General features: G+C 35.6%; 1 protein-coding gene across 1 annotated transcript; it reads left to right on the top strand.

Moving 5' to 3' along the window:
- The first annotated feature begins 35,037 nt into the window (after positions 1 to 35,037).
- ASZ1 (ankyrin repeat, SAM and basic leucine zipper domain containing 1) lies at positions 35,038 to 131,809 on the top strand. The gene is made up of 13 exons (XM_027844995.1): positions 35,038 to 35,139; positions 35,943 to 36,042; positions 44,676 to 44,798; positions 47,647 to 47,758; positions 82,623 to 82,734; positions 83,223 to 83,357; positions 84,180 to 84,304; positions 86,156 to 86,231; positions 86,942 to 86,998; positions 88,817 to 88,929; positions 123,844 to 123,949; positions 125,102 to 125,215; positions 131,657 to 131,809. The coding sequence occupies exons 1-13, from the start codon at positions 35,038 to 35,040 to the stop codon at positions 131,807 to 131,809; spliced, it is 1,428 nt and encodes a 475-aa protein (XP_027700796.1).
- Positions 131,810 to 144,179: the final 12,370 nt, after the last annotated feature.

Here is a 144,179-nt window from a genome sequence, read left to right as displayed (position 1 = left end):
GTGTTATGAAAATTTGTGAAATTTATTTCTCAATTTATGATTCTCATATTATAGAGTGGTTAAGTTGATTAGATTAGAAGTGAGAAAATATTCCTTTTTTGAATATTTTCCTATTTTTTTCTCAATTAGATATAAAACCATTTTAACATTCATTTTTTATAATTTTTGAGTTCCAAATTCCCTCCCCTCTCCCCTCCTGGAGAAGGCAAGCAATTTGATAGACAGTATATATGTGCAGTCATGCAAAACATATTTCCAAATTAGCCATGTTGCAAAAGAGTACACAGGCAAAAAAAAAAATAAGAAAAATAAAGAAAGTTAAAAATATATATTTTGATTGGCATTCAGATACCATCAGTTCTTTTTCTGGAGATGGCCAGCATTTTTCATCCTGAGCCCTTCAGAATTGTATCACTGTATTGCTGAGGATAATTAAGTCATTCACATTTATCATCCTTACAGTATTGTGGTTACTTCATACAATGTCCTCCTGGTTCTGCTCACTTCACTTTGCATGAGTTCATCTAAGTCTTCCCAAGTTTTTTTCTGAAGCTATTCTGTTCATCATTTCTTATAGCACAATAGTACTCTATCACAATCATATCTCACAACTTGTTCAGCCATTCCTTAATTAATGGGCGTCCCCTTGATTTCCAATTCTTTGCCACCACAAAAAGAGCTGCTATAAATATATTTTGTCCATGCAAGAACTTTTCTTTTTTGGACATTTTTCTTAAGTTTTGTCATTTGCAAATATTTCACTTTGTCTTATTTCAGGAAAAATTGCCTTATTAAGAAAAAGAATGTAAAAGAATAATTCAATTAACTAAGTACTAATGTAGGTCAGAAAGTCAAATATAACTTTAAGTCTTAGAGATATGCCTGGGGCAATAAGAGGTGAAATAACTTGCCTAGAGTTATACAGGTAGTAGGTATCAGAATTAGGACATATACTAAACTTAAACTTAGGTCTTCCTATGGTAACCTGAAATCCTAAATGACAATAACTTTAAAATGTTAGAGAAATTCACCCAAATGCCTAGAAACAGTTATCTTTTCTTGTTGCCTTTACTTGTTGCCTCTTACTTCTCAACCTCTTGAAATTTGGCTTCCACACTCATCACTCAACTGAAACTGCTCTATTCAAGGTATAGATGATCCTTATCTTTAGTTTTTCTTATTAACACATTATGAAGCCATCAATCATTAATTTATTGAAACACTTCTTGAATAGAGAGAGGGACATGGATGTGAGATATGACAGGGGCAGAGTTTGCTTGCTAACTGATTGGATATAAGAGGGGAGAGTGAGGAGTCAAGAATGATTCCCAAGTTGAAAATCTGGGTAATATCCTCAATAGAAGTAGGGAAATTTGAGGAGATGTGCGAGTTTGGGGGTAATGAGTTCTGTTTTGGACATGTTGAATCTGAAGTGCTTATGAGACACATACTTGGAAATGTACAATGGTAATTGGTGGTGCAGAACTGGAGCTCATGAGTCTAGGATTAGATATAATAGGAGTGCATAGGAGCCACTTGCAAAAAGATGAAATAAATAATATCAATAAAAAGATGAAATACATAATAGTGGAAATAAATAACATCAATGAAAAAGAGAGTAGAAATTGAAGAAAACAGAGCCCACGATAGAGCCTTGGCTTATACCCACAGTTTGGGTTTGGGGCACAGTGGATCTAACAAAGAAGTATGAAAAGGAATAGGCGGACAAGTAGGAAAAGACCCAAACAGAGAGTAGTGCCATGAAAACATTGAGAATATCAAGGAATGGGTGGTCAACAGTTTCACATACTACAAAAAGGTCAAAAGATGGGAGGATTGAGAAAAGACCATCAGATTTAGCAGCTGAAAGATCATTTGTAACTTTGGATAGAGCAGTTTCAGTTGGGTAAAGAGGCTAGAAGCCAAATTGGAAGAGGTTGAGAAGTGAGAACAAAGGAAGTGGAAACAACAAATGAAAATAACTGTTGCTAGGCAGTTGACTTTGAAAGGAAGGAGAAATATTAGATGATAACCCAAAAGGAAAATAGAACCAAATGTGAGTGTTTGTACATAGTTGGAAATAAGAGGGAGAGACTGAAGATTAGAGAATGAGGGGATGGTTAGGGAGAAAGTCTAGTTCAATGGAACAAATACTGACTGAAGTCAGAGAACTTGGGTTCAAATCCCTCATTTTATTGTTACTATGTGACCTTGTAGAAGTCATTTAACTTACCTGGGTCTCAGTTTCCTTATCTGCAAAATGAAAGGTTTGGACCAGATGGCCACTGTTATCTCTTCTAGTTCATAAGTTATGATCCTACAATTATGGGGATTTGTGGGAGCAGCAGAATACTCCCCACCCAATGCAAGTTAGGCTTTAAGTTTGTATTTAAGTATTGAAACCATCCTCAAAAATTGATAGGATCAGAGGACTAAAAACTCAAGGTGTTGACATAATTTCCTGGCTACTTGAGTGCAAAATATCCATGAAGAGCTTTAGGTCTGCTCTGATGTTTGGCTGGCAGACATTTTGGGCACCTCAGACAAGGGAGCTTCATTCAGCTGAATCAAACTGGGGTTTCCTCAGTGAACATCCTTGTTGAATATCCCTTCCTGCTATAGCTAAGTATATGTCTTTTTGTTGACTGTTGAATGAGAATGAATATCTCATTTCATTCTAGTATTGAATATAACCTTCCTGGGGACTAATTGATGAGACTGAGGCACAGCCTGGAACAGGAAACAAGAGCAGCTTTGATCAAAGGTACAAATAGAGGGTTTGACCCTGGTGAGAAAAGCCACCTCTTTATCTGAAACCCGAGTAAAGGAGAAGAGAATGTCTTAGAAATGTAGAGTAGGGTCAAAAAGTAGGATGATATAGGGGCAGCTAGGTGGTGGAGTGGATAGAGCTCTAGTCTTGAGGAGCTCAAGAGGAGTTGAGTTCAAATCTGACCTCAGACACTTGACAATTTAGAAATATTAAGTACTAGCTGTGTGACCCTGGTCAAGTCACTTAACCCCAATTACCTCGGCAAAAATAATAATAATAAAAAGTAGGATAATAGGAGGGAGTGGCCACAATTTTCCCAGTAATGTATAAGGCCTAGGTCTTCTGCTGAGAGGGTGAGGGAAAGGGAAAATGTGGGAGACATGAGGAAAGAAGAGAACATTTGGAATAGCTTTGTGAAGAGTGCTATAGAGAATCAGAGAGGAGAAAAAATATTGCTTTGCTGAAGCAAGGGCCCAGATGAGACTAGATACCAAATTTTTAGTGGGCCCAGTCAGCACAGCTGTGTGATGGATTGGTGAATGAATTGATAACAGATGATGTAATGGAAAAACCAATGTTTTGGGCTACAAAAAAGTTGAGTTTGAGTTCCAGCTCCACTCCTAGCTCCACTCACTGAACATTAACTGGGTGGGAAAAAAATCACTTAACAGTTTCCTCATTGATAAAATGGCAACTTTCCTCAAAGGGTTGTTGCTATAATTGAAAGATTTTTCATGTAAAGCCCTTATAATTCTTAAAGTACTTTCATCCCTCATCTAGGGTTACCATTTAAGGACACTGGAGGGGGGTGGCTCTCTTCTCCGCCATAGACACTAGTCCCCACCAATTGTGTTCCCTCAATTTTAGGGGTTCCTTTGCACCCAACTTCCATTTAACTACTTAATAGTCAGATTAGTTCTTACAAAGGAATATTTACTTGGAAGGTATAGCAAAAGCAAACATCTCTCCCCATCCCCAACATCTGGTCCTGAGGCCAACTCTCTATTATTCACCTCTGCCTTCTAACCCTCTATACAGGAACATGAAAAAGATCAGCCTTGGCACTAGTCCTTACAGATAGATTCCACTCTTTATACTTTTGTACTTGGAAAATATCTGTTTATTCTTAACCCTTGGTTTCTACCTCTAAGCAGATCCCCTATTCATAAGAAAAATTCCATCTAGTGTCATAAGGACTATGTTAAACACATACATGCACACATACACACACACACACACACACACACACACACATACTTCTAACTGCAAAATTTTGTCAAAGGCTTTTTGAGTAAAAAATATATTATATAGACAGATATGAATTATATTCATTGATTTCCCTTCATCCATATGCTCACTTGATTCATTACTTCTAGGGCCATCAAATACCATCTCTGCTATCACCTGTATGACCTTGGGCAAGTCACTTAACCTACTCAGGCCTCAGTTTACATATGTAAAGTAAGAGGATTGGGCTGGGTTATTTCTAAGGTTCCTTCTATCTCTAAAGCTATAATCCTATGAACTACATAAAAGAAAATTGATTCCCCCCTCCCCATAATGAGCCATTTGATTCTCCTGTAATAGGTACCTATTTGAATGTTCAGTAATCCTATCTTTTAAGCTTACCTGTTATTGAAATGAGACTCATCAATCTAGTCCCAGAACCCTTTCTATTACTGATATGACTGCTTATAATGACAGGTTAAAATTTTGGTCAGTATTTCCACAATCTCTTTGAATCCCCTCCTTTATTCATTCCATATTTATTAATATGTACTCTCTACAATGTTCCCTGCTAAGCGCTAGAAAAGATAAAAAGTCAAGTAAGACACAGTCTCTGCACTCAGGTAACTTATAGTTAAGTAGGAGATAACACACACAATGACAATACAAAATACATTTTAAGAGCATAAGGAAAGTATAAAATACTCTGTGAGATTTGTTATCCATCTGGAGGGGAAAAGGAATCAGGAAAGGTTTTATGAAAGTGATGGCATTAATTTCCTTTAAAACTTCTAAGTATATATATACTATCATGTCTTGGTGATTTATTTACATTTATGCAGCCAGGTCTTACTATTTGATCTAATGACTCTGATACAGCTGCTACATAAAAAAGTTCTTTAATATCTCTCTAAATAAAGGACTAAAAAAAGAATAAATATATTCACCCTCTGAATACATCTTCTACACCATAAACAAGAGATCTCACAGATTCTCAAGCTTGTCTTTTAAGTCTTTAATGTCTTTACAGAACCTGTTATTACAAGATTTGTCATCCTTTGAAAAAATTGCTTCTGAAATTTTTTGTTTGATCTGATTTCTTCTTTGAACCTGGCTTATCATAGTTAGTGGCTTCCCTATTTTTTCTTTAGAAATATTAAATAAAAGATGTGGTTTTACTCCTATACTAGGCCTTTATACTTTAATATATATAATTCAGGGTTTGTTTTGTTTTGCTTTAGACTTTCTAGAAGCTAGACTTTTTGATCCAAGTCAGACATTTTTCCTAGAGTTTTCATAAGAAGATTGTAGAAAATATACAAGTTTTCTTTGAATTATATAGATTAAACTACAGAATTACTTTCATTTTCACTACTATATATAATTGCCCTCATTTTGCAGCTATTTCCTTTTCTCAAATTGAATTTTTTTTTGGTTGTTTTTCTCTTGCCCTAGAATGTGAAATTTTGTAATTATTCTTGTTACATCATGCTTCACCATAATGATTTCCTACAACATTTCCTTTTCATTGCTCAAGACCATTCTAGATGAGGAAATAGACACATACACAAACAACAACAACACAAAGCAATAGGGGCTAAGTGCCACATGAATGGTATGGATCATCAGGACTCTAATACAGAGGAGAGACAAAGAACATGTTAAATAACTCTTTAGAAAGGAAGCAGAAATTGAATTGGACTATAAAGGATAGGTAGAATTTTGACTGGTAGAGATGGGAATTATGGAGAGCTGGGTTTTTAAAAGCATATCATATTCACTATGCCACCGATAATAGGAGCAGAGTGGCCACTGTTCCACTTCCACACAAAGAGAAGGATAAAATACCTTTTTCCTCCTTTTTTCTTCATTTTTTCTCATTCTAGGTTTTTGAAATATGGGAAATCATGCACAATTAATGTCATTTAAGCTTTTTTACTCTATAACAATTTCTAAACAATAATAATTTTCTAAGTAGCTTCTTTAAGGGTTAGGGCACAAGAAATTAAAGAAGGTGAGGAAATAAGTCAGAATATCGGGATTGGGTGATTGTATTTGTCCTTGTTGTTCAGTCACGTCCAACTCCTTGTGACCCCATGGACCATACTGTCCATGGGATTTTCTTGGCAAAGATACTATATGTGGTTTGCTATGTCCTTCTCCAATGGATTAAGGCAAACAAAGGTTAAGTGATTTGCTTAAGGTCACACAGTTAAAAAGTGTCTGAGCCCCGATTTGAATTCAAATCTTCCTGACACCAGGCCCACGCTCTATCCACGAGCCATCTAGCTGCCTCTGTATTTGTCCATAGGGTTTATTAATTCAAACAATGTCTCTTAGAAAAGAACAGACCTCATAAGATGATCAATGATTCACACTCAATGTTAGAGTTGTCACGCATCTTAGAAAGGATATCTAATCCAACTCCCACATTTTAGAGATGAAAAAACTGATCTCAAAGGCTCCGTAAGATATTAAGAAGTGGAAAGTAACAGGACAAAATTTGTACTTTTTAAGTCAGCTGATCCTGGGTGACCACAACATCACTACTTGTCTCATGAGTTATTAGTTGAATGAGCATAGTGTTTCTTTCTCAATAAGTAAGGCAGTGTTTAGCAAAGCTATCATAGATTTACCAATGAAATTTTCATTTAAGATTTTTTTTTTATTTTGCATAGCAGAGATAATTTTGGGAAGAGATAGGTGGTACCCAAGGGCAGCATCAGTTTAGAATGCAAACTCATTTATAAAACACTACTAATGAAGAAGATTATGGTGGAATATTACTAACAGTGTTGCCTTATAAAACAGTACAGAGTTTGACTCATTAGATGCTAGAGATAGCAGCATTCATTTTGAACTATTCAAGGTCCCAGAAGTTGGACTCAGGCCAATGAGAAGCTGGCACACCTATAAAAGGTGTGGATAAAAAATGCCAGACTATACAGCCAATGCCATCAGACTGTGAAAAGATGCTCCAAAGGTTAGTGTGTGAAGAAGTTGTACGTCTTATCAGACAGTGCTCCCAGTGGAGTGTGTAGGTTATTTGTATTTTACATGTTCCCCTGACACATATTGCATATGACCTCTATATTTTATCTATCAACACTGACATATGATGCTTTGACCTATGCATTGCATGTTACCTACGTGTTTAGTTTACTACATGTGATTTTGCTATGCAAAGCTTTGTACTATATATTTATATTTGATCTATATGTTTACCATCTACATTTTTAAATTGTGCATTTTCAATTAATCAATTAGGCACTTATTAAGTGCCTAATATGTACCAAGCACTTTGTTAGGTACTAATAAAACAAAAATAAAACAGTCCCCACCCTCAAGGAGCTGATATTCTATCAGGGAAATAACATGTATAAAAATAAGTATATAAACGTGTTTAAATCCAGCCTACATTTCTGGAATGATAGTCTGTATTAAGTTGCATGAAAAAAAAGATGTTTTCTAAATTTACCTCAGCTACACCTGCATGCCCAGTGTGGCTTGTAGAAACAATTTGCCAATCTGCCTCAGTGGATAGGATATTCATACCAGGGATCCATTCAACATCTGAAATCACAGATCCAGATCAGTAATAGCATCAGTGGCTTTTTTCCCCTCAGTTTTTCACTATCTTTCCCTCTTTGAATATTTTGAAAATCACTCACTGAGTGCTATAAAAATTGTATCCCTTCCAGCACACGTCTCTTTTGTGTATATTGGGTTTGATCCAGTTGCTCCTCTTGACTCTCTTTTCTTAAGTGCCATTTCTACTTCCTCATAAAGCATGCTGGGAACATACGTGTTAAGAGATCAAATGAAGCACTCCCACTACGGTTGATCATAAAAAAAGAAATCACTATTAAAACAGGTGTTGCTCTATTTTTACCCTTTTTTTTGGTTCTCTCTGTCTTATGTATAACTGCTTTGAGGTGTTAAGGACTGTTAAGGAGTCCCCGGAACTTGTCATTTTGATTCGCCATATTTTTCGAGGAACACTGGACCCAGAGCACGCAGGAGGTCTGGAATGTATCAAGGACAAAGGCCCCCTTGGTGACATAATTTGTCATTTATACCCTAGACTGGATTCCCTGTGTGTCTTTGGGAGACGAAACAGGCACCAGCCAGTCTGTTCCAGGCTGGGAAAATGCCTGTGCAGCTGGGATCCTTTGCAGATAAGCAGACCCTCCTATCTTCATAGTCTGGCAGTACCCAAGGAAAGAGATTGAGGTTTTTGCCATCACTTTGCTCCTCCTTTTTGGGAGGGGTTTTATCTTTTTTTCCAACCTTTACTGTACCTTTTCCCTCCCATGCTACGCCCCTTCCTGTTTTCTCCTTTTGTTGTACTGTCATAAATATGCAAACTTCTCTAAGGACTACGAACTCCTTGGTTTGCACACACATGTTCATTTCTCTTGTAAACATAAACCTGGTTTTCGCATGTCTCGTGACATTGTGATGGCCTGTTGATAAGGGACAATCTGACAACTTGGCTCTCACCCTAAATCTTTCCCTCCAACATTTTCAACTATTTTGTAAGGAGATACTACTAATAATCTATAATTTTCCTTCCTAACATTTTGCCCTTAGTTTAGTTGTCTTTAGTGGCCATATCTTCTGACAATTACTTTCTGTTGTTTAAATTTCTGTAGGAAATAGTGATAATCAAGCATCTTTTCCTTTATATCATAAGTAATTTATTTGGATAGGTTGGATTGGAATTGTAATTCACCACAGAGTCACTTCAGTTTTATTCTTTCATCTAATTTGGTGTTAGTTATGATCTTTGTTCTAACTGATCTGCCAGCACATATACAACTAATTCTGACTTGGCTACCACATTGGCACCAGTTATTTCCTCTCTGTCAGAATGCAGGAAATTTCATTTTTAAAATTTTGTTATTCAGTATTTGTCACACCTATTTTAGAAGAAAGAATTCATGCATTATACATACTAAAGACTCTACAATTCTTTAGTCCCCTTCATTTCTGAATCCTGAACCACATGTATATGCATATGTTGTTGTTTGTCCTTCATTTTCAAAGAGGACCAATGCCATCACAGAGTGATGTCTTAACTTGCCCATGAGTTGGATTTAAGTGAGGCAAGGTTGCACAAAGTTGTCAGCCTCATTCTCTCTTCCAGTGTCATCAGAGTCCAGTGACAACATGAAAGTCAAGATGATTGGTGATGGCTCGGAATGCAGTGGATGACCTTGGTGTCTTTGATGTCTAGCCAAACTCTAAGTGCTCCACAGTGTCTGGAACAAATCATTCTCATCCACCCATTCTGCTGGGGGAAGTCTTCACATTCTTAGGGTAAATGGAATAAGTTTGAGACCCCTCAGTTACTCTCAACCTGATTTAGCCTGTCTGATGAAAAGGTTTATTGGGGTGTGGCCACTGTACGTCCTATAGCATCTTGGAGCCACAGGTGAGAATTGGGTGAATCAGGTGGACACCAAAGGTGGAAAGCTGCCCTGAGAAGGGCTTGCTTGTAACAGAGGTACTTGTCTTCTCTGAACACCTATACACCCAGTGTGTGGACCAAAGGCTTTCTACCATACTAAAAAGATGTACATCTCCAGCTAGCTACATAGTGGATTTACGGTCCGAGGACCATCACTTGTAGATTAGCCACTGTATAATTTTTTAGTAATGACAACCCACGGAAAAACAAAAAATATGAAATGGCCTTCAGTCCTCTGCAGCCCTCTTCTGCTTGTGCAGAAGATGGTAGAATGATGGAAAAGGGCACAGAGGGTGAGAAGGATCAGAGTTTGGGAGCCATCTCTAGATCTTAATCTAGTCATTAGTACTTTACATGGGATGTCCTGGATCAGTGATCAATGAATTGATACATTATTGAACATTTTCAATATGAATAAAAGTAGGTGACATAAAAAAGTTACAGCAAAATGGAAAGCTGACTCAAATTTTTCATCTGGAAAAAGCAGATAACGGAGTTGGTGGAGCAGGTATCATTGTTTACCAAAAGGCAACAGAAACTATAGTTTCATTGATGCTTGATGGTTTTACTTTGCAATTCTCATGATGAGCATACACAAAAAGACAATTATGAAGATAATTACAGATTCCACAACAACATTTGTTGTAGAAAGTGAAGTGATAGAGAAATACTATAAAGAATTTAAATGCTTAGAAAGGTATAAGAAAGGAGAAAAAATATATACATATGCATATATGATACACATGTGCAGGGTAAATGAGACCTACTCCACCAATTCCTTTATATGAAAGGAGGCAAATATACACATATACTTACAGATACACATACAAAGATATATATACATATGTGTATGGAGTGTTAAGGTATTACTAGAACCTCTGGTGTAAGGGCTTTCTGAGCCCTTTTCAGGGCTGTTCATCCATTTTTGGTGTGGATGAAGGAAGAGAGAGTAAGGCTAAAGACTTTGTGCAACTCTACCTCACTTAAATCCAATTCACCCAAGAGTCAAGACATCACCCATGCCATTTGGTGATTGTTGTCCTTTGTGCTCAAAGAGAACCAAAATGACTTCACTATGTTGAGGTCAAGGTACAGTGTGTGTGTGACTGAGGCTGATCAGATCAATATAAGCTTGAATTGTTTTAATCTATTTCAATTCCACTATAGTTGTTTTATCCATTTTATTTAGCATTGCTTTTATTTTGTTTGTTTTTGTCACTTTCATTGTCATTCTCTTCCTAAGAACAGGATTGTAAGCTGTACCCAGCCACTGCTCAAACTGATTTTGAGGAAATGTGACACCTATCTTTTAATTAATGTGGTTTTTAATATCTTTATTATTAACTTAGATGAGTATGAGAATTTCAGAGACATAAAATCATGGAGGGGGAAAGGACTTCAAATAGTATCTATCTAGCCCACTATTCAAGGCTTGAATTCTCTTTGCAACAACATTAATAAGACAATGGTCATCCATCCTTTAATGGAGGATGTATCACCAACAAGTCAGCCTATAGCATTTTCAGGCAATTCTAATTGTTAGGAATTTCCTGCTTATACGTCCTTAAGAGAAATGTAATGCCATATACTTGGATTAGAAAATGAACCATAAAAATGTAGGATGGGAGATGTGGTTACACAATAGTTTATGTGAAAAAAACTTAGGGTGCTAAGTTGCTTATTTTATGCAGCCTTTAAGTAAACAGTGTGACTCAACTGTGAGAAAAACTATTGTGATCTTGGGTTGCTTAAATAGTAAGAAAATGTTATTATATATAAGGAAGGTAATGATTTCACAGTACTCTTCCTGGGTCAAAGCACATCTGAAGCATTTTATTCAGTTTTTCCTCCATTTTGCAAGAAATATTAAGAGGAACAATATTAAGAATTCCTTATGGTACCTCGAATGTGATGTCCTTCATCAATGACTAATGAGACAATACATTACTGGAAGAGCCAAACATTTTTAATATTAATAAAACCAGATAACATAAGGCAATTGCAGAAAAATGGAAGGTTGTCTCAAAGTTTCGCTTTAAAAAAGCAGATAAAGAAGTTGGTAGAGTGGGTCTCATTATGCCAATGGAGCTATTATCTCATTGATGTTGGTAATACCTCCAACTATGTAGATTCCAACCAATCAGTGCCTGCCCATCCTGTTTAACTGCTCCCCATATCCTCCCATAAGTTCACCAAAGAGGGTCTGCCTTTCACCTTTTGGTTTCACTAATGGCAACAACATTTTTAGACTGAGGTGATTTCTGTACCTTCCAACTATTGGTCTTATTCTTACTATCTGAAATCACAAAGAATATACTTAATGCCACTTCCAAATAACAATGCTTCATATATTTGAAAACAATTATATCCCTCCTAAGTCCTTTCTTCTCTTGGCCAAACATTCCTAGTTGCTTCAAGTATTTTTTATAAGATGTGGAGTTCCTAACTATCCTAGTCTCCCACATTTGAATGTGTTCCAGCTTGTTTCTCTTAATATTCTTCATAAAATGGAGGAAAAACTGAATAAAATACTACTGATGTGCTTTGAACCAGGCAGAGTACTGTGAAACCATTACCTTACTCATACATGATAACATTATCTTACTATGAAAACAACTCAAGATCATATTAGTTTGTCTCACAATCATCTCATACTATTGACTTAAAGCTTGCGTAAATATAAGCAACTTAGCACCTTAACTTTTTTTCACATAAACTGCTGCACAACCATATCTCCCATCCCACACTTGTACATTCATTTTTTAAATCCAAGTGTAAGGCATTACATTTATTGCCATCAAAGTTCATATTGTTAAATTCAACTAAAATCCAAAAACCTTCATTGGCTCCCAATTACTTATAGATAAAAAAACACAAACTCCTTTTCCTCATATTTAAGACCTTCACTATCTACTTCTAACCTACTTTTCAAGTCTTATTTCACATTGCTCCCTTTTACACTTTCTTTGTTCTAGACAAACTATATTGGCTGTTCTACCATCTCATCCTTTTCCACCTCTATGCATTTTTCCAGGCTCTCCTCCATGCCTGGATCACGGTTCCTCCTCACATAGCTTACTGAAAGCCTCCTATTTCTTTAAGTCTCTTTACAGGGAGTACTTCTATGAATCCTTCCTTATTATCCCCAGTAGAAAGAGAGATTATTCTCCTCCAACTCCCCCAGAGCATTTTATCTAGAGTCCTCCTTTGGTTCTATCACATCTAACATTGTATCATACTAATTATGCATGTCATATTTTAGTCATTCCTCTTCCTCAGTAGAGTGTACACTCCTTGAGGGAAGCGACTATATAACATTTTCCATCTTTGTCACCTCAGTGCCTTTCACAGAGGCATGGTAGACAATGAATAAGTGTTCATTGAATGAGTGAGTTAATTTCTACTACAATCAAAGATCTACAAAAAGCTTTCTACTGCCAAGCAGGTACAAGTAGTACTATCTCCATTTGATAGATGTGGAAATGGAGACACAGCAAAGGGAAAGAACTTGCCCACAGTCACATACACAGCCTGTAAATGTTAGAAACAGTACTGGAATCTAGATCTCTTTCCCAGTCCAGTGAGACCAGATATGTTCCAGTGCAAATGAAGCCCATTCTTGTTTTCGTGTTCTTGATGGATAAAAGAACTTATTCATTTTAATTAATGAAATTAATCCATCCAGACAGAAAACTTCTAAATGCCCTTCCTCTCAGCCTTCTCTTCTAAAGGTTACAAGTCTGCAATTACAATCCCTATACTCCTGGATGATTGAATGGTATCTACTTGGAAGCTGGAGCTCCTAAGGACTATTTCCAGACTGACTTACAGATAGAAAAAGCGATGCTTTTGTGAAAACTGCAAACTGTTCTGTAATGGTTCCTTAAGATATGTGGCCAATGAAAACCAGTAATTTAGCACCACCTATTGTAAATTTCTGGAATGATTAGAAGCAGAGTATGATAAAAATACATCTCCCAAAGAGATTTCTCCTAATGAAAATTCCAAAATATATTTTGAAGAATACATTTCATTTATTTTTTACAAGAACTAGGCTGACTCAGTGTGTTTTGGATTCTCAGGATGGTAGTGGATACTCTAAGGTCCTGAGTTCATAATTCATAATTGCTTAAATGACACTTTCTTATATCATGTAACTTTAGGAAACGAAATTTACATTATTGTATTTTCTTAAGCAAATGGAATTGTCATAATACAGAAAAGATATCGTATTTGTGATGATTTTAAGGTGATTTGTGAGTCAGCAAAAAAATTTTTAATTATGTTCCATAAATTTTCTGTCATTTGTATTAGGAATGTTTCTTAACATTGTGTGCCACACAGTCCAGTATTTTATTGTCAAAAAATGGGCCTTGAGTGATATACTCTGGGAGGGCATGGTCACATCTCATAACTTCAACCTTAAGGGTCTAAACTGGTATCCAAGTTTCTATCAGTAAACATTTATCACTCCATTATTTAAAATTTGTCCAAACTCATTTTATATTTCCTTCCCCTTCACTGAAGTTCTACTCCTGTATCTTGTCATAACATAGCAATGTCACTGGGGTTTTTAAAGTTAGGTCATTGTACCAGTCATACCAAGTTGGAACAACTTAAGAGTACAGGTCTAATGCCAGGGTCCAGGCTCAGTGTCAGCCTGTGTCTATTACTTGAGGACCTATCCACTATAACTCAGTGAGGTTCATCATCAGGAAGTTGTTCATCAGGAAGTTGTTCATCAAGAAATCTGTGGGGGGGAGAAGATAGGGGGATTGGCTGCAACAACTTAGGAAGATTGTCTATGATATTTTGAGTAAGCATAAGGATTACTCACACTGATGAAATAATGACTCTTTTGAAGTTTGAAAGTATATTTCCTTCTGGCATCACACACTGAGTTAATGAGTTCCAGAAATGTATTACTCATTATTTGATGTATTGCTTCCTCCTATTTGTTTCGAGTTTACCTTGTTCAAATTACAAAGGGTACACTTTAATCTTAATATTTCTGGATTTTTCAATGCAGGTCTCTGTTCACTTCATTTATACCATTCATGATTTTATAGGTTTTACACATGTTCTTTCTCAGCCTTAAACCTGAAAGACTAAAATGTCCCAGTCTCCTTAGTTTAACCTCATATTGTACTTTCCAAATCACTAATAATCCTTCCCAACATATAATCATTTCAGTTGCATCTCTTTCTATCTTTATTGTGGTATAGCAACCACAACTACACAGAGTATCCCAATAACAGACTCACCGTATTTTTGTGTGATCCTTTCTTCCTTGTAAGCAATGTACTTCTTATATGATACTAAATAGTCAACACATTCAAATTCTTTGAATTGTGTACAGAACATTACACTAGGTCCTGGGGGAACACAAGGTTTAGATAGAACATATCGCTTACCCTTATGAACCTCATAGTCTAGTAAGAGGTGTGAGATACATATGTAGACAACTATAAAGCATGATAGTACATGATAAGTGTTTTATCATTAAATCATACTAGAAGTGACCTCAGAGGCCTTCTGGTCCAAATTGTACCTGACATGGAATCTCCTCTATAGCACACCGGACAAATTTTTCATTGTTCTTAAGGATCTTTAGTAAAGAAGAACTCAATACCTCCTGAAGCAATCAATTCCACTTTGAGATGGCTCTAATTTTCAGTAAGTTTTTTCAGATATTAAGCCTAAATACATATCAATCTGTCTGTCTGTCTGTCTGTCTGTCTCTCTCTCTTCTTTCTACTTACTTCCCCTAGTTATACAGAAGGCAAACAGAATAAAACAAAAATATTTGAGGACAGAGCCATATTATGGAAACTCTTCCCTCAGATGCTGACGTGGAATGGGGCAGGCTTCTTCCACATGTCGGGTGACCATTCTATGCCTCATATTCCTCCCCTTTGCCCAGCTCCAGACTTCCATATCTCTGAGTCCCATCACTATTCCACAGCCTGCCTTTCTCTAACTCCTTCTGAGGATTTGGGATTCAGAAGCTTTGAAGACAGAGTTCAAGCAGATAATCAGTATAAATATCCTCCCAGAAATATGCAATGAAATAACATATTTCATCAAATATATTTCAGGAGTCTGAATAGCATATTTCAAGAAGTAAAAGGAAATTTCCTAAAAATATGTGAATTATAGGACAAAGTGTAAATTGGGAGAATATATGGGATGTTGGTAGGGAGGAATCCCAACTGCAATTTAACTGGAAATATATCCAAGCTGCAGGGCTTAAGGATCAATGAATCTTACAAATTGTCAGGAAAATAAAGTCCCTTATAAGGAAATAACTGTTTGAATCACACAGAGTACTTATAATTGACAATTAATAAAAGAAAAGATCATAATATGATATATTGAGGGAGGAAAAAGTAACAGTGAACCTAAGTCTAAGTAATATTACAAAATTAAGTATATACCTACAGGAAAGAAGCTGGATTTCCAAAAGGAATCAATGTTCTTGTAGATGTTCTTGACAGTGCCAAAGATAAGCAGAGTTTTTGAAATGCAAACTGAAGAAAAATATATTTAACAAAGGTTAAATATAAAAAACCCCACACAAGATCAGGTGATAACTCACTCTTTACTTGATGCAAGGAGGAGACAAAACTATTATCCCTCAGAAGTGTGACTCTGTCAAAAGGTCATGAAGGAAATAAAATAAGAATAACTCTGGGCCTGGGTGATCCAATAGACATATTCTAAAGGAGGGAAGAAGTGGGGATAAAAGCAGATAGATAGATAGACAGATAGATAGATAGATAGATAGATAGATAGATAGATAGATAGATAGATAGATAGATACAGATAACAAAATAAAGTATCTATTAAGTATATGTGTTAGGCACTATGCTAAGCACAAGGACTACAAATACAAGCAAGCACAATAATTCCTACCTTCAAGGAGCTTGCATTTTAATGGAGAAATAAAACATATCAGGAAAGCTGGAAGAGGAGAAGACTATACTCAGTTTCGTAGCATAGAGATGTCCTGAAAATTGTGTGGAACCTGGTTCTGGGCAAGATATGGCAAAAGTTCACCTATCAGAAGCAGGTATCCTAGGAGCAAAGTCCTAGGTTGGGGAGGAGGCAGGGAGAGAAGGGGGAAAATGGCCAGAGTCAGGCATAATTTATATGACTTGCCTTTCCTATTCCCCTTTAATGTTAGTGACTCCCCTCTATTGATTATCTCTAATTTTTCCTTCGTATATCTTGTTTGTAGGTAATTTGCTTGTCTCCCCCATTTGATTCAGATACTTGAGTGAAAATACCGTTTTACATCTTTATCCTCAATGCTTTGCAATGCCTGCCATATAGTAGGTACTTAATAAATGCTTGTTGACTGATTGACTGACTAGTGATCACTAGTGGGCAGGAGTACAGAGGTTGTTTCCTCCTTCTCAATGTTTCAACTTATTAGGGAAAGGCAGAATCTTCAGATGGAAGATTTTAGCCTACCAACTCCAAGTGCCCCAACTGAGGTGAGAGATACAAGAAGACCTCAGAGAAGCACAGAAGCAGAGAAGTAGAGGGAATGAAATGACAAAATTATGTTTCTTGAAATCAGTAACTGCAGGAGAAAAGTCATTCATGCAAAAAAAACCCCACATAATTATCTAGTCTGAGCGAGAAAAGTATAAAAACAAATATCAGTAAAAGCAGAATCAATTGATCTGGATCTCTGGTTGTTTCCATAACTGAGAGTGAAGACAAGAATCAGATTGTTTTGAGGTAAGATAACCAGAAACTTAAGTCTTTACTAAAAAAATTTAAAAAGTAAAGATTTAGCCAACTGGATTGGTGTTGGGAGGGAAATAGTGGGGATTTGTGGAAAAGGAAAATAGCTGGAATCAGATTATTTCAAGCATAACCACCTATAGGTACCCAGTACCGATTTTAAAAAACTAAAATAAAGGTAATATAATAGGGTTTGATAGAGCACAAAGCAAACTCCAATGCTACTGGGCTGAACTCACCCATAGAATGGAACACAATTTCAGAATTTATTAAACAACAGAACCTGATAATCTGTTACATAAAAAGTACTTAAAACATGATACTCACAGAATCAAAATGAGGGACTGGAGTAAAATTTATTATGCTTTAACTGAATAAAAAAAAGCAGGGATAGTAGTTATGATTTCAGATATGGCAAAAGAAAACAGATACTGTCAAGAGAGACAAATTGGGTAACTGAATTATGCTTAATAGATAGAGAGTAGAATAGATAATGAAAAATGAATATTAAATATACATACATGAAATGGCATAGAACTTGTCTTAGCATGATTCTGGATCTCAAAGAACATAAAACACTGTCACAGCCAAATTTAAACTAAATAGAGAATTTACTAAAAGCATCTAAGACACCCATGGTACCTTACTCACACAAATGGACAGGAGACACTAATATATGATATCTTTGGGTTCTAATTATGAGTTGAGTCTGGGAAATAACAGCTGAATATGTAAACACAACACAGGACAACAACTCTATCTTGTTAAAGCAATTTGGATTGACCCTAGGAGAAGGTAGGGTCTCTACTGTTAAATACTGAGGTAGACAAAAGGAGATAGAGCCTTTTATGGACGGAACAATCAAGAGCAAACAGAACTCTTTGAATGCATGAGCAATGAGTAGGCTCAATATGACAGGGGTTGGAAGCATTGCTTTGGTATCTATATGGATTCACTTGTCATTCTAGCACTATGAATTTTCTACTTACTGCATATCTGACCTTGAAAAAGTGAGGTCATGTCTCTAAGATTCAGATTCTTCATCTGTAAAATAGGGAGGTGGTCTAGATCAGTTGCATCAAACTCATATAGAAATGGGGTCACTAGACTGTATATAAGAATCTCTGCAGGCTGCATATTGACATGGAAAACCATATATTAACATTATCTATGTTTTATTTTATTTATATTTATTTTATGAAATGTTTCCAAATGACATTTTAATATGGTTCAGGTCACACTTGGCTCCCAGGCCAGGTGTTTGACACCTCTGGATTAAATGACCTATCAGATTCCTTTTATCTGCAAATCACTGTGATCCCATGATCTAAGGTCTTATTTCAAGATACATATTCCCCTTGCACTCCCTGTGAGATCTAACTGGACTATACTAGTATCTACATACTAAAATGAAAAGCCACCTGAATTGTACAAATCCTAAATAATAAGATAACTATAGGTGACTTCAATAAGGTACTTTCAGATGCCAACAAATCAAACAGAAAGATTTTTTTAAGGGAATTCATGATCCTGAATAGAATGTTAGAAAAATTAGCTATGACACATATTTAATGATTATTTAATAGCAATAAAATTATTATTTAGCATCATACATCCTCTGTACAAAAATGAATCACGAGGGACTTCCAGCCAAAATGGCTTCACGAAGAGATGGTGGACCATCCAGGTCCCATACACCTACTCCAGTAGAACTGTGAAAGTCATACTAGGCTGGATAATGATCAAGAAATCCAGTAAGAAACTACAGTAAGCAAAGCCAAGATGGCAGAGAGAAGTCAGGAAGTTACCTGAGCTCTTTAGTTTCCCTTTACAACAACATTAAATCAAGCATCTAAAAGAATTCTGGAACAACAGAATCCACAAAAAGACAAAATGAAACAATTTTCAAGCCCAAGATGACTTAGAAGGAATTCAAGAAAGGTCTGTATCACTTAGGTAAAAGGGGTGCGCAGCCCAGTAGAGGCGGCATCTGGGCAAGATAGCAGATGGCTCTTGGCCACAGCACACAAACCAGAAACAGAGGTCCCACAGTCCTGGATCATCAGGCCAATAGCACAGCAGCCCAACTGTAAGGGCTCCAACCCCAGCACAGCAGGCAAAATGCCAGCCCCAGAACTCAGGTACAACAGGCAAGATTAGGCCAGGCCACACTAGCACAGTGGGCAAGCCACCAGCCCCAAAAGTCCCAGCACAGAAAGCCTAAATGACCAGATCCTTGACCCCCAGTGCAAGAAGCTTGGGAAAGTGCTTCCTGTACCCCAAGAGCAGAACTCAACTTTAAAAATGAGCAAAAAACAAAAAGAATCCTGGCCATAGAAAGTTACTATAGTGTCAGGGAAGATCAAAACACAAACTCAGAAGAGGACAACAATGTCAAAATGTCTACATATAAAGCATCAAAGGTGAATATTAATTGATCTCAAGCCCAAAAAGTCTTCTTGGAAGAGCTCAAAAAGGATTTTAAAATTCAAGTAAGGAAGGTAGAAGAAAAATTAGGGAAAGAAATGAGAGTTATACAAGGGAATTATTTTAAAAAGAGTTAAAAGCTTGGAAAAGGAAGCACAAAAATCGACCGAAGAAAACAATTCCTTAAAAAACAGAATTGGCCAAATGGGAAAAAAAATCCACCGAAGAAAACAACTCCTTTAAAAATAGAACTGGCCAAATGGAAAAAGAGGTACAAAAGTTAATGAAGAAAATAATTAATTTAAATTAGAATTGGATAAGTGGAAGTTAATGACTCTAGGAGAATCAACAATCAGTCAAACAAAATCAAAAGAATGAAAAAATAGAAGAAAATGTGAAATATCTCATTGGAAAAACAACTGAATTGGAAAATAGAACCATGACAGAGAATTTAAGAAATACTGAACTACCTGGAAGCTATGACCAGAAAAAGAACCTAGACAGCATCTTTCAAGAAATTATCAAGGAAAATTGCCCTGATATCCAAAAATCAGAGGGTAAAATAGTCACTGAAAGAATTCACTGATCCTCAAATGAAAACTCCAAAGAATATTGTAACCAAATTCCAGAACTATCAAGTCAAGGAGAAAATACTGCAAGCAACCAGAAAGAAACAATCCAAATATCAAAGAGCTACAATCAAGATTACACCGGACTTAATAGCTTCTACATTAAGGGATCAGAGGGCTTGGAATATGGTTTTCTGGAAGACAAAGGAGTTGGATTACAACCAAGAATCAACTACCCAGTAAAATTGAGCATTATCCTTTAGGAGAAAAGATGGGTATTTAATGAAATAAAGAACTTTCAAACTTTCCTGAAGAAAAGACCAGACCTGAACAGAAAATCTGATCTTCAAATAAAAGTCTCAAGAGAAACATAAAAAAGTAAACAGGAAAGAAAAAAAAAACAAACATGATATTCAATAAGGTTAAACTGTTTTTATCTCTACATGGGAAGATGATACTTGTAACTCTTAAGAACTGTATCTCTCTATTAGGCGAGTTAGAAGGAATATAATTAGATGGAGAGTGTGGGTGTAAGTTGATTGTGATATGACTAAAAAATAATTAAGGGGTGAAAAAAGGAATTGTATTGGGAAAAGAGCAAAGATGGAGGCAGAATGGGGTAAATTATATCATATGAAAAGGCATGAAAGACGTATTACAGTAGAAGGATGAAAAGTAGGGGGTGAGCATTGTTTGAACCTTACTCTCATCAGATTTGGCTCAAAAATGGAATAACATACATACTCAGTTGAGCAAAGAAATCTATCTTACCCTATAGGGAAGTATGAGGGGAAAAGAAAAGGAACAAGGCTGATAGAAGGGAGGACATATTGAGGGAGGTGGTGGTCAGAAGGAAAACACTGGTGAAGAGGGACAGGGTGAAAGGAGAGAGAGAAAAAAGTATAAATGGGGAAAATAGGATGGAGGGGAATATACATTTAGTAATCACAACTGTAAATGTGATGAACTCTTCCATAAAACAGAAGTGGACAGAAGAATGCATTAAAAAACAGAATCTTATAGTATGTTGTTAACAAAAAAACAAACCACATTTGAAGCAGACACACACAGAATAAAGGTAAAAGGCTGGAGCAGAATATATTATGCTTCAACTGAAGTAAAAAAAAAAATGGGTACCAATCCTGATCTCAGACAAAGCAAAAGCAAAAAAATAGATCTAAACAAAAGAGACAAGGAAGAAAACTATATCTTGCTAAAAAAGGTACCATAGACAATGAAGTAATATCAATACTAAACATATATGCACCAAGTGACATAGCATCCAGATTCTTAGAGAAGTTAAGTGAGTTACAGGAAGAGATAGAAAGGAAAACTATACTAGTGGGGGGCTTCAGTCTCTCTCTCTCAGAACCAGACAAATCTAACCACAAAAAAAACAAGAAAGAAGTTAAGGAGGTAACTAGAATTTTACAAAAGTTAGATATGATAGACCTCTGGAGAAAACTGAATGAGGATGGAAAGGAATATACCTTTTTCTCAGTGGTACATAATACCTACCCAAAAACTGACTATGTGGTAGGGTATAAAACCTCACAATCCAATGCAGAAAGGCAGAAATGTTAAATGCATCTTTTTTCAGATCATGATGCAATAAAAATTACATGTAATAAAGAGCCATGGAAAGATAGATCAAAAATTAATTGGAAACTAAATAATCTAATCCTAAAAATGAGTGAGGGGGTCAAACAAAAAATCATAGAAACAATCAATTATTAAATCAAAGAGAATGACAACGATGAGACAACAAACCAAAATTTATGAAATGCAACCAAAGCAGTTCTTAGGGAAATTTTTATATCTCTAAATGCTTACATGAATAAAATAGAGAAAGAGAAGATCAGTGAATTGGGTATATAATAAAAAAGCTAGAAAAGGAACAAATTTAAAATCCCCAATTAAATACCAAATTAGAAATTCTGAAAATTAAGTAGGGATTAATAAAATTGAAATTAAGAAAACTATTGAACTAATAAATAAAACTAAGAGTTGGTTTTATGAAAAAATAGATACACCTTTGTTAATTTGATTAAAAAAATAAGAAAACCAAACTATTAGTATCAAAAATGAAAAGAGTGAATTCACCACCAGAAATTAAAATAATAATTAGGAGCTATTTTGTCCAACTGTATGCCAACAAATCTGACAATCTAAATGAAACAGATGAATATTTACAAAAATATAAATTGCCCAGGTAAACAGAAGAGAAAATAAAATACTTAAATAACCCCATTTCAGAAAAAGAAATTGAACAAGCCATCCATGAATTCCCTAAGAAAAAATATCCAGAGCCAAATCCATTTACGAGTGAATTCTACCAAAGAACAACTAATTCTAATACTATATAAATTATTTGGAAAAATAGGTGAAGACCAAATTCCTTTTATGACACAAATATGCTGCTGATACCTAAAACAGGAAGAATCAAAACAGAGAAAAAAATTATAGACCAACTTCCTTAATGAACACTAATGCAAAAAAATTAGGTAAAATGTTAGCAAAGAGATTACAACAATTCATCATGAGTATGATATACTACGACTGTGTGGGATTTATACCAGGAATACAGAGCTGGTTCAATATTAGGAAAACTATTGGCATAATTGACCATATCAATAAAAAAAACCCAACAGAAATAACATAATTATCTCAATAGATGCAGAAAAAGCTTTTGACAAAACACAGTACCCATTCCTATTAAAAACACTAGAGAACATAGGAATAAATGGAGCTTTCCTTAAAATGGTATGCAGTATCTATCTAAAACCATCAGCAAGCATTATCTGTAATGGGGACAAGGTGGAGGCCTTCTCAATAAGATCAGGGTGAAACAAGGATGCCCATTATCACCACTATTATTCAGTATTGTACTAGAAATGTTAGCTTTAGCTATAAGAGAAGAAAAAGAAATTGAATGAATTAGAATAGACAATAAGGAAACAAAACTATCACTCTTTGCAGATGATATGATGATATACTTAGAGAATCCTAGAAAATCAACTAAAAACTATTTGAAATAATTAACAATTTTACCAAAGTTGCAGGATATAAAATAAACCCATATGAATCATCAGCATGTCTATATATTACAAACAAAGCTCAGCAGCAAAAAATAGAAAGAGAAATTCGAGTTAAAATAACTGGAGACAAGTTGTGTTACACAAATGTAATAGAATACTACTGTGCTATAAGAAATGATGAGCAAGTAGATTTCAGAAAAACCTGGAAAGACTTACGTGAACCGACTCTGAGTGAAGTGAGCACAACCAGGAGAACATTAGCAACAGCAACATTGGGCAATGATCAGCTATGATTGACTTCACTCTTCTCAGCAGTACAATGATCCAAGACAATTCCAAAAGACTCATGCTCATACCAAGAGAAAGAACTATGGAGTTTGAAAGCAGATCAAAGCATATTATTTTCACTCTTTTCGGTTTTTTGTTTTTGTTTTTTGGGGGTTTTTTTGGTGGCTTTTCTCTTTTGTTCAGTTTCTTCTTTTACAACATGACTGATGTGGAAATATGTTTACATGGTTGCGCATATATAACCTATATCAGATTGCTTGCCATCTTGGGGAGAGGGGATGGGAGAAACAGAGGGAGAAAAATTTTGGAACTCAAAATCTTATAAAAAATGGATGTTGAGGGGCAGCTAGGTGGTGCAGTGGATAGAGCTCCAGCCTTGGAGTCAGGAGGACCCGAGTTCAAATCCGGTCTCAGACACATAACACACAACACTTACTAGCTGTGTGACCCTGGGCAAGTCACTTAACCCTGATTGCCTAGCAAAAAAATAATGGATGTTGAAAATTATCTTTACACGTAATTACAAAAAATAAAATACTATTTACAAAAACAGTAACTATATTAAGTGACTTCTTCCACTCCAAATCTATGTAAAATATCAATCAGAAGCCCAAAGACAACAGGATGGTACAAACCTCCAGTAGAAACACCACCAGCAACTTTCAGTATAACCAGAGGCAGATACATGTAGTCTGAAAGGTTCTATGTCCAGAGGCAGGAAAAGTAGAGCACTCCTCTATGAAAATCTTAGGATGAAGCCCTAGAAAGTCACAGTGGTCAGGGATGCATGGTGTTAAATGATAGCCCAGGCCTAGAGATTCTGGAGAAGCCTAAAACTGTTCTGAGATTCCAGAGAGAGACCTGAAGATCCAGTCAGTCAGTCAACAAGCATTTATTAAAAGTTTACTATGTATCAGGCGCTGAGTTAAGTGATAAGAATACAAACAAGCCAAAAAGAAAGACTGTCCCTGCCCTCAAGGAGCTTACATTCTAATGGGGAAGACAATTTATAAAAGCTAGCTGAAAAGGGTATGGGGAGAAGGTTCTTGCTAAAGGGGCATAATGGAGAAGCTCAGAGGAGTATGGCCTGGTGGGAAATGAAGAAATGATTGGCCTTGGCACCCCCTTAAATAAAGTTTCTAGGTGAAGCCCTCCACCCTTCAATCAGAAGGATGGACCCCAGGGACAAAGGATACTTCTAAGGTGTGAGCTCCAGGGTTGAAGTGATCTTCCAGGATGAAGAGGTTTCTGGGACCTGAGGGATCCGACAGCCTGGTAGGATGCAACATCCAGAAAGAAGCAACAATATTGTAAAGAAAAGCAATTTTGAAAGACTTAATGCAATGTCCAATCATGTTTCTGGAGGAAGACCTGATTTCAAATCTGGCCTCAGACACTTCTAGCTGTGTGACCCTGGGCAAGTCACTTAATATCTGTCTTCCTCAACTGCAAAATGATTGAACTGGTTAATATATTTCCTCAACTGTAAAATGAGGATAATAATAGAAACTACTATGCATTGTTGTTGTGAGGATCAAATGAGATAATACTTGGAAAGTGTTCATTATAGTGCCTGGCATGTAGTAGGAGTTATACAAATCCTTATACTTTATATATACTTAAAGTGTTTATTTTTTCCCATACCTTAGGAAGTAGTAGCTTTTTTATCAATGGATATATTCACTGGTTGATTCATGAATCAACCTGTCATATATGTTGCAGAGGGGATATTTGCTCAGGCATGGGTTGAACTACATGGTCTCTGAGGTCCCTTCCAATTATGAAAGTCTGTAATTTTGAGATTTCTAGTATCATTAGACTTAAAATAAGTTGTAAGCAGATGTCTGCATCACCATTTTGTATGGTATTTAGGGCTAGATAGATTTCCTGAGCTTCAGTTCTATTGACTTTTTCAGTTCAATTGACTTTTAAACATCTCAAATTGAATGTCAAACCCAACATGTCCCCAAAAAAGAACTTGTTATCTTTCCACTCATACTCTCTCCTCTTCCCAATTTTTCTATTACTGTTAAATACATTGCTATGATCAAGTTATCTAATCTTGCATCCTTGATAGCATCCTTAGCTCCTCATTCACACTCAATCCCATATTACATCTATTGCCAAATCTTGTCATTTCTACTTTTGCACGTCTTGAACTCTTATCTCCACTGACAAATCGACCACCCAAGTACCTCTTGCAATGACTATTAAAATACCCTTTTATTTGGTCTCCCTGACTCAAGTCTATCTTCAACCCAATCTATCTTCCACTCAACTGCCAAAGTGATTTTCCTAAAATTCAAGTATAACCATGTTACCAGCTCATTCAATAAACTCTGTCTACTACCTTTTACCTGGTCCAGGATCAAATACATAGTGCTCTTTTAGGGACTTAAAGCCCTTTACAACCTGGCCCCTTTCTACCTTTTCAAGCATCTTACACTTTACTACTCTCCATGAACTTTTCACCTGTTTCATAGCTTCTTTGGCTCTACTCAGGACTCAGCTAAAATTCTACCTTCTGCAGGATGTTTTTCTGTCTCTTCCCCAGTGTCTTCCCTCTGAGATTATCTCCCATTTACACTGTACATATCTTACATATGTATAGTTATTTACCTGTTGTCTGATATGGACTGTATTTTTGCTTTTCTTTGAAGCCCCAGTGCTTTGCACATGTGGTACCTGACACCTAGTAAGCACTTGATAAATGTATGTTGACTGACTGACTGACCATTCAGGGAATGAAAAGATGAAACTGATTTCCTAATCACTCATAACAACTCACCCAAATCATAAACAAGATTTCTCAAAAACCAGGAACAGTAAACAGCCTAGATTTGAGCAATATTCTATTTCTTCTCAGAACCATCCTTGTTCCCTCTTTGTTTCAATTGTCTCAGGTCACCAGTGAACCATATAGAATAATGAGGACTTTATAACACAATGAGTGGGTGGTTGTATGTTATACAGCCTACTCCATGAAGACATGGGGAATTCCAGCATGTCTTGGTTACCTATTCTTTTACTTGCTATGACTAAAGCCTGTGGTTGACACTTAATGAATCATGGTCTACTCTGGTACAGGAAAGATGGCTATGCTTTTCATAGAAATCTCTTAGTGAAAAGGCAAATCTACTGCCAGGAGAAGAATAACATATTTCCTAAGTTTCCTCATCAGTAAAACTAGAATAGGCATATTTTCTCCACCTACTTTCCAGGATTTTATAACGACCAAAACCAGAATAGATGTGAAAATGCACTGAAAACTCTGGTATGCCAAACAAATGCAAGATGTTATTACTTCTATATTTCAGAAGATCCACAATTTCAACAGCAGGTAATAGCTTCACCGACCTGGATTATAAGCCCTTTAGGTCTAGGGGTTCTTTAACCTTTTATGTGGCATGGCTCCCATCTCAGAATAATAATTACAAATATAAAAAATAAAATACAGAATAAAAAGGAAATGAATTTTGTTGAAATAGTTACCAAAACATTTTTTTTTTTAATTCAGGGACCTCAGGTTAAGAACTCTTGCTAGTAGTTAGCAAAACCCATTAAAAAATCAGTAAAGAATTTAAGAAGATGTATTTTCTATTATACAACAAATAATCCTCATAGCAAGAAAATGCTATTTGTGCATGTTCAAACTTCCCAGGGCTGAACTGTGATTGCTTGACTAGAAATAATATCTTAATGGACAGAATGGCTTAGTGATCTTGGAGATCTGACCTCAGTCAGGAATACCTGAGTTCAAATCCTACCTCTGACATATATGTAAAGTTTTACATAACATGAAATTTAACAAGGCACCCCAGTTAATTGTTTCTCTTCTAATCTTAGCATTAAAACCTCTAATCTTTATGTAAATCAAAATTACCCATTTAACTTCTGTGATACTCTCTATTTTTTGTTTAGACATTAACTTTTCTCCCAACTATAGATATTATAGGTAATTTCCCCCCATGCTTCCGTAGTTTGTCTATGATATGATTATTTGTAGTCAGGCTAATATTTATAGCAGCTCTTTTGCGGTAGCAAAAAAACTGGAACTAAAGTGATGTCTGTCAATTGAGGAATGGCTATGTTGTGGTATATCAATAGGATGTAGTACTATTATGCTGTGAGAAATAAAAAGGTATAGAAAGGTTTATGTGAACTGATTAAGAATGAAGTGAACAAAACCATAAGAACAATTTATATTATAAAATAAATATTATAAGCATGAATATTTTTGAAGACTTTTATAAATTAATGAAAGGGCAGCTAGGTTGCATAGTAGATAGAGTGCCAGGCCTTGAGTCAGGAAGAATTATCTTCATGAGGTCAAATTTGGCTTCAGAAACTTACTAGCTGTGTGATCCTGGGCATTTCACTTAATCTTGTTTGCTTCAGTTTCTTCATCTGTAAAATGAGTTGGAGAAGGAAATGGCAAATCACTCCAGTTTCAAGAAAACTACAAATTCACAGAGTTGGACCACTCAACCACTCAACAACAACAAATAAACTAATGAAGAATGAAATGAGAAGAACTAGGAGAACAATTTATAGAATAACAACACTGTAAAAATAAAAAACAAAAAAAACCCAATTCAAAATCTGTAAAAACTATGATCAATACAATGCCCATTCACGGTTTCAGAACACCTATGATGACACATGCCATCCACTACTGAGAGGTGAAGAATTTAGGGTATAAAATGAGATATATCTATTTCTGTGTACTGCCATTGAGAATTTGTTTTGCTTGATTATGAAAATTTGTTACTAGAAACTTGTTTTTCTTTTCTTTTTTTTTTAAATGGTGTAGAGTGTGGGAGGAAGATTTAATAATGGGTTAAAGTTAACTTAAAAAAATAGAGGGAGGATGCTACAGATGTGGAAAGTTGTATGGATTTTCAGATGATGGCACCATATTATTATTTTTAATTGTTTTACTTTATTACAAAAACCTCACATTAAGTGAGAGCAATCTGTAAAAGTGAAATATAAACCAAAACATCAACAAAACTTCAAAAAAAAAGGAAAAGGAAAAAAACTCAAAAAATGTTCCTTGTTTCCTTCTCATCTCCATATGCCAGCTGATTCTGGGTCACTCCTGACCACAGAGGATTTAAGACAGCTATCAACATATGAAAGAGAATGTGGTGCCATGGGGCACAGATAAAGAAGAATGTACATGTGACACCTTATGAAGCATATAGTCGGAAGCATTTATTAAGCATCTACTAAGTGCCCTACACTGTGCTAAGCACTGGAGCTACGAGGAAAAACAAAAATAGTCTCTCTCTACCAGAAGGTGACAATCTAATGAGACAGACACCATTTAAAACTATGCACAAATATATACCCAGGCGGCATAAATTGGAGATGATCTCAATGGGAAGATTCCTCATTAATGGGGACCAGGAAAGGTTTCTTGCAGAAGAGTTTTAGATGAGGCAGAGATGAGAGATGAGAGCATTCCGGGCATGGGACAGAGCCAGTGAACATTCAGTCAGGAGATGGAAGGTACAGCAAGCAGGCCAGTTATCACTAGATCTTAGAATACGTGGAGGGAAGTAAGGTATAAGAAGACTGGAAAGGTAGGAAGAAGCCAGATTATGAAGGGCATTAAAAGCCAAACAGAAGATTTTTATATTTGATCCTGGAGGTAACAGGGCCACTGAATAGGAGCTTCTGTTGCCTGGAGTTTACTGAATGGGGGAGGGTTAGAAGACAGCTGAGTGGAAGACGGATGTGGCATACAGGACAATCATCTACTGCTGGGGCTGCAGGGAATCACTAACTCCAATGAGGTCTGAACTAAGAGACTTGGGTTTGAACCTTAACTCAGATAGTTACTAGCTATGTGACCTTGGCAAATATGTGATGTTTCAGAGTCTCAATTTCCGTATCTGTAAAACAAGGATTCTAACACCATGTAGAATGTGCTTTGCTAGATACTGGGTGAAATAAAAGTTCAAATATTGTGGTCCTATCCTCGTGGAGCTTACAATCTAGGGAGGGCGGATGAACTTGGATTCAAGAAGATCTGAGTTCAAAACCTATCTTATTCACTTACTACATTATTATATATTATATATATATTGGGTGTCACTGGGTGAGTCACCTAAACTATGCTGCAGTTTCCTCATCTGTATAATGAGGGGGTTGGGCTTGGTAGCTGCTAAGGTCCCTTCCAGTTTCAAATCTATGATCCTATGTGGGATATTTGCAAAGATTAACATAATAAATCATAAATCAACAAGTGCCTGAGAGGTACAAATGAAGCGCAACACGAGGCCCAAAGAACAAAGGGCATTAACCCTTTAACTGGGATAAAGTAATGAATGGGGGTGGGGAGGAGGAGGGGAGGGTAAGGGTAAAGTGATATTTCAGAAGATCTTTAAAGGATGTTTAGTAATTCAGCAGCCCAGAAGGTTATGACAGTCATAGTCACAAAGCTGGGATACACTGCAGCACGACTAGGGGGTGGTCAGTAGCACCGTTTGGTTTTAAGACAGAGTTTGTAGAGGAGAATATAATAGCAGAAAAGGCTAGAAAGTTAGGGTAGTACCAAAGTGAGAAAGAGCTTCAATACAAAAAAGACTGACTTTGGTTGTCAATGGGGAAATGCTAAAGCCTTTTCAGCCACGGAGGAATGAGTAACCACATACATGCATTAAAAAAGCCTGAATCTAGTAAAATATGATTTGGACGGGAGAATAAGTGGAAGGAAGATCCTAATAAAGGAGGATATTATAAAATTCCAGTTAGGTTGTAATGAGGACGTCTTCTGGTGGTAACAGTAGGGATAGAGAAGAGGGAACAAATGGGAAAGATATGGATGAGATGGAGGGAACTGGATTTGGCAACTGATTGGATATGAGGTGAGAGAGAAGAGAAGAAAGTATCAAAGTTAATCTCAATTTCTGCGCTAGGCGCTGGGGAAAGAAGTAAAGACAACATGTACACATACATATACATAAAACATACAAACAAAATAGATACAAGGTAATCTTGGGAGAAAAGGCACTAGCTAGTGGCAAGTCAAGAAAGGTTTCATATAGGAGGTAGTGCTAGAGCAGACGTGTGAAAGAAACAAGGGATTATAAAGGTCAGATGTGAGGTGGAAGTACGTTCCAGACCTCAGGGATAGCCAATGTAAAGGAGAAATGAAGTGCCCTGTATAAGGAAGAGTAAGGGTAGTTTGTCTGGCCAGTAGGGTACATGAATGGGACTAATGTAAAATAAAGCTGGAAGGGTAGGTTGGAGTCTGGATGTGAAGATTTTTAAATGCCAAACCCTAGAGATAATAGGGAGCCTCTGGAGCTTATTGAGTAGAGGACTGATTTGGTCAGATTTGTACTTTAGGAAAATCACTTTGGCAGTTGTATGGAGGATGGAATGGGGCAGGGAGAAACAAGATTGGAAAAGCAATTAGAGGGCTATTGTGCTAGTCTAGGAAAGAGGTGATGAGTTCTTAGGGGAACTAGGTTGGTGGCTACATGAGTGGACAGGAGGGAACAGAATGGGAGAGATAACAGAGAAGAAAAGTCAAAAATTTAGCAATTGATTGGATATGGGGGGGGGTGGGTAAGTGAACATTTGAAATTGAAAAAGCAGAAGTTGTAGACCTGGGTGACTAGAAGTATGCTGGTGCCTTTGGCAGAAACTGGGAAGCTCAGAAGAGAGAGAGACTTTAGAGAAACATCAATTCTGTTTTGAACATGTTGAATTTTAAATGTTTACATAACATCCAATTTGAAACATCCAATAGGTGATGTCTGGCCACAGCCAGGAGAGAGATGAGGACTAGATATGTAGAATGGGAATCATCAGCATAGCGATAACAACAAAACATGTAAGCTGGTGAGTCTATCAAGACAGTATAGGAAGAGAAGGCCTGAGATAGATCCTTGAGGTATACCCAAAGTAAGGGAGTGTGATATTAAAGATGGTCTGTCAGAGGAGCCCTAAGACTGAGTAGTCAGATGGGGAGAAGGAAGTTCAATGGAGAACAGCATCACCAAAATCCCCCAAAAAACAAAACCCAGAGAAGTGAGAGTATCTGGGAGAGAAGTGTGGTCAACAGTGGCAAATGCCACATGGGAGTCCAGAGGGATGAGGTTTGAGTGGTCACCAGACTCATCAGTTAAGAGATTATTGATGAACATGGAACATTAGTTGAACAGCTGTGGTACTGACAGAATTAGTGATGTCAAACGACAGGACAATTTTTTTTTTTTTTGCAGGAGGTGGGGAGCTAAATTTTGGATATAATGATAATGAAGTGCTGGTGGGACATCTGGGTAGAGAGTAAGGTTGAAGACAGTTGGAGATGCAGTTCTAGAACTCAGGAGAGAGGTTGGGGGCTAGAGATTTTTGAGTTACACCGTAGTGAATGATATTGCTATGAAAAGATGAGAAGAAAGTCAAAGACAGAACCTTGGGAAACACTTGCAGTAAGGTATTAAGATGACAAGTCAGGAAGAAATAGGTGTGAAACTAGGAAAATGTACTGTCACTAAATTCAAGGGAGAAGAAGGAAGAGTGTTTCACTAGATCAAAACTATAACCATTCAGCTTTGGAATTCCTGCCCTGGGGCTTGTACTGCCCTGGTCAGTGAGCACAAACTCACATGGTCCACTATATAAGCCCACCTTAGGCATTTTTCATATTCATAGAATCATAGATTTGGGGCTGGAAGGGACCTCTAAGGCCATCTCACCTAACTCTCTTATTTTACAGACGAGAAAATTGTTACAGGACATTTAAGCAACATGTCCAAGGTCATATCTAGCCATCTTGCCATCAGCCCCAATATCATAAGACTGTCCCTACTTTCCATCTCTTCCTCAAAACAGTACTATGTTCAGTACTGGTAATCGCATGTCAATTAACTCCTCTAGGGCTCCACCTACCATTCCTCCTTACTTTATTATCTCATCCTAAGAGAATGTAAACTTCTTAAATTTTTTTGTATTGTTATATTATATTATATTATTTGTATATTGTTATACAATATACACTCAGCATAGTGTATAGAATATAAATTCTCACTCAGCATAGTGTTTAGCACAGTCTCCTAAATGGCCTCCTGGCCTTAAGTCTTTCCACACAACCTACCAAAGAGTTTTACTTAATGTTTAGTTCTAGCCATGTAACTTCCCCATTTAATAAACTCCAATGGCACCTTATTGCTTCTAGGGTCAAAGCTTCTCTGTTAGACTTTTAAAGTCCTTCACAACATGGCACCCAACCCACCTTCCCAGCCTTATTACACATGACACCCCTTCCCACACTCTGCAGCCTAGTGAATCTGTTCTTATTGCTGTTCCTAATAAATGTAAGTCTCTGTATTCCTTCTCTGAGTCTCTGCACTGGCTATGTCACATGTACTCCCACCTCAATTCTAACTCTAAAAATCTTTTTATTTTTTGCCTTGAAAGCTGCTCAAATATCATGCCTTTCCTGATCACCCTCATCCCCAGCCTTTCCTCCATAAATTTACCTTGTATTTATTTTGTACAGATTTCATATATGCTTATTTATGTTCATGTCTCCATCCATAGATTGTAAACTCATTGAAGGCAGGGACAGACTGCTTCATGTTTGTGTTTGTATCTTCAGAAACTAGCAAAGTGCCCTTCACACATTAAGTGCTTAATAAATACTTGTTGATTGATTTGTGCCTAATAACTTAGCTTTTTCATTTATTCATACAGAGAAAGGCTTCTTTCAGTTGTAACATCAATAAATCTATTTGGAGAGGTCTCTGGAGCACAAATAGCTTCAGGAAGATGTTATCCGAGCTCATTTCCCTAGCTTCATTCCCATCACTACAATCAAATTATCATTAAGTTGCCCTTCTCCCCTTATTCCCTGAAAAAACAAAAGAACTACATACCCAGCAGTATAAATTAAGACAAAGCAAAAGACAACACATCTCAGTTCCAATATATTGAATAACATTAATTTCTATTTTTAAAATCAAAACAGCATGCCTGTATCAAAAAAGTGTATCAAACTAGATTTCTGTTAAACGAAAAAAACATTTAAAGTATCTATAGAGAATGAGCACTTTAGCAGGTAGTGACCCAATCTTGTCCATCGACAGTTTCTTTCATCCACGTTATTTTTAAGTTCTCAATATATTACATGAGGATAACAATCCATGGGATTGTCACCAGGGATGTGAAGGATGCTAAGGAGATTAGTCTGGAAGACTGAACCAAGGAATGCTTTAAATCTAGGAATTTCTTGAGCCCCTTTCAGGACAGGAAGGCTGACCAGAGGGCTCATCCAAGAGAGGTTGTAACCACTATACAATTTATAGGCCTTTTCTTATTCCAACATGAAGTTAACAGCATCACAGAATGTCAAAGTACAATGGTCTTCTAGATCAACCTATACCTAAAAATAAATTCCACACTACAAAATACCAGATAAATGGCTGAAAGCCTTTGCATGTAGACCTCCACTGAAACTTTGAAAGCCTCATATGAACTGATGCACAGTGAAATATACTATTTGAAGTTATAATTATGGAAAATATGTTGATTCTAGCGTGAGGCAAATAAGCAAGAAATGCCGCCATTTCACTATTCAACTAATTGGAACCTCGCTCTAAAGAGAATCAGCTGTTGTCTCGCCTTTCTAGAATGTGGCAGGAACTAGAATCTTGCTTTTCTATTTGTATTTCCAATTCTAGGCACAATGCTTTCCACTGCTAAATGCATTAATAAACAAATTCGTACATTCATTCATTCTAGTTGGTGCAGCGGATGGAACAGACTCTGGGAGTCTGAAAGATGTGAGTTCAAATACTGTGGCAGACTTCCCGGAGGTGTGATCCTGGGCAAGTCACTTAACCTTTGTTTGCCTTAGTTTCCTCATCTATAAAATGAGAACAATTATAGAACCTACCTCCCAGGGTTCTTGTGAGATAATTGTAAAGTGCTTAGCATAGTGCCTTACACATAGTAAGCACCATATACATATTAGATATCATTACTAAATTAAACAGAACAATTTACAATTCAGTTGTGGAAAGAACGCCCAACTTTGTAGTCAAGAACATAATGGTTCAAATTTAATACCACTGGGACTTTGTGCCAGTCATTTCACTGCTCAGCAAAATAAGCAGGCTTGGCTAGGGAATGGCTCAAAGTCCCTTGTAGAATTTGGCCAACCTAGGGTTCCTGGATGAGAAAGGCAAACAGTCACTAGGCAAGACAACCAACCCCTCCCCTCCAACGCAACAATACGAGCCCGCGATGCACCACGTGTGCCTCGATCTTTGCAAGGAAGCACGCTGAGCGTGGGGTGGGGGTGGGGACGTAAAAAGCGCGCACGCACGTGCAGTCGTCGCCGTCCTCCTTTGCCTTCCCACGCGCCCCTCTACTGCGCAGGTGCGGGGGCTCAGGGTTGCGCTGGGCGTGAGAGGTGGGAGAGGCAACCTGTAGGGTCGGGCCTTGGAAGTCCCGCGGGCTAGGCCAAAGATGGTGGGCTCTCTGGGTTGCCAGGTCGTGGCAGGTGGAGGCGAGAGCAGTGACAGCGAAGAGGACTATTGGGATATCGGGTACATGGATCGTGCGCCTCAGGTAGAGGGAAAGGCCGTGGTTTTGTCCCTGCAGTCGCCGGCCCCACCCCCACCCTCAGGCTGAGGATGAGTCCAGGCCCAGATCTAAGCCCATCGTGAACCCGAGGTCTTGACACACTGGAGACACTGGGGACCTCACTTTGTGTTCCAGTGCTTGTTTTCGATAAAATGTGACCTCGGCTACCTGCTTCAGGAAATCCCCACCCCCAACCAAGATTTTATTGTTGATGGACATTGGAACAAGTACTATCCTCTCCTTCCCCCCTAAGTTCCATATATACCAAGATTTAGCTCTTTTTTTGTTGTTTTGTTTTGTTTTGTTTTGTTTTTAGGCAGTTGAGGTTAAGTGACTTGCTCAGGGTAACACAGCTAGTAAGTGTCAAGTGTTTGGTCAGAGGATGGATTTGAACTCCGGTCCTCCTGATTTCAGGGCAGGTGCTCTATCCATTGCGCCACCTAGCTACCCCAAGCTCTGTTTTAATAGTTGTATTTAATTTTGCCCTATTTTCATCTTGACCATTATGTTTGAAGATGGCTCAGGTGATTAACAAAAATGTCTGATAAACATATCATTTGTGATATTTTTGTCATAAAAGATCATGATAAAAAAGTGATTGCCTGTTTGTTTTTTTTAAAAAGTATCAAACTAAAGGGCATGCTTAGTGTTGTGGCTTAATGCCGAACGCAATAGCAAGATGAGTAAGAAGCATGTTTTATATACTTTTTTGGTAGTGATTGGACTAAATGATTGCTGAGGGTCTTTACCATCTTTTAAAATCTATGATTCTTTTTCTGCTTCTTTAGACAATGAAAGGATCATTAGTGACTGAAGAAAAAGATGAAACCTTTAAGAAGGCTTTGACTTCAGGAGATGTTTCACTGGTTGAAGAACTTCTAAATTCTGGTGAGAGAAAAGTTGTGGACTCAAGTTAATTAACCCTTGACCAAATTGTGACAACTCACAGGATTTCAAAGTTTTTTCTTTTTTCTTTTTTCCAGTATAAAATACCTTTGTATAAAATGCTGCTATGAGCTAGACTACAAAGGAATCTGTTTTATTGGCTCCCCTAATTTTTTTCTATTTTTGAATACTCTTTTCACATTGAATATTTCTGATCAGTAATTTCTGGATACACACACATAAATAAGCTAATGTTGAAAGTAAAAATATTGCTAACTATTAAGTTCTACAAATGCTTTTTACACCCCACTTCTTTTCTTGAGTCTTTTGTACTGGCTATATCTCAGGTCTGGAGTGTTCTGCCCCGAGATGTTGGTCTCTTAGTTTCGTTTCAAGACCTATTTCAGATTCCACCTATTCCAGGAAACCTTTCTTGGTCCTCCCAGCTACTAATGCCTTCCCTTCTCAGAGTAACTTCCATTTTCTCTGTACAGTTAAGTCCTAATTAGTTCAAATAATGAATCCTTCGATATTCCAATTCCCATTTTTGGAAGGTAAAATTTTATGTAAAAGGTGGTAGTTGATTCCAGTCCAATGGAAATATGCAGTGAACAGTTTTTAAAAATAAGGGTTTTTTTAATTAATATAATATAATAGCAAAGGATAAGAAAAATGTATTTTTTATTTATTTTATTACAAAGTAAGAGTAATTAAAAAAGCAAAATTTTTAAAATTCTGAACAGTGCACCTAAAGAGAAGTCTACATTGATGATATGATGAAAAGATCATTATTGCTATTTACAATATTTTAGTAGTATAGATTGCACTATCTTTTCTTTGCATCTTCATACATATGCTGGTAGTTCAGAGAGCTTTATCCATATCTCTAAGGATTCATAATCTTGTGTTTTCACAAAATGAACCAAGTATAGTTGGATAGCCTAGAGCATTATCTAAAATCAGGAATGTTTTAAATGTGATATTGTTGTCCTTTCTGTATTTTTCAACATGTGGGCTAAAGTAACCTGAAAATCAGTCTTCAAAAACAGCTGTCTCCCATGCTTTCTTACTTGACTGCCAAAGAATTGGAAGTGATTGATAATCATTGCCTCTGAGGGTGAGGATTTTGAGACCGATAAACAAACATTGGTTTTCATTAAAAACCTCCCAATAAAAGTGTTAGGGAATCCTTAGACCCTTTAAATCCAAATCAAGTTTTTTTTTTTCTTCTTTAGAAATGAAAGTTTGGATCTGTCTATAGAGACCTAGCTCATATCCCTGTTGTTCAGTCGATTTTCAGTGTGTCAGACTTTGTGACCCCGACTGGAGTTTTCTTGGCAAAGATACTAGTAGTTTGCTATTTCCTTCTCCAGCTCGTTTAACAGATGAGGAAACTGAGGCAAACAGGATTAAGTGACTTGCCTAGGGTCACACAGCCAGTAAGTATCAGAGGCTAGATTTGAACTCAGGAGGATGAGTTTTCTTGACTCCAGGCCTAGCACTCTATCCACTGTACCACCTAGCTGCTCTAATTCATATCCCTCTTTTTTTTTTCGAACCTCCGATGAACCCTGCTCAGCTTCCTTAGCACTTAATAGCTATACCAATCATGTTATGCTTATCCTATACTACTGTATTAGTATAATTTCCTATTGAAAGGGCTGATGATAAATGGAGTTTGGATAGCTGGAGGGGGGGTGGTTTGGAGGGGACTGTATTATGGAGGGCTCCAAATACCAGGATGAAAAGTTTTTTCTCAATCTGATGCTCAGTTTTTTTTGTTTGTTTGTTTGTTTGTTTGTTTGTTTGTTTTAGAGAGGAGTGACATACTTAAATACATATTTTTTTTTCTTTTTGGTGAGGCAGTTGGGGTTAAATGATTTGCCCAGGGTCACCCAGCTAGTAAGTGTTATGTGTCTGAGGCTGGATTTGAACTTGGGTCTTCCTGACTCCAGGGCCTGTGCTCTATCCATTGCACCACCTAGCTTCTCCAGACATATTTAAATATTCAAATAGATTTTTGAGTTTATCAATTTAGATGTGCACTCCTACAATGAAGATAAAAATGCATCCATGCTGGCTCATCCTGTCAACTCCTGTCCATGTTCTCCCATAAATTTTCCAAAGTGGGTCTACTCGAAGCTGCCTTTGCTTTCTCCTGACAATAGGAAAAGTAGACTGGAGTATTGGCTGTTCATCTGTGTTTCCTCACTGTTACTATGTGACTAACCCATCTTCTCCTCTTATCAGATAATTCCCTCATAATGTCTCTTATGTCTTTGGCATTCCTCCTTGATTATATTTGCTGCCTACTCACACCTATTATTCACCTCTCTATTTCCCTTTGTTGATATTCAGTTTTAATTCTTTGGAGATAGTTTCAGCCAGAAGCAGTACCAGGAGAATTTTGGTATTGAAAAGATGTGCCTTTATTTTCCTAGGAAGCTTGATGGAGCTTTGCAGTTTCTTGAAGGTATCCTGCTCTCGTATTCAGCTCAGAGTCCAATCCATCCGTCTCTCTTGTCTTTCCCAGAGTTGAGAGTTTAGCAGCAGTATTCAAGATGGAATGGGAAATTAGGAATATGTGTCAGGGAGACTAACCTGGAGAGTATTGCATTAATTAGATGTGAAGCGATGAGCAAGGGTGATGGCAATATAGAAGAAAAATCAGCTTCAGAAACATTTGACAGGAACTTGACTGAGGTGGCATCGCACCACACTTGAAGTCAAAAGGCTGGATCTTCATCACAGTTCTGACACTTAACTAGCTGTGTGACCATAGGAACGTCACCTAACCTTTTTGAGTTTCTGTAGAGTTATTTGTAAAATGGGGGTGATAATAATATGTACTTCACAGGCTTATCAAGAGGATCAGATGAGATCGTGTATGTAACTTACTTTGCAGACCTTTAAGTGCTACTTAAATGTAAGTTGGTACTTTGATGAGAATAAGGAATTGAAGATGACTTTAAGGTTTTGAGCTTGGAGAACTGGGAGAATAATTGTTTTACATCATCCCATAGTGTCTCCCTCAATGTTGAACACATAGTAGCTTTTCAGTAAATATTAGTCAGATGCATTAATAAATGAATAAAAGCAAGACTAGCAGAACAACTTTGTTTTCTTAATAGTGGAGATAAGATTGATAGTAATTTTACTTTATTTTTTCAAATGAAATCTTCCTTTCCCTCCATACCTCTCCACCACACATGAGAAAGCATGAAAAACAGTATTTTTGTTACAAACTTAGTCATGCAGAACATTCCCCCATTGGCCATATCCCCCCCCCCCAAAAAATCTCAATCTCACCTCTCAGGAGGTAGGTATCCTGTTTAATCCTATGAAATTAGGGGTTGGTCATTGTATTGATCAAAGTTCCCAAGCCTTTCAAAGTTGCTTGTCTGTACGATATTGTTTTTGTTCTATAAGTAATGCTCTTGGTTCAACTTCTTTCTGTATCAGTTCATACAAGTATTCCCAGATGTCTCTGAAACCACTCTTTCATCATTTCTTATAGCACAATAGTATTTCCATTACATTCATATGTGATAATTTGTTCAACCATTTCCTGATTGATTGGCACCCCTCAATTTTTGATTCTTTGCTACCACAAACAGAACTGTTATAAATATCTTGTACAAATAGGCTCTCTTTTCCTCTTCAGATTTTTTGTGAGTATAGACCTTTACCAGTGGTTCAAAGAGTATGCACAGTTTAATACCTTTTGGGGCTTACTTTTAAATTGTTTTCCAGAATGGCTGGACAAGATTATATAGTTTCACCAAAAGTACACTAATGTCCTCAGCCCTTCCAGTATTTGCCATTTTCCTTTTTTGTCAACTTTAATAATCCAGTATGTGTGAAGTAGAACATCAGAGTTGTTTTAATTTGCATTTCTCTCTCTAAAAAAAAGCATTTTTTCATATTGTTATTAATTTTATATGTTGTTCTTACGTAGTTTCCTCTCTTTTCCTTAATCTATTTTGTCCCATTTTTAGGAAATAAGGAAAAAAGGATAAAAGTAGAAACCACACTTCATCACCCTTGTATCACTAGCCGCTTACTTTCAGTTAGAATTATGGGAAACTTCAGCAGAAAGCTTGTAGGAAAAAACATGTTTTCACAGTGATTATCACTTACTATAGATATGTCTGTAGAAAATTTGAGTGGAGAGAGATAGGGATGAAATCTGGTTTAATTGATATAGGGAACTCCCAAAATGAGGTAAGGTTAGTGCAGATTAACATTTGGGAGTCAGTTGTAATTAATTTTTCAGCATCTTGCATTTTTTTCCTACTGAAAAAATATTATTTTTTTAGTGGTAATATTACTATACAATTAGTAACAGTATTTCTTTGTGAAGCTTTCTTTTCATGATGGTATACCAATCTGACAGTCAACTATAAGATCTTACACTAGACTGGCTAGTTGAAGCCTTAGAAATAAAGTAATTGGGCCATCTTTTCCAAATTTAAGGACAAATAAATAAGCTATCTCTGTACATATGTCCAGCATAATAGAAGTATACCAAACTAGTAATAATGGTTTTTAAAAGTGTAATATAACTCAGAAAAAGCATGCGTTTGCTTCCCTTTATTTTTTGAAATTTGTATTTAGTTGAGAAATGTGTAAGGGGTTGAACTATACTATGCCAGATGTAGGATCTTGAGCAGACAGATAAGTGGTATTGAAGAAATATAGATCTATCATAGGTAAAACAGAGAGGTAAAATAGTGTAGTGTATAGAGAATCTGGGTTTAGGTTTTGTCTCTTGTATGCATGGGTTGTGTGTGACCCTTATGGATTACTCTGTAAGATAAGATGCCGGCCTACATTAGTAGAGAGAATTTTCCTTATCCAGGATTTGTTTATACCAATGAAATTACATGTCCAGTCCCTATATTGTCGGTAAAACAGATGTAGCCCTTTCTTTTCATTTGGGACTTCTCTGACTATTGGGAGTTTTGAATAGTGCCAAAGTCCTGGAGTTCCTAAAATTTATTTCCCTAGCCTCTTCTAACATCCTCAGAGCTGGTCTGGCACGGTGGAAATTACGTTGGGTTTGGAGAGGACCTGGGTTAAAAACATTGGTTTTATTACTTTCTGTGTGACCTTGGCCATGTCACCTCTCAAAACTTCAGTTCCTCAACTGTAAAATGAGGGAATTGAACTAGGTGGCTTATAAGACCAGTTCCAGGTCCGAGTCTTTGATTACTTGTGATATGGTTGATAGGTCCAGCTCCAGAAGTTGTGAGGGCACAGCAGTTTGTGTTCCTAGTGTTTATCGGTATTTTCTTATGGGGGGGGGAGAGAAACCTCTGCCCTATATAAAACCAGTTCAAAACAAAAAACATCTCATTAATGCAGTATCAAAAAGTAAGTCTGTTTCTGTGGATGTTCTTCCTCCAAACCTTGTTCTTATCCCAAAGGTTTCCTCTCATTTAACTTTTATCCAGCCCTTTCTTCTTTCTACTTCAAAACTCCCAGGTATATATTTTACATGTTCTAAAATATTTTAGTTAGTATATAGTCATAGAATCTCAGATTTAGAAGGGAAGACATCTTGTTCAGTCTGTGCCTGTATGGGAATATCCTTAACAATATCAACATTGGTGGTCAATCAGCCTTGTCTTTAAAAAGTTCAATACCAAGAAATTAACTTCTGAGCCTCATTCAGCTTTTGGGGAGCTACAATTGACAGGAAGTTTTACCTTATATCAAGCCAGAATATGTCAGTTTATAACTTTCATCCATTGTTCCTAGTACTACCTTCTGGAGCCAAAGAGAACATGTTTGATTTTCTTGTCCACATGATGGTTCTTGAACTTATATCACCTGTCACCCTCCCATCCACAAGTCTCTTCTTCAGTTTGGCCATTCCCAATTCCTTGAACCAGGCTTTGTGTGATATAACTTTTAGTCCTTTATCATCCTGTTTAGCATTGTTTGTACATTTTTCAGCTTTTCATGTGCTTTCTAAACTGTGGCACCCAGAATTCTATGTGATTTCTTATATGGTCTGAACATGGCAGAGTAATTCAATTTAATAAGTATATAAGTGCCTAACATGTGTCAAGTGTTGTGCTAGGCGCTGGATATACAAAGACAAAATAATCTCTTCCCTTAAGAAGCTTGCTTACATTCTAGTTCAGGGTAATAGCGGTTACCTGATTACATATGAATATGTACAAAGTAAAGGCAATATAACAGGAGGCAGGTGGTGGTAAGAAGGAAAAGCACTAGATGTGAAGATCATCATGGCTGTTATTCAGGACATTATGTTTCGATTGATGAAGCTTTAGATCCTCTCCTATTTTGAATATCATACTATTAACTCATGCTCATATGGAGCTTAATAACCCACTAAATTCCTCAGATTGTTTTCATATGAATTTCTAACCACATTTCTATTATCCTATACTTATGCCAATGAGTTTTTGAACTCAGGTATAGGTTTGCATATCTCTGTCTCTGTCTCTCTGTATCATGCATGCACATGTTAGCCTACACATAATATACATGCATATGTGTGTGTATATATATTTGTGTGTGTATGTGCATATATACATATGTGTGTATAGATATACTGGATGCATAAATGCTTGTTGAATTTGCTCTGGCTATTGTTTGTGGGAGCCCTCATCCACTCCCCCCCATCTAAAAGGATGAAGATAGACCTGCCAGATCTCAACTGTCAGTAGTCAGTAAACATTTATTATGCACTTACTATGTTCTAGGCCTCTAGGTCCTCAAGTGCAGCCCTTTGACTGAATCTAAACCTAACAGAACAAATCCCCTTAATAAAAGGGTTTGTTCTGTAAAACTTGAACTCAGTCAAAAGGCTTCACCCCAGGACCTAGAAGGCCACATGTTCCCCACCCCAGTTAGGTACTGTGCTCAGCACTGAGAATACATGCATAGAAAAGAAAGACACAGTACCTGCCCTCAAGGAACTTAACAATATAACTGGGGAAAAGACAACACACAAAAGGAGGTATCTGATGTTGGGGGTTAATCCTGGCTCTCTGCTATTGCAAATGCTGACTGAATCCTTCATAATTTCTGTGTTTAAGAATCCATAGCAAATTGAGGAGAGCTGCACATATGTCTATATCATACCTGTGTCTTTTTTTTTAGTTTTCTTATAAAATATGTATAAAGTGTTTCTCAAAGAGACTATACAGCTGTCATTTGTTTTAATAAATAGGCATTTTAAAAAAACATTTAAATACTGTGATAAGTGCTAGGGATACAAATAGAAAAGAATATAGTCCTTGTTCTCAGTGAACTTAAACTCTAATTTTGGGAAAATTTCTAGTTTGTGTGTATTCCTGAAGGGCAGTGCAGAGATGCATGCATGGTGGATATGGGTAGAGTGTGGCATATTGCCAGTGAACAACTGCAGGAAAATGATATAAAATATGTTTTCAGATCTATAAGTGGAAAAGGAATTGGGCCAATCTTGCAGCAAGCAATTGTGGTGTACTACATCTAGCATAAAGATATCTAGAGGAAGGTCCCCAGCACATGGGCCCTCTATAGAGAATTTTTGGGAAAACATGGACAAAAGTTGCATTAGCTTAATTATATTGCAATCTGTACTCCTGGAAGAAGTCACCTCAGTTGAGTGACCTCAGTCACCTCAGTGAGATCACAAAATTGAAGTATTGGGTAATGTGTGAAACATAAATATAACTGGTGATTGAAGTGGAAATAACTTGAATATGAGGTTTGAGGAAAAAGGGAAGGAGCAGGTCAGGTATAAGCATGAATTTCCCAAAGCAAAAGGAAAAAGGTGGTGGAGAAATATGTTGGATCAGTACTCACTTGTGATAGCCATATGTCGGTATCTTGAGACCAACAGGTTTGGACATGTTTAGAAAAAGGGGGTGCAGTGGGAGAGGGCAGAACAGCTTCAAAGCAGAGGTAGAAACTTCACCTCAGCTGGTTCATGGGATAATGGATTTAGAGCTGGAAGAGACTTTTGAGTTAATTCAACCCATTCATTTTATAGCTGAGAAAAATGAGGGCCAGAAAACTTAAATGAGTAAATGCTCAGAGTCAAAGGAATGACCAGAATTTGAACTAAAGTTAAATCCAGCAGTCTTTTGCCTGTATCTTTGTGTATAATAGAATAATAATAACAGAATGGAAAGTTGAAAGTTGGATATTTATATACCATGAAGTTTCTTTACATAGTTTAATTATTTTAATATCATGCCACTTGCCATTAACATCTATAAAATATGTTTTCATATATTCTTCTAGGGATCATATAAAGTAGCCTTTAACACAGTATTCTGCCTTCTGAAGTCATTGTCACCAAGGGCTTCTAGTATAATAAGAAATCCATGCCTTTACTTTGTATACATTCCTTAAATCTAAATAGGTTTTGGTTAAAATTTTTTTAGCTATAGTGATAGAAGAACTAAATTTTAGAGCTAGCAGGAACCCGAAAAACCATCTAATCCATCTATCCAGTAAGAAACTGAAGCTCTCAAAACTGGTACATCCTTTGAAGTCACAACAATAGTGATAAAACAGTATTTATTTTCTCACTCAAAAATGCATTTCACAGCCTCTGGAGCTTTTTACAAGGTTCTGTCTAATCCCAGGACTTATTTTTATGTTAACAGGAATGAGTGTGGAGTCCAGTTTTCAATTTGGATGGACTCCTCTTATGTGTGCTGCTAATATTGCCAACGTGGAGTTGGTGCGTATCTTGTTGGACAGAGGGGCTAATGCAAGTTTTGATAAGGGTAAGATATTTAAGAATTAATGTGATAAATTTGATTATTGATATATATTATCTTGATGAATCCCAATTAGTACACTTTTATAAACAAAATAATTTCATTTGTATGGTGTTTTTAAGTACCAACCAAAATTAAATTTGAAATAATAGACATTTTGAAAATTTCTTTTAACAGGGAGGTGGGAACCTTTTACCACTCACTTCTCTTGTTCTTGTATTGAAAATGACTAAAAATGTGCATGTTCTTTGATCCATGAAAAGACCTCATGTACTCTGAAATATTTATAGCAGCACTTTTTGTAGCTGCAGGGAGCTAGAAACAAAGTAAATACCAATTGATCTTGGAATGTCTAAACAAATTATGGTACATGAATGTAATAGAATGCTTTTGCATTGTAACAAATGATGAAAATGAAGGATACATTGAAGCATGGGAAGATATCAATGAACTGATGCAAAGTGAATAAGGTAAATGGAAAGAAAACCAACAAAAAGCACAAAACTTAATACTATGTAAATTATGATGACCAAGTTGGTCCACAAGAAGAGTTAAGAAAACACATCTCTCCTTTGCAGAGATGGGAGATAAGTACAGATAAGCAACAAGCATTAAGCGTCTACTGTTAGCCAAGCATTGAAGACATAGAGACAGAAATGGCAGACCCTTACCTTAGGGAGATTATGTTACATTGATTATATTGCATATATTGTCAAACTTCGTTGATATTTTGGTTAATTATGCTGAAGTGCCTTGTTTTCTCCTTAATTCTTTTCAGTAGGGGATATGGGGAAAGGAAATAGTTGAAAGTTAAAATAATCTAAAAACGAGTAGTAATTTTTTTTTAAAACAGCTTCATAAATGCACCACTTCTATGCTTTCATGTTCATAAACTCTGAAATTCCTTTATCCACATGTTCTGTTATCATTCCACCTCTCCTCTGCCCTGCAACTACCAAAACCCAGTCTTCATCTTCACACTGACCTTTTCCTCTACATCTTAGTTCTTTCCCATGCCATCACTCCTACACTAACCTACACTTTCTTCTCTTCCCAGTCTTAACTTGGTCAACCAGTTCAACTGTAAGCTATCCTCTCTCTCAAGTCCCTTACCTACTTATCCTATCATAATCTTTCACTGCCAAGCTTCTTACCTGGTACATAGTAGGTACTTATAAATACTTTTTAATTAAGACATTTTGTTATTTTTTTATTCTGTTTATCTATAGCATCCAGCATGGTACCTTGCACACAGAAAGTGATTAATATATGTTTAAATTAAGGAAAGGTAATTATTTGAAGAGCTGTCCTTAGAATTTAAATTTAATTCTTAAAGGGCTTGACTTAAGATAATGGAAAGAGCACTGAGAACTTTGAGTCAGGGCACCTGAGTTCTAAATCTCTAGAGATCTCTTCTGGCTTAAAAAATCTATGAATTTAAGATCATTGTCCATACCTTTTAAAAATAAGCTGCAGTTTTATAATTTAATGACAACTCCTAAGATATTTCTTTCTCACCCTTCCTGTGGGGGTGAGTAGAAGAAATAACAATTAAATTATATATATATATATATATATATATATATATCTTTTGTTAGTAATAAAGGAAAAGCTACATTTTAGATTCTTCCTCTCGTACTTTGAAGCCAAGAACCATAGAAGAAAATAAGGACAGCCGGCATGTGTCAGGACAAAGTTTATTTACAAGAAGTCCATAATTATTTTGCTCAGATTATGAAAATTCTTATAGGTGAACCATCATCCTGGTAAGGGTCCCACCTCCTCACATAAACTGCCACAATTGTCTTCCTTTCTACTCTTGGAGATTCCTAAGATGTCTATACTTCCCCCCCCCCTTTTTTTTCCATTTCTTCTGAAACCTCAGTATTGCTACTAGTGTATTATGTCTTAGTTCAGAAATGAGGAAGAATATAATTCTCATACCCAGTGCCCAAGTTGAATCTGGGAAACGTTCCAGAATAGGAAATTGAGGGGGCAGCTAGATAGCTGTTTAATTTATTGCCATAAACAGTGGATAGTACTGGCCCTGGAGTCAGGAGGACCTGAGTTCAAATCTGGCCTCAGACACGATATTCACTATCTGTGTGACCCTGGGCAAGTCACTTAACCTCATCACCTCGCCCAAAAAAAACAAACAAAAAAACCAAACCAGAATAGGAAATTGAATTGTTTTTATGTAGAAATTATGTTTAAAAAAAGATTAAGTCCTATAAATCAACTATTAGCATATTTCAGCCATATTTTAAGCTAAATGGCTTTTTATGAAGTGTCCTGGGAACCTGACCCCAATTTCAAACATTCGTAGGATTTAAAGCTATAAAAGACCTCTTGGACATCTAGTCCAACACCCTCATTCTACAGATAAATGGCTTGACCAGTATTATACAGTGACAAGAGAATCAGGAATCAAATGCAGGTCTTTTTACTCCAAAATCCATAGTCATATTGAACAATATTGTTTTTAAGAGAAAAGTGTTTTGAATTCTGAATTTTAAAAATTGATGGACAAACCAACTAACTCTCTGGAATGCATTGTAGGTTTTTAGTGAGGAGAGTAGGTCCAGATCTATGATTTCATCTAGGAGAGGACATTTGATGCAGATTTAATGATGCAGATAAGCAATTTGTCTGTAATGTGTAGCCTTGTAGCTACTGAGAGGTTAAATGACTTGTTCATTGTTATTTACTAGTATATGTCAGCCAGGACCCTGAAATTCCTAATTGTAAAGCTAGTCCCATATTCCACTGTACCATGCTAACTCTCTTTGTTATGTGCTATTAAAACAACTAGTATTTTTTCTTAATGATATGTATTTTCTCTATTTCACTATAGATCAATATACTATTTTGATGGCTGCATGTTCTGCACGTGCTTCAGAGGGTCAGATTTTAAAGAGTGTAGAACTGCTACTTTCGAGAAATGCTGACCCAAATGTTGCTTGCAGGTAAGGGAAATTTCTGGACTACTAGTAAAAACTAAGCCGTTTTTTTCTTCACTTATATTGGATTTTTAAATATTTGCCAATCTAGCCTCTGCTCTTTATCATGAATAAATGCATGTTTTCCTGGCCATTAAAATTCTAATTTTAAATGGCCCAATGCTGGTATCAAAAGTAACACATGGTGGTGGCAGTCTTTCACTTTTTTCTTTTCAGAGATAACTCTTAAAGAAGTGAAACAGTGATTAGGAGAAAAAGCTACCCATGTATTTTATGAGCCACATACTTGAAAGAATAATATAACTCAGCTATGGCAAAGCCTTTTATGTGTCTTTCAACCTCAACTAGTTCGATTTTAACATTGGTCAGTTAAACAAGTTGCACAAAAGCCACAGATTCAATCATGAACTGTGACCATCAACCAGTTACATATCAGTTGTAATGAAAATTGATTTAATTTCTTGGGTTCGTTCTAAAAACTCTGCTCTTGCCTTTTGCTTCATATATGTTTCTTCACTCTTTCAGTCATTATTATGAAAGGAGATAGTGGTCCCCAACCCCAGGGCATAATGTCTGACAGTATGCATAATGGATTGAGTGAACAGCCATTCACAGAATTAAATACATTCACTCAGCAGATATTTTACTAAGACCCTAGTTAGTGCAGGACCTCAGATTAAGTTTTATGTTTACCAGCTCTAGAGCTTGTTTTGGGTTTGGGAGGCCCCAGAGTCACACTCCATGTGGCTAAATACTCTAGGCCATTCTCTTTGGGAAAATCTGTTCTACAACTCTGATGTCTATCTCTAGTAGTTGGCTTTTTCTTTTTCTATAATCCTTTGAGATTAATCCCATTAAATATCCTTGCTTCCCTATGCATGTTGATGAGTAGTTATCTTTGGTTATTATGATCTGTACCTTTATTCCACCTTATTCATATAAGGATATTCATACTCTTGTTGTCATAGTCAGCAACAAATGTTCTATTTCCACAGTTCATAACTCTGCAATTCCTATCTAACCATAAACCTCCTTTCCTTCCAACTCTCACTGTTCCTTGTATCTCATAATCCTACTCTCTGTACACACCACAGCCTCTAGTTTCTTTACTTCTCCTTGCTTCTCCAAGCTCTCACCTGTTCCCTGAACTCAGTTTTTCTGGATCCTGCCTGTTTTATACTAATCATTTTACTTTTCCCTAATCAACTCTATTGCACTCCACACACTGACTGAGAACCTTTTTTTCTCCTCAAAACACCTGTACTCCCACTGTTATCTTCTCACTCAGTAAAAGACCTCACCTTCCAAAAATAATTGAAGCTTCAGCTCCCTATTCTCTGCATCTCCATCCTTCAAAACCTAATCATCTCCCATCCTCTTTTTTGCTTCAGAGTCCCTTCTTTTTTCTTTAGAATACCAATTCGTTACCCAGGTTCTTGATCCCAATCCTTCCCATTTCCTGTAGCAGATTGCTTCTTCAAATTATCTCTCTTTGCCAAATTTTGAACCTCTATCTACTGATTCTTTTCCTTCTGCCTTTATACATATCCATACTGCCCTCATCCTTAAAAAAAAAAAACCTTCACTTTGTCCCACCATCCACTTAACTACTTACATCACTACTTCCCCCCCCCCACAGCTTTTTTTCTTGGAAAAAGCAGCCTACAATCATTGCTTCCACTTTCTAGTCCTTTTTTTTAAATTTTTATTTTCAGGCAATTGGGGTTAAATGACTTGCCCAGGGTCACACAGCTAGTAAGTATCAGATGTTTGGTCTGAGGCTGGATTTGAACTCAGGTCCTCCTGACTCCAGGGTCAGTACACTATCTACTGCACCACCTAGCTGCCCTTCCCCCCCCCGGTCCTTTTAAAAAACAAATAAATTTTCTTTTTTTATTGTTAACAAAGATATGAAATAAATTAATTATTAAGTATTTATTAAGTGCTTACAATGGGCAGGTGCTGGTGTTGCAGAGACAAAAAAATGAATAAACAAAAAAGGATTATATATGAAAAAGAACATCTGTCAATTTCCGCTAACTCATCCTCTTGACCCCCATGGAACCATCTCTTGTAACAAATATGGACAAGTCATATAAATCAGTACATTGACTATAACTGGAGATGTTTGTTTCATTCTGCATCTCTATTCTGTCACCTCTGCTAAGAGGCAAGAAGCAAGTTTCACCATTACTCCTTTGAAGTAAGGATTCATCACTGGATTAATCAAAGTTGTGATATCTTTCAAAATTATTTTCTTTTATGTTTTTGTGATTGCTATCTTTACTGTTCTGATTCTCCTCATATTTGACTTTGTATCGGTTCATATGAATCTATCCAAGTTTCTCTGAGTTCTTCAAATTTGTCATTTCTTATGGTATAATACTCCATTACATTTATATACCATAATTTGTTTATTCCACTGGAACTACTCCCTGAGGTTACTAGTGATCTCTTAGTTGCCACATCCATTGACCTTTTCTCAATCCTTATTCTCCTTGACCTCTGCCACCTTTGACACTGCTGGTCACCCTCTCCTTGATACCTTGATAATCTAGATTTTTGAGACACCACTGTGTCCTGGTTCTTTTCCTATCTGTCTGACTACTCATCAGTCTCATTTTGCTGAATCGTTTTCCATTTCATGCCCTTTTCATGTAGGTATCCCTTAAGATTCTTTCCTGGACCCTCTTCTTGTCTCCCTTTACACTCCTTCACTTAGTGATCTTATCAGCTACCTTGGACTGACTTACTGTCTCTGTGCTGATGATTCTCAAATCTGCCTATCCTGCCAAAACTGCTGACCTCCAGTCTTATATCTCCAACTGCCTTTTTCATACATCTCAAACTGATATGTCCAGTAGACATCTTAGACTAAACATGTCTAAACCAGAACTCGTTATCTTTCCCCTGAAATTATTCCCTTCATCCCCTGGCCACCTTCCCATTGCTATGGAAAGCAAACCATTCTCCCATTCCTTCAGGTTCACAATCTAGGAGTCATCCTCAATTTATCAATATCTCTTACCTGCCATGTTCAGTATGTCACTAAGACCTATCAATTTCATCTCTGCAGCATCTCTCTTCTGACACTGACACCACTCTAGTGGCTCATACCTTGATTATTATAATAGCCTGCTGGTGGGTCTGCCTGCCTCAACGCTCGCCTCACTCCAATCCATCCTCTCTTAAGCCACCAAAATGATTTTTCTAAGCTCAGATCCAACCATGTCACTTCCCTACTCAATAAACTCCAGGGGCTTCCTATTGCCTCCAGGATCAAATTAAAAATACTCTATTTAACATTCAAAACCTTTCATAATCTAATCCCCTCCAACATTTCTAATCTTCTTACACCTTACTCCCTGACACTCTTCAATCCAGTGACAGTGGCCTCCTGGCTGTTCTACAGACAAGACACATATTCTCTCTGGCTATCCTCCATGCCTGGAATACTGTCTCTTCCCACTCTGCCTACTGACTTGCCTGGCTTCCTTTAAGTCCCAACTAAAATTCCACCTTTTATAGGAAGCTGTGCCTAAGCCCTCTTAAGTTTAGTGCTTTCTCTCCGTTAATTGTTTCCTATTCATCTTCTGTATAACTTGCTTTGTATATATTTGTTTACATGTTTTCTTTCATTAAATTGTAAGCTCTTTGAGGGAAGGAACTGTCTTGTTGCCTTTTTTGTGTGTCCTTAGCACTTAACAGAGTGCTTGACACATAGTAGACCCTTAATAAATGTGTTTTGATGTGCTATATTTTGTATATATATTGTTAAGGCATTATCCATTTGATAGACACAGAGTTTGCAGTTTTTGCTACAACAGGAAATGTTGTTATAAATATTTTTTCACGTAAGGGTACTTTCCCTTTGTATTTGATTTTCTAGTAGTGGTATCCTTTGGCTAAATGATATCCACAAATTATTGAGTTTTTTGAGTATTGTTCCAAATTGCTTTCCATAATGACTATACCAGTTCACAGCTCCACCCAAGAGTGCATTAATATGTCTGTTCTCCTATGGTCCCTCTAAAAATTGTCATTTTTTTTGGTCATCTTTACTAATCTAATGGATGTGAGGTGGCATCTTAGAGTTGTTTTAATTTGCATTTCTCTTATTAGTAATTTGGAGCATTTATTCGTATGGTTGATGACAACTTGTATTTCTTCCTTTGAGAACTACCTGGTAATTGTTTTGGCCATTTTCTTAGAGGAATTTCTAATATTTTCTTCAGTATAATCTCATGAAATATTAACATTTGAAGGGAATTTAGAAATTGGTTCCAGTCCTGCCATTTCATAGGTGAGGAGCTGAGGTTCTGTAAATTTGGATAGTAACTTCATTTCTCCGAACTTCTATAAAATGAGTATCGTAGTAATACCATTACTACTGGTGATGGTACTTTGGAAAATGCTTTGTAAACTGTGTGTGTGTTTGTGTGTGTACGCTGAGTATTACAGTTACATTTATCATGTATTTTAAATGCATTAACAACAAGAACATGCTCTAAGAAAAGTAAACCAACATAGATTTTTTAATGTGTCTATATAAGAAAACAATGAAATAGTGATATGTGGTGTTACAGTTTCTTGGTTCATTTTTGTTAAGCCTCTTCTGGAAGTAAATACACAATCTTATAGCTGGAAAGAAAATATTTTATTATCAGAAGAAAAATGAGTTAGATAATTGAGTTTCCCCTAGTTTTTTGGAGACTTTGTATTCTGTTTTCCTTCCCAATCTAAATCATTCTCAGATTTTTATTAACCAAGTAAATTTCATAATAGCCTTCTGTCTTCATGTGATAGTCTTTTATTTGCATTCTTGGAATTTAAAATTTGTTACCTAGCTAGAATAAACTTCAGATCTTATCTGTTGTTGAAAGGAAATTGTATTTTTTTAAGATCTGACAGATTTACTAAGCTTAAACAGTATCTTAATATTTAGTAAACTATCCTTTTTTAATTTAATTCACAGAAAGCTTTTGCCCATTTTAGGTAATTGTAGCATTCTTAACTTGGTTCAACTTTCCTTTCCAGGCTTATTACACATTACCAACATCTGATGACACTACACTTGGCTTCTTGCATTTCCTCAAACAGGAAATTACATCTTCTTGTGCTTTGGTGTAGGCTCTACACGCTTCCTTATCCCATGCCTAGAATGCACACTGACCTGATATCTAACTCTTAGAATCCCTAGCTTCCTTCCTTCCCTTTTTAATGAGTATTTTGCTGACACTCCCAACTCCCTCTCTGAAATTGCCTTGTATTTATTTTGTGTATAGTTACTATTTCCTTATGTGTGGACATGTTGCTGATAGAATATTAGCTCCCTGAGGACAGGGATTGTAATTTTTTTTGTCTTTGTTTCTTTAGCACCCTAATATAGTGTCTGGCATATAGAAGGCACTTCATATCTGCCTGTCAATTGATCAATTCATTCATTACTTCTGATCAACAGTAAAAATAAATTTTAATATGAGGATAGAATTATATAGTATCAATATTCCTGGTCTTCAAATTAGAAGGCCTTGGCTCAGATTCTACTTCTTCAGAAGTTTCTTACTAATTATGTGAACTTGACCAGGTCATTTTTTTTTTCTTCACGACAATGGTAAGCAGCCACTTCTGAAATTGGTCTTCTTGTTCTTCCAGGATCAAGAAATCTGTGCCACAGTGGTATAGATTTCTTACCCTAAATCAGTAACAGTACCACAAGCTGCTAGGTTAATCTGAAGGTATTTGTTTTCTGAAGATTAGTTAGACTGTTGTATAGCACTAGTTTGTCAGTTGTTGACATTGTCTTTTGTTTTTCTACATCACTTTGCTTTGTGCTGTGGTGTGACATCCAAGTCTGTGAACTGAAACATTTGGTTTCTCTATACCAGTAATTACTGCAATATCTCTCACAGTCATTGAAATGTGTTCCTTAAGAGTCACAAATTTTGTAAGAGAATACTGGAAATTGAGAATGCATTGCTGAAAGGTAGAATCTTTCTAGGCATTTTCTGTGGATTGGAAAAAATCCAGCTGACTGACCTCACAGATGTAAAGAAATTAGTGTGCAAAAGTATTGGGAAAACCAGAATTTCTTTGCCAGAAAACTTTTGAAATTGAAATGAATGGGCTGTGAGACAGGATTGTGACATAAGGGATCACTTAAAACAAGCTAGCAAGGTTCTTTAAAATCTTTAATAAGTATAAAGAAAAACATTTCAGTTTTTGAGACAGTAAGCGACAAGAAATCTTGTACACTGGACCAATGTGAAATCTGAAGGGATCAAGATGTAACTAAATTTGAAGTTTTAAGAAAATAAAATATTCACAAAGGTTATTCTAAGGAGCAATTGCATGCTTTGCTTTCTACCACTGTCTTTAAACTTTCCTGTTTTCTTCTATTCTATATTACTTAATTATTAAAGGATTAACATTGAAAAAAAAGAATCACAAGTTTTATATATTTCCTTGCAACAGTAGCCACAGAATTAAAAGCATAATAAAAAAAGAAATGAAATGTATGTGTAGCATGGAATCCTGCATTCAGCAATCTGAGAACTAAATAAATATGGAAAACAACCTTAGTCTAGTTTCATTTGGCCAAGCTTAAACATTCTGAGTCAATTTAGTGTCAAAAGTACAAAGGCTTCATTAAAATGAAGCCATATCAGAATTATTGCTTTGTCTTGAATAATTTGCACTGAACCTTAAGGTATCTTAAAGCTTTATTAGCTATTCTAGCTACGATATCATACATTTGACTCACTGAGTTTATGGTCTACTAAAAAACCTGAGATTTTTTTTGAAAGACTTGTCCAGCTCTGAAAGAGGTACATTGTGTTGTCCCCCACTATAATGCTCTTATTCTCTCTTTCTTCCTGTAATTCATTTAGTAGCTTTTCCTTTTGATTTCTTTGGCTTCCTTCAAATCCCAACTAAAATCCAAACTAAATCTAAACTAAAATCTAAACCAAAATTCCTATCTTCTATAGGAAGCCTTTCCCAACCCCTAGAGGCTTTCTTCTGTTAATTATTTCCTATTTGCCCTTTGTTTAGCTGTGTACATATTTGTTTGTTTATTGTCTCCCATTAGATTGTAAACTCCTTGAGGGCAGGGACCGTCTTAACTCTTTTTTGTATCTTTTTTGTATTAGCACAGTGCCTGGCACATAGTAGATAAATAAATGCTTATTGACTATAAAGCATTTAGGTGCTATGCCATTCAGTGCATATATGTTAAGTATTTACATTAATTCATTTCTGAGGTTCCTTTACGCAAAATGTACTTCCCTGTTTATCTTTTTTAATTAGTTCTATTTTTGCTCTGTGTGAGATCATATTTGTTACCCTTGCTTTTTTGAATTGAACTGAGGCTCAGTAGATTTTGTTGCAGCCTTTTATTTAAAAATGTATATATATATATATATAAATTTTTTATTATGTAAGAATTTTAAAATTATAATTGTGTCTTTTTCTTTTAAGTACGTTTCTTATAAACATTGTTTTTGTTGGACCCATATTGTTGGATTTTGTTTTCTAATTTATTCTGCCATCATCCTCTGTTATAAGTTAGTTCATACTGTTCACATTCACAGAGATGATCATTTTTCATGCATTTCTCTCCATCTTTTTTTTTTATAATTTTCCCTCTCTTTGCTCCCCCACATCCTCTTTATTATCAATTCTTACCCTCTTTACTTTTTTAAACTCCTCTTCATAATCTCTCCTCTAAGTTTGTTTTGTTTGTGATGAATCCTTTCCTTTATTATATCCTCCCTCTGATTTCTTCCAGTCTTCTCTTCCTATTCCCTCCTGTGTCCCTATTCAGTTTAATTTATTTCTATACCAAACTTTTTATATGGCCTCTTTTGACCAGTTCATATGAAAGTGAGATTCAGGTGACTTTCCGTATTCTTATGCCCTTCCTTGCCCTTGACATCATGGTTGTATAGGAATATTTATATCATCTCTTTCCTTAAAATGTAAGTGTTTCATCTATATAAAGTCCCTTCTTATTGCTTACTTGTTTCTCTTTACTTCCATGTTTGTATTTCATCTCTGAGCTTTTCATCTGGAATGGTTGGAAGTCCTATTTCATCAAAGTTTCACTTTTTTCCATGTAGGATTATATTAACTTTTGTTGGTAAGTTCCTCTTTCATCTTTTGAAATATTCATATACCATGTTGACCACTCACTTACAGTGGTAGCTACTATTTTCTTGTGATACTGACTGTGATTCCTTGAAAATTTAAAATTGTGGCTACTTGCAGTATATTTTTTTGATATGAAGACTCTAGATTTTGTTTATAATGTTTCTGGAATTTTTCATTTTGGGGCTTCCTTATGGGTGTTGTCATTAGTTTGTTTCTATTTTTACTTTGCTTTCTTATTCTAAGATTTCTTGAAATATGTCAACAGAGCTTTTTTTTGGGGGGGGGCAGTGTGGCTTTCAGATAGTCCAGTAATTTTTAAATTCTCTCTTATTGATTTGTTTGCTAGTTAAGTTTTTTTTTTTGCGCTACCTTATATTTTCATTTTTTTCCCAATCTCTTGATTTTGTTTTAATATTTATTTTGGTGTCAGAGGGCATTAACTTCTATTTGGTCCATTCCAATTTTCAGGTTTAATATCTGTCATGCTCAGCTGTTAATTCTCTTTCCAAGTCTCTCCTCCATAGCTCTCTTTTGTTTTTTAGTGTTTTAGTGCTTCCATTTCATTTTTAATATCATTTGTAACTTTTCAAAACTCTTGCTTCATTTCTTCTAGGAATTCTAATTAATCTTGTGGCCAGCAGTTTTTCTTTGAAGCATTGCTGGTAGGTGATGTGAAGTTATTCTTTTCTTCCAGGTTTGAGTCTTTGGCATCTCTGGTCTCATAATAGCCCATTATTATTTTTTTTTTTTTGCTCAATCTTCAGCCCTACATCCCTGACTGGGACTCTGTTTTAAGACCAGGCTCTATTAACTTTTGGTAGTACTTTTGTATCCTTGTGTAGTTTTGGACTCCCTCATCTGCACCCTGCCTCTATGTTCTCTTGAGTCTTTCATGTTGTGTTGAAATATTACTTTGTACTAAACTTTCAGTGGACCCTGTGTAGTCTGCTGAACAGCATAATTTGCTGCCCTCCTGGACTTTCTAGGCTTCAGACCCTGGTTTGGGTTTATTCCATTCAAATCAATAAATACATATTAAACTTAGCCCACTGTATACCAGGCACTGTGTTAAGTGCTGGTCTAGGGAAAAAGCCTGCAGACTTGTTGTTGGGTAGAGTGCCAATAGAGAGCTTTTGCCTCCAGCTCCTGTCAGCTATCTGGAATATTTTGCAGGTTCAGAGTGACAATACTGCATACTTACCTCTCTTCTCCTCCCAGGACTAAGTCTGAGATCCTATCTCTGGGTCAGTGCAACAGCTTTGCAGCTCTCTTTTACTTATGATTTGCAGCATCAATTCTTTGACCGCTGTGCCCCGAGGCTGTCAACTCCTAATCCCCTTTCTGGTATCATAATGATATTGCTGTCACTATTCCATACCTGGGGTTTGAAACCTCTGTTTCATAATTTCCTTGCTCTCCACTTGCCTCTTAGTTGAATCTGTGATCTTGTACTGGAAACTGGGATTTCTCCTTTGAGTTCCAAATCACTACTTGGTCTAGTGCTTTTTTTTAGATCTTTGTTGGAGTACTGGTACTATATAAGTTTGTGAATAATGGAACACCACAATCTCAGAAAAATCAAAATTTTAGATGATCTAAATGCCAATGAAAGGATCTTATTGGCAGTAAATATGCTGTAGTAGACTATATTGATTTATGTGTAAGAATTAGTAGAAAAGGCATGACCACAGACATGAATGAAAAAAAGGAGGTCTTTATTATTGAGCTAAGGGCTAACAAATAGTTGAGGTGCTGGATTTCTACCTATGAAATACTAGAAGAACCAGAGGAAGATTTCCATTTTACTGAATAGATCTCCTTTTTTTTTTTTTAGTATATATGTAGTTTATATTTATTTTATATCTCAATTACATGTAAACAAAAAAATTTTAATTTTTTTTAGAAGTTTGACTTCCGAATTCTCTCATTCTCTTACTCCCTCCCCTCTGCTCCCCTTGAGAAGGAAAGCAGTTTGATATAAATTATACATGTGCAGTCATACAAACATTTTCACATTAGCCATGTTAAAAAAGAAAACAGAACCTTCCCAAAATAATAATGTTAAGTATTCTTCAGTCAGCGTTCAGATTCCATCAGTTCTTTCTCTGGAGTGGATAGCATTCTTCACTATAAGTCTTTTGTATCATTGCATAGCTGAGACTAGCTAATTCACTTGATCGTCCTACAATATTGCGAAGACAGTTGATCATTGTACAATTTTACTATTGTTGTGTACAGTGTTCTCCTAGATCTGCTCATTTCACTTTGCATGAGTTCATATTAGTCTTCCCAAGTTTATCTGAAAGCATCCTTATTGTCATTTCTTATAGAACAATAGTATTTCATCATGATCATATACCACTTGTTTACCCATTCCCCAATTGATGAGTATTTAGTGTCTAGTTCTTTGCCACCACAAACAGAGCTACTGTATTCTATATTTTAGATTGTAAAGGGGGGGTGGAGCCAAGATGGCAGCGTAAAAGCAGTGACTTGCTTGAAAACTCCTCCAAATACCTGTAAAAAAAATGGCTCTAAACAAATTCTAGAGCAGCAGAAACCACAAAAAGATAGCGTGAAACAAATCTCCAGCCCAAGACCACCTGGGTGGTTGATTAGAAAGGTCTACTGCACCAGACTGGAAGAGAAACGCAGTTCAGTGTGGGTGCACAGGCAAAACAGGTCTCAGCTAAGCTGGAGCAGGCTTCAAAGGACTGAATCACGGGCAGCTGTGGCAATTTCCAGACTTCTCAACCCACAAACGCCAAAACCAACTTAGAAGGTCCATAGGAAAAGTCTGTGACCACAGTGAGAGAGAAGCTAAGGCCCAGGCCCAGACACAGCACAACCCTGGAGTGGCGGCTATTTCTAGAACTTATGGGCCCACAGACTGAGGAGGTATCCAGTGGCTGATCAGATGGGGATTGTAGGGATCTCTTTGCTGGTGCTGAGGCAAGATTCTCTTGCTTTGCCTGTGCTTGGATCTGGGTCACAGTTCTGGGTGGCGATCCTGGGGCGAGGAGGAGTGCTAGCAAGGTGGAGCTTGTGCTTTGGTGGAGAGGGAATCCTCCTCACAGTTCCAGGGCAGAAAAGAGTGCTTGTGGTCACTCATAGACCAGAGCAGAGGCCAGGAAAGGAGTAAACACCTCGCCCCTTGTCATACCACCTTGGAAGAACTGAAAATTTACAGGTCCCTAGAAGTATCTCTGAAAACAACTGCACAAAACCCCCGAAACTTGGGACGGTACATTCTCCAAACTGGAAACAGATGCCTACCTTAACGAAGAGTTTAAAATTCAGATAATTGGCTGGGATCATGAGCAAACTGTGCAAAATAAGTCAGACCAAAATATCTTTCTTTGGTGACAAAGAAGATCAAAACATAAAACCAGAAGAAGACACCAAAGTCAAAGCTGCTACATCCAAAGCTTCCAAGAAAAATAGGAATCAGTCCCAGGCCATGGAAGAACTCAGAAAGGATTTTGAGAAGCAAGAGAAGTAGAGGAAAAACTGGGAAGAGAAATGAGAGTGATGCAAGAAAACCATGAAAAACAAGTCAACAGCTTGCTAAAGGAGACCCAAAAAAATACTGAAGAAAATAACACCTTAAATAGCCTAACCCAAATGGCAAAAGAGGTCCAAAAAGCCAATGAGAAGAATGCCTTAAAAAGCAGAATTGATCAGATGGAAAAGGAAGTCCAAAAGCTCACGGAAGAAAATACTTCCTTAAAAATTAGAATGAAGCAAATGGAAGCTAGTGACTTTGTGAGAAATCAGGGCATTGTAAAACAAAACCAAAAGAGTGAAAAAGTGGAAGACAATGTGAAATATCTCATTGGAAAAACAACTGACCTGGAAAATAGATCCAGGAGAGATAATCTAAAAATTACTGGACTATTTAAAAGCCATCATCAAAAAAAGAGCCTAGACATCATCTTTCAAGAAATTATAAAGGAAAACTGCCCTGATATTTTAGAACCAGAGGGCAAAATAGAAATTAAAAAGAATCCACCAATCATCTCCTGAAAGAGATCCACAAAGGATAACTCCTAGGAAGATTGTAGCCAAATTCCAGAGTTCCCAGGTCAAGGAGAAAATATTGCAAGCAGCCAGAAAGGAACAATTCAAGTACTATGGAAACACAATCAGGATAACACAGGATTTAGCAGCTTCCACACTAAGGGACCACAGGGCTTGGAATATGATATTCCAGAGGGCAAAGGAGGGCCAAGAATCACCTACCCAGCAAAACTGAGTATGATCCTTCAGGGGAAAAATGGACATTCAGTGAAATAGAGGACTTTCAAGTATTCTTGATGGAAAGAAAAGAGATGAATAGAAAACTAGATTTTCAAATATAAGATTCAAGGGAAACATAAAGAGGTAAACAAGAAAGAGAAATCATAAGGGACTTATTAAGGTTGAACTGTTTACATTCCTGCATGGAAAGATGATATTTGTAACTCATGAGACCATTGTCAGTATAAGGGTAGTTGGAGGGGAAAAAAATTATGTATATAGATAGATTGATAGATAGAGGGCACAGGGTGAGTTGAAGATGAATGGGTGATACCTGAAGAATAAAATTAAGGTGTGAATGACAATTATACTGGGAAAAGGAGAAAGAGAGGTGGAATGGGGTGAATTATCTCACATAAAACAGATAAGAAAAGGCTTCTATAGTGGAGGGGAAGTGGGGGAAGGTAAGAGGGAATGAGTGAATCTTATTCTCATCAGATTTGGCTTAAGCAGGGAATAACATACACACTCAATTGGATATGGAAAGCTATCTTATCCTACAGGAAAATAGGGGGGAGGGAATAAGAGAGTGGGACGGGGAGGGGATGATAGAGGGGATGACAGATTGGGGGAGGGGGTTATCAGAAGCAAACACTTCTGAGGAAGAACAAGGTCAAAAGAGAGAAAGAGTAAATGGGGGAGCAGAATAGGATGAAGGGAAATATTTAGAGCACTTCATTAAAATTATTGTTTCAGCTAACTTTTTTGATTGAATTTTTCAGATTTTCCAAATGCATCATCATATTGTCTATAGAAAGAGATAGTTTTATCATGTCATTCCCTATTCTGATTCCTTCTATTTCTTTTTCTTCTCTTATTGCTATTGCTAGCATTTTTAATACAATACTGAATAATACTGGTGATAATGGGTATCCTTGTTTCCCTTCTAATCTTATTAGGAAAGCTTTTAGCTTGTCCCTATTACAAATAAAGCCAAGTGGTGGTTTTAGGTAGATGCTTCTTATCATTTTAAGGAAAAATCCCTTTATACCTATACTTTCTAGTGTTTTTAATAGGAATGAGTATTGTATTTTGTCAAAAGCTTTTTTTGTATATGTTGATACAATCATATGATTCTTGTTACTTGTTATTATTATAATAACTTTTTATTGTTATAGTAATTATATTCAGTTTTTTCTTATGTTAAACCAGCCTTGCATTCCTGATGCTTGGTCACGTGTATAATCTTGGTGATATATTGTTGTAGTCTCCTGGGCTAGTATTTTGCATCCATATGAAACTGGTCTATAATTTTCTTTTTTTTTATAATTTTCTTTCTCTGTATGTGCTCTTCCTGATTTAGGTATCAGCATCATATTTATTTCATAAGAGGTAGGACTACTTTGTCTATTTTCCAGATAGTTTATTTAATATTGGAATTAGTTCGTCTTTAAATGTTTGGTAGAATTCACTTGTAAAATGATCTGGTCCTGATGCTTTTTTCTTAAACTCATTTATGCCCTGTTCAATTTGTTTTTATAAAATAATTTTATTTAGATATTCTGTTTTCTGTTCTGTTAATGAAGGCAGTTTATATTTTTAAAATATTCTTCCATTTCACTTAAATTGTGAAATACATTTGCATGGAATTGGGCAAAACAACTCCTAATAATTGCTTTGATTTTTATCTTCGTTAGTGATATATTCACCCTTTTCATTTCTTTCTAGCTGCTTGCAATATTTTCTCCTTCACCTAGGAACTCTGGAATTTGGCCATAATATCCCTGGTAGTTTTTTTGGGGGGATCTCTTTCAGGAGGTGATCAGTGGATTCTTTCAATTTCTATTTTACCCTCTGGTTCTAGAATATCAGGGCAGTTTTCCTTGATAATTTCTTGAAAGATGATGTCTAGGCTTTTTTTTATCATGATTTTCAGATAGTCCAATAATTTTTAAATTATCTCTCTTGGATGTATTTTCCAGGTCAGTTGTTTTTCTAATGAAATATTTCACATTGTATTCTATTTTTTCATTCTTTTGGTTTTGCTTTATAATTTCTTGATTTCTCATAGGGTCGTTAGCTTCCATTTGCTCCATTCTGATTTTTAAGGAATTATTTCCCTTAGTGTGCTTTTAGACCTCCTCTTCCATTTGGCCAATTCTGCTTTTTAAGGCACTCTTCTCTTCATTGACTTTTTGGACCTCTTTTGCCATTTGGTCTAGTCTAATTTTTAAGTTGTTATTTTCTTCAGTATTTTTTTGGGCCTCCTTTAGCAAGCTGTTGTCTCGTTTTTCATGATTTTCTTGTGTCACTCTCATTTCTCTTCCCAATTTTTCCTCTACTTCTCTTGATTTTCAAAATCGTTTTTGAGTTTTTTTCTGTTGTTTGCTCATCTTTCCAGCCAATTACTTGACTTTTAACTCTTTGTTAAGGTAGGCTATGCTTCCAGTGTAGAGGGTGTACTGTCCCAAGCTTCAGGGGTTTTGTGCATTTGTTTTCAGAGATACTTCTATGGACCTGTAAGGTTTTAGTTCTTCCAAGGTGGTATGATCTAAGGAGAGGTGTTTACTCCTCTCCTAGCCTGTGCTGTGGTCTGTGAGTGACCACAAGCACTCTTTTCTGCCCTGGAATTATGAGGAGGGTTCCCTCTCCACTTTTGCCACAACTTCTGCTATGCCAGTGCTCCTCCTCAACCCAGGACTGCCACATAGGACAACGACCTAGATCTTAGTATGGGCAAAGCAAGAGAAACCTACCTTAGTGCCAGCAAAGGTATCCCTGTAATCTCCTTCTGATCAGTTGTTCAATCTCCTTACTGTCTGTGGACTGAGGCCTCTGGAAGCAGCTACTGCCCCAGGGCAGTAGGGCTGGACTATGTTCCTTGCTCACTCAGGTTCAACAGACCTTTCCTACTGACCTTTTAAGTTGCCTTTGGCATTTATGGGTTGAGAAGTCTCAAAACTGCCACAGCTGCTTGTGATTCAGTCCCATGAGGCCTGCTCCAGATTTGCTGAGGCCTTGTCTTTGCCTGTGTGACCCACACTGAACTGCACTCTTCTCCCAGCCTGGTACAACAGATCTTTCCTGTTGACCATCCAGGTTGTCTTGGGCTGGAAATTTGTTTCACTCTGTCTTTTTGTGGGTTCTGCTGCTCTATAATTTGTTTAGAGTTATTTTTACAGGTATTTGGAGGAATTTGGGGGAGAGCTCAAGCAAGTCACTGTTTTTACTCCACAATCTTCAGCAAGTGACCATCTTATCTCCACCTAATTTTTAATGCGTGTTTCCATGGTCCCTTATTAAATGTAATTTTATTGCATTATGACCTAAAAAGGATGCATTTGATTTTTCTGCTTTTCTGCATTTAACTCTAAAATTTTTATGCCCTAATATATGGTCAGGTTTTGTAAAGGCACCATGTACCACTGAAAAAAAGATGTATTCCTTTCTATTCCTATTCAGTTCTCTCCAGATATCTACCATAACCAGTTTATCTAAGATTCTTTTTATCTCCTTGACTTTCTTATTTTTTTTTTGGTTAGATTTATCTGGTTCTGAGAGGGGAAGATTAAAGCACCACACTGTTATAGTTTTGCTATTTATCTCCATATGAATTACATTTCATTTAGCTTTTCTCTTAAAATTTTGAATGCTCTAGAATTTGGTGCATATAGGTTTACTGTTGATATTCATTATCTATGATACCTTTTTTCATAATGTAGTTTCCCTGTTCATCTCTTTTAATTCAACCTCTTTTAGATTTAACTTTGTCTCGATCATGATTGCTACCCCTGCTTTTTTTTTTAAATCAGCTGAAGCATAATAACTTCTACTCCAGCCCTTTATTTTTACTCTATATGTGTTTCTCGTTTTTAAATGTGTTTCTTGTAAATAACATATTGTCTGGTTATGGTTTTTAATTCATTCTGCTATTTTCATTTTATGGGTGAGTTCATCCCGTTCACATTCGCAGTTAGGATTATTAACTGTATTTCTCTCCATCCTATATTTTAACCCTTTCCCTCCTTCTCTTTTTTTACCCTGTCCCTCCTCAAAAATGTTTTTGCTTCTGACCCCTACCTCTCTTAAGCCTTCCTCCCTTCTATTAGCCCCCTTTCCATCCTCTTTGCCTGCTACTTCCCTGTAGGGTGAGACAGATTTCTATGCCCAACTGAGTGTGTGTGTGTGTGTGTGTATTATTCCCTCTTTGAGCCAATTCAGATGAGAATAAGTTTCAAACATTACCAGCCACTCTCCCTCCACCCCATCTTCCCCTCCATTGTATAAACTCTTCCTTTCACACCTGTTTTATGTGAGATAATTTTCCCTTCTTCCTCTCCCTCCCCCCTTCTCCCAATGAATCCCCTTAACTTTATTTTTTGAAAGTGTCCCCTAATAGCCACCTCACACCCATGCTTCTGTGTACATATACTCCTTCTAACTGCCCTAATGATGATAAAATTTTTAAAAGTTACAATAATCCTCTCATATAGGAAAGTAAACATTTTAGCTTTAGTGATTCCCTTTTCATTTCTCTTTTATGTTTACCTTTTTATGTTTCTCTTAAGTCAGATTTTCTATTCATCTCTGGTCTTTTCATCAGGAATGCTTGAAAGTCCTCTGTTTCATTAAATATCCATTTTCCCCCTGAAGGATTATACTGTTTTGCTGGATAGGTTGCTCTTGATTGTAATTGTAGTTCCTTTGCCTTCCAGAGTAATATATTCCAAGCCCTCCACTGCTCCAGTCCTTTAATATGAGACAGACCTTTCCTTGCCCAAGTTGTCTTGGGCTGGAAAATTGTTTTACCCAATCTTTTGTTGGTTCTGCTACACCATAATTTGATTTGAAGTGTTATTTTAGAATTCTTTGGAGGGGAATTTGAGAGCACTTGGCTGAGTAGTTCTCTACTCCACTATTAGAGAATGTATACAAAGGTATATAAATTAAGCAATATTATAGGTTGAAAAGTGTGGTGGGTTTTACAGTCTTCCCTTGTGTAGGAAGTGTCCACATCAAGCTCAAAAAGTTTTCAAAGTACAGATTCAGCGATGCCTTCAATAGTTATTGAGGTATGCAGGACTACTGATCTGTATTAAATTTGCTAGATTGCTGTGGTTTTAATTAGTATACGGTTTTATTTCTTTTCTAACTTTTCCATTGTCAGTTGTGGTTTCTTCCAGCTCTCATTTTCTTTTTCTGCTTCTAGGCTCAGGTAACCATATAAACACGCTTCTTAGATTTAACCACTTATAGCCCACGTGCCACTTATGGCCCATGAAAAGATTCTGGGCAGCCTGTGAAAAATGTAGAGGATGTAAAAGAGGCCTGCCCACGGGCCACTTTGATGGGCCAGAAGTGGCCTATGGGCTGTATGTTGTGCAGTCCTGTTCTGAAACATTGATGTTGCCAGATATTACTGTATTATATAAATACTTCTCTTTGAAAATGGCCTTTGTCAAAAAATTATCACTTCATGTCATTTACATGTGACAACCACAAACCATAAGGATGAAGACTAGAATGATATTGAAAATTAAAAACAATAGATAACTTTTGCATGGTTCAAAATCAACTGATTAGTCTTTAAAAGTAGGGGTTACCCTTTCTAATATGTAAAGAGGTTTTGATGATTGAAGACCTGCCCCTTCAAAAGATAGCCCATGATAGGGTATAGATCATGAATAAGTTTGCTCATCTCATAGATAGTCATTCCTTAATTGTGAGAGGCAACATGGTATACTTGAACCTGAGAAATACCTTCATTATTTCAGTAAATTATTATTGAAGGATTTACAAGAAAATATAGGCTAGGATGAGAAAGTGTAAGAAGATTTCCATCTGCCCCAGTGAAAGGTATATCCAGCAGCCCATCAGAGTATAAATCCAGTAGCATTGGAGCTAGTCGAAAGCCTCAGTCAAGTCCTAGCTTGATCATTTAGTGTCTGTGTGACTTCTGACATGTTATCCAGCCTCCTTGAACCTCAGTTTCCTTATTTGCCAAGTGAGGATGATAAAACTTGTAGTACTCAAAGGATTATGGTGAGGATCAAATGAGATAATGTAAGTTAAGAATTTGTCTTTTTTAAATGAATTTTGTTCTCCTTTCTTGGAGGGGAAATTGTATATCTTGCCCCAGAAAGAGTTGAAAATTTATTTTGCAGTCTAATTGGTCTGTCTTGCCTACAAATTCGCTTTTAAAGGGTTCTCACACTGTATTCAGCCTACTCATTTTCATGTTTGTCAAAGCCCCAAGAAATTTACCTTTTTCAATCACTTAATCATGATGACTTAACAAGTATGGTATGAAGCCATAGAAATTCTCATGATCGGTCTTCACATTTGAAAGTTCCCTCACACAGATATCACAGTTGTATTGATTTTTCTTTCTTCCCAGTGGTTCAGATTAGTTAGAAGTATTTTCTTCAAATTCTCTTTAACTCTTAGTAATGATAGTAATAGATTACCTTGGTAATGTTTTACATTTTTCTGAGAACTTTAAGTTTCTGAACTCATTCTTAACTGAAATTTTTAATCTTTTCCCCCCAAATCCTTCTACCTTCCAAACTTTCCTATTATGGTTATCATTCCATTCCGAAAGGCTTGGACCTTGATGTTACTTTTGATTCCTCACCTTCACCTTCCATATCCAATCTTTTGTCAAGGTCTGTCAATTTTACCTTCATAACATCTCTTGCCAGCACCCACTTCTCTCCTCTGATACCACCATCACTTCGGTGCAGACCCTCAACATCTCATACTTGGACTATTGCAATAACCTGATGATTGGTCTGCCTGCCACAGGTGTCTCCCCACTCCAGTCCATCTACCACATAGCAGTCAGTGTGATCTTCATTAGTGCAGGTCTGACCGTGTATACTCCTATTCAGTAAACTCCAGTGGCTCTCTGTCATTTCCAAGATCAAAAATAAAATCCTCTGGCTTTATAACTTCCACACACATACACACACCTTTCCAGTTTTCTTACACTGTTCCCTACCCCCAAAGTACTCTTTGATCCAGTGACCTGGCCTCCTTGCTATTCCTTGAAAACACTATTTCTTGACTCTGTAGTCATTTTCACTGGTTATCCCCTATGGCTGGAATGTTCTCCCTCTTCTCTTTCTCCTTCTCTGGCTTCCTTCAAGTCTGAGCTAACATCCCACCTTCTACTGCAAGCTTTTCCAACCCTTCTTAATTCTAGTACCTATCATTAGATTGCAATATAGTGTCAAAAGTTCTATTTTGGGCAACTTTTTTCTGTTCTTTTATTATATGATAAGTGATACCAGTGAAATAGAACACAGATCTTCTTCCAGTTTGCTGTCTGTATGCCCATCCTTTCTTCTAACTTATTTGTGCATTAGTCATGGCCTCGGCAGGGTAGTAGCATAATACTTTAATTAAAACAATATTTCCTCTTGCCAATAATAGGATTTTCAAGCTACTATTAGAATATGCAGATCCTATCTGTGATGAAATCCATTATTTAATAAAATGTAATTCTTTTCATATCTCATTTTGTGAATCATGAGCCTAATTGGATCAAGAATGAAGATACTCTCCATGGATCTCAGTCCTATGATAAAATATGAAACACTACCTGTTATAAAAAAAAAAACACAAAAAAACTTCTTGATAATTTAGGTAAATGGAGAGGAAATCTCAGACATAAATTGCCCTAAATCACAAATAATTAGCAGATTGCATGTACAAAACAGAAATTTTTATTATTTGTTGCTTTTTCAATTTAGTTGAGTACCTATTGAATATTAACAGATTTGAAACTAACCTAATTATCTTTTTGCCAAAACCCATCTTCCTTCTGAATCTACATGTTTCTCTTGAAAACTACCATATTTCACAGTCACTCAGGTTTGCAGCCTGTTTTTTAACCTTGACTCTTTATTGTCCCTAATCCCTCACATTCAGTCAGTTGCCAAATGTCGTTTCTACTTATACAGTATCTCTTGTTTTTATTCACATCATTACCACTCTAGTTAAGGCCCTCAACACCTCTTGTCTACTAGACAGTTGCACTAACCTCCTCACTGGTCTCCCTGGCTGCAAGGCTAAAACTTTCCAATCTCCAATCCATCTTCTACACAGTTGCCAAACTGTTGTGTTGTTGTTGTTGTTGTTGTTGTTTGTTGTTGTTTTTTGTTGTTTTTTTTTTTGGCAGAGGGTGCGTTGGGATTAAGTGAGTTGCCCAGGATCACACAGCTAGTAAATGTCTAATGCCACATTTGAACTCAGGTCCTCCTGACTCTAGAGCCAGTGCTCTATCCACTGTGCCACCTAGCTGCCACCAGACTGATTTTTTTGAAATACAAGTCTGAACATATCACTTCCCTTCTCTGTAAATTCTAGAGGTTGCCTGTTGGATCAAAATTCATTTCATGTAATTTCTAAATAATGAACAAATATGCCACCATCCTAATTTCAGAAATTAATAATAACACAACTTTTAAGGTTTAGCTTTGAAAGCTCTTTGCAACCTGGCCCAACCTACCTTTTAGGTATTATATTGCTTTCTCTGTCATACTCCATGGTCTAGTTAAACTGAACTTATTATTATTTGTTGTTCAGGGCCACATATCTTCTATTTCTGTACCTTTTATATAGGCTGTTTTCTAATGCCTGGAATGTACTTTCACTGTACCTCTCCCTCTTGAAATCCCTTATTTCTTTCAAAACTCTACTCAAGAAGCATCTTCTGCATGAAACTTTTCCTCATCTCCCCCCAGCTGCTAGTTTCTCCCTTACCTTGTATTAATTTTGTGTGTACATGATAGTATGTAAACTCCCTGATATGAGGGACTGTTTCATTGTTATCCATGTATCCCAGAACCTAGTACACTGCATGGCATATGGGCACTTAATAAATGCTTCTTGATTAATTAAATTCACGGTATTGTAACTGTCCATCCTTTGCCCTGTACTTTTAGAATCATAGTATTTGGACCTACAAGAGACCTTAGAGATTATCAACTCTCCAGATAGTTCAAATTGTTTTAGGTCATAGAGTTAAATAGAGGCTAGAGAGAGTTTTCAAATTCAGGTCCTACGATTCCATATCTAATGTTTTTTCTATTCCGTATGTTCCAATAAGTTCAGAACAGAGTAGACACGAGCAAATATTGCAATTATTGTATTAACAACTGATTCTTAGTCTTGTTATTATAATTGTGAAATGAACAGTATTTGTGGTCTCTGTTCATTATTTAGAAATAATTTGAAATGGATTGATTTTTTTTCCTTTTTCTTTTATGCCCTCTAGTGTACATTCTATTAAGATGAAGTCAGTAATGGCAGATAGGAAGAAAAGTTATGCCCTAGATAATCCATAAATTTCATCATGTTCTAAATATTTGGAAATGAGATTTATACATATAAAAATATACTGTCTGTAACTTATATATACTCTTATAGTATTATACTTAAAGTCTTTACTATGAAAAGTTGGGGAGAGGTTAACATACATAATGGTAAATCAGCAAACTGAACCTGGAGTTCTTGAAAAATAATTTTTTTCACACATTTTATAGATGAAGGAATAAAAATCAATTAGATTTCATCCAGGTCATGCAATTGTTGACAAAACTGAGAAGAACACACAAGCATCTTGCTATGCACCAGGCACTGTGCAAAGTGCTTCATAATTATTATTTCATTTGATCCTTATATGATTATCTCAAATGAGTTGATATTTGTAAAGAGCTTAGCACAATACCAGGCACATAGTATGTTAGGGTGAATGTCTCACGGTCTCATGAGAGCTCTGTTGAGGGAACTTTCCCATGGGAGTTCTAGCTTCTATCAGTAGAAGCTGAGGGTCACAACATAGTTGCGTGGCAAAAATAAGGAAGTCTCCCAGGACCTCTCCTTTGCTGACATGCAGCTCCCACGGTTGGTTTGGCTCTCCTCTCAATAGGGGATGAGTCCTGACACAAGCTCCAGCAGACCTGATGATTGGCTATCACAGGGGGATCACGCTTTGAACATGCATCACTAGGGCCATAAAAGACAGCTAACTGCACTGAATAAACGGAGCTTCTGCCACCTTGCTGTCTCCCGCCTCATCCATGCGTCTCCGGGTTACTGAGCACTGAGCTGGTCTCATGCTCACCACTGCAGCAGCCGCGACATAGTAGATGTTTAATAAATACTTGTTTCCTTTCTTCTCCTAGCTGCGTAGTGCCCTCTAAAAATTATCTTGTGTAGTCAGTTCTGTTATAGTGCTTATTTCAAAAACTCAAATTTGTGTCAATGGAATTGAGCATTAGGGAGCAATTTGAGCATGGTGCAGATTTTATGTTTGTTTATACACAAAATAGCAAGAACTACACCCCTTTATATATTTCAAAAGATGTAAATCTTCTGAAGCCTACTTCCACATGCAGAATTTTTCTTTTTCAAGGTAAAGTGATGTATTTATTATATATCTTCTGAATTACAGTAGGAGCTGTGGACTGAAGAGACCTGGTTTGCCCCTATGACTTTTGTACTACCATGACTGGTCCCATTTATTCATCTCCCCCGCCCCAGTTTTAGCCCATTAAGGCTGCTCTCTCCTCCTTAGCAGCTTGACTTTGCCAACCTTGGCTTTGTTAGAACTGAATCACAGGCCAGTGTGCAACCTAAGGCCATAAATACCTTTAATGTAATATTTGTATATTTCTTAACCATTTAACTGTACTACCATTTTTGTGAGGTGCCTATTTTATGTGTAACTGATAGTTTTCAGAGTGTAGTTTCCAGACCACATTTTCCATGTAAGCCCTGAGGTTTTTATTGTTCCGTTTTACATAGCATGGTGATTTTTAGGAACATATTTGTCCCATTGTAGTAGAACTATTTTTTTATATTTTCTTTATCTACTTATATATGGCATGTTTTGCCTCCCCTGATAAGATGTAAACTCCTGGAAGAGCTTCTTTCTTTCCTTTTTTCCTTCCGTCTTTCTTTCCTTCTTTCTTTCCTTTCTTCTTTCCTTCTTTCCTTCTGTCTTTCCTGCTTTCCTTTTCTTCTTTCCTTCCTTCCTTCTTTCTTTCCTTTCTTCCTTTCCTTCTTTCCTTCTTTCTTTCTTTCCAAGGTGGGGGTGGAGGGGTGCCATATCTTTGGGTCCTCAGCACCTAGCACAGTGCCTGGCAAATAATAGATGTTTGATAAGTGCTTGTTGATTCATCATGCATGTCAGTAACTTGAGTTTATTTACTAATAAGCAATAGAAGCCCCTTGAAGATTTCATATACTGATGGCTTGGTGGTTAGCTAAAGTTTTGGGGTAGACTACTAAGGATAGTAATATCTAAAATAGATGTCAGAAAGCCCTTTTGGCAGTCCTATAGGCATGTATAGAAGATAGGTTGGCATCATTAAATCTCCATGTTATTACAGACAACAAAAATTACTCCATACCATAGCTATCAGCTGAGTATGTGAGAACTAGAATGTTTGAATGAATCTAGTTTCAGTGACTATCTCAAAGTGAAAAGTCCTAAATTAATCCTGTCATCTCCAGATATATTTCCTATTGCAATGAGAATTGCTTAGTCAGTAATAAACATCAACAGCCATTTTACTTTTAGCTCCCTCTCACTAAGCTAAACATAGATTCAGCTCTTAAAACGAGATAGAGAAAAATAGAATTCCTCTTTTCTGAAGTGCAAGGGATTATTATGAAATAAAATTATACTTGGATTTCTGTGAGTACTTCTTTGTCTGGTATAGATGATAGCCTTCCACCTTTTCTCTTATGCATTTCTCATCCGTGTTTCTTCACAAATCATCCCCAAAGAATCCACTATGCTAGTTTTTCTTTCTTTTTTTTTTTGTTTAGTGTATCTCATTGGTACCAGTATAACATTCAGTCCATTCTCCCATTTTTCTCTCACTCTTACTCCATGATCAATTTCACCTTCTTTTTTGTGCTACAACAAAAATTTCAAGTGTTTGCTGTATTAATGAATATTTTGTTAGGCTCTGGAAGAGAGAAATATTTTCTGGTTTCTGTCTTTTTTTTTTAAACATTTGATATAGTAGAAGTAAGTGCAGCAGAAGATTCTGGGAAGGTGTCAGGTTAGGTCAGAAAATTCCAGTCTCTCCAAATTTCCCCTACAAAAAAGACAGAACATTGTCTTATAGTGAATGTAGAGCAGCAGAAATAAATAAAAGTAGGGTAAAACAGTTGTTCTTTTTGTTGTGTTTGTCCTTGGGACCTTAAGAAAGACAAGACTTCAAAGAAGGGAGGTTCAGCCCCAGTGAAATGCAAATACCTTCAGGCAGACTCTGTAGATTCAGTGTGTGACAATAAGCCCTGGGAGTAGCTGTATTGGGAGGCAGCCTTAGGAACCTTACATACAGTGTGGGAGTTGGACAGCTGAGTAGGAGAAATTGAAGGACCCTCTGCTGTCTTGGGATGCCAGTCTCAGCCGTGTTGACCAGATGTGGTCCAGGGCTTCAGCTGCGGGTGAAAAGGAGTAAGTACATACCTGGTGAGAGCAGTAGCAGTGGGGCAGGGACCCTGCTAGCTGAGGACACTTGTAGGAGAGCAGAACGCCTGGTTTCAGCTCCAGGGCAGAGGGGAGAGCTGGCTGGGGTCCCTAGTCATGGCTTAAGGGTGGAAAGGAGTGCCCATGGGTTGGGCTTTCAGACATAGCTCAGAAAATAACAGTAAGAAGGACCTCAGGCCTGGGGCACTGTTCCCCATACCTCAGGACTAGAACCAATTATGATAATAAGCTGCTAAAAATAAAATAAAACAAAATTAAAATGAGTAAGCAAAGAAGAAAGAACTTGACCATAAACATCTACTATGGGGATAGAGAATATCTGGGTTCATATTCAGAGTGAGATATCGAAGTTTAAAAAGACACTCCTAACAAAAAAGAAACATCAAATGGTCAGAAGCCCAAAAAGAGTTCTTGGAAGAATTTAAAAAATCAAATGAGAGACTATGGAAAAAGTAGAAGGAAAAAAAAGAGTGATCCAAGAAAATTAAGAAAAGAAAGTCAACTAATAGTAAACAGAGATCCAAAAATTTATGGAAGAAAATAAACTTCTTGAAAACTAAAATTGGGCAAGGGGAAGCTAATGAAATTATAACACACCAAGAAATAATAAACCAGTCAAAAGAAAAAGAATAGAAGATAATGTGAAACTTCTTATTAGAAAAACAACTGGTCTGGAGGACAGATCAAGGAGAGACAATATAAGAATTGTTGAACTACCTGAAAGTTACAATCAAAAAAAGAGTCAATACAATATTACAAGAAATTGCTGAGGATAATTGCCTTGAAGTTTTGAATGAGAGGGTAAAATAGAAATTAAAAAAATTCACCGATCACCACCTGAAAGCTATCCCAAGACGAAAACTTACAGGTATATCATAGCCAAGTTTCAAAGCTTACAGGTAAAGGAGAAAATATAAGCAACAACAACAAAAGAATTTAAATACTACTGAGCTAAAAACAGGATCACACAAGACCTAGCAGCTTCTACATTAAAAGATCATAGGTCTTGGACCATAATATTTTGAAGAGCAAAAGAGCTGGGGTTGCAACCAAAAATAACTTACCCAGCAAAGTTGAGTATCATTCTGGGGGAAAAAAAAAAGGACATTCAATGAACTGAAAGATTTTTAGGTATTTGTGACAAAAAGACTAGAACTTAATGGAAAATTGGATATGTAAGATTCAGGAGAAACATAAGGGAAACATTAAAGAACAATTATAAGAGATTAAATTAGGGCCAGGGATGGGAAACCTGTGGCCTCGAGGCCACATGTGGCCCTCTACGTCCTCAAGTACAGCCCTTTGACTGAATCCAACTTCCCAGAAAATATTCTCTTAATAAAAGGATTTATTCTGTGCAGCAGGTTCCCCACCCCTGGGTTAAACTATCTACTTCTTATATGTGAAAATGTTATCAGTACTCTTAAGTCTGCCATCATTCCTTGGGTAGTTTGAAAGAAAGGCTTGGGCTGAGCTGAGAATGATGGATTGATTCTAAAAAATAAAACTGGGTGGGAAGAGGTAAAAAGGAGCAATTATCTCATACAAATGAGGCATGAAAGGAAGAACTGATATAAAAGAAGCAAGTGGAGGTGGAGGGGTGGTAGTGCTGGAACCTTACTTATTGGAACTGGGTTAAAGAGGGAACAACATATACATCTAGAAGGGTATAAAAATCTAATTTATAAAGAATAAGAGGGTGAGGGGGTAGGATATGGGAAGGCTTTTAGAAGGGTGTATAGATTAAGAATTGGAGGGAGAGGATAAGGGAGGGACTTTTAGAGAAGTGGGTAGAATAGAAGGGCAAGGTAGTGGTTAGAAGCAAACAGGTAGGGTACAGTTAGGGTAAACAGGGTGAGAAGGATAAATAGTGAGGAAAAATAGGATGGAAGGAAATACACAACTAGTAATTATAACTTTGAAAATGAATGGGATGAATTTACTCATAAAAATGGATTACTGAATGGATTAAAAATCAAAATCTGGCAATATGTTGTTTACAAGAAACAAAAATGAGAGATACACAAAGTCAAAATAAAGAGCTAGAGCAGAATTTATTATGCTTCAGCTGATGTAAAAAAAAAGCAGGGGTAGCAATCATGATCTCTGACAAAATTAAAGCTAAAAAATTTAATTGAAACAAATAAGCAGGGAAACTACACTGTGTCAATATTGTTTTAGAAATACTAGCAATAAGAGAAGAAAAAGAAATTGAAGGAATCAATAGAAAATGAGGTAATAAACTATCTTTGTAGATTATATGATAATATTTGAAAAAATCCTTAATATTCAACTAAAAATCAGCTGAAATTAATAATTTTAGAAAAGTAGTAGGATGTAAAATAAGCCCATATAAATCATCAGCATTTTTATGCATCACCAACAAAACCCTGAAAGAAGAGATAGCAAGAAATACCCCATATAAAATAACTGTATTCAATATAAAATACCTGAGTATACCTGCCAAAACAGACCAGAAACTACGTGAACATAATTATAAAACATTCTTTATACAAATAAAGTCAGATTTAAATAATTGGAGAAATATTAATTGTTCATGTAACCAGATGGATACGCATATGAAAATGGATACATGACCTAGATATAAAGGGAGATAATCACAAGAAAATTAGAAGAACATGGAACATGTTACCTATCAGACTTATGGATAGGAGAACAATTTATGAATAAACAGAGAGAGAGCATTGTAAGGTGTAAAATGGATAATTTTGATTGTTAAATTTAAAAGAGTTTGCACAAATAAAACCATTGTAGCCAAGATCAGAAGGAAAGCAGAAACCTCCAGAGAAAGAAATGATAAATAGAAATATGTATAGTATGGTGTTACATGTTATATGGATATACACGTATATACACATATACATTCATATGTACATGTATATGTGTGTGTATTTGTGTTTAATTGTAGCCTTCTCTAGGATGGGATGGATGGGGAGAGAAGGAGAAAGAAAAGTGCACAGCAGAGAACAAAAGAAAACTTAGAAGGAAAAACTGGGTAGCTTTGAAATAATGTATAGTATTTACATAGTTTTAAAAAAAAGTAAACAGTCTGAAATGGAAATTGATTTATAGTGAGTCCTTTTTTATGTTCTGCTGTGTACATGGAAATATTCTGTTTTTTCTCTTTGTATTTAAGTTTAAAATGAATAAAAAAATTTTTAAAAAGTACAGCTTTGAAAGCTTTTCTCAGACCAGGTTTTACCTTTATATTCTTCAAAGTCATATAGCAGAAGAAATAATTTTGCTAAATGTTGCAGCAATTCTTTACACCAGGTAAGCTGTAACAGAGTGAAATATATGTTTTCCTAGGTGTTAGAAGGTTAAAAGCAGATTCCAGACAAAATAATCCTGCAAGGTGGCAAGGTACTCCAAAAGTTGTTATTTGCAGATGATGTAATAATTGCATTGGAAGTCAAAACACTCTAGTCTTTTCAGTGAAAAACCACAACAATGTGAGATAAATGGGGGTCAGCAAAATTTTGGTGCGAAATGGAGAAAATTAAACATGTCTATTAGACACAAAAATAAACCAGTAAGCATTTATTAACCACTTATTTCCTGCCAGACGTAATTTCTAACACAATTTTCTTTATATTTTAAAGGGAAACACTAGCATTGAAATATTGTCATAGAAATAGTCTTCACATTATACATCAAAGTTCTGTGAAATATAATTTTGGGAATATTTTGATATAAAGATGTTATATATAAAGATATAAAGATAATCTACCTTGTAGATTATATTCTATTCGTGACTTGCATGCAATTATGAATCGGTGATTATAGCCCATATCTGTTTGTAATTGAGGTAGTACAAGGTATTGAGTTTAGAATCCTAAGACCGCCTGGCTCTGCTCCCTTCTGCCTCTGTGACCCTGAGGAAGTCATTACACCTCTTTTCATAAAAATGAAAAGATTTTGATTAGATCACAAAGTTCCTTTTTAATTCAAAATCCTATGATCCTATAATCTATAAGTCATGACATCATTGTGATAGAAAAAAGATAGCATAAATAATTTGTTATAATTTCTCCTAATTAAGGCCTTGCCAACAATAAATAACCTCTTATGAACTGAAAAGTCACTTATAAAAATTCATTGTCACTTATAAATCAAGGTTAAAAGTATCTTGTCATTGCAATGGCTAAAGGTGTCATTAGCAAAGAAAATACTTTTTTTTTCTATCATGTCGACTATGGTTAGATCTGCTTAGACCATTGTGGTTTCACAGCCATTATTTACTCAACAAACATATTAAATGCCTGTTTGGCATAAAGCACTATGCTAGGTGTTGGGGAAGATATAAAGTTTAGAAAGGGCACCAGCTATACTCTCCTAAAGCTTACAGACTAGTAAGTAAGCTCAGTGAGAAACAAAATTTTATAGCCTTAAGTAAGCTCAGTGAGAAAGAAAATTTTATAGCCTTCCCAGGAACGCTTCATTGAAGTATAGGAGCTCTGGCAGAAACATTAAGTTATTCTTGGAATAGCCAGAAAGAATGATAAAGCACTTGAACTATAAAATATTTTTTCACTTGAGAAAAAGGCATTTGGTAGTATTCCAGAGTGTCATTTATAGTATAATAAAAGCTTACCAAATGTTTTATAAATGCTGTTTTCATGGAGGATGTTACATTTTGCTCCCTAAAACTGGTAGAGATTACTCATACACATATAGGATTCCAGAATGAACAAGTTCTTGTTCTCTATGTGATAAAGCTTTGGAGAGCCATCCTGGGGCTATAGTACTCTCAATAGGGTTTTCCATAGCTTCTTATCCAAGGACTTTGGACTTCTTGGTCATATACCCAGACATATAAGCATACAGGTTAATAGAGTTACCCCTTCCGTAGCGTGACTTTCCCCATCACAGTTTTGACATATCGCGGGTTGGCATAAGAAATGCCAAATTTGGGGGAGTTTTGTGGAAGTCACAGATGACACAAAAAAAGTTTGGAAACTCAGAAATGCATAAAGTATACGTATAGTATTGTATGATGTCAACATGTTCTATCTTTTAACACCATAATAATTCAAACTTCTTCTCTGGTACCAAAAATTTTACACAGATTTTCAATGTCACAGGGCCACTGCACCCCCAATCCTCACAATGTGGAAGTAGTAACTATTGTCAGTGTTTCAAATTATAATACTTATTCATTATAATTCTGGTTTCATCAGTCTATTATGCCCCCAAATCAGATGTGGTAAAGTAACAAAACAATGGTAAAATTGAGTCCTGGACTAGGAATCAAGCAAATTTCTTTCTGACAAGACATTTATTATATGCTTTCTATAGATTGCTGTGTTAGATACTGAGGAAGAAGCAAAGTTTAGATAATTCAGTTTATCAACCATTAAGTCTCTACTATTCAATAGCAGGGCCTACAAAGACTGGAAGGAAGTAATCCTTGTCTTTAAGGAACTGGGATAGATATGCATAATGAAGTGACAGCATGTTCACAGATGAGTGAATAAAAATATATGCAAAATATTGTTGAAGAACCATTAACAACTGGGGAAATCAGGAAACACACGCACATATAAAATACTGAAGTTGAGATATCCAAAACAAAATGTTTTATTATGTTCAAGAAGAAAAGTTGTTTTTTTGTTTGTTTGTTTTTTTGCCAATAAGTGATGAGGGAAGGCCTTGTGGAGGAGGTAGCATTTGCATTGGACTTTAAAAGATGGGTAGGAGTAAAACACCTGCAGCCTTACTACCCTGAATTTGCTCAATCTTATCTGATCTCAGAAGCTAAGTAGGGTCAGGCGTGGTTAGTGCTTGGATGGGAGACCACCTGGGAATACTGAGTGCTGTGGGCATTCTAAAAAGTGGCAACTGGGTGGCATGTAGGTTAGAGTGTGGGACTTATAGTGAGGAAGAGTCATGTTCCTGAATTGAAATCCAGCTTCAGACACTCACTATCAGTGTGACCATGGGCAAGTCACTTAACCTCTGTTTGCTTCAATCCACTGAAGAAGGAAATGGCAAACCAGTCCAGTAATTTTGCCAAGAAAACCCCATGGAATGTATGGTCCACAGGATCGCAAAGAGGTGGGGAAAGAGGAAAAGGATATAGCATAAGTAATTAACATAGGCATGGAGTTAAGAAAGCTATCAAAATTTTAGAATTGAAAAGATCTTCAGTGGTCATCTAATTTGACCAAAGGGTTAAGAGTAAGGCACCCTTTCAGAGGCATGTTAGAGAAAGAAATTCAGAAAGTTGGGAACATATCCTGAAGTGGAATGAAGGAATGAACATGCCTTGCCTACGCACTTTTCTTAAAATGGAGGTTCTTGGATGAAATGACCATTCAGAGAAACGGGCCTGAGGTAGTGATCTTTCCTGGTGAGAAAGCCGCTATCGCGTGATGTTGGAGTTCAGAAAGGATTGGAGAAGAATGAGATCCAGAATAGATTTTCTCTGTAGTGAGTTTGTATACCTTTTAAGGGATGAATTACCTTTTAGGCAAGTCAACCTTATAGAAATTTTACATTTGACAGAGAAAGAGTGCTCCACTAGATATGTAGGTAATTGAAGTCCTTCATTACTGATACATCATGCCTCTGTGCTAGACTTCTTACCAGTTTCCTGAACTTATCAATTTCCTCTTTCTGCCCAAATGTGTGCTCCAGTCACTTCAATTTCCATCATTTAATTTTCACCTAAATACTCTCCTCCCATGGCTTTCCCCTTGGTGCTTGTATTTCCTCACATGAATAATCCTTAATATTCAGTGTTGCCCCCATTCCAGTTCCTTTTATCTGTCCCCTTTCTTTTGAATAAAATATACTCATATAGGATCAAATACCAGTCACCAGTTTCATTCTTTCAGGTATCATAGAAACATAGGAATTTAGTGTTGTGGTTGTTTTTATTTTTAAGGATAACTCTGTGTGTGTGTGTGTGTGTGTGTGTGTATTGACAACAGGGAAGAAGTCAGTAGTGGAGAAAAAATAGTGATTAAAGAGAGAAGGAATGGCTGTAGGAGTAGTTTGCCTGAAGAGAGCCAAGAGGATGAGATTGAATGTGTGTGACTGGCATGGGGAAAAACCACCTGTTCATTTGAGACTGAAAATAAGGAGGAGAGAATGTTGAATAATTTCTAGGGGGTGTTGAAATGTAGAACAGGGAAGGAAAAAGATCTCAATGGTAAATGGCCTTTTATTATCAATAAAGTATGAGGTAAAGTCCTATGTTGAGAGACACTTGGAGGTAAGTTTGAGGAGTGAAGAAAAGATTAGGAACTACACTGAGGGAATGTAGTTCTCAATTGCAGATGAGTAAAAGATTTGCCTTTTAGTCATGAAGATCAGATTAAGATTAGATAATATAAATTTTATAGTTGGAAGAGTTAATAGTTTTGTGAAATCTTCAGTACTGCTCAGCAGTACAATTTAAGTTAGCATTCTGTATTTTACATCCATACTCCTAGAACAAGCAATCTCCACTTCCTTCCTCTTCTCAATACCTTATAACTTGGCTTGTGACTTCGTTTAAAGGAAATGCTCTACAGATTATTAAATCATCTCTCAGTTACCAAATTTAATAATCTTTTCAAACTTCTCATTCTTTTTGCTGAGGAAACCCAACTAAATGATCATAAAAGCATTTGACACTATTGACTACTGTCTTCTGGATGTTGTTTTTCCCTGAGTTCTTGTGACACTGCTCTCTTTTTTTCTCTTTGTTGACCTACCTATTTAGCAAATCCTTATTTTCATTTGTTGTATCATCACCTACGTCCTGCTCATTATTATGGGTGTATGCCCTGGGCCCTCCTTCTTTGCCCTCTCCCTCTCGACATGCTCTTTCTTAGTGATTTTATCAGCTTCCAAAGGTTCAATTACCAGGTAGCTTCCTTTAGATCTACATTCAAGTCTTCTCCCTGAACTACATCACCAACTGTCTATTGGATCTTTCCAGTTGGATGTTAGATAGGCATCCCAAACTCACTATGTCTAGAACAGAATTCATTACCTTTCTCCACCCACCAATCTTCCTAATTTTCCTTTTGTCAGGGGCATCACTAGCCTTCCAATCCCCCAGGTACTCAGTCTAGGAGTAACCTTTAATTAAGCTCTTTGTCACTTGTCAAGTCATAGCATCTCTCACATCTGTCCTTTTGCTTCCACTGTAACCTACTACTCTATTTGAGGCCCTCCTCACCTCTCTCTTAAACTATTACAGTAGCCTTATAATCATTCTCATAATGGACTTATTCAGTTTCTTACTTTTCTAATAAATCTTCCACTTAGCTATCAAATTGACATTCCTAAGGACAATGTGACCGTATCATTACCCTATTCAAGAAGTTCCAGTAGCTCCTCTTGGCTCAAGGATAAAATAAAAACTTTTGTTTGGTGAGCAGTGCCCTTCAAAGCTTGACTCTACCCTACCTTTCCAGAAATTTTTTTACATTTTTCCCTTTGTGCACTCTGTTTCATCTAAATTGTACCTACTTGACCTTCTATAAGAGCCTTTTCTAGTCCTTAATATTAGTGCCTGCCCTCTGAGATTATCTCCAGTTTACCCTATATAAATCCTGGTTTTGTACATAACTATTTATATGTTGCCTCCCTCCTTTAGACTGTGAAGTCCCCAAGAATAGGAACTGGTTTTTTTTTTAACCCTTCTTTGTTCCCCTCCCCCAAAAACATAAGATAGTCTCTGACACATAGTAGGTGCCTATTAAATGCTTTTTGACAGATTGAACTTTTTCATTTTTCATCATTATCCTTATAGTTTCATCTTTAAATGCTATTCTGATGATTTAGTTTAGTTTCTCACTAAATTTTTCGTATGCTTATTTTTTTACCCTTTACTGCTTCTCAGTATTTTATGTATTGAAACTGTTCATGACTTTTCATCATTCTCCTTAGTAAGAGTCCCACTATTGTATTTGCTGTCTTGCCTTGATAACGGTGGTTTTTTGCTCCTTCATCTCATGATCCAGAAAGGAGATAGGAGAATCTCACAAGAGTATTTTGCAATTCTTCTGTAATGTTTCCTAAATGAGTTTATATTATAACTTACTAATCTGAGGAATGTTGGCTGCCATATCGCTCTATTTACTTAGGAGATAAATACTGACAGGTAAGTTAATAGTTACAGATAGTCTAAAAATTTATTCTTAGTAACTTGTCCCTTTTCTATTATTTTACCACCATTATTATTACAGAAATATAAAGGGTCTACCCTGAACTAAAGACAATTTTGTGTTTTTCCTTGCTTTATGGATTACCATGACCAAAGAGTTCATCACCAATGCCCAGGCTATTATGATGAGCCTCTTCATACTTATCTAGGCTCGTCCTTGGAAAGTAGATGCAGTCTGTTTTGAGATCCCTATTCATACTTGCACAAAGCTGTATTCCACTGCCTCCCTGTAGCATGGAGGTGACAGTTCTAAAATGAATGAAGTGTAAGCTCAGGAATGATAATAATATTACTGTGATAAATAATGGTGCCATGATAATAAAATGTCATCATAAGCAAAAATGAATTTTTACAGTAAGATTTTCACTGTTCAAAATTATTGTATACCTGGTTATTATAGTTTAAATTTTCTGAGTAAGAATCTTCAAATGCAAATTTGTTCAAGCCTGGTCAATTCTTTTATATGAGTGAAAAAGATTTAAAGTTTCATGATGGAAATTATGACATTCTTTTAATAAATGTTACATAGAATTTCACTAGAGGGTGCTATGTAAACATTCATCATACAATATGAAGAAAGCCTCTTTCCTTTTATTGGTTGCTGTTATTGGTATGGTTTGCCCGTTTTTAAATATATTGACTTGTCATAAATCTTCATTTTATATTCTCTACTATAACACCAACATAGAAGTTTGAATAATTGAAAACAAGTAGCTATTAGTAACAGTATTAACAAGTGTTCTCATTTTAATATTGAATATTTTGTTTTGTTTTCTCCCTAGGAAATGCATGACTCCAATCATGTATGCAGCTCGAGAAGGCCATGCTCAGGTTGTTGCTCTCCTTGTTGCTCATGGAGCAGAAATAAATGCCCAAGATGAAAATGGTTATACAGTATGATTCCTTCTATTCTCTATTGTTGAAGGCTCTTGTTTATACAATATTGATAACATGTAGAAAATTCCATAAGGCAGTAGGAAAAGCTAGGAGGTAATAGGCTTATTGGACATGTTCTTTGCTGATGTCAGAAAAATGGCACTTGCCTCAGGCAAACAGAACCTCTACTTATCTACAAAGCCTTAAGCTTTGCCCCCAAGTGGAGACATTTTATAGGAGAAAATGTTTGTGCTAATTAACCGTTAATTAACAAGGTAATTGTTAATTAACTGGATAGATCTTTTTATTCCATAGAACCACAAAATTTTGGTTTTGTCATTACTTTATTTTTATTAAAATTGATATGTGACAGGATTTGGAATTAACTTTAGGAGTAAACAAACTTACAATAAGATGAAATGAATCTTATTTATCAATATTTATTTAATAATGATTTCTTATTCTACTGAACAGTGTTTTCAGTTTTACTCTTTTTTCTTTTTTAGGCCTTAACCTGGGCAGCACGTCAGGGTCATAAAAGTGTAGCTTTGAAGTTGCTTGAATTGGGAGCTAATAAAACAATACAGACCAAAGATGGGAAGACGGCAGGAGAGATCGCTAAACGAAATAAACATCCAGAGGTATTGTCCCAAACATAAAATATGACTTCTAGAGATGGAGGAGGTGGTGGAAGGGGAAGATGAAGACAACCTGATGGTTTGTGTGTAGGCATTTAATCATAGCTTATTGAATGAGACCAAAAGATCATTGTGGTAATTAACTGCCATATCAAAAATAGCTTTTGTTCTAGTTTTTAAACACAATACAAAAAGAGACTTGGAGATGCTAACATCATCCATGCTACTAAGTCAAATTAATCTGCACAATAAATTTTTAACATTTATGTGGTATTTCTTAAATCTGCATAAAGCAATCTTTAACTAGCTTGCTGCTAGATAGTTTACACATACACTATATTTGATTTCATACAATAATAATTATATTACCATGCACAATTTACTTGTTAAATTATCTCCCAAAGATTAACATGATTTTTTTGTTTGTGTGAAATCAGAATTGTGTAAAATATACTTTAAGCACTGGCCAATAGCTTTCTATTTAGATTTTGACATTCACATTTTGAGTTGTATATCTTTAAGATATGAAGATGCATTTCTGCATTGATATTATGTATCTTTAGTTATGTTTTTAGAGTTTGCATTTTCTAATTTGAGATAGATTTTTTTGAAGTCTGTCTTTCCTAACTCTTATTTTAATTTTAAAATATACTTGATCCTCTAATTGTTTTCTTCAAGGAATTATTTTGAGAAAATACTTTTTTTCTCCTTTACTAAAATTTCCAGTAAGGATATGAGTGAACATGTGCTTCAGTTAATTTAAAGTTAACATGGTAGTTACCATTAATGTTAACTATATTTAAATGAGTTTGTTAAAATTTTCAGCTCTTCACTTTACTTTCTTTGACTGTGAATCCATTGCAAGGAAAGCTCCAACACTTAACTAAAGAAGAAGCTATATGTAGACTTTTGACAGCAGATGGTGACACAGGAAAAGAGAACAAATTTAGGTAAAGTTATATCACTAGAATTTTAAATAAATTAAATGTTAACTCAGTATTAAATAAGTGAATTGTTAGATATTGAATGACTATAAGTAATCATTAAATAATATGACTATTATAAATTACTTGTTAACATAATATTGTAATAAAATAGGATAATCCATTTAGAATAAATTGTATTTTAAAATTTCACGAAAATATCACAAATTAAACACAATGTTCCCCAGCACCTCCCACCTTATTAGTGTAGAGGGCATCTTTCCATTCCCTCAGTCTCTCAGTCTGGGAATCATCCTAGATTCTTCACCCCACCTCCCCAGTCCCATATCCAAGTTGTTGCCAAGGCCTGCTGATTTTACCTTTGTAACATCTCCCAAATACACTTCCTTCTCTTCTCTGACATTGCCATCACTCTAGTATGTGCTCTCATCACCAGACACTTTGATTATTGCAATAGCCTTTGGATGGGTCTGCCTGTCTCAAGTCTCTCTCCACTCCAATCCATCCTCCATTCAGTCACTAAAGTGATTTTCATAAAGCTCAAAACTTATTCTGTGGCTTCCTATTGCCTCCAGGCCATGTTCTGTTGGGCATTCAAAGCCCTTTATAATGTAACCCCCTCCTTTCTTTCCAGTTTTCTTACGTCTTACTCCTCAGAATACTCTGTGATACAATGACACTGGCCTCCTGGCTATTCAGCAGATAAGGCACTCTATCTCACAGCTCCAGGCATTCTTTTTGAATGTCCCCCTTGCCAGAAATGCTCTGCCTCCTACAGGAAGTCTTGCCCAACCCCTCTTAATTAGTGTGTCTTTCTTCTGTTATTTCTCATTTATCTTCTATATAGTTTGCTTTGTATGTATTTGTTTGCATGTTATCTCCTTCGTTAGATTGTAAGCTTCTTGACAGCAGACACTGTCTTTTGCCTCTTTTTGTATCCCCAGTGCTTAGCATAGTGTCTTGGCACCTTTTGTTGTTGTTCAGTTGTTTCGTTTGTGTCCAAGTCTTTATGACCCCATTTAGGGTTTTCTTGGTGAAGATACCAGAGTGGTTTGACATTTCCTTCTCTAGCTTATTTTACAGATGGGAAAACTGAGGCAGACAGCGTTAAGTATCTTGCCCAGGGTTCAAACAGCTAGTCAGTGTCTGAGCCGACAGTTGAACTTGGGTCTTCCCAACTCCAAGCCCAGAGCTCTAGCCATTGTACCACCTAGCTGCCCTACCTAACCCATAGTATGCTCTTTATATAGCACTTACTTTAAAGTCTGCAAAACACTTTACGATATTATCTCATTTGATCTTCACAACAACTTTGGGAGCTATGTGTTATTATTCCCATTTTACATCTGAGGAAACTGAAACAGACAGGTAAACTGACTTGCTCAGGCTCAAACAGCTAGCAGGTATTTGAGGCCGAATTTGAACTTGGGCCTTCCTGACTGTAGGTCCAAGATGAGGTTTAAGCAGTATTTTACTTTGTTTTCCACTTATTTAAGAAGGTAGAAATTTTTACAAGTAAAAAAAAAAACCCTAAAATTTATGACTATTACAATTAAATTAAGGAATTTAGGTGATTAGCCAATAATACCTCAATACCAAATAATTAGCTAAATAATACCTCAATATCAAAAGATAGTTCTAAACTAGGAAGTTATTGGCACTGAGTCCCATATTTGATCATCACAATTTTTAATATCCCTTATACCTTTCATACTTCAGAAGTCTTGATATTTAATTTAGTACATTCAGTGTCTAGTTTATGTCTATAAAATATCTTTTATGTGAATATTTAACAAATATTAATTATTTACTGCTTTATGTACTTTTCTTCTCTCAAATTGTTATGAATATATATAGTTCATATACAGCTTTTGGTGATCTGGAAGTATTTTTACATGGACTTGGACTTGAGCATATGACAGAATTACTAAAAGTAAGTTTTCATTTGAAAAAATTTCTAGTGTATTTTACTGTGAAATTACATTCAGCAAGATTTTTAGAATATCTCAGAGAATTTTGTAAGTTTTTTTTTAGTTTTTGAAACTTTTTTCCTTTTCATAATGGATCTGAAAGTTTGCTTTAGTAACTCTTAAGTACCATCTTACACATATGTACAATATCAAAAGTTTTAGTAGTTCCTACTGCCTGACACTTAGCTATTACGAACTCCACAGCTATTTTCCTTCTTAGCAAAATATTAGTTCTTAAAGAATAGTATTCCACTATTCTGTAATCATTCTTTTCATATAATTCAAGTATTTATATGGAATTCTTTATTCCAATTGACCTTGAATCTTCATCTAGAAACCTCATCAACTAAAGAAACACTGAGTTAAACAAGTAAAAGGACATTTTAGTTTGATAAAACATTAGAAATAAATTGTGTTCTTGAAATAAAACTTTTCTACAATTTAATTTCATAGAATTATTTGTTTTTGAGAGGGAACGTATAGAACTAAAGTTAAAAAACCAAAGTTTATTTTGTTTTATATTCTATAATATTTTAAATTGAATATTTGTTCTATTTTAATTTATGTAAATTTTGGAAAGTGGACATTTGCCTGCTCTTTGGGAGAGAATATAAATGGAAACAATTTTTTCCTTCTCCTGAATTAACGGACAGACTTTTTTTTTTCTACTCAGGAAAGAGACATAACCTTACGGCAACTTCTGACAATGAGAAAGGAAGACTTCACAGAGGCTAGTGTTTTGACATTGAATTGTATTATATTTTTGTATTACCATATTTTGTTTGAAACTTACTTTTAATTTTAAATTATAGAATAGGATTCCAATCAGTGATAGAGTTTTTACCATTTCCTTCAAGTCACCAGTTCCATATACTTTCTTAGCATCATAATTTGCTTTAGCAAAAAGTTAAAAAGCACAATTCTGCTGTTAATTTATTTTTTATTTGGACTCAAGAGAAGTCTTAATATGGTTAAAATAGTGTTTGCATTCTAAATACACAATATATTTATAAATCAGTAGGTCATTGTTGAATTTGACTCTTTCAATATATCTCCCAGACAGTTTATCTACTCTATAAGATCTTTGTGAAAACTGTATGATTATCTTGCCATCTAGTGGTTTTAATGAGCAGCTACTGTTTTTAAAGCATTGTACAAAGAATGAATGCTCTACTGAAGTAATACAGAGAAGATGCCTATAAAAGTTACTGCATTTAAGAGAATAATTTAAGGTTTTTGTGATTTTATTTGTGGTGCTGCATCCCTGGCTTCTAGCAAATGTCTGGCGTGTAATAAACAATAAATGCTAGTTACTTGATTGAATGAAAAATAGAAGAGGCAATAGGGGAGGAGGAGGACTAACATATCAAAGAACATGTCCAATGAGCCTATTACTCCTATATATACGTACATATAATTTTTTCCCCTCCGACTACCCTAATACTAACAAAGGTCTCATGAGTTACAAATGTCATCTTTCCATGCAGGAATGTAAACAGTTCAACCTTAATAAGTCTCTTATGATTTTCTCTTTCCTGTTTACCTCTTCATGTTCCACTTGAGTCTTGTATTTGAAAATCAAATTTTCTATTCAACTCTGGTCTTTTCATCAAGAATGCTTGAAAGTCTTCTATTTCACTGAATGACCATTTTTTCCCCTGTAGGATTATACTCAGTTTTGCTGGGTGGGTGATTCTTGGTAATAGGTAATAGGTAATAAATAGGTAAACTGACATATATATGTCATACAATCCATACGTACCACTGACTCCTATTTTTTAAATGAAATACTATTGCAGTGTTTAGTTTACTTGTATATTGAAACCTCAATAATCCTTAGTATTTTTAGATTCTATATCACAATTAGTATAAATAAGTAATTATGTTAATAAATAATAACAAACATAGTAAAATAAATAAGTTCCCAAAATGAAAACATAGTTAAAGGTACATACTAAAAATTAACTAATCTCGAATCAGAAGCTTATTCATTTCATTTTTACAATGTTACAATGAATAGAGAGATAGAGCTGGCCATGAACCCAGTCTTCATTCAGTTAAGTTCTACCTCTGACATGTACTGGCTGTGTGTAAGTCGATCTAGTCAATAAGTATTTATTTAAGCACCTACTAAGGGCCAAGCATTGTACTGAGGGGAGGGAACAGAGAGGCAAAAGACATTCCTTACCCTCAAGGAGTTCACAGTCTAATCAGGGAGACAGCATGAGTATAACTATGTACAACAAAAGCTTTTTACATGCTAAGTTAGAGATAATCAAGGGAGGAAAGGCAAATCAAATAATCTCTCAGTGCTCCAGACAACTCTTCGAGAGAATGTAAGTTGTAAAGAAGATACTGACCTGCATTAGTAGAAGAATTTTCTTCATTCAGGAGATGACAGGTCCAGTTATTATCCTTATTTATTTCAATGTTATTCATCCTTATTCATTTCAATATGTTATTCAATATGTTATTTAACTAGCTTTCTTAGAAATCTAGTGTTATAACTCTCCTAATCATTATAACTCAAATTTTATTTTACATTTAGAATGGAATTACTAATATTAGAGACCAGCAAAAAATTCTGGATGCTGTTAAAGAATTACAGGTAGAGGAAATAAAATTTGGAGAATTGACTGAAGTAATAAACATGGAGATCAGGTAAGATAAATGTATTTTAGACAAATTGTTTATTAGAACAGAGGTGTAATGTTTTTTTCAAACTAAATGTTGTTTTTAATTTGCTGGTGATTATTCTGCTTATCGAATAATATTTTAGACAGTCCTTAAAAATTTTGCTAGGCAAGTACTATTTTAAAAAAATACAATTTCCTTAAAAGAATTTTGTAGGGAAGGTTCATGCACTAGGTAAAAGAGTTAGATTATGTGACTTCTAACTCTAAAATTCTCTGATTCTATGAATTTTGGTTTTTTACATCAATTTTTAAAAGTGTGATACAAACAAGTGAAATAATACATAGTCTTATGAACTCACATATATTCTCTCTTGCCTTATTTTCTTGTGGTATCTTATTAGAGGCAAGTACACAAGTGACTGCTGACTTTTCTTGGTATGGCTCCTCTTTGTTTTGATGAGTCATCTTGAAACTTCAGTGTTTTGATTAGTAAATGCTTATTTATTTGACTTTGCTTGGAGTGTTAGAAAACACACATGTCCCTTTAATATGGACAACCCTAAAGCAACTGACTTTCTGCTTCAAGTAGCACTCTTTCTAGTTCAAGGATTTTTGTCAAAAGCTTATGAGAGTCAACATATCAAGAAAATTCATGTTCAAAATTATAGTCTGTCAGGCCCTAAATATTAATGATTGAAAAATTGATAGTAAAACTTTAGATATAGACCATATATACCCTATATACCCTAAGGCCATATAGGAAAAATAAACCACCTACTTTTCTTCCTAATTCTTTATTCAGATTTGTATAAGCAGAGAATTCCTTAGCTGTTAGCTAGGCCTATTCAGTCACTAATGGAGTTTCATGACTAAATGCCATTCAGAAAATACCAATACTAGCAGTACACCCTGGAAAATGCTCATTTAATGTTGCTAATGATTAATACTGCTCTTGAGCAGTGCCAATGTTTAGATCCACAAATTTATTCAGTCCTTATCTCTGATCATCTAAAATTCAGACAACTGACTTCATTATAATTAAATTTAAGAACTGGAATGAAGTCAAGTACTGACCATAGCTTCCATATAGAGAGTGGTATCTATTCCTGTTCCCTCATTATGTCTTATGAATTTGAATACCTTACCAGGGATTCATCTACATGAGTTAGTCCTGTTGGTGTTATTATTGTTGTTGTTTTTCTTATTAACTCCAATTCCCCAAAAAAGCATACAGAGAACACAAAAAAGTGTTTTATATGTATATATAACCATGAATTTCTTTTTCATGCTATTTATTGCTTTTAAAAGGTATATAATAAATTTCATTTTTTGACTTATAGAACTGTTCTACTTGGCTGTACTTTGTTCTGACCTGTGTTCTGTGCATTTTAAAATGTTTCAATGGCTGCCTTTTTTTTGTAATCACAGCCAACCTCCCTTCTCTCCACCAACATTGCTCTCCCCTCCCCCATTAAAAATTGAGAGAAAGGGGGAGGAGGAGAAACTTATGTCAAATAAACATAGTCAAACAGATTGAGTTCACACAGTGGCCATGTCAAAAAATGTCTTTTTCTGTATCTCGTGTCCTCTGGAGACATAGTTGGAAATAGCATCAGTCAGAGTCCTTATGTCTTTTAAAGTTATTTTTCTTTACATTCTTGTTCTTGTGTAAATTACTCTCTTAATTTTACTTGTTTCATATTAGTTTATACTACTCAGGATTCTTTGCAAGTGTTTTTTTTAAACTAATATGTAATCCATTTTTGTAATCTATTACATCAATATGCTATAATTTATTTATTCAACCATTTCCCAATTCATGGCCAGCCCATTAGATTCTAGTTTTTTAAATTTCTTTTGTTCCCCCTTTTAATTCCCTCCTCAGGATCAGGAAGTTTATTTTGCCTCAAATGTTTCCCACCTGGGTATTATCCTTCCTCTTAACACATCCCTTATACCTGCTTGTTTCCCTCTTGAGTTTAATATATTTCTACATCAAATTCTGTGTGTTCAGCTTTACTTTGCCCATTTCAGATAAGAGTGGGGTTCATCTGAGCCATCCCTTCCTTCATTTTATATTCTCTTTTTCTCATGTACCCCAATCACAAGAGATAGCAAGTTCCATTCCCTTCTAACTCATTTGTACAGTAATATATTCCAACGTTTTCTTCCCTTTCTCTTTTCCCATTAAAACCCTGATTGGTAAGTGAAATGATCTGCCCCCAGGTCCTGCATGTTTCTTATTTAACTCTCTTAATACCTTTTGAAGATATTAAGGTTCAGAAAGAATACTTATTTCTTTTCCCACTATTAGAATGTTAGCCTTCCATCATCGTATGGGTCCATCTAGTTGTTCAAATAAATTTGCCTTTCTAGGTTTAACTTTCTTTTTACTTTTTTTCAATAAATGAAAATAATTTCTCCATTACTCTTCCCTGTCCTGTTGAAAAGAAAAACTTTATTACAAATGTTCGTAGTCGAGCAAAACTAATTCCCATGTTAGCAATGTTTCATTCTTAAGTCACTTCTCTATGAGGAGGTGGATAGAGTGTTTTGTCATGAATCCTCTGGAATCATGGTTGGCATTGCGTTAATCAGAGTTCTTAAGTCTTTCAAAGTTGTTTGTCTTTACAATACTATTGTTATTGCAATAATTTTTTCCCCTGGTTCTCACTTCACCGTTCATCAATTTGTTCAAGTCTTTCATTTTTCTCTAAAACCATACCCTTCTCTGTTTCTTAAAGGACAGTAGTATTCTAATTATATTGAAATCATAATTTTTTTTCAGCCATTCTCTCATCGTTGGATAACTCCTTAGTTTACATTTCTTTGCCATCACAAAAATAGTTGTTGCAAATATTTTTGTACATAAGGTCCTTTTCCTCTTTCTTTGACCTCTTTCTAATACGGATCCTAGTATTAGATCCTAGTAGTATTGCTTGGTCAAAGGGTATGTGCAGTTTAGTAATTAGGTCATAGTTCCAGATTCTTTCCAGAATGGCTTGACTAGCTTACAATTGTACCAACACTGCATTAATGTGTCTGTTTTTTTCATAGCCCCTCCAACATTTGCTGTTTTCCTTTTTTGTCATAGTGGCTAAACTGATAAATGTAAGGTAGATCCTTAGAGATGCTTTAATTTGCATTTATCTAATTATTAGTTTCTTTTTTATGGTAATTTTATTTTTTTTTTGTTTTCAACATTTACTTCCACAAGATTGAGTTCCAAATTTTCACCCCATCTGACCCTTCCCCCCACCCCAAGATGGCATGCATTCTAAATATCCCTTCCCCTAGTCTGCCTTCCCTTCTATATTTATCTCCCCCCCCTTCTCTTATCCCCTTCCCCTTCAATTTTCCTGTAGGGCAGGATGGATTTCTGTACCCCATTTCCTGTATTTCTTATTTCCCAGTTGCATGTGAAAACATTTTTTTTTAAACATGTGTTTTTAAAACTTTGGGTTCCAAATTTTCTCCCTCCCTCCCCACCCACCCTCATTGATAAGGCAAGCAGCTAAATACAGGTTATATATGTGCAGTTATGCAAAACACTTCCATAGTAGACATGCTGTGAAAAACTAACTCTATTCCCCTTAATCCTATCCCGCCCACCCATTTATTCTATTCTTTCTTTTGACCCTGTCCCTCCTCAGAATTATTTGCTTCTGATTACTCCCTTTCCCAATCTGCCCTCCTCTCTATCATTCCCCTACTCTCTTGTCCCCTTCCCCCCCTATTTTCCTGTAGGGTAAGACAGATTTCCACACCCAATTGAGTGTGTATGTTATTCCCTCCTTAAGTCAAATCCTAAGAGAATAAGATTCACTCTTCCCTCTTACCTTCCCCCATTTCCCCTCCACTGTAAGAGCCTTTTCTTTTCTGGGTTTTTTTTTTGTGGGATAATTTACCCCGTTCTCCCTCTCCCTTTCTCCTTCTCCTAGGATATTCCTCTCTCATCCCTTAATTTTATTCTCCAGATATGACCCCTTCATTTTCAACTCAACCCTGTGCCCTCTACCTATCTATCTATCTATATCTATATATACGTACATATAATTTTTTCCCCTCCGACTACCCTAATACTAACAAAGGTCTCATGAGTTACAAATGTCATCTTTCCATGCAGGAATGTAAACAGTTCAACCTTAATAAGTCTCTTATGATTTTCTCTTTCCTGTTTACCTCTTCATGTTCCACTTGAGTCTTGTATTTGAAAATCAAATTTTCTATTCAACTCTGGTCTTTTCATCAAGAATGCTTGAAAGTCTTCTATTTCACTGAATGACCATTTTTTCCCCTGTAGGATTATACTCAGTTTTGCTGGGTGGGTGATTCTTGGTTGTAATCCTATTTCCTTTGCTCTCCGGAATATTATATTCCATGCCCTGTGGTCCCTTAATGTAGAAGCAGCTAAATCTTGTGTTATCCTGATTGTGTTTCCACAATACTTGAATTGTTTCTTTCTGGCTGCTTGTAATATTTTCTCCTTGACCTGGAAACTCTGGAATTTGACTACAATATTCCTAGGAGTTTTCCTTTGGGGGTCTCTTTCAGGAGGAGATCAGTGGATTCTTTCAATTTCTATTTTGCCCTCTGGTTCTAAAATATCAGGACAGTTTTCCTTGATCATTTCTTGAAAGATGATGTCTAGGCTCTTTTTTCAATTATGGCTTTCAGATAGTCCAATAATTTTTAAATTCTTTCTTCTGGGTCTATTTTCCAGGTCAGTTGTTTTTCCAATGAGATATTTCACATTGTTTTCTAATTTTTCATTCTTTTGGATTTGTTTTACAGTGTCTTGATTTCTCATAAAGTCACTAGCTTCCAATTGCTCCATTCTAATTTTTAAGGAAGTATTTTCTTCAGTAATCTTTTGGACTTCCTTTTTCATTTGGCCAATTTTGCTTTTTAGGGCATTCTTCTCCTCATTGGCTTTTTGGACCTCTTGCCATTTGGGTTAGGCTATTTTTTAAGGTGTTATTTTCTTCAGTATTTTTTTTGGGTCTCCTTTAGCAAGCTGTGTAGTTATTTTTCATGATTTTCTTGCACCACTCTCAGTTTTTCCCCTACTTCTCTTACTTGCTTCTCAAAATCCCTTTTGAGCTCTTCCAAGGCCTGGGACTGATTCATATTTTTCTTGGAGGCTTTGGATGTAGGAGCTTTGACTTTGTTGTCTTCTTCAGGTTGTATGTTTTGATCTTCTTTGTCACCAAAGTAAGATAATATAGTCTGACTCTTTTTGCACTGCTTACTCATGATCCTCGCCAATTACTTGAGTTTTAAACTCTTTGTTAAGGTAAAAGTCTGCTTCCAATGTGAAGAGTGTACTGTCCCAAGCTTCGGGGGTTTGTACAGCTGTTTTCAGAGGTACTTCTAGGGACCTGTAAATTTTCAGTTCTTCCAAGGTGGTATGATAAGGGGCGAGGTGTTTTATCTCCACAGCCACAACAAGGTCCACCACACCAGTGTTCTTCCTCACCCCAGGACCGCCCTTCAGAGCTGTGACCCAGATCCAAGCATGGGCAAAGCAAGAGATTCCTGCCTCAGCACTGGCAAAGAGATCCCTGCAATCCCCCTCTGATCAGTCACTCGATTCCCCCTCAGTCTGTGGGCTGGAAGCTCAGGAAAAGGCCACGGCCCCAGGCCATGCTCGAGACTTGCGGCTGAGACCTAGCTCCTCTCTCACCGCAGTCACAGACCTTTCCCACTGACCTTCCACATTGTCTTTGGCGTTCCTGGGTTGAGGAGTCTGGAAACCACCACAGCTGCCCGCTATTCAGTCCTGTGAGGCCAGCTCCCAGGTCGCTGCAGCCTGCGCACCCACACCAAACTGAGCTCCTCTCCCCACACAGTGCGATATACCTTTCAGATCAACCATCCAGGCTGTCTTTGGCTGGAAATTTGTTTTACTCTGTCTTTTTATGGGTTCTGCTGCTTTAGAATTTGTTTAGAGCCATTTTTTTAGGTATTTGGAGGGCTTTGGGAGAGAGCTCAAGACAGTCACTGCTTTTCCTCTGCCATCTTGGCTCCGCCCCCTCTATCTAATTATTAGTAATGTGGAACATTATTTCATGTGTCTCTTAATAGCTTTGATATCTAACTTGGCAAAACTCCTGTAAATATTCTTTGATTGGAGAATGTCTCCCAGTCTTAGAAATTTGAATTAGTTCCGTGTATACCTTAGAAATAAAACCTTTATCGAGAAACTTACTATAAAGATTTTTTTTTTTTACCATTTTACTGCTTCTTTTCTAATTTTAGCTGCATTGGTTTTGTTTATGCAAAAACTTAAACTTTATGTAGTCATATTTGTCCCTTTTGCCTTTTATGATCCTCACTGCCATTCTCTGTCCATGATTCTAATAAGTAATTTCTTTCTTACTCCTCTAATTTGTTTATGATGTCCCCCTTTACGTCTAAATCATGTGGCCATTTCAAACCTATCTTGGTATGAGGTATGAGATGTTGATCTGTAGCTTCTGCTAGACTTCTTTAGAGTTTTCCCAATAGATTTTGTCAAATAGTTCTTTTCTCAATTGATGGGATCTTTGTGTTTATCAAACGTTAGACTAATGTGCTCATTTACTTCTATATATTGTGTACCTGATTTGTTCCACTGATCAACCTCTCTCTTAACCAATATCAAATCATTTTTGAGACATTGCTAAATTATGGTATAGTTTGTACTGCTTGGTTTCCTTCCATCCCATTTTTTGCCATCACTTCCCTTGAGATTCTTGACCATTATTGTCCTGAATGAATTTCATTTTAATTTTTTTCCTAGCTCTGTAAAGTAATCCTTTGATACTTTGATATAGCACTGAATAAATAAATTAATTCAAGCTTTCAACTGGACACTTCTTCTCATCCACAAAACTTCTCAAGCGTCACCAAAATAGGAATTATGAGCAAGAGAAAAACAGTTTCAGCTGTCTTCATAGTCTTAGGACATTAACAGCTATAACAAGGTAAAAACCTAATGAACAAGCAGAAAAGGCTAATCCTTAAACTCATACCCTGCTCCCACTGTCTGATAGAGCTGTACTAGCTAACTCAAAGGCTTGTAGCAAAACTCACCTCTGTTTCCCTTTTCTTCCTTGTGCCTCAGAAAAACAAAAGGCACAAACTTAATTTAATTGGCATTGCAGTGTGGCTCTGCCACAGAGCACAGCCAGAAAACTGAGGAACAGAGGAAGCTGTGGGAGAATAGCAGTTTGTTTGGCTGTGTGTTGCTTGATTAAGCCAGAGTGATAAGCATCTAGCTAGAATTAATTCATACTCCTCCCCTCCCCCCCAAAAGTAAATTGGGATAGAGACTGAGTTGCTTAACCCGTGAATTCCCCTACATGGGAGGAGTCTGAGATAGCTTTAAGATCTAGCCCATGGAATAACCACCATCAAAAAGGAAGAAGTCAGAAAGTGATTGATACCAGATAATAAGAAAAAATAATTACCAAAGATCTTAGAGGGAAGAAAACTCAGCAGATAACCATAAAAATAAACAGGTAAACCAGCAAAGAAGGTATTAATAACAGAAGGGAATATGGTCTCCAAATCAGCTCAATAAGTCCAGATATCTGTGAATAGATATTGCAAAATGTGAATGAGAAAAGAGGGGGCAGGGGCTTGAGGTTTAGGGGAAGAGAGCCTATGGGAATACAGTTGACTTAAAGTAGATTGAATTAAAGTAACTAAAGAGAAAAAGTGTGTCTGTAGAGAGGAAGAGGGGAAAAAAATCCCAATTTGGGAATAGAACCAATTTCAGAAATAAATGGAGAAAATTTTAAAGCTAAGTTGTATAACTTGAAAAAAATCCAGCAAAATGAAAAAGAGTGACTAACCTGGATAAGAAAACAGAATAGCACAAGCTGTTGCTTACAAGAAATGGACTTAAAAGATAAAGACTAAATAGAACAAAAATGAAGGGTAAAACAAAATTTATTATGCATCAGGTTAATCCAGAAAGACAATCGGTGCAGTTGTGCTATCAGACAAAGCAAAAACAAACATTCAGAATATAAAAAGGGATAAAAACAAGGAAAACATGTTATGGTAAAAGGAACCATAGACAACAAACCAATATCAATATTGAACATACGCCCCCCCCCCCAATGTCTCAGCATTTAATTTCATAAAGGAAAAAGTGAAAAATTATGAGAAGACATAGCCAGCAATACAATAATAGCAGGAAATTGTAATCTTTCTCTTGGTTCATGACAGATCTATCAGAAAGTTAAAAAGGAAACTACAATTGAAAAAATTGTTGAATAAACTAGAGAAACCCAATAAATTCTCTCCCCATAATTATTTGGTATAGTTGTGGAAATATCAGCAGTAAGAGAAAAGAAAGAAATGAAAGGTATCATTATGGTCAAATAGAGGAAATTATCTGAATTTGTTACTGTTACAATGGTTTATTTAGAAAATCAGCAAACAGCAAAGTTGCTGTATGCAAAATAAATTCTCAAAAATCATTAATATTGGTAGTAGCTAGGTGGTTCAGTGGGTAGAGCACCCACCCTGGAGTCAGGAGGACCTGAGTTCAAATGTGGACTCAGACACACATTTACTAGCTGTGTGGCCCTGGGCAAGTCACTTAACCCCGTTGCCTAGCCCCCCCCCCAAAAAAAATCATTAGTTTTTCTAAGTAATAATATTAATAATAAAATATAAGAAACAACAATAGAAAAGGAAATCCATTCAAAATAATTAAAATGCATAACATATTTGAGGATCAATCTACGAAAACACACTAAGTACTTGTATAGATTAATTTACCTAGCGCTCGTTAAACAAAGAGCAACTTAAATGTCTAGAGAATTACTCAGTGCTTATGATTGGGTTGTGCCAAGCCGATAAAATAAAAATTATATTATTGCCAAAGTTAATTTACATTTTTAATGCTCTGTCAATCAGATTATCAAAGATAACCTTTACAGAATTTGATAATATAATTCATTTGGAAAAGCTAACAATCTATAATATCAAGAAAAATAGTGAAAAGAGATAGTAATGGAGGGGGAATCTCACTTCTAGACTTCAACCTGTATTACAAAGCAAAAATCACCCAGACCATTTGTTATTGTTTTAAAAAGGGTAGATCATCAGTGGATGATTCTGGACAAGGGAAAATCAGAAACACTGGTGTTCAGTAACCCAGTGTTTAATAAACTAGAAAACATAAATTACTTGGGAAAGAACTCCATATTTGTTTAAAAAAAACTGGAAAATTAAAAAAATAGTCTGGCAGAAATTAAGGCTACACACCAAGAGTTTAAACCATATTCTAGAATACATTGTAAATGAATAAGTGATCTTAAAATCAAAGGCTAATTTAAAAAAAAACTTGGGGGGGGCAGATCATAGACTTTAAACAGATATAAATAGATGTATTCTTAACCAGAGGACAGCTTGGTGGCTTAATGGATGCAGTGCCAGGCCTGAAGTCAGAAAGATTCATCTTCCTGAGTTCAAATCTGGCTTCAGACACTTACTTGCTGTGTGTCCCTGGGCAAGTCGCTTAATTGTTTTTCTTAGATTCCTCATCTGTAAAATGAACTGGAGAAGGAAATGGCAAAACACTCCAGTATCTTTGTCAGGAAACCCCACATGGGGTCACGAAGAATCAGACTGAACAATGACAACAATAATTCTTAACCAACAACGATAGAAGCAATGACAAAAAATAAGATTGATAGCTTTGATTATGTGAAAAAAAAAGCTTCTGAACAAAGAAAGGTAATACATGTAGGATAAAAAAGGAAATGGATGAATGGGCAAAAATTTTGTCTTTGTATAAAATTTCTCAAATAAGGGCTTATTATCTAAAGATAAATAATAAATGCATTTACAAGGCTAAAAGCCATTTCCTAATAAATGAGTGGTCAAATATATGAACCAATAGTTCTCAAAGGGAGAATTTTAAAGTACTAATAACTGTATGAAGGAGTCATCCAAATCATTAATAATTATAGAAATGTAAATTAAAACAATCTTGAGATTTTACTTCATACCTTGCAAATTCACAAAGATTACAAGATAGTAGCAGTCAGTGTTGGAAGATAGGCACACTAGTGCATTGTTGTTCGAACTGTGAATCAAAATCTTTTTTGAAAGCATTTGGGAATTATTTAAAATGACTAGAATGTCTACAACTTTGGCCCTTGAGGTTTCATCATTAGCTTTTAATACTCCAGTGAGGACATTGATAAGAAAGTCCCCATATACACTAAAATGTTTATAGTAGTGCTCGTTCTGATAATAAAGATTTGGGAATAAAATAGATGTCCATTGATCAGGTAATGGTTACATTTGGTGTAATGGAAGATTACTGTGCTGTTAGAAATGATGAATGCAGAGAAGCATGTAAAGACCTATGTGAACTGATGTGGAATGAGTAAGCAGAGCCAAGTGCCCAACATATACCATGACGGCAACCTCATAAATGGAAAGGGCAATCACACACACAAAAAATTCGTAAGTGAATGTTGCAAAATATCAAAGAACAAGCATGTCTCAGAAGAGCTATAGATTGCCCTACCCCCCTCCCTTTTCAGAGGTGGGAAGTCCATGAGTGTGTTATGTTGTACATTCAAATTTTTTCAATGTATTAATCATTTGTGCTACTTTTTCCTCTTACTCTAGAAAAATATTATTTGTTAAATGAGATGGCTCTCTAGGGTGAGGAGTAGGAAGAAAAGTAGGAGAAATTCTAGTGATGTAAATAATTGGGCAGCTACTTGGCACAGTTGATTAAGAGTACTGAGCCTGGAGTCAGGAAGAGTCATCTTCCTCTGTTCGAATCTGACCGCAGACACTTAGCTAGTTGTGTGACCCAGGCAAGTCTCTTAGCTCTGTTTGCCTCATTTTCTTCATCTATAAAATGACCTGGAGAAGGAAATGGCAAACCACTCCATTGCCAAGAAAACCCCAGAGTGAGTCACAAAGAATTGGACATGACTGAAAACGACTGAACAACAAGAAAATAAATGATGTAAACAAGAACCTTTCTTTTTAAAAAGGTACATTAATTTAAGTAGTGTTGTTATTTTTATTATATTGGCTCCACCTTCCTATGAGCAGTTAATATTTCTCCATTTAGATCTGTATTTGTGTAAAGAGTATTTTGTAATTAAATTCACATATCTATAGCTAGACTCAAGTTGTTATTTTAAATATAATTTCACTTTCTCTCTCTTCCTGCTGTTTTGTTGGTAATATGTAGAGAAGCTGGTGATTTGACTGCATTTTTTTCATAGCCTGCAACTTTGCTGAAGTTTCTAATTATTTCAGTTAACTTTTTAGTTGAATACCCAGAATTCTCAAAGTAAGCCGTCATGTTATCTGCAAGCAGCAATAATTTTGTTTCTTCTTTGTCTTTGCTTGTTCCCTTGATTTCTTTTCTTCTCTTAAAACTATTTGACAGGCCTTTAGTTTATTCCCTTACATAGTACACTAGCTCTTGGTTTTAGATGGGTAGTAATTATACTAAGGGACAATCCATTTATTCTGATGCTTCCTCGTATTTTTAACAGATATGGGTATTATATCCTATCAAAACCTTTTTCTGTACCATGATAAAATCATATGATTGTTTTATAATTATGGTCAATTATATTTCTTGTTTTCCTAATAATGAACTGGTATCATATATCTGGTACAAATCCAATCTGGTTATAATGTATAATTTTTCTGATATGTTGTTGTAGTCTTCTTGCTAATATTTTATTTAAAGTTTTGCATTAGTATTTATTAGGCATATTGATCTATAGTTTCTCCCTTCTCTGTTTTAACTCTCCCCAGGTTTGGTATCAAGCCCATATTTATATAATGGGAGGAATTTGGTAGGAACCTTTGTTTTCTAGTTTTTTCACATTTAAAGCATAGAAGCTAATTTTCTTTAAATGTTTTACAGAATTCTCCTATAAATCCATCTTTTCCTGGGCTTTTTTTTTTCTTTTAGGAGCTCATTTACAGATTATTCCATTTCTTTTTCTGAGATTGGGTTAAGTCTTCAATTTGTTCTGTTAATGTAGACATTTTATATTCTTTCAAATATTTCATCCATTTTATGTGTCAATTTTATTGGCATGTAGTTTCTAATAATTTTACTTTATTTCTTAATTTATTGTGAATCAGTCTCTTCATTTTTAATAATTTGGTTTTCCTCTTTTTTAATTAAATTAGCTAATGTTTTATTTGTTTTATTCATTTTACAAAAAACTCCTGACTTTATTAATTCAATTTTTTGCATTCAATTTTGTTCATTTCTTTGATTTTTCAGGATTTTTATTTTTGTCTTTAATTGGGGTTTTTATTTGTTGGTTTTCTAAATATTTTTTGTTCCATAATCAGTTCATTACTTATACGCTTTATCTTTTGATGAAAATGTTTAAAGATATAAATTTTCTCCCAAAGAACATTATGACTGCATCCCAAAATTTTTGGGATATTTGTCTCTTTTTCCATGTTGTCTCACTGTTGTCCTTGTCTTTAATGAAATTATCTATTGTTTCTGTGGTTTAATTTTTGATCCACTTATTTGTTTGGATTATTTTAATTTATGTTAAATCTCTAATTAATTTTTAATCATTTTCGGCAATCCCTTATTGCATGTAATTTACATTTCATTATGATCTGAAATAGGTGTGTTTAAGATTTCTACTTTTCTTCAAATCTGGCCTCAAACCAAACACTTGACACTTACTAGCTGTGTGACCCTGGGCAAGTCACTTAACCCCAATTGCCTTAAAAAAAAAAAGATTTCTACTTTTCAACATTTTTGAAAATTTTTTTTGGCTTAATATATGGTTAATTTTTATTAAGGTCTGCGAGTCAGTGAACATTTATTAAACATCTATGTTCTAGGCGCTGTGCTAAGCACTGGGGATACAAATACTAAAAAAGACAAGTCCCTACCCTCAAGAAGCTTACAGTCTAATGAGGGAAGACGATACACAAAAAGAAGCTGAAAAGGGAGGTAGGGAAAGGAGGTAAAGAACCAGGCTGGGGGCATGATGGAGAAGTCTAACTGAATGCAGCCAGATGGTAAATGAAGAGATGGCTGTTCTAAGCACCCTTCTTAAATGGAAGTCTAAGGAGGAGCTCTCTGCTCTTCCCTCCAATCAGAGGGGTGCCAAAGGCAGAGGGTATTGATGAGGTGAGAAGTGATCTTGCAGGATGATGAGGCTTCTAGTGGCATCCATCCATCCTATTTTCTTATACTTGTCAATTTATTTGTTTTTCACTTCTTTTTTATAAAGTGGTCATGATAGACATTTGTTCAGCACATGGTCTCTAGGTTTGATGCTTTCTGCTTCTGTTCCTCCACCCCTTTTCTCTTTCCTTCTCCATGAGCCCAATCACCAATTCTTATTCTTTCTTTCTTGTCTTTTAAATCCCTCTTCATAATTCTCCCTACATTGTTACAATGTGTTTTGCTTAGTGCCTGATTCCTCCCTTAATCTATTCTCTTATGTCCCTTCTCCCCTTTCCCTCCTGTTTAACTGTTGAGTGAAATGTATTTAAGTAACCAGTTCTTGTGAGTGAATTCCTACCTCCTCTTACCAGTTCAGATTAGCGAGGTTCAAGTGTTACTCACAAACCCCTACACCTTCTTCCTTTTGTAGAGTCTTCGACTTAAACACTACAATTATGTGAGATAACTTCCCCTACCTTTCTTCTTCCCACCTCCTCCTTCCTTTCTTCTTGCAAGATCCTCAAAACAAAAAATCGCTTCCAAGCCTTCTTTCTTGATAAATTCCTTCTTTGCCTCCTGATGATGATGGTGTTCTAAGGGGATAAATATATCATCTCCCTATATTATACTGTAAACATTTGATCCTTGTTTAGTCTCCTATGATAGCTCATTTATATTTATCTTTTTTATATTTCCCTTGACTCCTGTGTTTGTATTTCAGAGTTTCTATGCAGCTCTGGAATTTTTCTGAGGCTGAGAAATGCTTTATTTCATTAAATGTCCATTTTTTCTCCATGTAATTATGCTAAGTTTTGCCAAGTATGTTATTCTTGATTGTGAACTTTCCTTCTGAAATTGCATATTCCAGGCACTTCTTTCCTTTATAATGGCACTTGCCAAGTCCTGTGTGGCTTCTTGTATTTCAAATCTTTCTGGCTGATTATAGATTTTTTTTAATTGGAAGCTCTGGTTCTGGCTCTATTGTACCTAGGAATTTTTATTTGGGGTTTTCTTTGTGGATTATTTTTACTATGCCCTCTTGTTCTCGGAGATTTGGACAGTTTCCTTTATGATTTCTTTATGTTGTATAGGTTCCCTTTTTTGTGCTAGCTTTCAGGTAGAAGAATGATTCTTAAATTATCTCTCCTCATCATTTTTCAGTGGCTGTGCCTCGTTCCCAAAATGTTTTCCCCTCTCCTCTCTGCCTCCTGACTTCCCCAGCTTCCTTTGAGTCTCAACTAAAATCTCAGTCATTTTTTTCAGTCCAAGTTAGCATAGGGATTTAAAAGCCAAACAGGGTTTTATATTTGATTCTGAAAGTAATAGGGAACTGCTTGAGTTTGTTGAATAAGGAGCTATTGTGTTCTTTGTTATTGTTGTCTTTCAGTCCTATCCAACTCTTGTAACCCCATGAACTATAGCATGCCAGGCGCTTCTGTCCTCCACTATCTCTCAAAGTCTGTCCAAGTTCATGTTCATCTATCCATCTATCCGCCTTATCAGTGATACTCATCTATCCATCTCTTTCTTTGCCATCCCCTTTTCCTTTTGCCTTCAGTCTTTCCCAACATCAGAGTCTTTTCTAGTGAGTCCTGTCTTCTCATTATATGGCCAGAGTATTTAAGCTTCAGCTTCAGAATTTGACCTTCCAGTGAATAGTCTGAATTAATTTTTTAAATATTAACTCATTTAATCTCTTTGCTCTCCAGAAGGATTCTCAAAAGTCTTCTCCAGAACCGCAATTCAAAAGTATTGATTCTATGATGCTCAGTTTTCTTTATAGTCCAACTCTCACAACCATACTTACTACTGGAAAGACCTTAACTTTGACTATATGGACCTTTGTCAGCAAGGTGATGTGTCTGCTTTTTAGTATGCTGTCCAGATTTGCCATAGTTTTCCTTCTGAGGGATAAACGTCTTTTAATTTCATAGCTGCAGGCACTGTCTGTAGTGGTCTTTGAGCCCAAACACATAAAATGTGACACTGCTTCCATTTCTTCTCCCTGTATTTGCCAGGAAGTGATGGGACCAGTTGCCATTATCTTAGTTTTTTTTATGTTAAACTTCAAGCCAGCTTTTATACTCTGCTCTTTCACTCTCATCAAGAGGCTTCTTAATTCCTCTTTCTGCCATCAAAGTGGTATTGTCTGCATATCTGAGATTGTTACTTCTCCCAGCAACCTTAATTCCAGCTTTTGATTCATCCAGCTTTGCATTTCACATGATGTACTCTGCATAGAAGTTAAATAAATAAACTTACAATATACAGCTTTGTCATACTTCTTTCCCAATCTTAAACCAGTCAGTTATTCCATGTTCAGTTCTAACTGTTCCTTCTAGACACACATACAGGTTCCTCAGGAGAAGAGTAAGATGATCTGGTACTCCCATCTCTTTGAGGATGGTCAGACCTGTGCTTTAGGAAGATCAGTTTAACAGCTGAGTGGAAGATGGACTGGAATGAGGAAAGATTTAAGCTAAGGAGACAATCAGAAGGCTACTGTAGTAGTAGAGGTGTGAGCTGAGGAAGGCTTGCACCAGGTTGGTGGCTCTGTCAGAGATGAGAAGGGGATGTAAAGAGATGTTTTGAAGGTAGAATCAACAAGACTTGACAACAGATTGAATATGGGGTTGAGAAAGAGTGAAAAGTCACAAATGATACCTATGTTGCAATCCTAGGCAACTGGGAAAATGGTGGTGTCCTCAACAGTAACAGGGAAGTTAGGAAGTGTTTGGAGAGATAATGAGGTGTTATTATTATCCCCATTTTACAGATAAACAAACTGATACATAAAGGTTAATATTTTGCCTAGGTCTGAGGCAATCTCCTCTCGCCCCCTGTCCTTTTTAGTTCATAGACAGTAACCCCAGTTATGTTATTACTTCCCTGAGTCTAGTTACCAGCCTAGTCCTTCAAGGAACTTTCTTAAAACATTGAAAGGGGTTAGGCCTTTGGAAAGAGGGAAAATCGTTTAGTGCATAGCATTATTTTCTTAAAAGTTTGTTTAAGGACTGATACAGTTTTTCAAGAAAATCTGAAAGAATTTAAGTTTAAAGAAATATTTCTTAATATTTTCCTTAAGAGAAAAAAGAAGGCATGAATATGCTTCCAAAGCAAGAATTTTTAAATCTGGTTCTCTTGTTTATCTTTTCCTTGCTGTTGCCCCATTTTACAGAAAAAATATGCCAAATGCCAAACAAGTTGACTTAAAATTTTAAAAATATAAATCCCTCTGGTCAATTGTGGAACCTCTCCTATAAAATAAATTTTGTGAAAAAAGCAATGTTAGTTCAAGAATATGAAGAACCCCAAATGGTTCAATTACTAGAAGTGTTGGATTTTTTAAATAAAACTTTTAGACATATATATTCCAAGAATGTGACCTTGTTATTAAATCACAGGTTATGTTTACATGCTGTTATGGAGAAGGTTTTACTTCTCACTTATTCAAAATCATTTTTAGGGAAGAAAATTAGTCATTGTCATATAAAAAGTAACAGAGAGAAAACTTGAGCTGATTGACTGTAAACTCCTAACGATGTTACTTGAACAATTAAGCTAATTATTTTAGTATAATCTTCTTCTAGTTGTTAAATTTATGGTTGTATTCAATATCATAGTCTTTCAGGTATGGAAATTTTTCATGTGGACACAGCATTTACTACTCTGTATTAGTCTTAGAATTCTTATGCATTATAAAATTTTCAGGCATTCTGCTCTGGAGGTGTTTTTAGGAAGTTCAATTTAGCTTGAGATATAGCTCATATTTTTCATCTTTCTGTGGCAGTCAGTTATCCCCTGGAGGCGAACTCTGCTGCTTCCATAGGTATGTTCATTCTTTTAAAGTAATTATTCTAATTGTCAAATGACTATTTCATTGTAAAAAATCTAGTACTTATGTATAACAAAATGATAATAAGTTTATGTATTTCTTTAGAAAGTAAAGTGAGAAGGAAACTAAAATGCTGTCATTTTAAATATCCTTTTTAGACTGTAAATTTAGTCAATTCATTAAACCCAAAAGGGATCGACTGTTTTACTTTTGTCTTTGTATCCCTAGCACCCAGCATGTTGCTTATTAGCACATAGTAGGTACTTAATCAGTGTTTGTTAAATTGAAGTCAACGGTGTAATATGGCAACCAGAAAAGCTAACATCATCTTAAGGTATGTTAGGAGGATTATAATGTCCAGGACAAGGGAGTGATGATAGTCCTGCTGCCTTGGTCTCTTCACTTTTTTTCCTTCTGTCTTGACCGTGTAGTTCACTAGTTAAACTGTTTGTTCTTCTCTACATTTGAATCCCTTGCCCCACTGGGCTAAAGCTACTTATGCTTTGACAACCTCTAGCTGTGGTTTACCTCCAACATTCCTCCTTTGTTGTTATTTATATGCTGCTGAATTATGCTGGAGAAAGTTATAAATTATTGATGGGGCCAACTACAAATTTGTTATTTATTCTCAACTGGGCTCTAATTGCAGCATGGCAGTCCTTTTACTTTTCCCTATGATACACTCCACTCACTACAGCTGTTGCAAACCTTTCTTTCCTTGAGCCTCCTTGCTCCTAAACAGATGATTGCATGTCTGATTTTACTTGAGAAAAATAGAGTCCAGTTGCCATTGAGTTAACCTCTCTTTTCTCCCCTCTTACGTCAAAATCCCTTTATTATTATTTATAATCTTTTTTTCTTATCTCAACTCTTCTCCCTAAGATCTGTCCTTTTACTTTCAACCCTCCCCCACCAGTCTCTTCTGACAGATTGTCCCTACAGTCTTCCCATTTCTCTCTCTGATTTTTGATCTCTCCCTATCTCCTGGCTCTTTCCCTGGTACCTTAAAAAATGTCCAGGTCTTTTCTATCCTTTAAAAAAAAAAAGGACTTCATTTGACCTTGCCATCCCTCAAGGTATTGTTTTGACTCTCCTTCCTTTTTTTCACAGCCTTTACTTCCTGTCTTCTTATTTACTTTTTATTCTCTTGCAGTCTGGCTTCCAACTCCATCATTCACCTGAAACTGTTGATTCACTTCAAGGTTTCTAATTATCCTGTAATTGTTTAATCTAATGATCCTTTCTAAATCCTTAGCCTCAGTTTCTCTGCATCATTTGCCACTGTTGACTCCCTCTTCTCTTCTGGATCCTCTCACATCCTTGGATTTTTCTTAACATTGGTTCCCTTCCTACCTGTCTGACTGCCCCTACTTACACTGTCATCTGTGTCCTGCCCTTAAAGTTTTGGTGAACCCAAAGCTGTGTCATGGGTGCTCTTCTTTACAGTCTCTTTCTTAGTTATCAGCTCCCATGTGTGTTCACCTGTAATCTCTATAAAGATAACACCTAAGGCTATATGTCTAGGCCCAGTATCTCTCCTAAACTCTAGTTGCATATCATGTAACTTTTGGACATTTTAAATTGGAAGTCCTAGAAAGAATGTCATACTCAGTAGCCAAAATAGAATGCACTATCACACACACACACACACACACACACACACACACATACACACACACACACACACACACACACACACACACACCCTACCTACATGCCTGAAACCCACCTATGTTTGTTAATAGAACCACCATCCTTTTCTAGTTACTTAGAATAATGTTCTACTTTGTCTCACTGCTTATCACTTTTCCAGTTACTCTTGTTGATTCAGCCTCTACAACAGCTCTCCTATCTATCTCCTTTCTCCTTATTCATGAGGCTGCTACCAGGCCCTTATCACCTCTTATCTAAACTATTTTAATAACCTCCTAATTAGCATCTTTCCTCCAATCTCTCCCCTCACTCATCCATATTTCATAGTTGCCAAATTGATATTCTAAAAGTAAAGGTCTGACTGTATCATGTCCAAGAATGTCTATTTCCTCCCTGTTGCTTCAATAATGAAGTAGAAAATTTGTCTGTCATTTAAATCCCTTCACAATCTGGCTGCAGCTTACCTTATGCTTATTGTTGCACATTACTTTTCTTGACACATTCTGTAGTCTATCCATACTGGTCGTCTTACTTATATGTGGCATTCCATCTTCTTTCTCTCTCTGTGTCTTTTCAGAGACTGTCTTCCATACTTGAAGTAGTAGCTGTCTATTGTAGATGATTAGACTCTTTCAGTTGATTCATTAAGAAAACTTTGTAGTGTTCAGGGCTTAATCCAATAAGCAAAATGGCATCTGTGTATAGGATTATTTAGAGAGTATCACTGTAGGTAAAGAATCTCTCTTTTATTTAGACTACACAGGACATGTTCCATGACACTAGCAAATGCCATTAATAAGCATAGATGTCTCTATTTTTGCCACCTTTGAAGCCAATATTCAGCACAAAGTTACTTCTATAATCACATCTTGCATAGAACCTTATGGGATTTTAACATGTGTATGAAAGACTTGTTTGAGATGAGCCCTTAAAGCTGCATTGGTTCTGCTATCAGCCAACAATAGATACAGCAGTATTTTGCAACTTTTAAAATGTAGTGTTGTAAAAAATAATCTGCCAAAGCTTGCCAGTTTCCCATTTCACATTTTTATCAATGATACCCTTGCTGCCTGCATGAGGAAACCCTTTGGATCAGTAGTTGCTATTTTTTCTTGGTCATATTTTTTTAAGTACTGTCAGTGATCTTTTCCATTCTTTTGGGGCCTTTCCCTCTTTGAAATTTCTCAAAAAATCAATCACTGAAGGCCTTTGATACTATGTCATTTCCAACACAGATTTCTTCCATATGTGTTTGGAAGGCCCAGCTGTTCATCCCAACTTTATCTTCGTAAGTATAGTGGTATTTCATCACATAGTATATTGGGTATAGAGGTTTTGGAATCCAAATGTGGTCTTACTTTTTTGTCACTGATAAGAATAGGCCATATTGGTACGATTTTTTTTTTCATTTTACCTATGTTTGTCACCACCTTTCCAGTTCTGTGTACAAATGTTCTCAAGATGATCTGGCTTAGCCAGGGTCTTATGATAATCTCTGATAAATAGACTAATTTTTCCCACAGTTGCTTTGTTGGTGGGGCAATGTTTCTCTTGGCCTATCAATATTTCTTCTATACCTTTGGTCCTCTTGTAACATTTCCTAAATAAACTTACCTAAATTAGTGTTACCTTTGGTAAGGAAATCTAGTTTTTGCTAGCAGAGGTGGTTTCTGGGCTTTTATCTTCCTAAGTGTGATGATTCATTGTAAATCAGGTAAAACTTATGTAAGTAATGTTGGTAGAAACATTATCTTTACTTTGAGCTATTAACCATTTTTTTATATTCAGTAGCTTGTTTAAAAGATTCTAGCCACTCTAATTTCACACTGCTTCCCATCCTTATCCTTTCTTCTATTAATATTGAGAAACATGATGTAATGAAAAGAATGCTGAATTGGGAGTCTGAGGAATTCTGTTATTTATATATTTTACACAAAACATATAAAATATTATTTAAATATTAAATAAAAATGTTATTTTATATAAAATATAAAACTCTATCATTTACTAGCTATGTGACCTTGAAGTTAGATCAGCTCTCTGGATCCTAGTACATTTGTCAAATTAGGGGGATTGACTAGATGATTTCTGAGGTCTTCTCTAATTCTAAATCTACAGATCTGTGATTTTGACCTTTTCAAGTATCTGCTCCCAACTGATCCTGAAATGATTGCTTTGTCAGTAACTGCTTGTTTCCTGCATTAAGATATAGCAAATTTCATGAATTGTGATTTGTAGGTGGATAAAGTACTCATGATGCATTGGAGTAGTCTCAAGCCTTTCGTACTGATGTTTCTTTATCTGGAACCTCTTTTTTCCAACTTAGTTTTCACCCTTTCTCTCTATAGTAACATTTACTTTGAAGTAACTGAGTAGGACATTAACTAAGTTTAAAGGATTTTGTTTACTTACTCATAGAATTTCTCTATTTCTTCATCTTCTGCAAGATGTTGGCACATAAGTTTCCATTGTTTTGTTGATAATATTCTTGTCTTGCAAGGTGAGATGATAGAGTATCCTATAAAATATTATTGCTCTTGTTGCCTTCAGTACTAGGGCAAAACCAACTCCAACATTTCCTTTATTCACCTCTTTCAGGAACACCTTTGAGTTGTCTTTTCATTTAGTTCCATATTCTTTACATCTTTTTTAGTGGAAATAAGTGGAAATGTCAGTATGAACATGCTTCACTACTTTGAGTATTTTATCCTTTTATAGTCATTGAACAAAGATTGCACAATGAAAGTTCAGCAGTTAAATTACTTTATAGGTATGTCATCTTAAGAACCTTGTGATTATTTTGCCCCTGTTTTCTTCCATAATTGCTTCAGAAGTGAGCTGATAGGGCTTAAAACTGTTTTATATTGTGGGGCACCTAGATGGCGCAGTGGATAGAGCACTGGCCCTGAAGTCAGGAGGACGTAAGTTCAAATCTGGCCTCAGACCAGACACTTGACACTTACTAGCTGTGTGACCCTGGGCAAGTCGCTTAACCCCAATTGCCAAAAAAGAAAAAAAAAAGAACTGTTTTATACTATAATGCATTTTAGAAATTACAGTGACTCATCCCCCCCCAAAAAAATTATCTTCTAGTTGCCAATCTCCTGGTATTTTTCTTTTCTTTGTTTTCTATATTTTCTTTATATATATATATAATGTATCTGTGTGTATATATATATTTATATATGTATATGTGTATATATATTTAATTTTTTATAATTAATGTATTTATTTTTAGTTTTCAACATTCATTTCCATAAGATTTTGAGTTTTAAGTTTTCTTCCCATCTCTCTTCTCCCTCCTCCCCATAGCGGCATGCAATCTGATATAGGCTCTACTTATACATTCATATTAAGCATATTTTTCACATTAGTCATGATGTAAAGAAGAATTAGAACCAATGGGATGAACCACAAGAAAAAAGAAACACAAAACAACAAAAGAAAAGGAGAGCAACTAGTATGCTTCCATCTGCATTCAGACTTCTAAGTTCTTTCTCTGGATGTGGATAACATTTTTCATCATGAGTCTGTTGGAGTTGTCTTACATACTTGCATTGTTAAAAAGAGCTAGTCTATCAGAGTTAGTCATTACTCAGTGTGGCTGTTACTGTGTACAATGTTCTCTTGGTTCTGCTCATTTCATTTTGCATCAGTTGAAATAAGTCTTTCCAGGCTTTTCAGAAGTCTACCTGCTCATCGCTTCTCATAGTACAATAGTATTCCATTACATTCATATATCACAACTTGTTCAGCCATTACTCAATTGATGGACATCCCTTCAATTTCCAGTTATTTGCCACCACACAAAGAGCTGCTATAAATAATTTTGTACATGTGGGTCCTTTTCCTGTTTTTATGACCTCTTTAGGATGTAGACCTAGAACTGGTATTGCTGGGTCAAAGGATATGCACAGTTTCATAGTCCTTTGGGCATAATTCCAAATTGCTTTCCAGAATGGTTGGATCAGTTCACAACTCCATCAACAATGCATTAATGTTCCAGTTTTCCCACATCTTCTCCAGCATTTATCATTTTCCTGTTTTGTCATGTTAACCAATCTGATTGGTATGATATGGTACCTCAGAGTTGTTTTGATTTGCATTTCTCTAATCAATAGTGATTTAGAGCATTTTTTCATATGACTATCTATAGCTAATTTCTTCCTCTGAAAACTGCCTGTTCATATCCTTTATCAATTGGGTAATGACTTGTATACTTATAAATTCAACTCAGTTCTTTTTATATTTTAGAAATGAGGCCTTTATCAAAGACAATGACTGTAAAAATTGTTTCCCAGCTTTCTACTTCGCTTCTAATCTTCATTGCATTGGCTTTGTTTGTACAAAAACTTCAATTTAATATAATCAAAATCATCCACTTTGGACTTTGTAATGTTCTCTATCTCTTGTTTGGTCATAAATTCTTCCCTTCTCCATAGATCTCATAGGTAACTATTCCTTGCTCTCCTAGTTTGCTTATAATATCAGCCTCTATATCTAAATCATGTACCTGTTTTGACTTTATCTTGGTATAGGGTGTAAGATGTTGGTCTATGCCTAGTTTCTGCCTTACTATTTTCCAGTTTTCCGAGCATTTTTTGTTAAATAGTGAGTTCTTATCCCAAAAGCTGGAGTCTTTGGATTTATCAAATAGTAGATTGCTATAGTCATTGACTGTTGTGTCTTGTGTACGTAACCTACTCCACTGATCCACCACTCTATTTCTTAGCCAGTATCAAGTAGTTTTGATGATGGCTCCTTTATAATACAATTTAAGATCTGGTATAGCTAGGCCACCTTCACTTGTATTTCTTTTCATTAATTGCCTTGATATTCTGGACCTTTTGTTCTTCCAGATCAATTTTGTAATTGTTTTATCAAGTTCTATAAAATAGTTTTTTGGTAGTTTGATTTTTATGGCACTGAATAATTTGGGTAGAATTGTCATTTTTATTATATTAGCTCAGCCTACCCACGAGCAACTGATATTTTTCCATTTACTTAGATCTGAATTTGTTTGTGTGAAAAATGTTTTATAATTCTGTTCATATAGTTCCTGAGTTTGTTTTGGCAGGTAGAATCTCAAGTATTTTATAATATCTACAGTAACTTTAAATGGAATTTCTCTTTCTGTCTCTTGCTGTTGGACTTTGTGAGTAGTATATAGAAATGCTAATGATTTATGTGGGTTTATTTTATATCCTGCAGCTTTGCTAAATTTGTTTATTATTTCAATTATTATTATTTTTACTTGATTCTCTAGGATTCTCTAAGTATACCATCATATCGTCTGTAAAGAGTGATAGCGTTATTTCTTCTTTGCCTATTCTAATTCCTTCAATTCCTTTTTCTTCTCTTATTGCTAATGCTAACATTTCTAGTACAATACTGAATAACAGTGGTGATAATGGACATCCTTGTTTCACCCTGATCTTATTGGAAATGCCTCTAGCTTATTCCCATTAACATATAATGCTTGCTGATAGTTTTAGATAGATACTACCTATTATTTTAAGGAAGATTCCATTTATGCTTATGCTCTCTAGTGTTTTTAAACGGAATGGGTGTTGTATTTTGTCAAAAGCTTTTTCTGCATCTGTTGAGATAATCATATGATTTCTGTTAATTTTGTTGTTGATATAGTTAGTTATGCTGATAGTTTTCCCAATATTGAACCAGCCCTGCATTCCTAATATAAATCCGACATGGTCCTAGTATAAATCCTACATACATTATTATCCTTGAGATAAGTTTCTGTAATCTTTTTGCTAGTATTTTATTTAAAATTTTTGCATCTATATTCATTAGGGAAATTGGTCTATAATTTCTTTCTCTGTTTTGGCTCTAACCAGTTTAGGTATCAGCACCATATTTGTATCATAAAAAGAATTTGATGGGACTCCTTCATCTATTTTCCCAAATAGTTTAAATAGTATTGGAATTATTTGTTCTTTAAATGTTTGATAGAATTCACTTGTAAATCCATCTGGCCCTGGAGATTTTTTCTTAGGGAGTTCACTGATGGCTTTTTCAATTCTTTTTTTCTGAAATGGGATTATTTAGGTATGTTATTTCTTCTTCAGTTAATCTGGGAAATTTATGTTTTTGTAAATATTTATCCATTTCACTGAGATTGTAAAATTTATGGGCATGCAGTTGGGCAAAACAACTCCTAATTATTGTTTTGATTTCCTCTTCATTAGTGGCGAACTTATCCTTTTCATTTTTGATGCTGGTTATTTGGTTTTCTTCTTTCTTTTTTTTTTAATCAAAGGTTTATCTGTTTTATTGTTTTTTTTCATAAAACCAGCTCTTAATTTTATTTATTAGTTCAACGGTTTTCATAATTTCAATTCTATTAATCTCTCCTTTGGTTTTCAGAATTTCTAATTTGGCATTTAATTGGGGATTTTTGTTCTTTTTCTAGCTTTTTTAGTTGTATGCCCAATTCATTGGTCCCTTTTGTCTCTATTTTATTTGTGTAAACATTTAGCGATATAAAACTTTCCCTAAGAACCGCTTTCACTGCATCCCATAAGTTTTGGTATGTTGTGTCATTATTGTCATTCTCTTGGATGAAGTTATTGATTGTTTCTGTGATTTGTTGTTTGACCCACTCATTCCTTAGGATTATATTATTTAGTTTCCACTTAATTTTTAGTCTGTCTTTCCATGACCCTTTATTACATGTAGTTTTTACTGCATCATGATTTGAAAAGGATGCATTTAATATTTCTGCCTTTCTGTATTGGATTGTGAGGGTTTTATGCCCTAATACATGGTCAGTTTTTGTGTAGGTTCCTTGTACTGCTGATAAAAGGGTATATTACTTTCTTTCCCTATTCAATTTTCTCCAGAGGTCAACCATATCTAACTTTTCTAAAATTCTTTTCACCTCCTTAACTTCTTTCTTGTTTATTTTGTGGTTAGATTTATCTAGTTCTGAGAGGGGGAGATTGAGGTCCCCTGCCAGTATAGTTTTGTTGTGTATTACTCCCTTAACTTCTCCTCTAAGAATTTGGATGCTATACCTCTTGATGCATATATGTTTAGTAATGATATTACTTCATTGTCCATGGTACCTTTTAGTAGGGTCTAGTTTCCTTCTTTATCTCTTTTAATTAGATCTATTTTTGCTTTTGCTTTATTTGAGATCAGGATTGCTACCCCTGCTTTTTTTTTTTTTTTTTACTTCAGCTGAAGCATAATATATTCTGTTCCAGCCTTTCACTTTTACTCTGTGTGTTTCTCTCTGCTTCAAATTACATACATACAATATGTATATAAACAACATATTGTAGGATTATGGTTTTTAATCCATTCTGCTATCCACTTCCATTTTATGGGAGAGTCCATCCCATTCACATTCACAGCTATGATTACTATCTGTGTCTTTCTCTCCATCCTATTTTTACCCATTTATGCTCTTCGCTCTCCTTTCTCCCTTTCCCTCCTCACTAGAATTTTGCTTTTGACCACTGCCTCCCTCAGTCTGCATTCCTTTCTATCAGCTCTCTCCCTTTTTTTTCACCTTTACTCTTACTACTTCCTCTGTCCCTTCTATCCACCCCCTTCCTTTTCTTTCCCTTTTCCCCTCCTAAGTTACTATAGAGTAAGTTAAATTTCTATTCTTAACTGATTATGTTATTCCCTGTTTGAGCCAAATCTGATAAGATTCAAACAATGCTCATCTCCCTCCTTTCTTTCCCTCTACTGTAATAGGTTTTTGTGCCTTTTTATGTGATGTAATTTACTCTTGTCTGCCTCCTTCCTTCCTCTTCTGCCAGAATGATCCCTTTTCACCACTTGGATTTTTTTTTTATCATCACATCAATGTCAATGTATACCCACGCCCTCTGTCTATGTATACCCCTCTTAAATGTCATAATAACAATACAGTTGAGTTACAAGTGTCATCTTCCCTTGAAGGGATATAAACAGTTTGCCCTTATTAATAACATGTTGTTGTTTTTTTCTTTCCTGTTTACCTTTTTATGACTCTCTTGAGTCTTGTATTTGAAGATCAAATTTTCTGTTGAGCTCTGGTCTTTTCATCAGGAAAGTTTGGGAGTCCTCTATTTCATTGGATGTCCACCTCCTCCTCTGAGAGATTATGCTCAATTTCACTGGGTAGTTGATCCTTGGTTATAGTCCAAGTTCCTTTGCCTTATGGAATATCATATTCTGTGCCCTCCAGTCTTTTAATGTAGAAGCCACAAGGTCCTGCATAATCCTGACTGTGGTTCCATGATATTAAATTGTTTCTTTCTGGCTGCTTGCAGCATTTTCTACCATCTTGGCTCCCAGAACTTCAAAAATCTCCTGGTATTTTTCTTCCTTTTTCATAGTTGGTTTGGTTGGTCTTTAGAACACAGAAATAATCTTTTGCCCATTACTGTACTCAGAGTTTGTCAGAGTTTGAGCTCCATTGGCATAGCCTTTGAGAACTTAAATCACCTCCATTCCACTCCAACATAACTTTTGTATACTCTGTGTGTGTGTGTGTGTGTGTGTGTGTGTGTAAATGTCAAAATATATTCTGTCAAAGTCATCTTTTATTTGAGGTCTTACAACGTATATGGGGATAAACATTTTCTTATTTTTAAGTGTCATTGGCTTTGTAAATTTTACATATATGACTATAATATTCTATCAGATTTTCTGTAGAATCCTAATATAATTTAATATTAATTTCATGCTAAATCCATAAGTATTGCAAAGAAAAATACTCAATATTGTACTATCAGTGTTACTCAAATTTAAAAAAAAAACACAAAAAACTTTCCCAATTTGGAAGGTTGCTTACTTTCTTCCTCAAAATGATAAGACCTGGTTTATCACATAGAGATTTATAAAATATATTTAGTTCCATCTCTTTATACTAACTATTTCCTATGCCTGGAATGCCTTCCCTCCTCACATCCACTTCTTAGAATCTTTGTTTCTTTCAAAATTCATCTCATCAACCATATTCTACCTGAAGCCTTTTGTGATTCCTGCCCCTGCCCCAGCTTCTATTGCCTTCACTCCCAGGATTGCCTTATATTTGCTTTCTTTACATTCTGTATATGCTTGGGTATGTGTTGGCTTCCCCCAGTAAAATGCAAGCTCCTTAAAGTCAGGGATTCTCGTTTTGTCTTTATATACCCAAAACTTAGCACAGTACTTGGAGCATCCATTGATAGGTGGTTAATAAATGCTTGTGATTGTTGCTTGTTGATTGATAGATTTGACAGTTAGGCACAGAAAGGATCCCTGCATATACAAGGCAGTACCAAACAAGGATAAATGAGAAGAACAGACCCAACGAAAATTAATAGATTCTTAATTAATGAGACAAACTACTCTAGACTGTATTAGAACTCTAATAAAGGGAAGAAAGGTACAGTGATTCAGTATAAAACTACAAAGTATTAGCAGCTAAAAATTCAGTGGTTTAAAAAAGTTTATGTGGTGTGTATATATATACATACATAAGCACATGTATACACATACACGTGTGTGTATTGTGTATGTATGTGTATGTATATATGTATCTATATCTCTTTATATGCTTTTGCACTTAAAGTCTTCATCTTATGCTTCATCATGATGTAGAAATGACTCTAGGTTATCAAAGACTATGCCAGACAAGTGTAAGTTCTTTCAGTCCTTCAGGGCAGAACGGCTTGAAGTATTGAGCAATGATGGCCTATCTGACTGAGAACCAACCCAGCTAACAGTGGTGTGCTTAATATGTGCCAACACAGTGAAAGTCTGATATCTGATACAGAAATGTAAGTTGAATAAAATGAAAAAGAGAAAACTTATGCAATATTAATATTATGAATGGCAGGGGAGTTATATCAAAGTATCTAAAAATCTAATTTCTCTGCAAATTTATTCACATACATGTATATACAGTATATGTGTGTATATATATATATACATGTGTACATATTTTATTTTTGTAATACATATTATACTGCCTTTGAGTATTGCAAAGTCTAGCACTCAGTTCTGCTCTCTGGTGATTTATTAACATACTACAAATATGTAAAAATAGACTCAAGTGTAATGAAAACATTTTAGTAATTTGTGTGTACATGGGAAGCTGTTCTCTCTTTAAAATTCAAAACCAATACAGTAATGTCAAGAATAGTCCATATAAAAGTTGCCATTATTTTAGGGATATAGATAGTTTGAACTTATTGTGGTTCTTTTTAGCCTTAAATCCATTATCCCTCTCCTAAATAGAACTAAGTGACTTCTAAATCAAAAAAGAGTTGAAGAAAAGCATCTTATGTACATTCAAGGCATCAAATGAAATGGCTACACTGAAGAAAGTAAACAGCTCTGTCATCTCATGGAATCTTTCTCTAATGATAACAGAATGTCATTTGGACTTAATAAGTGTAAAATTCTTAACATACACCAAGGAAAAATAGAGACTGAAGGCTTTAAGTTTGAATCTGGAGGTTACATTGAACAAATGGATGAAGGTGATACCTACATATACCTTTCTCTCTTCCAGGGAAGAGACATAAAAATATAAAAGATTGAAGGCTGTGGCTGAGTAGAGTAAGAGATTGGCATCTTGAAATCAAATCTGAATGGAAGAAAATGTTCAATACCTATGTAATAGCAGTCTTAATACACATTTTAAGAAATGTTAAATACACTACAACAGATTTGGAAAGTATCTTTTGAAAACAAAACCTGTACTATATCAGTGGAACATAAGACAGCTATAGAGGTATTAATACAGAAAGAAGAGAATTGATTTGTTCTTAGAGCAACAATACATGAACAGACATTGTAACGCTGTAGAAATATGTTTGGAGCAAGCAGACATTGATTTATTGATCAGTAAAAAAGAATGATAATGGGTCCATCCCATCAGATTTGTCAAATATAACAGTAGTTTACCTCTGGATGGAGCCTATGAAATGGCAAGACTCAAGAATAGAATACGCTCTGTGACTGACTTCCACATTAATTCGGCCAACATTGGGTCAGCAACTATTAACAATTGCCTTGGTCTTCAGGATTTGTTTGTAGAACTCAGTAAGTATAATTCTTCCAATAAAATGGACAGCCACTGGATTTTACCATCTGCCCTGCCATTGTGCCCTAAGGATTAAGTACTGCTATCATACCTTTCCAGATCTCTGGGCCTCACAGTCTGCTCTCAGCTATACACTGTAATATGTGTTGTCTCCCCAATTAGAGTGTGAGCTCCATGAGAGCAGGAACTACCTTGATCTTCTATTTGTATCCCTAGGACAGTGCTTGGCATATAGTAAATGTTTAATAAATGCTTTTTCATTCATTCATAGAAACTTTAAAATTTTTAAATAGATGTCACTATAATAAATGTTCCATGCTACAAGGAATAAGAGCTTTCAAATATAGAAATCTTGCACAGGACTTAAGAATCATGGAACAGGATAGGTACATACTCCTTTGCTTTCTGTTTCTAGCAGTGTTCCAAGGATATTATCTGTGAGTCTACTTTTCTTCAACTATAAAAAGCAGTTACTTTATCTTCATCTTCCTGTGCATTAAATAAAAAATAATAAATGTAAAATAATATCTCAGAGCCATTCTAGTGAACCTTATCAGACAAGACAATGATAATGAATATATTCATAATCATAACTGACATTTATATGACTATTTAAAGTTAACAAAACACTTGCATACATTATGTCATATTAACCACTTAATAACCCTGTAAAGTAGGTACACTATATGGCTCTGCAGATTTTAAAGTGCTTTATGAATGCTCGCTGTTATTAATATAGTTATTCCATTTAACAGATGAGGAACCTGCAGTTTAGAAGTATTAAGTGATCTGTCCTTTGTTACACAGTGTCAATGCGATTTGAACCTATGTCTTTCTAACTCCAAATGCAGTACTCCATCTACTATATAAACCATGACCTCAGGTTAGGGTCTCATCATCTTAATTGCCACTGTGTCTGAAGTCACTCCCAATCCATCCTCAACACAGCTGCCAAAGTGGTTTTCCTCAATTTGACCATTTCATTCCTCTACGCAGTAAACTGTAGTGACTCTCTGTTGCCTCTAGCATGAATTATAAAATCCCATTTGCCTTTTGAAAGAGCTCCTTTACAATCTGTAATCAGCATTTCTAGTCAATATTCTTTCTTCCCATTTTCTGTGGTCTGACATGACCTTTATGATTCTCACATAAGATCCACATAAATCTCCTGTCTCTTTGCTTGTGCACTGGCTGTCCTCAACACCTGGAATGTATTCTGTCTTCTGTTCTACCTTGTAAAATCACTTACTTCAAAACTCAGCTCAAGTTCCACTCTACAAGAAGCCTTTTTTTTAATATCCCCAGCAACTAGTTCGCAACTTCCCCTAATCTACTTTGTATTTACTTTGTATATACTTATATAGGTACAAATTGTCTCCATACAATATAAACTCATTGAGGGCAGAGACTGTTCCATTTTGTCGTTTCTGCAGTCTAGCACAGTACCTGGCACAAAGCACGTGCTTAATGAATAATTTGTATATTTGTATAATTTATTGACTGCTTGACTGCACTCTGCTGACATAACCTTCAAGAAGCCAGCATTACCTCCATACTATAAACCACACACAGTAAAGCTCTGGATTAAGACTTGAATCAAGTGATACACATATAGACATACGCGCGTGCACACATACACACACACACATACACACACTCTCTTTTTACATGAAAGCAAAATAGAGTTTTCAGTTGTGAGAATGGAACAGATGTGGAAGCAAAAATGATAGGATTCATGGGCTGTTTAAGTATGTGGAGTAAAGAGTCAAGGCCTGGCATTATCTCAGTCCTTCTACCACGTCCAATTATCACTTCAGCTTTCTTTCACTAACAGATTTCTTGAAAATATAATGAGACAGCACAGCTAGGTGGTGCAGTGGATAAAGCGCTGGCCCTGGAATCAGGAGTAGACCTGAGTTCAAATGTGGCCTCAGACATTAGCTGTGTGACCCTGGGCAAGTTACTTAACCATAAGGAAAAGAAAATGTTATCAGATCTAATGCATTGTATTCCTTATCCTTTCACACAACCTACTTTCCCTTAGAATTTAGGGCAGCTAGGTGGCACAGGGCCTAGAGTTAGGAAGAACTGAATTAAAAACTGGCCTCCGACCCTGGGCAAGTCACTTAGCCTCTGTTTGCCTCACTTTCTTCATCTGTAAATTGAGGATAATAATAGCAACTACCTCCAAGAGTTATTGTGAGAATCAAATAAGATAATAATTGTAAAGTGTTTAACACAGTGCCTGGCACATAACAAGTGCTGTAAATGTTAGCTATGAATTATTATCTAGTTTCTGTTCTTCTCGCTGCACTACTGAAATTTTTTGCTCAAAAATCATCAGTCCTCTCATCAGTTTATATAATTTCCACATTGTCCTCCTTGATTTTTTTTGCAAGAATTTTTGACACTTATGGGCTACTCATTTCTTGTGACCAAATTCTTTCTTTCCTTCATTTGCCAGTACTTTCTCCTTGTTCCTACTATACCTCTCTAACTATTGCTTCTCTGGCTCTTTCAGTGACCTTTCCCAGCTTCTTAAATGTAAATGTTCCCCATGATTCCTTCTCTGTTCACTCCCTCCTTTGGCAGTTTCATTCATTCCTATAGCTTCAACTGTCACTTTCTGAAAGTGATTCCCAAATCTTTTATCTCCAGCCTGACCTTTTTTCTCAATCTCCATACCCATCTCTTGATTGCCTTTATAATCAGGTCTTTCTGTGTATCCTTCTGGTAACTCATTTTTACCATGTCCAAACTTAAACTTATTAACTTTTCCCCAAAATAATGCCACTTCTAACTTCACTGTTTCTGTCAGTAGTGCCACCATTTACCCAGTCAATCTTATTTGCAACCTTAGTGTTATGCGTCATGTACAGGGAACTAGTTTGGCTAGAATACAGTGGATAATAGCTGTATCCCCTCAGTGACATCTATTGTCTACTTCTTCCTATTGCCCCAGGGCATTGAGCTTCCCCCAAAAAAGTTATGAAATCACACTTTAAACTACTGTAAATTTATGTTCCATAAGACCTTAGCTATACCTTATCTGCTGCTCAAGGCCATTCTGTACTTTTATACTGTATGTACAATTCTCTGCTATGTTAATTCCCCAGCTCATTCTTCGCGCAAACTATTCCAGACTTTTTCCCCTTTCTCAAGCCTCCCAGTTTCTCTAGACTTCCGCTCTCCAAAAGAAACAAATGACCTAGCTTACTACTAAACTGAGAAGATTGATGCCTCCAACAGGAGTTTCCTTAGGTTTCCTGTTCTGTTCCTTAAAACTTTGTTACCTGTTGTTGTTTTCCTCATGAGGAATAAAATAGTTCTTCTCCTTACCAAGGCCAATATCTTCTTTTTGTTTTCTTTATCCCATTTCCACCTCCCATATAACTTTACCCCAGCAATCAGTCTTCTGTTCACTCTCTTTTGTACATGTTCAGTCACTTTTTCACCACTGGCTCCTTCTAATATAACTAAGTACTATCAGATATCCCCAATCTTCTGAAATCTCTCCTTGATCTTTCTGTCATATCTAGGTATCTACCTTGCTTTCTTTTCCTATTCATGGCTAGACTTACAAAAAGTAGTTTATACCTGATAGTTTCATTTCCTTAACCCCTATAACCTGTCTTCCATTCTCACTGTTCTGCTAAAACTACTTTTAGAGCTCACCAGTTAACGTGCGTATAGCCAAGTCCTTTAGTCCTTCCTCAGCCTTCATCTTCATTGACCTCTGTGTAATATTTGGTGCTACTGACCACCCCTTCTTCCTAGATAATCTCTCCTTCCTTGACTTTCTACATTAATCTCTCAGTTGTCCTTTAACTGATCTTTTACTGACTCCTATGTTGGCTTTTTCTTCCCTGTGCCTGGATTGCCTGGATTTCCTCTTAAAATAAGAATCCCCAAGGTTCCAAGTTCTTTTTATTTTTATCCCTTAGCCTCAGTCACTTCCATGACTTCAACTTTAACTCTGCACATAAGAATCCTGTGTATCTGTATATCTGACCCTGACCTCCCAAAATGCAGGCCCTTTTTTCCAACTGCTTACATGATAGCTCCATCTTTTTTTTTTTTAAGGCAATTGGGGTTAAGTGACTTGCCCAGAGTCACACAGCTAGTAAGCGTCAAGTGTTTGGTCTGAGACCGGATTTGAACTCAGGTCCTCCTGACTTCAGGGCTGGTGCTCTATCCACTGCGCCACCTAGCTGCCCCATTGATAGCTCCATCTTGAAGACTCTCTATAACTTCATATCCAGCATATCAATAACTCACTTTTTTATCTTTCTACCAAAATCTTTTTCACTTTCTATATATTTTTCACTATTTATTTTTCAGATATATATATACACACATATATATGTTTCATTACCATTACTCAGTCTCCTATGTTTAAATTCTTTGTCTTATCTCTGAGTCTTCCTTTTCTCTCACTTTTTCCATATAAGTGATTACTATCAATTCTACTTCATCAGTGTTGCTATTATCTATTTTCTGTGTTCTCTTTTATTACACTAGTACAAGCTCTCATTGCAACTTGCTGATTTCACTGCTAGATTAATCTTCTTTTCTATAAATCTGTCATATCACTCCTTTGCCCAAAGTTCTTGAATGATTCTTGCTGTCTTCCAAATAAAATTCTATGTCTTACTGACATTCTAGTTCCTACATGTGGTACCACCCTGCCCTTCCAGCTGTATCTCATAACATATCTTCTATATATTCTAGGCTCCAATAAAACTCCTATATATTCTAGGCTCTAATTAAACTGCGTTCACTATTCCCACTTCCCACTTTCCAGTTCTCACATCTTTGCTTGTGTTGTCCCTGTGCCTGGATTGTAATCTCTCCTTCCACCTCCAGCTGTTCAAATTGAACCGGTCCTTGAAAGCCCAATCAAATGTCACCTTTTTCATGAAGCCCTCTTGCCATAAGGTAATAATCTCACCCTCTCTTATTTTGTATCTTTAATAACATATTTATTGTTTTGTATTATGGTTATTTTTGCATATGTCAGTATTCCCTTATTATATGCAAGCTCCATGAAGGAAGTGATCTTACAATTTGTTATTCCCACAGAGCCCAAGGGAGTGATCTGTACGTTATGGCAGCTATAATGTATTGAATCAAATTGTTGAACTGACAAACAAATAACTTAGTTGTTCAAGTAATTCTTATTTTGTTTTCTTTTCCCTTTTAGTGGTGATGAGTTCCTCAATTTCCTGCTGAAATTAAACAAACAATGTGGTCATTTAACTACTGCAGTACAGAACATAATTAACCAGTTACCAGTAAATTCTCATAAGGTAATCAGCAAAAGATATCATTAAATGAAAGTAACTGGTCAACAGTATTTAAAATAACTTAATTATAAATGAAAAAACAGTGATTTGGTGAAATTATATAAATCCCCATAATTATATGAAATACATGCTCAATAATCTGCAAAAATTTTGTTTTGTTCCTACTAACCAACCTAAAATACCCATATGTTCCAACTTTTTAAAAGATGATTACCTAGATTAAATTTTGAACAAAGTGATTAATGAGTAAAACTACTTTTTTACCTGATTGAGAATTCAGTTGTTTAAAATATGAAGTCCAAGTGAAAGTTGAAACAAGACATTGTGTTTAGTGTTACAATCTTTCGTGAGAAATTTTGAAAAAAAGAACTACATAGAAATGATCACAATTTTAAAATAGGAAACCATTTAGTGGAAGCCTATGACAATGGATACCTTATAGTTTGTCTGCTCATTAGGTTCATCAGTTTTTGTTTATAGTTTAAAATGTCAATGCTTCTCTAGAATATTTCTGTATCATTTGTGATTCTAGTATGAGAAGCTTAGTTTTTGTTTTCATAGGATGATTTGATGAAAATGGGCATCTACATATAAATGTATTTTATATACTCATACATAATATGAACCTAGTAAATCTAAAGGCTACTTTAATTCTGTATTTAAAAGTTAATTTATTTTTCTGTACTTTAAGTTTCATTGTCACTGTTCATTAAGAATAAAACAATTGTTTTTGTGACCCTGGACTAGTAACCTAACCTCTCAGTGTTCTAGACCAATAATGTCAAACTCAAATATGTTGGATTCCTAAATGCCACGTATCAGCTTAAAAAAACAGAAATTAACATTATCTATGTTTTGTTGTATGTTTTTATTTTGTAAAACATTTTCCAGTTACATTTTAGTCTGATTCAAATAGCAGTGTTTTGCAGAGTTTGACACTAGACAGCTCTCTAAGATTAAGTTACAAAGAAGGTACTGGCCAGTATTGATAGAGTTTTCATCTGGGAATTCCCTATATCAGTGAAATCACAGGTCTAGTTCTTATCCTTACTCCTATAATATGTATTGTTTACTTTAAGAAAAGTGTTTATATGTATATAGTTGGCAGCAGTTGTTTTCCATTCTCTAAAACATACATTTTGGCCATCTTAACAGATAGTACTAGAATGGGGATCCTCCCAAAGGTTTACATCAGTTTGTGAAAATTTGGTTTGTAATGTTGAAGATCTGGGTGAAGAAGTCTGTAAACTAAAAGACTTAATTCAGAAGGTATGTATTTACATTGTAAAATGACAAATTAGATTGTCCTGAATACAAGTATGTGAGGTTTTTTTGGCTTTAAGAAGAATGGGTAGGGGGCAGGTAGGTGACACAGATGGAACTCCACCCTTGGAGTTAAAAGGACCTGAGTTCAAATCTGGCCTTAGACGCATGACACTTACTAGCTGTGTGACCCTGGGCAAGTCACTTGATTTCCTCATCAAAAAAACAAACAAAAAAAAAGAATGGGTTATATGAAATTTTGTTTCTTGGAAAACACCAAATTGAGTAAATGATAATCTATCGTTAAAGGATTTTTCCCTTAGCTCATTACTAGGATAAACTATCAATTTTTTAGTGATTATTATATAAATTTGATACACATACACATTTTAGGAGCATGTTTGTTTTATAAAGTAAAATATACCTGTATTTTATGTAGTTTAGACAAAAATAATCTAACATAATCTTTAATATAATTTTCAAAAAGTTCATTGCCCTAAAATATTTACTAGTCCACAACAACTCCAAACCATTTTACTTTATCATTTCCTAGTTTGCAATCAACCCAAATCAGTCGGTCAGAAAGCATTTATTAAATGGTTACTATGTGCCAGGCACTGTGCTAAGCACTGGAGATACAGAGTGAAGCAGAAAGACAGTCGGCCTTGAAGGAGCTTCCATTCTAATGGGGGAATTCAACCCATATAAGGAAGCTATAAAGGAGAGGTTAGAAACCAGAGGCATAGTAGAGAAAGTCGGAGTGGATTCTAGAAAGGAATGAGTCCTCGGCAACTTCCTTGGATGTAGTATTTGAGAGAATCCATCCAGTCAGAGGAAAAGGCTACGGATGAAGATACTTCTAATGTGTGAATTTCAGAGCTGCAGTAAGCATTCAGGATGGAGACGTTTCTGGAGCCTGGTCGAGAAACTCCAGAGTGCAACTTAGGGAGAAAGATAGTAATGCATAGCAATATCTCACTGAATATGTCATCTCATTCATGTGGTTACTTCCTCTTTTAGTGAAGATTTAAATCCATTCACACCATCTCATTTTTTGTGACTCTTGTTCTTGTCCTCTTGTAAATTCTCTACTGTCCACCCACTATTTAAGGAAACTTTGTCTAGATGTTTTGATATTCTATGAATAGCAAAGGCATATATAGGTTTTGGTTCACCTCATTTTCTAATCATAGATCTCTCTGAGGGGCATCCCTTATTCCACTTACTTCCATTTACCCCCAACTCCTCAACAGTAATGTTTCATCCTTCTCATCCCCACCATTTACCTCCACTTTGCCCTTTGGGTGATCCTAACCATGAATTCTTTTGAGATTGGTCTTCCATGACTGCCATACAGCATCACAGGAAGAATTTTGATGTTATAGGCCTTTGTTTCAGGGAGCAGCTTGAGGTCATTCAAAGCACTGTACAGTTTTCCAAACACAACACAGCTCTTTTTCTTCCTATTCAATTCTGGGACTAGTTCATAACCACAGTGTTGGTGTAAGATAGGAGTACTGATGGACTATGAGTTGTGTATCTGTTTACCCATCGTAGTTTAGAAAATAGTCATTCATGCACTTGTTTTTTTCTATATAATTATGTCAGATTTTTTTTGAGTGATGAATAATGTCATTTAGAAGGCTCTGCAGTTTTCTGGGGCTTGATCTCTTCATTACAATGTCCTCTAAAAACTGGAACATCTGGTGTAACTCATCATCTAGAACCTCTTTTACTTGGACTCTGAATTGTATATCATTTGTGGAAGTGGGTAGACATCTTTGAGAGAATTTATCTATTTATATACCATGTTTGGTAAACAGGTGGTCATCAAATTTACCTCTGTTGTTATTTCTTTCAAGGAATTTTATATTTAACATCAGAGCTACTCTAAAACAATTGATATGGAAATGAAGTGAATACATGATTCTATTGTGCTTATTCTTTGTTAACAATGAAAAAGGATTCAGTTTAGTAGAGCAAAATGCCACTTTATCAAGATTACTTGAAAGGAGTAACAACATATAACATGTATGAGAGACATTTTGTTGTTGGTAAAGTGGCATTTTGCTCTACCAAGTAAAATACATTTTTATAGTCAACAAATAATGAGCACAATAGAATCATATATTTACTTTGCCTTTCTGTCAGGCATATGAGTGTAAAGTTATATTCAGCTTTGGAATATTGTTTGCAAGAGCCTGCCCATTCTCTTCTCACACCATCATCAATTGGTCCTCTGAACCTTCTTACGTATTACAGAGATGGGGAATTAGGCGTATGGGTTGATAGTTACTGATATTTACTTGGTCACTCTTTATTGGTATTTAGAAGGGAGTGTTTATTTTGGGATTTTTAAAGCTTCTTTCCTATATCTGGAGAAATGATCTCATAATCTTATTTGGAGCACCTCTACCACAGATCTCTTCTTATACATTTGTTAATCTAGCTGTCCATCTTATCTTTTTTTCCCCTAGTGTCATGTCTCCTTCCTCATACTTGAAATCTGAGCCTGTTATGTTGAGTTCAAATATGATGGACACATTGTATTGCTAGTAAAGAGTTTGTTATAAAAATCCTCACAGATATTTTTAATTTTTCATCAGTTTCTTGCCCTTCTAATTTCATTCTTAAATGCATTCAAGTTGATTCTGCTATTTGGGTCTCTTAACAAGCTTCCTATAAACTTGTTTTTCCTTTGACTGTTTCTGTTTTATGAGATGACTCTGCTCATTATCTTCCACCATCCTCCATAAGATTTTACAAAGAAGTTTATATTCTACACCAGTGTTACCCATGGCTTCCATCTTTCTCTTGGCAAGAAAGTCACATTGAAGTGGGTTCTAATCTCTTTTGATGTCCTTGCTGGAGCAATTGCTTTATATCATTTAAATTTCTTTGGGAAATGGTAATATCTGTTGATTTTTATTTTTTTTTAAGTAGGTTAGGTTGGAGTTGCCTGAATTGAATACCATATTCATTTATTTTTAATTATTTTTCTAATTTTATGTTAACATTGCTGTTTGCATATAACATGGTCAGGATAGGACTGTGCATAGACAGATGATGTGAAAATGAGTCCCATATCTGTAACCAGGCGTTTCTTGTGTATTGGAATACAATTATTTTATTTTGGGGGAGGTATTATTTGATGTTCATGCACAGTGCCTACTTTATTTATGAAGACAGTATTCATGAGTAGAGGTGAGAGGCTACTGTATAGTCTCTACAAACTTCTAGCCTCTCATTTCTGTCTCCTGAACCATATTTTCTAACATAATTTTCACTATCATTCCCTATGCTCACTTTTGCATTGAAGTCACCAAGCATTAAAGTATGCGTCAGTTTAATTTAGATTGTCATATATAGTATATAGAGAGAGTTTCTCTACCTCCTCATCACCTACAAACTTTTTGCCGTAAGTTACTTCTCTTCATGATGATTTGGGGTGACGAAGTTTGTCTGTTTCATATTCATCTTGAGGACTGCAGAGTAATACAGCTATCTGTCCCATAAAATGATGCTTCTTGCTGCCTTTAGAAATATCATCAAACCAATTACACTGACTCTTTTACTTTTGTCTTTGGAGGATCACGAACTATTTTCCAAGTAGTTCTAACTTCCTCTTGTTTACATTTATAGCAGTAATCTTAATAATGGCTAGCATTTATAGAGCATTTTAAGGTCCGCAAAGGATTTTAAATATGTTATCTCACTTTATCTTCACAAAAAACCTGGAGAACTAGATGGTATTATTAGCAAGTATCTAAAAATTGATGTGATTCAGGTCCTCTTTTTTCATTAGACAAATATTTCACATTTATAGTACCAGCAGTCAATGACTATAAAAGGTTCAGAAATCATGATTCGTAGAACTCAATGTCTGCTTCACTGTCACTTTGTTATCTTCATAGCAGAAGTAGAATAGGTTCCACATGAGACTGGAGGCTACTTTGTATTTTTCTCTAATTTCTAAAATTGTACTTTAATTTGATGGGTTCCTTAGGCCAAAGAATCATCACCATGTGACCAGCCTAGTGGTAATGAGCTTCCCCAAACTTAGCTAGACCTATCCCCCAAATTAAATATTAATCTGCTCTCAAGACCATACTAAAAGCTTTCCAGCATGATAAATCCTGATAAAGCTAGCATTTCACTGACAATAGATTTTGAAAACTAAAGTTTACCTCAGTACTTCAAAAAGATTTTGGGAGTAGGACTCCAGAGGCATGGATAGTAATATCTTCTCCGTATAAGTAAATGCCAATAAATTTTGTACAAAAGAACCCTTCTCAAAAAAAAAAAAACACAAAAGACTAGTAGATCCATATGCTACAAATTCCATACAAAAACTTTACTTTCCTAGGAGGGGGGAGGCAGGGAACACCTTAAGAAAGGAAATATCTTCCAGTTATTCATGGACAGAGCTTAAGCTTGATGTCACCATAATATAGATTTATAGAACTAGTCAAGCCACTTCATGTACAGAGAAGCAAAAGAGAATTCTTTCTGGAGTTGCATTTATTTTAAAGCTATATTTTTCAAGCTTAGGGTCTAAAAGAAATTTAGAGTGATTAGTAGAACCTGTTCATGTAAACCACTAAACACCTGATTAGTAAGGTCATTTTTGAAGTATGAAATATATATATATCATAGAACTAAAACTGGAAGGGGCCTCAGAGACCATATATGTATATAACCACCATCTTTTGATTCTTAAATCTCTTTAAGTTCATGTACTCCATACTTCCTTGTCTGTAACATTGGCTTCCAGTAATGGCTATGAAAAGATCAAAATTATAGAGTCCCTAATATATTTGGCAGTAGACCCTCCAAATGAAAGATGATTTTTCCCCCCTTGGAGGATTTTGACACTTTGGAGTGAGGAGAATGTGATTACTAGATGGAAAACATTTTGAACCATTACTTAAGGAACTAAGATTCCAAAACGCAGCAATTATAATACAATCAGGGACTTTAATATTCATTTTTTAAAATTCTTAGTCTCAGAAATTTTCTGCTTCCCCTGGTTTGGTCAGAGTCCTATATTTTTTTTCATAAAGTCTGATATTAATACATTTATGTCCATGAAGTGAGCAAATATTTTGTGGATATATATGATACCATGGGGGGCAAAAATATTTAAAGTAAATTATAGAGCCAATCTCTTGGGTCATTGCCTAGAAGCATATCTGTGCCTTTCTCAAAACAAGTGGTCATGATGAGATTTTGATTTGGGGGAGTGACAAGGCTACAAGATTTGGGGACTGAAGCACTGTTCCTTTTATAGTGCAAAAGAGTAGTGAGTACTTTTTTTCAGGAAAGTATGAGTTATCAGAGATAAGTGTACAGAGGACAAAGAAAGAGGGTAGGGGAGAGTTCAAGGCTAGATGTTAACACCACATCGCTCATTTTCAAACCAACACAATGACAGGCTCTTGTCAGAAAGGGTCATTTTAAGTAATTGGTTAGTAAAAGGAATGACCATCCCAGGATTCAGTAAATGGAGCATCAGTGTCAAAAAGGAATCTGTTACTGAATGAAGCCATGTGGAAGTTAAGCTAAAGAATATAATATTAATGAGATTGGCATTGAAGTCCTTTATTCAACTGTAACTTAAAATTAATTTTGCAGACTCCTTTCCTTAAATATTTACATTGTAGATTTTAAAAGTAGTTATATCTGCTAAGTTGAAAGTATTTATAGCATCAGTCCAGCACAAGATGTTTCAAGCAAATATCACTCTATAAAAGTGCCTGGACATTTTTTATCTTTTAAAGATCTTTAATTTTATATTTTGTTTGTTAAAGTGGGATCCTCAACATGGAATTTGTTTGAAGGAGTCTGTCAAAGTTGGGCAAAATAAGTTTTTTGCAAAGAGGTGTTAAAGCAGCCATTAAAGTTTTTTAATTAAAAACAGGGTTTAAATATCTAATTTCAATAACTCTTGGATAAATTTCAGAGTACAAATTTTCAGTAGAAATATTTTATAATTGTATATTGTTCTGTATATCATTGATACTTAAAAGGAAGATGATATAGTCAGCGTTCCTAATAGGTAACTTTTTCAGGCCTCATACCAGTTTTCTAACCAATTTCAAATGAAACTTTTGATACATTTATATATGAAATTATTTGTCTCTAATATGATATTGATGCATTTTTTCATTGAAAGTCATTTAGAATGTTTTAAAAGGCATTTATCTTCATTCAAAGTCTTCCTTGATTAAGCTTTCCTAGTTATTTGTATTCACGTGGAAGAATCTATTACTATAATGCCACTTTAAGTCAAATATGAAGTAAAAAACAGCAGCACCCTTTGAAGGAAGCCTTTGGGTTAGATGAGCTGTACTCACCCTTGAGGTATTCAATATCAAATGTCTTCTTTTAAATATTTCTATATTCTAGTTCACTAATTTCTGTTTCTTTTCTCATATCAAATATTAGTTGCAAAATGACCAGAAAAATGATCCCTGTCGTGTACTGCCTATAGAAACATATTCTACCTGGAATACCAGATTTTTGAAGAGAGCAACATTTACAGTATGCGGATTTGGGTTTCTCCTTTTCATTTGCAAGCTAACTTTCCAGAAAAGCTGATGTTGAGTATTATTTTGAGCAATGTGTATAGTCACGCCTTTGGAAGAGAGTTGAGAACTACCATTTCTGTTGTTTTATACTCTCAAACACTTTGTAGAAACATTTCAGAAACAAGGTTGCTCATGTTTCTTCACAGATTTTTTTCTGTCAGATGTATAAATTTAATTTGTTAATTTTGATCAAGATGTAAACAACAGGTAATGCTGTGATTTTTTAAAAATTCATTTGAATATCTTATATGACTATTGATCACTTTAAAATAAAGTTTTACCTAGTTTATCTTTGATCTACCATATTAATGTGTGTGTTTTGTGCAGAAATGAAAAACTATGCCCATGTGGAATACATTTTTTCCCTATAATTTGGAAAATATTCTCTAAGGTGTTTATGTTGATATGTCTCAGAGAAATATAAAGTGCTTTCTGGTAGTCTATAATGTGCCTTTCCTTTGGAATTTTATATTGGTCCTTAAGATGAAATTTTCTCATTTAGAAAATTTGCAAAATATAATGGTTTTGAAGCATTCTAATCAGTGTTAACAAAAGTACCAGCCAAAGGTAACATTTTTAGAATTATGAAACAAAACATGGGAAAATATAAAGGAGTGGTAATTAAAATTAGAAAAGTAATAGCTAGGAAAATAGTTATTTTGCCAAACTGATTGTGAATGTGATTAGGTAATTTTATGATGCTTAATAAGGTTTTTTAAGGTGTTACTTTAGATTTATATTGAAAATGGATGTTAACTATTATATTTCTCTTGTCAGTTTGTTGAAAACTAATACAGTATCCATTTTGGTTTCCATCATATTCAAGGTTAGGGATGGGGAAAAGAGACATGGGCAAACAAAAAGGTAAAGAAAAGGACTAACTTAACTTTGAATATAGGAGTTAATTTTCTTTCCTGGCTGAGTGCCATGCTTACAACAGATGTGGTTGATCTGCAACTGCTTGAAAGGTAAACAAGAGAGGGGAAGAAATTGTAGCAAGTTATAAGAGTGTGAGGAGATATGATGAGTAGTGATTTCTGTCTGTCAGTTCAACAGAAACAATAGAGCCAGATTAATCATTCTATTTCTGAGAACGTGTTCAACCACGTGAAAGCAAATGATCACACCATGAATCAGTGTCTGAGATGAGATTTTAACTGTTTCTTATTTGCTGTTTAGCAAAGTGAAGCACATCTCCCTCATAAACTGAATTAAACTTGAATAGATTGGAAAATAGAATGGACTTAAGATAGAAAAACAAAATGTAGACTAAAAACAATCATCATTTGTTAATAGCAGATTGTCATAGGATTTAGAGCTGGAAGAAACCTTAGAGATCATCTCATCCAACTCCCTCATTTTTTCAGAGGAAAAATCTGATCCTCAGAGACATTAAATGACATGCCCAAGGTATCACAGTTGGCCTAGTAGCAAAGCCAAGAAAATCCAGGCTCTCTGGCTCCATGTCCATTGCTCTTTCCACTACCCCATAGTCCTATTACTCTTTTAAGGGGAAATGATTTAATCTTAATTGTACACAGATACAGGGTACAGTTTTCCAGTTGTAATAATGATAACAGGGTTAATAAAAAGCAAGTTTTCCTATTACTATGAATCATTTTCCTTTTCCAGTAGATGTATCTTATAGATAAGTATCTCATTCACTAGCTACATTCTTCTTTTGGCTCTAAAAAAGTAAACTTATATAGCACAAGCTCAATTATTACAACTATTTGAAAATTTGTGGACATTAACAAAGATCAGAATACTACTTGGAGAAATGTAAATAGTTTAGTTTATTAGGTTTCTCCTACACACACCAGTAGTGCTTGTGTTTATCATTTAAAACAAACAAAAATAAAACTGCAGTTCTGTCTTAAGGTAAGCAAGCACTGTGGTAACTTGCTTTATGAAAATGTATTCACCATGAGGGGTTTTAGATAAGGATCTCTACTTAAGATGTCTAATCTCTGTTAAAAACATTTCAGGAACATAATTATCATAAACGAGAAACATCTGTATATTTTAAGTATCAACGATAGAGTAAAATCTTACGGACACATCTAATGCTTCATTATCAGTATAGAATAGGGATTGAGCTGAATTTAATTTTCTTTTAATGTATTATTTATTCATAGGCTAAGATAAATTAATAATGTTAAGAAAACTTCAGAATAATAATGCTTCTGAAGTGGTTGTGCAGTCTTTTTCTCAAATATTTATGTTAGATAAAATAATAATTACACTTAAAGCTACTACCTCCCTTCTGGCTCTATGATTATCTGATCTGATTAAAACACTTGAGGGAAAAATCTCATTTCATTTCAAGGTATCAACAAGCCTAAAAATGACAGACTACATATCAGTTATTATCAATTTATTAGAACAGGTCTTTTTAAGCCCTAGCCAATCTAGAGTTTTTAGTGAGTTTTGTCAGCCTAGTTTAAGTTAGTTTTATGTACTTGAAAGTAGTAAAACCTAATGTCTTTGACAGTACTCAATAATATAAACTTTTAAGTCTTTTCTTATGTTATCTTTGATTACAGAAATTTTGATGTACTTTCTGAACTACCTTATCTGTGTAAGGTGGAGGAATTGTAGCGTCATACTTTGGCTTTTAATAAATGCGTCTTGATAAAAATAGTTCACCAGCCCACCAAAAATGTTACAATTCCACTATCACCAGAAATATAACTACTCGTTTATGTCCTTACTTGTCTTCTGAGCCACTTTAAAGGCTTACCTGACACACCTGTTAGCTTCCTTACTTTTTTATCACCACTGACTTACTGCCTTAATAAGTCACATCTGTTAGCAAACTAATTTTCTCAAAAACTAATAATGTCTAACCATAAACTATTTTTTTCTTTTTAAGTCTTTCCCAGTACATAAAAAGTCTTTCCTTTGACTTTCTCAAAACCCTTAATTCCTGTCATCTTCTTCTTGCATATTTTTTCCATACCTTAATCACAAATTGTTCTTTCCAGCATGCTTTGTTATGTATCTACTCCAGAGCAGCCTACTAACACAAGTCCCTGCCCTAAATGGATAGCTGGAAGGGAAAGTTGGCTGGAAGCTGGTGATATGAGGGTGAGTAGTCAATTAGAGGGCAGGATTTCCAAGTGTTAACTGTGGAGACTTTATCAAGGAAAACTGTCCAGAGGCAAAAAAAAAAAAAAAAAAAGGGCATGTCATACAGATAGGAAACTTTTAAACAAAAGAGTGCTTTAAAAAATAAGCATTGTTATGAGGGAAGTGCTTGGAAATTAAATGTATAATCTCAAAAGTTTTGCCTACATGGCCTTACAATTGTCATGTATAGAGAGGACAATCTGAAATATATTTATATAATTAATAATTGAATTACTTTATGAAATTTGGCAACATTTGTGGTTTTCCATGCCTCAGTTTTTAATCATATTTCAACCCAATAATTTTGTATAATATTTATAATTTAAATTTAATAAGAAAAATACCTCAGGAAGATAAAAGTCACAGAACTAGATAAATTATTTTGAGTATATTATTTGAGTAAATATGAGTATAAATTACTTGAGCTCCTTAACACAGAAAGACATAAAGCAGTACAAAAGTTCTGGGAAGCTCCTGTGACCTGAGGAACTGCTGTAGAGAGTTCCTAACTCCTGGACAAGGAATCAAAATTTGTATAGTCCACTTTTTGTTGAAACCAGGTTTAGTCATTAGGGGTTTCCGAAATGAACTACAACTCTAGGTATGTTGAGGAAAAGATAGCCTCAAATAACCTGTGTAACCTTACATCTCAACAAAGTGGAACTATTGAAAAGCAAATATAAAGTTGCCATATTAGCTAAAGCATAGCTTTGGGGACCTCTGAACTTGCTGATTCTGATTCCTCTACTCTTGTGTATGCAATTAATTTTAAAACTCACAATGAGAACAATTATTCTGTGAAGAGAAATGTAAATTACGGCAGAATGAAGCACAATATTTTCATGTAGTTTATATCTAAAACTAATCTAAAGAAATTCATATAATTATAGCAACTAGATGGTTTAATGGATAGAGTGTCAGGCCTGGAGGCAGGAAGACCTCAGTTCAAATCCAGCCTTAGAAACCTAATAGCTGTGTGATCCTGTACAAGTCATTTATCCTCTGTTTGCCACAGTTTTCTTATTGGTAAGATGAGGATAATGATAGCAGCTACCTTGCAGGGTTGATGTGAGAATTAAATGAGATGATATTTGTAAAGAACTTAACACACTGCCTGGCACATAGCGCTATATAGATGCTAGCTATTGTTACTATTATTAGTTTCTGCTGTTTAAGTTGAGATTATAGTCCCCATATTTATATACATATCTAAAGAACAATAAAAGGCCAAGAAATAAATATTTGATGATTTCTTATATGTGAAGTTTGGATTCAAGTATTAGTAAAGAAATGCTGATTACTAGTGATACTTCTAGTTAACTAGTGATACTAACAATATTTCTTATAGCTAATGATACTTCTTTGAATTCATAGTTTAAACAAAAATATTGTTATGTAGTATAAGTTTTACTCCAATAGAAGAAAATTATTTCTAAAATCACTTCTCCCAAGTTCCATAAAACTTTATTAATCTGGCCTCCACTTATTTGAAGGCTGGTAACTCAGAAGATACAATACTTGAAGCAAATCAACAATAGAAACAAGATTCTCAAGGGGAATATTTACCTTTTTTTAAATTTTTGTTAATATTTGTTTTTATGTTTTTATTGAATATTTTTAAACACCTATTTACATCCAAGCAAAGTAATAATAGTATTATACGGTTTAGCATCAGTTGGCTGATACACACAAAAGACTTGATAAATAACTAACTAATTTTATTTTTAAGTTTATTTTACCTCCTTCTCTCCCTGCCTCCCAACATCTGAATTTCAGGAGGTCATTCAATCTAGTATATATAAGGAGTCATTATAAAGAATATTCATTAAAGCTAATATCTATATTATCAGACAATACTTTGTTCACTGCAGCTGTTGAGTTGTTCTGTTAACTGGCACCAAGTAATAATAGCTAAGACATGTTTTAAAATTTTCAAGGTGTTATATATGTACCTATATATGCGTATGTGTGTTTGTGTGTGTCTATAAAAACATACTGAGCAGATAATACTCAGAAATCATACATAGAACCCAGGACTCAGAAGCTCCATAGCATCTGCACTCAGCTACCAAAATTCTGAAACTTTTGATAAAAGTAAATTTCAGACATCTTTTTTTTGAGATTACATCCATCATTTTAAAGATTGGTTATTTCATCATTGTGTGTAGTCTTTACAGAAATGGAATATATTCTTTCTACCTCTTAAGAGATGGACTTGAGTTGTCCTTTAATCCTAGTGCCAAGCCTGGAGATGAGGCTCTCCATGCTTATCTAGAGTTGCTAACTGTTTTTGGACAGTTCAACACAAGGTCATACTTGATGCCTTTCACAGTTGTAGTATTTACAATGCCAAATGTACATAATTAAATGTTTGGATCTAATTTAATTGGCATAGCATTTGAAAACTCAGGGTACAATTATAGCTTACATTTATACAGTTCTATACATACATCATCTCATTTGATGCTTACAACAATCCTGTCAGATATCACTACCCTCGTTTTACAGATAAAGAAATAGTAATTTGCTCCTGGTCCCACAGCTAGTAAGTGAAATTGAATCTAGGTCTTTCCTGACCAAGTATTCCTTCTATACCACCACACAGCTTCTTCTGGAGATAGAAACTGTATATTAAGCCATCAGAAGTCAAAAAGCAAGGATAGTGAACAGGTACTTCAACAAAGATTATAAATTTTTTTGTTTTGGGGGGCCAGGGGTGCTGTGCTGCTGGTAAGGTACAGTAACTAAAAGGCCTGTTTAACCCAAACACTTAATTTCTTGAGAATTTCTTAAACTTTCCACTTTGCATTTCTGTGCTTTCAACCTGTAGAAACTGCAGTTTAAAACAAGGAAGGACAGGAAGAGATACTGATTAAAATGGTATTCTAGATTTATTTAGGAACAACTTGAGATTTGTTTTAATCATTACTATAAACCTGATTACTTCAACCAGATTCTTTGCTCCATTTGGTTTCTAAGGTTTCTGTTCTCCCTTCCCCAATTTATACTTAATAAGCAAAAATTTAAAAAATAACTACTTCTTCATGGGTTTTTGCAGCTTTATACTTGGTGCTTGTCTAAAGATTGAGTAAAGATTTTATTTAAAGATCTTGTAATTTTATTTCTCCTAGTAGGTTCATCCTGCTTAACTGTATTGACACTGGTTGGTGGTCTGATTACAGACAAAAGATTTATGGTGGTTCAGTTATATTTCTAGTTTAGTCATATTAGAGGTCAATCAATACAAGTGTTCACTCGTGAGAGCCCCTGTAGGCATTGGGTCCAAACTTCTTATACAGTCTACTTGAAGCAAATGGAGGTAGTGTGAGAATAGCAACACAGTAAATAATAAGCAAAACATATTTTAAAAAGCTAATTCCATTCCAAATGCTAATTCTTATATATAGACTAATGGATAAACTGATGAAGGTGTTTAAGATGTGAAGATTTGTCATAAAATGGATTTTCAAGAGTAATTGTTAGAATCTCATGCTAAACTAATTTATATGATGTAGTCAACAGAAAAATAATGCTTTAAATAAGTTCCAGATGTCTGTTATTTTAATACCTTACTTTACATGCAAGTAAGAAAAATAATATAATCTTTTTCTATTTGATAAAGATTCCTTAGAAAATTGGGTTGACCATAAACCCTGAATTTTTCACTATGTAGTGTTGATTTAAATTTGTTGAAATCATTGTAGATAAATTATTATTTAAGTATGTTTTATAACATTTTTATTGTGTATATTTTTACACTTTTCACATAACAAGCATTTTTGTTTGGTGTTTATATTGATTTTTGCAAGGAAAAATAATTACATCCATTACAGTATTTTCAACTGCAGAGTTTGTCCAAAGCTCCACCACACCCTTCTCTGTGAAACTTTCTCACAAAACATTTTGTTTCTTTTTTGCTTACATCCTTAAACTGATAGCCCACAGACTGCTTTTGTAATAAAGTATGAACTTTCTCAAATTGTAGGGTTTGAAGTACTTAATATTACTGATAAACTCCATCAACATAATGTGAGCAATTATTCATTGTCAATTTGTCCAAATCCCACAATATCAGATTCTCAGTGTATTTTCATTATCTCATAATGCAAATTTGGATCAGTTTTTCTTAAGTAAGCAACAAGCAGCAGAGAACACAAAAGAACTGAGCTACCAAATGGAAAATAGAAAAAAGTTAAAGGGACAGAAAGTTTTTAAGAGGGAGAAAAGTACGTGGAAAAATGTCTGGTTGAATATAGTAAGGGAAAAGGTGAATAGAATTCTCTACTAAGAAAATGTGTTTGATTTTCTCCTTTTATTTTCCCTCCCAAAAGAATGAATATTAGAAATTTGTGGGTTTTTTCTTGTGATATCTCTTGAACTGAAAATGTTAATAAACTAATCTGATTTTACAGGTGGGCACAGAACTATACTTAAACAATATTCAGATCATTCAAAAGTAGATTTTCAAATAAGTAACAAATGTGTCATCTAGTACAGCATAAAATTTTTATTGGCATTTGAGATAAATGCATTACTCACCAGTGGATACGCCAAAAAAAATCTCCACCCTCTTTCCACCCCCACAGTGCTACAAATTATTATTTATTGAGCAGTAACAGAGTGCCTTGGAGTACAAAACACAGAAGTCATCATGCCTTTCTCTTAAGTGTAATGAATTTTACTTATGGTGTTAGGAACAGTAATGGTTAGCATTATGGAATGAATGAGTGAATGGAAAAGCATTTATTAAACATTTACTGTGTGCCAAGTACTGTGCTAAGCGCTGGGGATATAAATGGCAATGGAGGACAATCCTGTGCTCAAGGAGCTCACACTCTAATGGGGTTGGGGTGAAGGAAAAAGGAGGCAATAAGTGTAAAAGACTTGTGCTCCAGAGCAGATAACAAGGCCTAGGACTACTCTAAAGCGGATCAAATGACATTGCCCAGAGGCCTGAATGGTGTAGTGTCAGAGCAGATGGTGAGGCTAGGTAGTACTCTATCTTAGCAGAAGAGTTAGAGTTGATAGCTCAGAGACCATCTTATCAATACAACGTCATGCTGCTCTTCCTGCCCTGCCACCCAAAGTGTCTTGGTCTGAGGAAGGGCAAAAGGAAGACCACCTTACCTTTCACTTCAATGAGCAATCCAAAGTCATCCAGTCGTATCCTGTGCTTAAATATAATGGTTTGGGACCAAACATTACTTGAAATTCTGCAAATCAGTCCAACATTTATGAAGCATTTATTCCATATATCTCAGGTGCAAGGTATAAAAGACAAAAATGAGAGTCTTACCCTTAAGGGGTTTATATTCTAGTGAAGTGAAACTGCATGTAGATAAGTAAATTAATAAAGGAAGGAGAGAGTGCCAACAAAATGGGATCTGGAAAGACTTCAAAAACTGGCTTCTCAATTGAGCCTTGAAGAAGGCTAAAGATTATGAAGAGTAGAAGTGGTAGAGATTTTTGAGTAGACAGCACAGTTAAATCAATGCTAGGAATATTAACTTGACCGGTTTAAGATTTCTTTTTTTTAGTGAGAGATTGGAGAAAGGGAGACAAATAATGAAAGTATTGAAAAGTATGGCCAAGTGATGACAGGGTCCTGAACCTCTGATTAGATAGAAGGGTATGGATAGCCGATATTGTGGCAATAAAATGGATACAAGTTGGCATCTGTGAAACATAAGGGTCAAGGGAGAGTGAAGAGTCAAGGAAGATTGTGAGATTGGAATCCAGAACTAGAAAGATGTTGATGATGCCCTCAACAGAAACAGGGAAATTTCAAAGAGTGATGGATTGGGAGAAGGGGTCAAATAATGTAATGAGTTCCTTTTGGTAAGGACCTTACAGATTATTTAATCCATCTCTATAATTTTACAGAGGAGGAAACTGAGGCTCAAAAACTTAAGAATTTGTCCAAGATCAGAGTTTGACATACATACGGAGTGTCCAAGTGCAGAAGGGCAGCAGACAGTTATTTGGGACTAGAGTTCCTGATATTTAAGACTGAAATTTAGCTCTATAAGTCATCTACTTGGCAATGATAATTCTACATACAGGAGCTGATGGCAGGCAGCAAGGAGAGACCAGGTCAAAGCTTTCAGAGATGACCCATGCCTAACAGGTGGGAGCTAGATATATTACCTAACAAAGGAGACTTGGCTCATCAAAAGCAGTTAGGTAGAGAACCAAGACAGAGCAATGTCAAAAATTAGTATATTTTCCTCCATTTTTTCTGTGCCTGAATGTATTTGCTGGTAAATATTGCCCATCAACTAGGATAGGTAATCTTACTCTGATAGATTTTAGCCAGTTTACTGTTGTGATTAGAATTTTAGGCATCCTGTGGGATAAATCTGTAGCTAAATAATAAACTTATTAAGGAGTTTTTCCACAAATGATGTGAAGTTTTTAACCTTACTTTAATAAATCCATGATCACATTGATAAAGATTATCTCTCCACTGGTCTATGTTATAATCCATCCATGCCTTTCTGTTTTATTGTATAAGAATTCTGTGCAATACTTAAACATATTGCCATTAATCCTACATAAAGGAATTTACCCAGTCCCCCACTAACCTTCTTCTAATTCTTCTTGAATACCAGTGCATTTGATGAAGGATGTTGATATGCCATCTTTTAAGAAAAATGACTCAAAAATAATAGCTTTGTGCTTTTTCTTCACTATTTTAACCTGCTCAGATAACCTAATCAGTTTTTTTTTAATGTATGAGAAATCTCTTATTCTCAAACTTGTTAAACTTGTACTTGTTTATTAGTATTATGGGCTAGACTTGACTCAGGCCTTAGTAGTTTAGGTTCATCATTGAAATGAAGTGAGACACTTGTAGAATCAGACCACAGTTAACCAAAGTGGATTTCCTTGACCATAGCAGGAGAAGAGGATATTCAGTATGGATATAATCTCAAGACCTTTCACCATCTTGATCCATTACAAATTCTCCAGTTTACCAACTTAGAGCTTGATTATTAGTACCCCTGAGTGCAGTACTAGAATTCAAGATTTGCTAAAAAGTTTTCTCCAACTTGTTTAAGTTGTGTCTTTGATGATTAGATTTAAGGCATCAATCAGTTAAACGTTAAGTACCTTCTATGTGCCAGGCACTATGCTGTTGCTTCCCTGAGTCCCAGTTAAAACTTGAATTGCTGCTTAATTTCTAGCTACATCTTATTTTGCATGCTTTTAAAGTGAATCAGTGGTATATATGTATGAAGGAATTTTTTTATGCTTACTGTTACTTCAGATATGTAGCATTTCAGATTAGTTCATAAGCAACTTTGTAAACCAAAAAGAACACTAGATTTAGGATCTAGTGGACCTGAGTTCAAATCCCAGATATTTAGTACCGTGGACAATTCCTTTACAAAGAAGGGGTTGCATGACTAGATGAGCTGTTTTAAAGACCCTTCTTTCTATGAATCTTAGGAACTTTTAAACTTCAGTGGACTTTTGGAGTCAAGATTTGAATCCTGGTGCTGCCACTTAGCAGCATTGTGACCTTAGGCAAGAAACTTAACAATTTTGATCCTCTGCTTATCCAAAAAAAGATATGTAATGAGTATCAACCAAGTTTTTCTATGTAAAGTGCTTAAGGTCTGTATGCTTAGAACTTTTGTCTAAAAACTAAGCCAAATCTTTAACTTAGAGTTTCCTAAAGAGTTTTCAAGGTTAAGTGACTTGGCCATAGTCAAACTGCTAGTATCAAAGGTGGGATTGAACCCATCTTCCTGAATCCAGGTCCAGCAATCTTGCCGCTAAGACAGCTGCTTCTTAGAATAATTTGTTTTATATAATTGTCACCTATTAATGTTTCTTCTTGAAATATTTTCAGTTAATTTCATAAATTTTGTCTTCTGTATGATAATCCATCTAGCATATCTATAGTAATCAGATAATTCTAAAAACAAGGATTTGTATACACAACAGAAGGCAAATTAAAGATTCCATAATAATGTTTGTAGGACCATCCCACAAGGATTCTCTTTAAGTTAAATTTAACAGAGTTTTAAAATATTATAAAAAATTCTATATATATTAAAGATGACACTACCAGATTCTGGAAGGCAGTTTAATTACTGGGAGAAGCTTTGCCAATTCCTTATCTCTAAGGTGAGGGCCTGGACTAAGTAACTTTTAGAGTCCATTCCACCAATAAAGCAATCCTATGGGAGTATGATGCTTGAGGAAGAATGGGGCCCAGAAAGGGAAGATAGAGATTCTGAGGATGAGTTTTGCCAAATTCATATTTTTTCTTGTAGTTGGTCCCATCAATGGCATTTGTACAATGCCATTAGTCAATCTAGACCCATAAATATGGAAACAGCATTAGAAAGGGTGGGGTAATTATTCTCATCTCACTTTGACTAGTTAGCTAGTATAGAAAGTGTTCTCCTAAACATTCTTCAAAATTGGAGATACTGAGTTTTGGAATCAGATAAATTAGTAATCACAGCCCAAGATGCTAAAGAGAATTGGAAAAGGCGAATTTGACTAGTTGAAGGAGCAGCTCTATGTGTTTAAAGGTGGTAGTGGGTCTGGTTGTAAAGTAGCAGGTCTCCCTTTACCCTGGGAAACTAAACAAACAATGGCTTTAACTAAGAAAGTAGATTTGATTCATCTGGCTACAATGCTATACTGGAGCTGAAAATAAGCTAATATAAATCTACAGAAAAGAATTGGTTTCCCCATACTATAAATGAGCTGTTACAGTAGCCACTAAAATTTGTCACTGGGATATACTAAAATGTGCAGAAATGTTAGTTTTGATGGAGATAAGCTGCAACCCTTTCTGAAAATTCCCTTTTCTTCTCAAACATCTAGACATCTACTAGGAGCTAAACCAAAGTAGACAATAACACTTTAGGGATGAGGACATATGTGCACATCCCATTTTTCTTTCCTGTTAAAATGTCAAGACTTCGGGTTATGTGTCAGGGATCTTCAGATTTTGCTGGAAATCCACAATGGAAAATGGTTTGCTTCCCTACAGCAGGTTCACAATATGAGATTACATGTGTTGGCAAAGTACATTCACTTCACCACTAGTGTCATGTAGTGTTAGTGCTACTCCTTCTATAGCAAAAGAAGTGAAAGATTCACTAGTGTGGCATTCCACTCTGGCCCAAGAGTTAAAATGTTGGTGGAGAAGGTTCACATTCCATGTTATTCATAGTTTGATCTTCCATTTGCTTTTAAAGTATTGGAAAAGATGACAGGTCAAG

This window comes from Vombatus ursinus, unplaced genomic scaffold, assembly GCF_900497805.2.
Source record: "Vombatus ursinus unplaced genomic scaffold, bare-nosed wombat genome assembly UNPS02014946.1, whole genome shotgun sequence".
In the NCBI taxonomy this organism is placed as follows: Eukaryota; Metazoa; Chordata; class Mammalia; order Diprotodontia; family Vombatidae; genus Vombatus; species Vombatus ursinus.
This window is presented reverse-complemented; position numbering and strand designations above follow the sequence as displayed.

Coding starts and splice junctions, on each gene's coding strand:
- ASZ1 (XM_027844995.1), top strand. CDS start 35,038: ATGGTGGGCTCTCTGGGTTGCCAGGTCGTGGCAGGTGGAGGCGAGAGC. Junction 36,043..44,675: donor TGAAGAACTTCTAAATTCTG/GTGAGAGAAAAG, acceptor TTATGTTAACAG/GAATGAGTGTGGAGTCCAGT. Junction 84,305..86,155: donor GGAAAAGAGAACAAATTTAG/GTAAAGTTATAT, acceptor GAATATATATAG/TTCATATACAGCTTTTGGTG.